The sequence below is a fragment of the Rosa chinensis genome, chromosome 5, assembly GCF_002994745.2.
Source record: "Rosa chinensis cultivar Old Blush chromosome 5, RchiOBHm-V2, whole genome shotgun sequence".
Classification (NCBI taxonomy): Eukaryota; Viridiplantae; Streptophyta; class Magnoliopsida; order Rosales; family Rosaceae; genus Rosa; species Rosa chinensis.
The window spans coordinates 20266083-20388723 of NC_037092.1; the positions used below are offsets into that span (position 1 = coordinate 20266083).

A 122641-nucleotide genomic window follows, 5' to 3' on the forward strand; every position below is an offset into this window, starting at 1 on the left:
TATATATATATATACATACACACATACATACATACATACATACATACATACATACATACATGTAATCCTGTCTTGTCTTGTTTTGTTGACTACGATTTTGTGCCTCCATATCGATGGAAGTTGCTAATAATGTGGGGGTGATCTGAGATTCTGAGTATGTATAATTCAAAACCGACGCCCCTCCAATTATGCACTTTTTGGTGGGTACGTACATGGCTCTAGCTTTGCCTTGTTGGACTGGGATTTCTTCCCTAATTAGACGGGTTGACATTTGATTATTATTGAAAGTAAAATGTGAATTTATTCTGTCCGTTCATATTCATTTCTAAACATCAGTGCTCAGAATTCAGAAACATCATGCAAATTTTTGTTTGGGCAACAGGTTTATTGACATACTTAGTAGTGTGATTTTATGTATATATCTTGATAAATTAATATAGTTAATTTGTACCTTCCTATTAATGTCTCGGTTTTTTTTTAAATTTTTTTTATGAACCATTAATTTATGTCTCATTTGGTTTGTGAAAGAAATAATTTTTTCTTTTCTTTTTTCAAAGTAGAAAAAGAATGAGAGATAGAGGTAATGAATGCTTTGAGAGTTTGAGGTATACAATGATTCATTTTCCCTCACATTTTATCCTTCATTTAATGAGAGGCACGCGGCATTTTTTGAGAAAATTACGCTTCTTGCAAAAGTGTAGTAATTAAGCTAGAGAGATGCATGCACTAAAAAGATGTTAAGATCCTTTTTTTTTGTTTTTTGTTTTCCTTCAAAAGAAGGATGTGAATGATATATAGATCCAATATGATGGTTTATAATCTGGTTGAAATTTATGGTCATTCATTAATAACCATACTGTATATGACAACCCATAGTATGTTGAGGATCAAAGGATCTGCTATTAGGTCAAGTTTAATACTTTAATTTATGACCCATATCCTCCTTTTTAGCTCTACTTTTTTTTTGTTAGAAATGGGAGATGGGCAAAGTGATGGTCCTCTCTCCTCTCCTAATGACCACGACCACCATTATAGATTTAAAGAGTTGATCTGGTCTCAAGTAATAACAGTATAATTCAAACTTTGCTGCTTTTTAGAAGAAAAAGCTCTTGGTTGGTCTCTGCTACAAATTCTCTTCTAGTATCTCTTCGATCTCTCTGCCGGCCGGCTCTGTTATCATTGCCATGATTTATAGTTCCCGCAAAATGAGCTGGAAGGAGTAGCATTATCGCTTACAGCACTGACTAAAACATTCCTCTTAATTAATATATTGATCGAGATAAAGTCTTTATCGGCTACCTCTCTAAAACTAAATATCCGTGCCAAGACTTTGGCCGAGCCTGAGGTCAAACCTCCTGACTTGACCTGACAATAAGCCTCTTGTGACGACTTCTTCCCATTATAAATACTCGAGTATTTCTAACTTATGACTCTTCACCCCTTGATTACCGAAGCTTCTGCTACTTCCTTTTTTTTTCAAACTGTTTATCTTCCTAATTTCCTTCAGTAGCACTGACCTGCGAAGAGAGAGAAATACAAGTACGTGCTAATCAACTCGAGAAAATATCAAAGCTAGCTCTATTGGTCATAGATCGATTGTTTCAAGATGGATGGAAAAAATACTAGTTGCAAGGATGATCATCATGATCATCAGGATCATGATGATGAGGATGTTCCACTTCCGGGATTTAGGTTTCACCCAACAGATGAAGAACTAGTTGGGTTCTATCTCCGCCGGAAGATTCAGAAGAAAGCCATCAGCTTAGAGCTCATCAAATCAATTGATATCTACAAGCATGATCCTTGGGATCTTCCAAGTATGCATAAAACCTAGCTTTATAATTCCTGCTTACTTCTCTTTTTCTTGCTAGGGTACTAATTAGTTTTCTTCAAATCAGGCTAAAAAGTTTCTACAGCAAAAAAAGGTGGATTGATTGCACCAATTCGTTTATCTGTTTTTTCTAGGCTAAAAAACCCGTTAGTCCTTTTTTAATGCAAAAAACTCTTCAATTAGTTTCTTAATTCAACAGTCTGTCAGGTTCCCTGACACTCTTAACTATAATAATCTGAATCTGCTATAGCAATTAAGTTTATCTAGCTAGTATAGCTTCAATTTATTGTATCCTAATGAGTTTGTGATATACTATGCAGAAGCTACAACTACTGCAGGAGACAAAGAGTGGTACTTCTTCTGCAGAAGAGGGAGAAAGTACAAGAACAGTATCAGACCTAATAGAGTAACCGGGTCTGGGTTTTGGAAAGCAACTGGGATAGACAAGCCAGTTCATGATTCATACAGTAACTGCATTGGGCTGAAGAAAACTCTGGTTTACTACCGCGGAAGTGCCGGAAAAGGCACCAAAACTGATTGGATGATGCACGAATTTCGCCGTCCATCCACCAATGACAACAACAATGTTCACACTAACCACACCTCCTGCACTGCTATATCACACACTGATCCTCAAGAAGCTGTAAGTAATGAGAAAGCATACTCACAACAGTCACACATCCTTTTGCTATTACTTGTGCTTGTTTATGCATATATGTTTTGAGGCCGGTAATATTTTCTTGGTAGATATTTGACATGTTATGTTATAAGAGTGCAGTACATTTGCACACCAAATTAAACAAGGAAAATGATTTGTGGCCTCAATGAGGCCTAAGATTTGTAGCCTCAATCTTAGGTGTCATGCCATATCACCTATTTGTCAAATCATGTCATGTAATTATTGAGAAAAAGACATCTTATCATTCCAAAATCTAATGACTCTAAGTTATTTTGGCTTTCTTCTAAAAAAAATTCATTTTTTTTCTTTCATTTTTTTCTTTTCATTGCACTCATGCTTAGATTTAAACCATAATTTTTTTTTTCTTCAATCAAGAATAGAAAAAAAATTCGTGTAATTCAGTCAATACATTTGCATAACACACATTTGAACAAGTGCTAGTTCATATAATCAATATATACTTAACAAGATTTTCAATTTGAGAATACACACACACACACAACAAATTAACTTGTGTACGTTGTACATTGTTATTGCATTACGGCATTATCTTATATATACATGAGCACTACTGACACGGATCGAAGAAAATACATATATCAACATGGAGCTACTAGCTAGCAATTAACTCAAGAAAAAATTGACATTAACGTATTTATCATGAACCAATACTCAAGTTAATGCATGTTAGTCCATGACATATATACTAGCAATTACTCATCATCATTTCGTTAGATAAATATACTCGGCTTCAATTCAAAATTCAAATTTAATTACATGCATGACTTAGAAGTTCCTAAATAGCATTGAATTGAACTAGACCTAGAAACATGATTTTGATGATTTTCCTTAATTTCCATATAAAGGTGTAATTACGTATTTAATCTTGTACATGGTGTCATTGGTATCTGCAGGAAATTTGGACATTGTGTCGGATATTCAAGAGATCTGTGTCACATAGAAAGTATACACCAGACTGGAGAGAATTGTCTGCTAAACAATCCAGCTCTAAGAAATGCAATACGACTGATCAAGATCGTCATCAAGAGCCCACAAACATCAATCGAGAATCTTATATCAATTTTGGTGCTTCAACCATTTGCTACGAAGAGAAGAAGCCCAATGTTGTGAACCATACTAATTATAACAACGGAAGCAACAGTAACCAGACATTGCAGAATGTAGGTCAGTTCAGCTCCGGAATGACTACTGCTACGCATCCATGCAACATGGATTCGTTCACATCGAGCTATTCATATGCAGATATTGAGAATCATGACTTTTTTAACGACAACTGGGAAGAGTTCAAATCAGTTGTACAGCTTGCTCTTGACCCATCGTTTGTGTAAACTAATACTTATGAATCAATAACGGTGCAGGCACTGTAGCTAGTTAATTAGTGATAGCAGTATCTAGCTAGTTAGTACGTTAGAGGCTAGGAATTCCTTTTTCATTTGACCTTTTACCTAGCTAGAGTGTAGGAGTTCTTGTATGATTGTGACTTGCGCTATATATTGTTTCCTGTTTCCATGTGACCATGTCTATAAATTATTTCCTGTAGAAAGTATTCAATTAATATTGCATATGAAATTCTGAGGGCTCATGAAAAAAGGTTAAGGTCATCAGGGGGGCTGCTGCAAATTAAAAGAGCTAGCCAGGTTGTTTTCATGTTGCTTGAAACACGTAAGACGAGACTGACGAGTGCTGGTTCATATTTGTTTATCTCCCTTACAGTAGTGATGAACATGCATGAACTTAATCCAAGGCTCAGTTAGGGCTTAATTAATTTATTCTGTTCAATCTTTTTTTTTTTAAGAATCTTTTATTTTGTTTTGTTCAACCTTTTGAGCAAAACCATATGCACTATTAATCTAAGGTCGTTATTCTCGACACACACACACACATATATATATATATTAATCTAAAGTCGTGCGTGAAAAATGATTGAACTCTACATAATCACAACTTGGGAGGCAGCTCAATATATAAAGTTAATTTGTAAGTCATTAAGATATCTTATAAATTTCGTTTAGATCGTTGTCTCTCTTTCTTATTTTGAGCTATATATATATCAACATGGTTAATTTCTCTCGAGTATGTCCTTTGTTGTTGATTTCACTGTCCTGTTTGGTCAGATTGGCTGTTGGTGATGGCGATGCCGATAGTAATTGTTGTGGATGGGAGGATTGGTCTCTTTCGCTTTTCTTGTTTAACGGTTTCATGGTTAATTTGGAGGTCTAGCTTGGTTTTACAAGCCTTGGTTAGGTGGTTATGTTGGCATTGGCGGTGACGGTTCGTTGATTGGTGTGGTGGTGTTCACATATTTGATGGTTATCTAGGTTTCATACTAAAGTCTCATTTGGTTTACAAAAAATGAAAGTTTTTCCGTTGTTTTTCCTATGAGATATAAAGCTATAATTCTCATGAATTTTCCTTTCCGGTAGTTGGAAATAGCTGGGAAGTACTTGTAAACAAAGTTGCATGAAAAGTAATATATAATGAAAAGTGATGAGTAATTAATGAAAGGAAAGATCGAGTGAGGGAAAATGAATCTTTCAGAGTATGAAGGGATTCACTTTTCTCCATTATTTCTCTTCGCTCTTATTCTTGTGCTTACCAAACATAAGAAATGTCAACCTTTCAAATCCGCGAATCGAAGGATGCCTAAGATTTTGAAAGCTGGTGGAATGACCAATTAGGCTATGAACAACCTAGCATATGTGCTTCGTTGATGGATTCGATGTTGGTTTCAATATGGTTGTGGTTAGGGTTCTAACTCCTACACCACTGATGTCAATCGATCTCTGTACTAGGAAAGAGTGTTGATTTTGGGCTATGAAGTAACCCATCATGTGTGCTTTGTTGATGGTGGCTATGGTTTTGACATCTACACAACATCAATCTTGGGTGGGTTAGAACCCTATCCACCACCATATGTGACTATTCACCACCTTCCTTGTACAATATTTTGCTGGTTTGCTTGTTTTGCATTAAATCATGAAACTTCAGTCTAGCAGTTTAAAATTTCTTCAGAATTTATTCCAACACTCTAGGACCTAGGATGAGCATGTTAATTTCGCCTCCTTACTTCCCTACACTTAAACTACTCATATTAATCACTTTAATAAAGAGATCGACAAATTAAGATTCCAAGTGAACATAGAGAAATCAGAAGGTGAGCAAATTAAGCATCAGCTACTACGTTTCTTGTTCAATTGTTTATAGGGAAGTTATTGAAATTTCTCAACAGAATTAAATAAGTATGGAGAATAAGTCAGCCATACTTAGACCCAAGTATTATGAATTTCATTAATTGATTTTGGATTAACAATAATATCTACATTCTTTGGTCAGAAAATATACTACTTCCAAAACACGACTCCATCAACATTGAAGGAAACCAGGCTCATCACGCATAACAATTAAAGTCAAATTTCTGACCAAAAACAAGAACAGGAAGTCAATTCCTTAAAGCAAACTAGCTTTAATACCTAAGAATGTGGTCCAGGTTTGGGTTGACTTGTTCAAGGTTGAACGAGTTTCAGGCCCAGACTCATTTAACGTCCGAGCCCAAACTAGCTTTACATTCTCGACCCGTTTTCCGGCCCAAACCCGAAATCAATCTGAACTTAGAAGCAGCTGTTGAGCTTTTTGAATGGGTCAGACTGACACTATTGCCTGGGAAGAAGAAAGAGAGAGACAGAGGTTCCGGTGCTCCGGTGAGTTCCTAACCCAGATCTAAGCGACGTCGTTCAGTCATACTGCAATTTCCGTTTCATTTTTTTTTGTAGTCGAACTATAAGATCGGTTTCAATTTGAACAAAAATGGAGTTAACTGAAGTCAATACATTAAGGCAATGAAGCAAAATTGATTGTGGGTTGTGAATTTTGAGTTCAATGAATTGTATATACTGTGAGTTGAAGGAAAGTAGGAAACTTTTAAGTTGAAATTCATCAAATTTGAAGTCAAATCTTGCAAGATCAAAATTTTGAGAAGTTAAAGCTGATGAGTGATTTGATTTTCAGATGTTAAAGCAGTACTGGGTTGCTTTCTTTGTGGTGGTTTTATGGGGTTTTGGATTCAGAGCTATAGATGCCAGTGCTGGTGATGCTGATCCTCATTATAGGTAAATCATTCTTTTACTGTTTGTGGGATTTTTAGTTCTGCTGCTGAAGCTTTTGTATATGGTTTTGAGGTTTTCGTGTTGAGTTATCGTCGGTTTGCTTTGAAGACTGCATATTGTAATGTCCTGTTGTGCACCATTTAGGGTGCAATGTGGCTAACTGAGGTGTTCTGTAACCTACTGAGGCTTTCTTAGCCTGGATTAGCTATTTATCGTTCGAGTACTGGAAATTTCAGCTGAAGGGCTGCTGTTCATTAGAACTTCGAATGAAGAAGAGTAGTATTCCCTTGATCATTGTGTTTGCATTTCGTTTGGTAATACACTAATCAGTAATTTAGTGAATTGATTAATATCTTATATTGTTTAGGTAGACAGTCTGTTCATCGAACCAATTTACTAGTCTTTTCCTTAACACAATTCGATCAAATGGGCCTGGTGACATGCTTGCCCTTCTTTTTTCCATTTCTATTTCTGGAGGACTGAGGCTTAAACTTCGGATCTTAACTGTGTCCTTAGGAACAAGTACATACCACCAGAGAAAATAGGTCATGGGGGTTTGCTTCACTCAGGTTGGATCAGGTTTTAATATATTTAATTTCAGTTCTGTGCTTACTGTTTGGAAATATAGATTGAGTCTGGTCATTAATGACCATAGCAAGGAGGCATGGAGCATTGTTGTCCATTACTTGTGTGATAACTATGTCTCACCTGTCTCCTTGTCAGCGCTAGCTAATAAGAGCTCATTTTAAAAAGTAAATTGTGTGATGTCAACAAGCTTTCTTCACAAGCAGTTAACTTTCAGCCCTATTTTGAACCATTAAAATAGAGGCTTCCTCGCTGTTGCTAATTCTTCTTCCTCTTCTTTCTTTTTCTTTTTCAATGCCTTCATGCAATTCCTATCCGTTTGAAGTCACTTGAAATTGATTTTTGACAAGTACCTCCTCATCCTTTGAAATTAATATGTTATTATTCGTTCAGTTCTGACTTGTACAAGGTTCCTTGAGTATGGTTCTTGTTATATGTTTGGTGGAATCAACGTTTTCGTCCATGTTGCACAATGAAGAAGTCTGGCTTATTTTGCATACACTTGTAAGTTGTAACCTGTCATGTGGATTTAGGGCTTGGAATTGACAGTGTCACATTTGACTTGGAATTGTAGGGCTTGTTTACAACAATGTGAAGAAACTGGATGTGTAGCGCAGAGATGCTTTCCACATTGCAATTTCTCTTCAGGTGGGGTTTCCATTGATGGGCCATGGTTCCTGCAAGAACCTCTTTATTTGCAGTGGAAACAATGGGACTGTCAGAGTGATTGCCGTTACTATTGTATGGTTGACAGAGAGAAAGAAAGAGAAGCAGCTGGTTATGGCCCCGTCAAATATCATGGTAAATGGCCCTTCAAGCGCGTTTATGGAATCCAGGTTTGCTCTTTTACAGACTTTATGCCTCAGCAACATTTTCTTTTGCTCATCTTAGTTTCATAGTTTGTTCTATTTAACATGATGTCCATTTCCTCAGGAGCCTGCTTCTGTAGCTTTCTCTGCGCTCAACCTTGCTATGCATTTTCATGGTTGGGTATCACTTATCATCCTTTTATTCTATAAGTTACCATTGAGACGAGATAAGAAGGCATATTATGACTATGCCGGTTTGTGGCATATATATGGTTTCTTATCCTTGAACAGCTGGTTCTGGAGTGCTGTTTTCCATAGTAGGTAAGCTTCTCTTTCTTTCTTCTGCTTACGATGCATGGGAATATCTGCATGCTGTTTTCTGTACTTGATAAGCTCTTATCTTTATTTATTTTAACTGCATTTGCAAGAATATATCTGATTAAAAGTGAATATTTGACTGCTGTCTAACTGGCAAAATCTGTTTTAAATGACACTTAATATGGTACAACATGTCAATTTAGTCTGTGCCAGCCATGTCAAAAAGGTCTTAAAATGTCAATTTCCTTACATTCATGGATGAATGCAAGTATAATTGCTTTTTCAAAAAAGAAAAAGAAAAAAATGATGTAAGTGATAATTGCAACTGTCAGATAACATTTTACTTAAAAAAACCTGTAATCTGTAATTGTGCTATCTATATGACATTATAACCTAATGTAAATATCTCTTGAAGGACAAGTTATGGATGAAGGACCAATATTAAATGGGTTGAGCTTGTACATAAGGATTCGAAAAGTAATAAAAGCATACTCATACTAGGCATGATAATCAACTGGGACCAGAACCTACCTCCTTGACACTTCCACCCATCCTCACCTCACTGAGAAAAAGAAAGACCGGAAAGTGATATTTTCTTAGAAACTAAACCTATGTTTTGTGATTTATTTATTTAATTTTTTTTGTGGGGGGAGCTGGGTCATTAGCACCTTTCTTGATCATTACCTTGTCTCATTGAATCGCAGAGATGTGGATTTGACCGAAAAATTAGATTACTCAGCTGCAGTGGCATTACTTGGGTACTCGCTCATTCTTGCCATACTCAGAAGTTTTGACGTGAGGGATGATGCTGTCAGAGTTATGGTTGCTGCCCCACTGCTTGCTTTTATAACTACCCACATATTGTATCTCAACTTTTATAAACTGGATTATGGTATATTTATCTTCCCTTTTTATCTTTTTTATTTTATTTTTCTCAGTAATGAATGAAGCTATATTCTTAAATGATACTCATGCACTGTGGCACACACAACATACTGATAAATTGTGCTTACTTTGATCTTCTATTGATATATAATTTCCATAATTTTATAGCAGTAAGCTATTAGGAAATGCTGAATATCATGTAGGCTGTGACCAGTCACACAATTGGACCTTAATCATGAGTCTGTTCTTTCTACTAGGTGGAAAGTCTTTCTATGGAATCTTATTGCTTTCCTGTAATCTAACTTTCTTCGGATTTTTAGCCAGTGTTCACTATAGATCACTGATAATCCTAAAATTTGAACTATTGGGAAATGCTTAATTTCTTTCATCTTGGAAACTGATTAGTATAGACTCTTTGATCTTTTTTTTTTTATATTTTTTATTTTTTACTTTACAGGACGTCATAATCATGATAACAATATTACGTTAACACTCTGCAGGTTGGAACATGAAAGTTTGTGTTGTCATGGCGGTGGCTCAACTTCTTATCTGGGCAGTTTGGGCTGGTGTCACCCGCCATCCATCTCGTTGGAAATTGTGGCTGGTAGTAGTTGGAGGCGGTCTTGCAATGCTCCTAGAAATCTATGATTTCCCCCCATATGAAGGATTTCTGGATGCTCATGCGGTCTGGCATGCCACCACCATCCCCCTAACTTACATTTGGTGGAGTTTCATCAGAGACGACGCTGAGTTCCTAACCTCTAACCAAGTAAAGAAGCTGGCAAAGAAGGCAAAATAGAATTATTCTGCGATGTTACACCATCTGATGCCTGAGCACATATCCCTCGTCTCTATTAATATGCTAGAAATGCAGTTTCCCCTTTGTTTCGTCCAATTTGTATTGCAAAATGAGACAGTTATAGGATACTGATTGCAATTGCGTTTAGAGATACCATCGTTTTGTTTCTCTTTGGCGGTAATCTTGGATGCACAAAAAGACTATCAGAGGAACTTATTTTTGTAGTAATTTTCTCTTTTACTTAGTTTTTAGTTGAAGCTGCACTGGAATTTGGGTGAATTTACTGCCTAATACTTGAGAACTTTTTCTGGAGTAATTATTTATCGTGGTCAAACTATTATGGACTAGCTTGTAGATTTTACTCGAACGAAAATTCATATTAGGCCATGGAAAGTAAAAGGGTTCACACTTCACACAATAAAGAAAATTTGCCATGGATCGTTTAAAAAATAAATAAAATTACCATGCATTTGCAAATGGGAACATTGATAAGGCAGAAATTGTTTCTGTTGCTTTGAGGGTAAAAAAGTAGTTAGTGTAGATTGAATTTATATCCTTTTCAAAAAAAAGAAGATTGAATTTATATTTGAGAGAAAGAAAAACAAAAGAAGGAAAGATATTCAAAATAGAGATCATAGCTTCAAACAATATGGATCCGGCTCCTTTACGGTTAGAGTTACGCCAATTTCATAAATACTATCATTTTTAAGTCATCTAATGGCTGTCTAAGGTGATTGCCCATCAACGTACAACATTTGGAAACATAAGTCTAAACAATCATCGTTAGTATTTCGACCAAATATAAAACCTAAGTGTCATCATCTATCTAAAGAAAAAAGAACGAAAAAGCAAAAGTAGTTTCAAACTAACGACAGTGGTTATCAATGCACAGAAGGCAATATTAGAAATTTTTCGAGAGAAATAAAAAGAAAAAGAGGGATGAGAGCCCGCATTTGAGAGAGTTTAACTTTTATTGTTATCACATAACATTTATTTAAAATTCACTCTCCAATAGTAACGAATTTAAAAAATGGTCTTAATTAGTCTTCTCCCTTCAAACCGATAGAAAAAGAAATTAGTCCCTTCACCCAACTAAACCCTAACCCTAACTTGTAGAAACCATCTTCAATTTGACTATATTCCCCAAAGTCTTCCCTCTAACCACACCCTGCAAAACCCTAACTTGCATAAACCACCGCCTTAATTCTACTCTTCACTTCAATCAAAGCAAAGCCCGGCCCATTGGTTGCAAAACCCTAGATAACGAAGACTTCCCCAACCGCATATACTAGTATTATATTCTCCTCTGCCTCCAGCTCCCTTCGTATATAAAGCCACAAACCCTGGATTGTATGCCCCATTTTCTCTCTACTCTGCCGCCTCTCTCGTCGTAGCTTTGTCACCTGGTTCGTTTCTCTCTCACTTTTACTCTCTCTAGATCTGAAGCTTCCCAGCTCCAACTGTCTCTATATTTTTGCTTCGCCTGCTTGTTTACTCTAATCTCGATGATTTGCAGTACTTGCTTTTTCGATTTTTCTTGCTTAAGATCTGTGATTTGAAGTGGTATGATATACTGTTCTTACTGTTTTGAATGATCGGATTGTAGTTGTTTATGCTTAGATTCTTGTGTTTGCGGAGCTGAGTTTTGTAGCAGCATGAAAACAGAATCGCTTTTGAGCTTGCTTTATGTAAATCCGGGGCTTGCTATAGTGTAGATTTACTTGTGGACGAAGATTTAAATGATAATCTTATGTGTTTGCTTGTGATTACTGGAAATGTGTCCATATCGAAATTGTTTGACTAAAATGATGGTCTAAACTGTTTCCTGTATATGTGCTTTGGTTTTCTGTGGTGATTGCGATTTCAAGTTTGAAAACTACTTGGATGATGTTGATATTTTGTGTTCATTTTGTAACTGCATTGTTTTGTGGCTCTCGTGTGCAGGTCGTACTTCAAATTACTGACAGGTGACATTTACAATCAGTCAAGATGGTAAGTCACTTTGGTTTTAATTTTTTGCTTGACGCGATGCTAAAAATGGCTGTTGGCTTGTGTAATTTTAACGGAGAGATGTTTTCTGTTTGAGCAGGTGAAGTTTACTGCAGAGGAGTTGCGAAGGATTATGGACTACAAGCACAACATCCGTAATATGTCCGTTATTGCCCATGTCGATCATGGTAATTTTACATCATGTTGCACTTATTTTGCTTACCGAGTATTACCTTATGTGTGAAAACTTTCATTCTTTTTAGTGATGGTTTCAGAACAACAAAAGAACATTTTCTGCGGGTTTTAGAATAATTATAGATGTCAAAATGGTTGACTTTTTTAACTATCAATTATAGGCTGGATTGCAGTTGGGGGTTGTGTGATATATTGTTTCTGGGTGGCACTTTATCCTATTAAGTTTGAGCTTATTTAAATTTTGTGCTTTTTGTTATGTTGTATCTGTTACTGCAGTGAGCTAATAATGTTGATTTATGTTTCCACTCAGGTAAATCAACCCTTACGGACTCCCTTGTCGCTGCTGCTGGTATCATTGCACAAGAAACTGCTGGTGATGTCCGGATGACGGATACCCGTGCAGATGAGGCAGAGCGTGGTATCACAATTAAGTCAACTGGAATCTCTCTCTACTATGAGATGACGGATGAGTCTTTGGCGAGCTTCAAGGGAGAGAGGAATGGAAATGAGTACCTTATCAATCTCATTGATTCCCCTGGGCACGTTGACTTTTCATCTGAGGTAACTGCTGCTCTTCGTATTACTGATGGTGCACTTGTGGTGGTGGATTGTATTGAGGGCGTGTGTGTCCAAACTGAGACTGTGCTCCGTCAAGCCTTGGGAGAAAGGATCAGGCCTGTGTTGACTGTTAACAAGATGGACAGGTGCTTCCTTGAACTCCAGGTGGATGGTGAAGAGGCCTACCAGAATTTTCAGAGGGTTATTGAGAATGCTAATGTCATCATGGCTACCTATGAAGACCCTCTTCTTGGTGATGTCCAGGTCTACCCCGAGAAAGGAACAGTTGCTTTCTCTGCTGGTTTGCACGGTTGGGCTTTTACTTTAACCAACTTTGCCAAGATGTATGCCGAAAAGTTTAAAGTTGATGAGGCAAAGATGATGGAAAGGCTCTGGGGTGAGAACTTTTTTGACCCAGCAACCAAGAAGTGGACCAGCAAGAACACCGGTTCTGCTACCTGCAAGCGCGGTTTCGTTCAGTTCTGTTATGAACCCATCAAGCAGGTTATCGCTACCTGCATGAATGACCAGAAGGATAAGCTGTGGCCCATGTTGGCAAAGCTTGGAATCACCATGAAGGGTGACGAGAAAGATCTGATGGGAAAGCCATTGATGAAGAGAGTCATGCAGACCTGGCTGCCAGCCAGCACTGCCCTATTGGAGATGATGATCTTTCACCTTCCCTCTCCACATACAGCTCAGAGGTATCGTGTGGAGAATCTGTACGAGGGTCCCCTGGATGATCAGTATGCTAATGCTATCAGAAACTGCGATCCTGATGGTCCTCTTATGCTCTATGTATCTAAGATGATTCCTGCATCTGACAAGGGTAGGTTCTTTGCCTTTGGCCGTGTGTTTGCTGGGAGGGTCCAAACAGGTTTGAAGGTTAGAATCATGGGACCAAACTATGTTCCCGGGGAAAAGAAGGATCTGTATGTGAAGAATGTACAGAGGACTGTTATCTGGATGGGAAAGAAACAAGAAACTGTTGAGGATGTTCCCTGTGGTAACACTGTTGCCTTGGTTGGTCTGGATCAGTTCATCACCAAGAATGCTACCTTGACAAATGAGAAGGAATCTGATGCTCACCCCATTCGTGCTATGAAGTTCTCTGTCTCTCCTGTTGTGCGTGTTGCTGTTCAGTGCAAGGTTGCTTCAGATCTTCCCAAGCTTGTTGAAGGTCTCAAGCGTCTGGCAAAGTCTGATCCTATGGTTGTCTGTTCTATTGAGGAGTCTGGAGAGCACATTATTGCCGGTGCTGGTGAACTCCACCTTGAGATCTGTTTGAAGGATCTTCAGGATGATTTTATGGGTGGAGCTGAAATTGTAAAATCTGACCCTGTTGTGTCCTTCCGCGAGACTGTCCTTGAGAAGTCTGTCCGTACAGTGATGAGCAAGTCCCCCAACAAGCATAACCGTTTGTACATGGAAGCACGCCCATTGGAAGAAGGTCTTGCAGAGGCCATTGATGATGGCCGTATTGGTCCAAGGGATGATCCTAAAATTCGTTCCAAGATCTTGGCTGAGGAATTTGGTTGGGACAAGGATCTTGCTAAGAAAATCTGGTGTTTTGGCCCTGAGACCACTGGTCCTAACATGGTGGTTGACATGTGTAAGGGAGTTCAGTACCTTAATGAAATCAAGGACTCTGTTGTTGCTGGGTTCCAGTGGGCTTCAAAGGAAGGTGCATTGGCTGAAGAAAACATGAGGGGTATTTGCTTTGAAGTCTGTGATGTTGTTCTTCATGCTGATGCTATTCACAGAGGAGGTGGTCAGGTCATTCCAACTGCCAGGAGGGTTATCTATGCTTCTCAGCTTACAGCCAAGCCAAGGCTCCTTGAACCCGTATATCTTGTTGAAATTCAAGCCCCTGAGGGTGCTCTTGGAGGTATCTACAGTGTTCTCAATCAGAAGCGTGGACATGTTTTCGAAGAAATTCAGAGGCCTGGTACCCCACTGTACAACATCAAGGCATACCTGCCCGTTGTTGAATCTTTCGGGTTTTCTGGTCAGTTGAGGGCTTCCACTTCAGGACAGGCTTTCCCCCAGTGTGTGTTTGATCATTGGGAGATGATGTCTTCTGATCCGTTGGAGGCTGGTTCCCAGGCATCTCAGCTGGTTCAAGACATCCGTAAGAGGAAGGGTTTGAAGGAGCAAATGACCCCGCTTTCTGACTTTGAGGACAAGCTCTAAACCTTTTCTATTTCTCTTTTTGCAAACCAACTTGGAGTAGATGTTGTTAAGTTTTGTTCTCAATTAAACTCTTTACCTTTCCAGTTTTCCTTTGTAGTATTTGATGGCACTTCGATGGAACCATTACTACTTTATGTTTGAGAGTATGGATTTTAGTAATGTATTTTGATCTATTTTAAATTTCTGGTGTACGTAAATCTCTTGCTTTTGTTGTGTTTTTGGATTACTTCCTTTATGTTTGAGAGTATGGATTTTAGTAATGTATTTTGATCTATTTTAAATTTCTGGTGTACGTAAATCTCTTGCTTTTGTGGTGTTTTTGGATTACTTTCCCCTTGAACGGTCTTCACACTATTAAACCCAAACCTCCTTCCGATTTGGGTTTACTTGGCTCTCGTCTTCTTCAATCCCATATCCAGGTAACAATCACTCATTCAACTTCGTTTTCTGATTTTCCTTCTTTCCATTTTCAGTTCTGTGTTCGACCCATCGAGCTCAAATTTGTGCTGGGTTTATCGAATTTCTCCCTTCTTGCTCAAATTCAAAGTTCAAAATTGGGTCTTTGCGGTTTCGATAGAAAACCGCTGAAATGGCAATTAAGGTTCTAAGATTCTGTTTTCATATACAAAAAGCTATCCCAACCTTTGTAACTTGCTGATCACAAATTTTTATGCAGTACAAAGTCAACAAAACCTGTACGGAGTACCCACCATTCACGTCGCAAGGCCAAAAGGGGTCATCCAGACAAGTAGATTGCTGCTAGTTTGTTCACACGACTCGTTTCTGGGAATTATTACGGTATATTTTTTGAAACAGATTGTGCCATCCCCTTCTTGTCAATGAGGACAATGCAAATTGCTCCCATTTTGATAATGTGATATAAATTTCGATGTTGCTTTACTTAATAGTCAGTGCTTTCGTTTCTTGCAGGGGTATATGTGAAGCTATATTTTGTTGTCGATCAGATGCAGCCCTTGTGTTGTTTAAATCTTTTGCTTACATGTTAGAATCTGGCATACCAACAAAGTAGACACTCAGATACATCTAGGAGGAGGGAGTTCATGTAGTGTGGGCGGTCCTTGTCTTAAGCCCATAATTTATAGTATTAATATAATTTCTTCAAGGTTCAAACTACCGTACGAGATACACTGAAAAAGCATGAACTGACAAGACCTCTTGCTACGAAAGAGTTGGAGTGGTTTGCGGTATGTGCTATGAAATTTGTTTCTTTTTGCAGTTTTTTTTTTCTTTCCTCCCGTTCTTTTTATTTGAAATTTTACTACCTAACCAAGTAGTAATTTAAATCTTGCAGGCCTCTGCTTTGTTGGCACTTCCCATCTTAATTCTGTTCAGAGTTTTATCCTCAATTTTCTGGTTCGTTTCTTATTCTTTTTGTCTAATTAGGTTTGCGATTGGTTCCTGTGATTTTCCCAGAAAAAAAATTATAAGTATTGGGCTTTTTTTCAGTAGTTTTTTTTTTTTTTTATGTTCTATAGAGTTCTTGTTTCATGCTTTTGCATTTTAATTTGGAATTGTAAAGTTTGTTACTTGGAGCACTTTGCATACTGCTGAACTTTGATGATTGAGTTAGTGCTATCCTGGAAAGCTCTTACTTATGTGATAGACATGTGTACTAGCTTCCGGATAAAGTATCGTAGGCTTTTTTGATCTTTGTAGAAGTTACATTCAGCGGCTGTGTGATGCAAGATGAGAAACCAAAGGACAGAGGTTTGGTTTTCCCCACTAGGAGAAAGTTGGAAGTAATTACTCAAAAGGATAGAGTTGAGAAACCCAAATTTAATTAAAATTCTATTGTTTTTGTGCTTGGTGATTCTTTCTTTGTTTTGTTGTTGTTTTTGTTATTGTATCTTGGAGCTTTTCTCAATGGATGTCTCGTGAACTTATTTGTAAATTCTCTTTCTTATATAAAAGATCACTTACTGGATGCTGAATGTATAGTTATGTGACTTGTTGTCATTCATTATACACTAGTTTTATTCTATTCTTTCTTTGTATATCGTTTATGCCCTTTGTGATGCTCTTACGGCCCATTGTTTCTGACTGGTCCTGGTAATTTTTGGGCAGGATATTGCTGGAATTGGGTATTTTGTCTTTACATTTTTGCGCCAATGAACTGTCTATGTCAGAGGTTTTTTTAATTTGTAAGGAGAGATACAGATGGCTTCCTTTTTGTCTGGCGATTCTTCTAACTTTGCTGTGAGTTAAAGTAGTTGCTATAGACAGACTGAGGATAAAGAGGAAGGAGGCTCTTGGTACTTTTCCAGGAAGGAAATTGAAGAAAATTCTCCATCTAAAGTAGATGGCATAGACTTAAAGAAAGAGGTGTACTACAAGATTTGGGGATGAGAATTAAAGTGTGAGTTTTAAGCCTTATATATAAACGAGCTATAGCTGCCCGCCCGTTGCTGCGGGAGTTATGGTTGCTAGTGAATTGCTTAGAAAAGTAAATGATTGTATACAAAAGAATATCATTGATTTTGTATTGTTGGTTTGTACATTTGGTTTGCTTTAAATTGTTTGATGGTGGTGCAAAAATTTAGGTAAGATATTTGATTTGAAAGGGTATTGTGAAGAGAGATACAATAGAATATTCATTTGGTGTTGCTGGTTCTTCGACTGCAATTTCTCTTAAAGAAGAGCTTGTCTTACTCTGTCAACAATCATGATGACCATATGTCGATTTTCTTCAGAGTTCTTTTTCAATGTGGTTACTCTGCCGGTGTATTATCAATATGATTAATACTACATTTACAGACATTAAACACATTATATCTCTACTTTGCGGGTGCATTGCATTTGCCAAACACAGGCTCAGCAAAAATTGTCTATATTTGTAATTAGAATCAACTAATTTACATCAGCTTCTTCGGTGTGACCCCCCCCCCCGTTGATTGTATCATGTCAGTTTCATCAGTTGGAGTAGTTACCAGCTCCTTTGGAATCTGATTTGAGATGTTGTTACTGGAAGTCAGAAATAATCATGTCAATATGAAAGTTGACTGAAGGATGAGGTTTCAAGATGTCAAATATAAACATTGAAATTTAAAATTTGTCTAGCTCATATTATCTGTAAATTTTCGGTGTAAAGTTCAAAAATCGTTGCAAAATAAAAGAATCTGTTTGGTAGAAAACCATTTTTGGTGTAGAGTGAATGCAGAGAAGAGATGAGTTGGGAGTAACTTGAAAGAGAAAACTTACTGTAAAATTCCAATTCATCCAGACACGGCACAAATGTCATATTATTATGAACATAATGCATATAGCCTTATTGATTATTAAAATCCTGGGGAAACGATTACTAATCCAGCGCAAGTAACTGTCCGATCTTTAACAATATTAGTTGCTCTGTTTCTATTTTCTTCTAGTAGAATATTGCATCTAAAATCTTCTTCTCAACTGAACCATTGATTGTATTTCAGTAAATGTGTGCATAAAACTAAATTTAGAATACTGTCGGATGTAATTTCTTGTACAATGGCATGGGTAATGTCTTCGGTTCATATTGTTCACCAAAAGAATTTTTTTTTTTCACATTATCCAGTTGCTAACCTTGAATCCTAGCTTTTCTTTCGAGATTTTAATCAGGAGAAAATGATCAGCATGTAGTCTATATCCATTCCAATTACCTGGCCTGTACTTGACTTTCTAGCAATGCTTCTACTCTTATGCACTCATATCCCATAAGCCTGCAACCACATCATATCCATTATTCTATGCTAGTTTGAAACTTCGAACTCAGAAAAATAGCTCAAGGTCATACCTCGAGATTTTAATCAGGAGAAAATGAACAGCATGTAGTCTATATCCATTCAAATTACCTGGCCTGTACTTGACTTTCTAGCAATGCTTCTACTCTTATGCACTTTCATTGTTAAGTTCTCATAAGCCTATAACCACATCATATCCACTATTCTATGCTAGTTTGAAACTTCGAACTCAGAAAAATAGCTCATGGTCATACCTTCTGTGAAAGAAACCGGATTTCCAAGCCTTGTCAGAGCAATTCAACCTTAGAAAACTACAAAACTGTCAGATCTCAATGAAGTTCTCAAGGGATCACTTGTTGTGATGAAGGGCGACATTCAACCTAACAACTTATACAAGCTTCAAGGGATTACAATAATAGGTGGAGTTGCAATGTCTACTGAGGTAAAAGACAAGACTGAGCTATGGCATCATCGCCTTGGGCACATGAGTCAAAGAGGAATGCAAGAACTCCACAAGAAAGGTAAGCTAGAAGGTGTCAGTGTTTGCAAACTGAACTTCTGCAAGGATTGTACTCTTGGGAAGCAGAAGGTGGCATTCAAGTTAGCAAATTGTGAGAACAAAAGCAAAGGATTGCTGGAATATATTCACTCAGATGTATGGGGCCCGGCACCAGTAAGGTCTATGGGAGGCTTCAAGTACTTTGTTACTTTTTTAGATGATTTTTCGAGGAAGTTTTGGGTCTACTTTATGAGGGAGAAATCCGAGGTTTTCACCAAGTTTAAGGAGTGGAACACAGAAGTAGAAAATCTAACAGGCAGAAAAATCAAGTATTTGAGAAGTAACGGTGGCAGTGAATATAGAATGAAAAGGTTCTTACAATTTTGCAAGGATGAAGGAATCACAAGACACTTCATGGTGAAAGAGAATCTCCAACAAAACGGAGCTGCTAGAAGGATGAATAAAACTCTCTTGGAGAGAGAAAGAAGCATGCGGTTGCATGCAGGATTACTGGACACGTTTTGGGCAGATGCAGTTAACCATGCGTGTTACTTGGTTAATCGGTCACCATCAAAAGTCTTGGACTTCAAGTGTGCAGAGGAGGTATGGTCTGGAGAACCAGTTGACTACTCTAACTTAAGGGTGTTTGGTAGTAGTGCATATGCTCATATTTCCAACAATGAGCAAACCAAACTCAGGCCAAAGTCACGCACGTGCATATTTCTCGGTATCGAGAAAGGAGTAGAGGGCTACAAATTATGGGATATTGTCAGCAAGAAAAGGGTTCTAAGTAGACATGTCATTTTTGATGAGGAGACAATGCAGTTCAATGAAGTCAAGACAAGTGAGGTGAAAAAGAAGACTGATGTTGTAGAGAAAGCAACCGAAGTTCCTCTAACCAAAGGGATCATGGAAGAAACTCCAGCTCAGGTGGAGCAAATTGAGCAGGTGGAGCATGATAAAAGGGTTATCGAGGAAGTAGTCTTAGAGCAACAACAAGAGTCATTAATACAAGCTCAGGGGGAGCAATTAGCACTGCGAACCTACGACTCGGTTCGTCAGTCACTTGGGCAAGAGTTCCAGAGAAGCATAGCATTGGACAAGTATGCTCTAAGTTTCAGTCCAGGAGATCCAACCACGTATCAGGAAGCTATAGCAAATGATGTACAAGAAAGTTGGATGGGAGCTATGTTAGAACAGATGAAGAAGTCCATACAGAAGGAGTTGGTTCAGGAGTCGGTTCCTAAGCCCAAAGAAAGAAATCAGGTTGGCTGTAAGTGGGTTTATAGGAAAAAGGAAGGAATGCATGATGAGGAAGCCATGAGATTCAAAGCTCGGGTATTGGCCAAGGAGTATTCACAGAAAGTAAAGGTCGATTATGACCAAATCTCACCAGCGGATAGCTGCGTTTATCATCATGTGTTCAAGGATAGTATGGTTTTACTATTGCTACCTTATTTGGGTGACGTGTTGACTACATGTCAGGATATGTCTAGAATTCTGAAGTTAAAGACACAACTAGGGAAAGAATTTGACATAAAGGATCTAGAAGCTGCACAGCAGATCCTAAGAGTGAAGATAAGGAGAGACAGAGAAGCGGGGAAAATATGGCTGTTATATGAACCCGTGTCTTCTCCACCGGTAGCACACTTCCAGTTGAGTGTGCAGAGATCATCTACAAAGGAGTTAGATGAGATGATGAATGTGTCTTATGCAAGAGTAGTGGAATGTCTTATGTACGCTAGAATCTGCACAAGACCAGGTTTAGCTCAAGCATTGAGCATTGTGTCAAAGTATATGGTGAATCCGGGTAGACGGCACTGGCAAGCAGTGAAGTGGATTCTGTATTACTTGAGAGACACGAAGGAGCATGAATCTGTGTTTGAAAGACAACAAGAACAAGCATGCATTGCTGGTCCTAAGGGTTCAGATTTGGCAGGAGACATAGACAAGACAAGACCTGCAACAAGTTATGTTTTTACTTGTGGTGAAGGTTTAGTGAGTTGTAGAGCAACTAAAGAATCAGCTACGACGTTGTCTACCACTGAAGTAGATTGCATGGCACTAACAGAAGCTTCCGCAGTGGCATTATGGCTTAATGGATTAATGAGTGAGTTTGGAATTCAACAAGAAGCTGTGATGAAGAATGGGGTCATCAATTTGACAAGGAATCAAGTGTTTAAAGCAGAGACGAAACACGTTGATGTTCGTGGTCATCGCAGCGAAGGTTGGGTCAACTCAAGGAAGATAACAAATGAGAAAGTTCATTCAAGGGAGAATGTCTCAGATTGTTTGACCAGGACCATTGCCATGGAGGAGTTCAAGTGTTACTTGAACCTACTCGATCTTACAGCATGTTGAGATTGAGGTGGAGCACCTCCTCACTAGAGGTGTGTTGAGGCAAGAAGAGTCTTGCCAAGGTGAAGGTTCTTGAAGGTTTCGGGATTACTTCAAGAAGTACAAGATATCTTGGAGGTTGCAGCAATCAGTTTGGTATCAACTCACCAAGGTGGAGATTGTTGTGAATTTGGCTCGTTGATATGCCTGAGTTGATTAGGATTCAAGACAAAACCAGATGGGTAAATGAAGATTAGTGCGCACAGGAATTCTTCTAGTATCCTAATGGGTTTTGGAATAGGAAGAGTTATTCCTATTGATTTAGACCTGGAAAGTAAGTTCTATTCTAGTTAGGAATAGGAAAGCTAGCTCTCTTTCCTTGTTCTAATAGTTTTAGGAATCCTAATGTGACATGTTTGTAACCAGCACCTATACTCTATAAATAGGGCTGCAGGGAGGTCACATAATGTGTCCTCAGATCAGAGAAGAGATCAAAGAGAGATCTCAGAGAGTTCTCAGTTAACATACAAACACAGGGGCAGGGAGAGCCAAGGGTGATAGAGAGATCTAGCAAAGGGGTTGGGGATTAGCATAGGGATTTCAATAAGTACTTGTAATCAAGTTGTTACCTCCATAGTGCTAGTGATTCTCAAGAGAGATCACACAGAGGACGTAGGCAAAGTTTTTGTCGAACCTCTATAAAATTCTGTGTTGGTGTGCTGTGGTTTGTCTTGCTGTGATATTTTGCATCATCATCCTAATACTGTTTGCAGTCATAAGTCTATAAAGAGAAACAAGGTTCTGGGTAAAAGGTGCATATTTACTTCAGAATAAATTCAGAGAAGATGAAAACTAATGTCAGAACTGTATGATTAATGATACTCAAGTATATATCATTTGAATCATTAAGTTTGTTTTTGAGTAATAGTGATTAATGACAAAAAGCTACATATTATAATGTCTAATATTTCCTCCCCTTGATTATTTTTATGGTGCATTATATATATATATATATATATATATGTATATGTATATGTATATATATGTATATGTATATATATGTATATGAGAAGCAAACTGATAAACTGATAAAGCAAAGATGCATAACAGACTTTACTATTCAGAAGTGTTCAGATTTGAGAAACAAACTCAGGAATCAAAGATGCAAGAAATAGTCATTAATGTATAGCAAGTAGATCCAGCATCAAAAAAGATAAAGACAATTGTAAGAAACTAAGCAGAAAGTCCAACCCTAGACACTACTTCTGTTTTTGAAACAGAAGTTAAAACACCCTATTTTCTTCTAAGTTATCGTCATTGAGATGAGTGAGGATTAACAATGAGTTGAAGGACCATCGAGTACAGATTTGAGGGATTGAAAGTAAAGCTAAATGTAATGGAGAAAAAGGATAGGAATGAGTATGAAGGCAGTGAGCAAAAATGGTGCTGTGATCATCTGGCAGTGTTCAATAATAACAAAACAATACTGAATATGTATAGTTTGAGAATGGAATAGACCAAAATGACAATATAAGTAAAAAAATATCGATAAAAATGAAAATAAAAACCATACCTGAAGTAATAGTATGTGAATGGTTTTGTGTTCCATGTGTGAATCTCGAGGTAGAGGGACTGAAAGAGGGTCGACATTGAAAGATTTTAGAAAAACTGGTTGCAGGTTCATGTGTGATGAGTGGCACATGAAATAATGAATAAACAGAAAAAATGAAAATGAAAAGAACAGGTTAAATGTACAAAGTTTAATATATTTTGTAATATGAAAGCAAGTTTTCACCTGCAGCTAATCTTTATAAAATCTTTCCATGTAGACCTTCTTTGAGCCAGTTTAGCTTTAGATTCATATGTAACAGAAAGAAGTGTTTTTATTGTATCTACGGAATAGAGAATGAATGAGGGAAAAAGAAAGGAAAAAGAAAGAGGAGAAACTACTTAATGTATAGCGAGATAGCCCGCGCGATGCTGCCGGAATATCATGGACATTATTGAATTTACAAATATTAGGTACACTATATAAATGCGTTGTATATACACATCAAACATTGTTTTACATGATCCAAAATCTGGTACTTTAGCTAATTACTATACACAAATTTGAATCATGAGGTCTTCTAGAATATCATTGTTTTGAAAGTGTGAAGCTGGGGCAACTAATTCAACATGTAACAACTGAGAAACACGATCTCCACAATCATCGAAATGCAACTCTTGATAATGTAGAAGTCTAAAGTCCTGCACCACAGTCGGCAAACCTGTACAGTGCAGTGGAAAAAAACTTAAGCTGATGCATAATGGGGCTGCTTCAAAGGCTATTGCAGTACATTTGTCTTAATCTTTTTTTTTCTTTTCTTTTCTTTTCATTTGATCAAGGAAATGTCAACAATTTTATTTCCATCACAGCATAGCAATATTAGCGTCCATTAACAATTTCAATTTCTTTATACGTGCACAAATGTCATCTCTGATTCTTCCATTTATAAAACACTTGATGGAAACGAAGAACAGGAAATGAAGCCTAATTCAGACATTGATCTCTCTTGATCATTCTACACACTTTGCTTCACTTTTACATTAGCAAACTGAAAGAAATTCCAACCATTGAAAGTCATTATCTACCTTGAAAGCAAGTATATATGCTACATGTCTCATTTGCATGATACAAACATCTTTTTAACACCTATTACCAACCTCTGAATCTAGCATGTCTCATTTGCATGATACAAACATCTTTTTAACACCTATTACCAACCTCTGAATCCTCCTGACAGTTCAAAAAGATTAAACTGCAAGTGACTTGTACACAACCAATACTAAAATAAATCCAGCACAAAGAGTGTAAGGGTTGCATATCTCAGGAGCTTTTGGCGGTCTTCTTATTGAGTGTGCAAGAAATTTCCTAAATGCATCATTAAATATTTCTATGGGTTGAACACTCGGAACAAAATAATAATCGCTTAATGCATGTCTACAATGAGTAAGAAATAGACGAAATGCGATATTCAAGTTTAAAATGAACATATGGAGACCTTGATATCCCAAGATTTGAAATTCATTGGCAGCTTTCACCTTGTTCTTGGATTCCATGAGCAAAGCATAAGATATGTAAAAATCAGAATGTGTCTTTCCAATCTCATTTTTTAAACATTTTAAATCTTTGAACTATATGATTAAGAATTAAAAATTTAGGAGGGTTATCAGCAATGATGAAGGGGAATACTGGATTCATATTTTCATACTTCAAAATAGTTTTGGAACTATTCCTAGACCTCTGCTATCCTATAAAGGTTCAAGAGAGGCAGAGAAGTTGCTTGTAATATTTATTTAAAGAATTGTAGAAAAGTTAATTCACATAAGTTTCATGCTTTTACTTATTAGTAAAGTAACTGAGCACATTGATATGAATCACTCATATTAGTGGTTAGAGTTATTCAACTTTGGGCATTTATTTGCCGAAAAGATCAACTCAAAGACTATTCAGCCAAAAGCAGTTATTGAATGATGATCCTATAAGCAAACAAATCCAACAGAACAAAGTTTAATCTCTTTTAAGAGCTTGGAAAACCAATTTTCACATATGGTTCAGTAAATTCGACAGCTTTTCAAAGTTGAAGTAACTTATGTTGCGGAAGATGCCACATGGAATTCAAGCTGGGTACATACAGATCAGTCTAAACCTCTAATTAGCACCTTTCACTCTAGAACAAACTACAACACTACCAAACAAAACACAGTAAACAGATCAATTCAATGCACAGAGACTGGTAGTAAAATACAAAGGAAATACCTCTGACCCAGAAGCAAAACTGTTTAGTGGGGATAATCAAAAATAATACTGAGAGTTGAAATTACCAGTTATGAGAGTCAACTGTTGTTGCGGTTGTCCCCCATCACAAAGACATACACTTCTGAAATGAGCAGCGTGAATCAAGTAAAACAGGCAACACAGTCCTCGTAAGTAATTGAACCTGTTATTATATGCAACCAACTGAATAAAAAGAGAAGCAAGAACAGGAACCTACAAAACCTGTTATTATATGGAACCAACTGAATAAAAAGAGAAGCAAGAACAGGAACTTACAAAACCTGTTATAATATGTAACCAACTAAATAAAAAGAGAAGCAAGAACAGGAACTGGTTCCATTACAATAAAATGCCGCTATGTTTTAACAGTTCCAATCAAACAATACTAAGACAACAAAAACACAACAGCAAAGATGCAATCCTTACTTTTCAAACCAAACTGAAATCTATCACTCCTCTTCTTGTTCTTATTGAACATTGCAGTAATAAAGCAGACGGAGCCAATCCTGAACATAAATTAGGCAAATTGGAGACTTTGAGAACCAATGACAACCAAAACTAAAAAACAAAACTCACCCCCAACACATTCTACAAATGATCATAAAGGGTAAATAATTAAAAATTCTACCATTATTAGTTGTAAATACAACCTAATGGAATAAGAGGAAACCGGACCATTTGAAGAAACCTAATATGCTTGAAGAAAATTGTGAAAGCTTATCATAATCATATGAAATGGAAAGAACATGGCAGTTAGAATGATGGAAAAAACGAAAGATAAACATATCAAGTAAAACAAAACGAAAATTCATTTAAACAGAGAAGCAAGAATACTAATTGAACAAAAACATAAGTTTAATTACAATTGCTATTCTTATAGAATAGAAGGTAATTTTCATTAGGTTGGTAAATACAGATAAATAATTATGTCTTATTGATGCCGATCTATTTCTTGATATGTCTTAACTTTCATTCTCGGCATCTATATCTTAATATCTTGATATGTCTTAATTTGGCATCTAGGCATCTATATCTTAATTTGTTTTACCAATCTATATCTTGTCACACCAAAGTAGAGTTCAACATCTCCAATATATATTGTAATTTTCAAATTGCTATTCTTATCCGTTTCAAATATATATACTTTCATTCTGGCTTTCCTTGAACTTTTATAGAACTGGAAGGACCTAGGAAAAAAAAAAAAGAAGAAGAAAAGTAAGTTCAGCGGCCAAATTGGATTCATTTGAACTGTTGGTAGTCTTCCAAGCTAACCATGGAGTTTGGAATTAGGAAACCGGACCAAAAGTCTTTCAAGATCCACTTTAGAAAAAAGAAAAAGAAAAAGAAAGAACTTTTTCCTGATAAACCAAAAAAAAAGAACGTTCTGATAGTTTAATTGACCTATGCATAAGACAAAAAAGGTTTCAATTAACAAAGTGCAAGCAAAGTTCTTTCTTTTTCAGGAAACAAAGAATGCAGATGAAACAAACAACCGGTCAATAGGCAATTGGCAAAACAGAAACAACTCAGCTAATAATAGCAAAAGACCTTTGATCAATTCCATACAATAATCCAACAGACAACTATAACAGTTAATTATAAACATATTGGTATAAAAAAATCAACCCAAACGTACCTTCAAATCTCTGAACCTAGAAATGAACGAAGACACAACTGCTTATGATTCTTAAGCAAATCCCTGCTCCTTCCTACATGCAACATCATCATGATTACAGTGCAAATAATATAAACCAAAGAGTACCTCCAAACACATAATAAGTGAATCAATCAGTTTGCATTATGACCAATAATGAATACCATTGCACAGAGGAACAGCAGCAGAAAATGTATAAAAACTATGTAGACTTTTTTGCATAGAATCTAGAAAATTGAAAAACAAAAAAAAAAAGGCGATGAAATTTGATAATTAATTATACAACTGTCAAAACTCACTTTAACACAAAACTACTGGAACCAGAACGAAAAGCCAAAAAAAAAAAAACAAAAAGTTGACACACTCGTTAGATCTACATTCGTGATTAGTCACTGTTTTTTTCATTTTTGTTCTTTACTCTATTTTGATGCTCTAACTTTTCTCGCCGACATTGGTATGTCTATAGAGATAGGCAATAATCTATTTAAAACACAGTAAAAACTCAGAACATCATAAATTTTTTTATTAACATATGCACTCAAAGCCAAACTTATTGTCCCAAGTACTCATTTCAGCACAGTAGTCCAAACCCAAGTTAAACTTACTATACATAATAAGATCTGCTCCAACTGAGAGGACAATCAATCTCTACAGAATTCCAAGAACCGATAAATTTCACTTTTTATAAACTGAAATAACCTCCAAAAGTAGTTTCTGATGCGGCTGCTGTTACTAAACTTTAGCAATGGAATAACAGTTAGCAGAATAGTGTAACAAACTAAGAACAAATTTTACACCAGCAAAAGCTTGCCTTATTGATTGAATTGAAGAAATGTTGAGATGAGATTAAAAAAATTAAAAATTGAAAAGCTGAAATTACTGAGAGAACTGAGCAGAGAGGAGCGAAGTTGAGAGCATCAAGGATTAGAGAGAGAGTTGACCATTCATTCCAAATGTTCGTCTAATGAGTTCATCTATTAGTAACTGCATAAATTAATGTTGGGTCGCTGCAAACGCACAGCTTTGACATAATGTTCCAAAATTTAGACTTAAAAACCCCAACCATGGCTCATAAATAGGTATTTCAGTTTCTCTTTAAATTATTCACACCGTGAATGATTGTTGCAACTATCAGTTTGTTTATAGAAAAATCCATAAACCAGATGAATGATTTCTCTAGTTTCAATCTAATTTAACTAACCAATATGTCACTCTCAATTCTCTGGCAAGTACAGAATTTTACAATTTTCATGATCTTTGACTATATTATTGAGAAAAGTTCAACATGAAAGAGAAATTGACATTTTATATTTACGCAGGTATGATGGTGCTAATCAAGCATCTTCAAGACATGCCAATGTGAGTTACCAATAAATAGGACTTATTTCTATAGCCATAATCACAAAAATTGATGCATGTAGGAGAACCAAGAGCTCAGAGTTCAAACCAGTACCACCGAAACAAACTGTGCAAATAGAATATCAAGTACTTGATGGGGTGCAGGAACAGATAAAGAATAACTCATCCCAAAGTAAAGAAAGCCTTTCACCACCACCAATGAATCAAACATTTCACTTCAATCAAAGTAGTCTAGAACCTTTAGGCACTATCCTTATAAACACTAAAGTTTCTGTTTGCATTCATTATTATTATTTCTATATTGGTTAAAGTTGGTTTAGTGTTTGGCTTCTTTTTGTTAAACAGTTGAGGAGCTTTGCAATTCAGATACAATCTGAGAAACAAAGCTCATGCTGATGAAATTTTACACAAAACCCTTAATCGAATAATCCCAAAAAACCGTACCCAACAAAATTGACCCAAAAATTAACATCAAGCAGTATCCTTTTATGCCTCCAAGCTGGAAACAAACGGAAATTGAGACCTGTCTATGCCGATCAACAACCTCCCTCACTATCAATCTAAGTGAGACGAAGAACCACAGCAGAGACCAAGATCTCTCTCTCTCTCTCTTTCTGTCGATTTCAATTTTCTCTCTTCTGACTATGAGATAGATAAGAACGAACTCTCACTCTCACTGTCGTTTAGGGACTTCCAATTTCAGTAATTGGTTAGAAGAGCTTGGAGGTGAGACTCAACGATAGAAAAGAACAAAATCCAGAGCAAATTTCTGATAGTAAAGAACTCAGTTGCTAAGACTAAGACCAAATCACCAATATGTGATAAAGGGAAATATTGGAGTAATATGTGGGAAGTACGTACCAAGTAACGAACTAAAGCTTATGCTCCAAATTCTTCAATCTCTCCACTTCTTTCTCCTACCCCAACAATCTACCATCAAAATCACCCCAACAATCTACCAATAGCCATCAAAAACCTTACATCAAATCGAAAGGAATAGACCCTACAACTTAGAATCAACTTCAATCAACCAAGAAAACCCCCGATTCAATCACCCGACAAAACCCCCAACAAAAGTATCATCCCCCTCAAAAACATCTAACAAAAGAAGAAAAAATCCAACAACAAACACGACAGATCGATTCAAACCACAAATCCAATACCTTGCAACCGGTCTTTTCTTTCTTCTCTCTTCTTTCCAAAGCTCACAGATCTTCTGCTTTCGTCTCTTCTATTCCTCTTTTCTCTCTGCTCTCTTCTTTCGCTTTTGTTGATCTTGATGTAAGCCACCCAATCCCAACCCCGATCATTATGCCTATCCAACACAGAGAAGAGCAAGGACAGAAAACTACAATCCATCAAGGAAACCTTACTATCATCTACTTCATTGAAAACAATAGAGAAGAAAACCACAAATCAGATTCTCAAAAATACCTTCCAACCGGTCTATTCTCGGCAAGATCTTCCCCTCTCTTCGATTCTTCTTTTCCTTCTTTTCTCTTCTTTTGCTTTTTTTTGATCTTGATCTGAGTGGCTGTGGCTGAATTCCAAACCCGACAACCATCCCTATCCAAAACTGAGAAAACCAAGGACAAAAATGACTTCTCCAGCAGCTTGATATTCTCCTCAACAGTGAGGACAGAAGCGGCTTTTCCGACACTTCTTAGGAACAGTGCAACAGTGTTATTCTCCCTTTATATATAGAATAATTTCTTATTTGTTTACCCTTTAGCTTCAAAAAAGGTAGTTTGTTATGAGACTTCCAGCTTTGTAAGCATATGATACATCTTAGTAAAATCTAGGAGCATGTTAATCTTTCATGTTCGATGATTTATAGCATTAGAGAGTTCTGAAGTGGGTGTGTTAACATATCAATCACACGCATCAATTGACGTTCCTTGTTCTTATCTCTTCTGTCTTTCAAAACCTTCTTTATAGCCATAGTCTCACCAGTTTCCAAGCATTTTGCCTAAGACAAAAGGATCATCAGTCACCGCTGTATCAAAAACAAACTCTCACCAGCATAATAGCTGGGAAGACAATCACTCAACGAACCTGAAAAACAATTCCAAATGATCGAGTTTCCACAACACGCTCTGTCATACAACCAATGGTCTGCTAGGCAAAAGACCCGAAAAAAATCAGCTTCTTAGCAGAGAAAAATGAACCTTGATAAGCTAGAAACATCTAGATCTCAAAAATCGGATTAGGAATCATATATTTTAATCTTTCAAATCATTGAAGAAGTCAACTTTGAAGTGAGATAAATCCAAAACAGAAATTTCCAGAATGGTTACCTGTTTGGGCTCTCCATTTTTGCCTCCACCATCAAGAGCAATTTTAGATGACTCCAAAAAAGGTCGTCCATTAGCTGAACTTTTGCGCAGTTCGAGCTGAATTTCTGCCTTTAAAGAGTTCCCTAAGAACTTATGTCAGCTTATTCAACTCAGACGCTGCCAATGAGAACATTTTTACGTAACCACCGGGGCATAATCAATCTACCCATGTTGCCATGTCGTGCGAGCAGCACCTGCATTCATATTCAGCAACGCGATCTAAGTATCTAAAATATAACTGTTCATGACTGTTCAGATAAGTCAGGATTTGATTAAGTTTCTACTTTGTAATACCTGGAACTCGAAATAAACAAATTTACTTACCACTACACTGCTTTGCAAAATCTTCTTGACAATATTGTTTAGTGCCATCTGCAGGTGTATCCAGAACCAAGTACAATTGCATTGAAGTTCCTGGCCATCCTTCTTTACAACCCTGATTTCTCCACCCATCTTGATAACCTGTCATCACCAGTATAATCGTTATTAACATTTCACATGTTTTTTAAACATGCAGCTTATTGTGATCATTCAGATGTTAAAATTCGAATTATCTTTGTAGGTGCGCGTGGATGTGATTATGCATCATATGCATTGACATTCCTGATGCATCTATATACTTAACACACACAATGCATAGCCCAAGACCAATGCCACCATGCCTGAAAAGGGTAACAGAAGCTGAGCTTTTGTTTCAGCTCATTCATCTAAAGACCAGTTCTTCAGACAAATTCATGGTTCAGCTTTTCAGCCTCACCCAAATAAGCTAAAGCAGCTAGGCCTCTGCACAATTTGAAAAGGTACAATTTAAATGAAATTTGCATGTTGTTTTGGATGTTAATTTACAGATATCAGTTGGAAATTGACATGTCCAAGAAATCAAATATCTCCACATCAGGACAACTTGATACCAACAGGAAATGAAAAACAAAATTCAAATTTCAGAAACTGAACACTGGAATGGAATGGTTGTACAAAAGTGCTGCTCAAATGACCAAGCCCTTCTTGCAAAAATAACTATAGACTCCACCAACTCTACTATATCATTAATGAGACGAACTGAGATCCTTATTCCAAACCCTTTATTTTCCCACTTTTATCACTACAAAAGACTTTCCATATTACACAACAATATCCACAAAGACCTCTTGATAGAATAATCAAAAATTTGATGAACCTTGTCTCGGCTACAAAACGCAGTTCAGAAAAAGAAGTATCCTACCATGCATAATCAGTCTGCTGCAGTAGTAAAAAATCTACTCCCAAGTTGTTACCTCCGCGCTGTCTTCATATGTGGGATTAAATCACAACAATTAGCAACCAGACCAAAAAAAATAAAAAAATAAAAATTGCAGAAACTAAACAATTACCTGTATTTACTTCATCTACCACAGTGGAGCAATAGAGATTGATAGAAATCATTGACATGAAGCTGCTTCCCAGATTGGGTTTGTGTGAAGTCAGAAGAGCTGTTACTCCAACAGTTGCTCCAGCAAAAAAAAAAAAAAGAACATCCCAGCTAGAAGCTCGAGGTGCAAGTCTTTGACCTTGGCCTTCTCCTCCTGAAATCATCACAACATATCATGAACACAACATAATCTTGTTTCAGTTACTACTTCTATGCTGCGGTTTTCATACCACATAATCAGAATATCATTTTCAGTATCCAAAGATACAATCCATAGCCACCCATTAACAGCCTACACAGATCAAATCGTAGACAATAATGTGAAGTGACTCTTACGCAAGATTAATAAGGTATAGTATGCTATACAAATGCATAGGAGAAGTACACTTGGTACTTTCGGTAAGTGAATATAGTATTCCGTAAATGAGAGGTACACTATGCTAACCTTACTTTTCCGACCGTTGTGTGCCATGCATGTTTGAAAGGGTAGGAAACAAAGATGATAGAATGTAGAAGGCATGGGACATAGTGCAAAAACTACTTCTGTTAATAACATAAATAAATCAATCTCAGTATTTAGCTGGGTTAACTACATTTTCCTTTCTGCAGTAGTTACAGAGCATCTTCTGAACACCAAGCCTTTTGCATAAACTCAGACCACTATTGTTGTAATTCTTTTAGCTTCTTTGTTGTGTCATTAGGGGACAATTCACACCAAAAAAAAAGAAAAAAGTTTTTGGTATTCAGATTATTTCTTTTAGCTATATAGATAGTTGGATAATATCTTGGAAATATGTGACAGATCGAGGGAACGTAGATGAGATGGGATAAAAATATTAGACCTGTTATTGGTTAATTTATTGCTATTTTTATGAATCGGTCTATGCACATCTTTTTCTCCTTCTCTGACTGACATCTTTGGTCTCCATGCTCTCATCTTCCTTCTCTATCCTTAATTTGAAATGATTACCAATGTTACCAAGCAGGCACTTGGTTTTAATTTGAATGATAAAAAAAATTTATATGCTGCCTTAAGCTTTTCTAATGAAGTGATATACAACGTAAGATGAATACAGAAATATAGCAAAATATAAACGCATTTGGTAGTGAAGTACCTTAAAGGTGAGCTCTTTCGTGCCTGCCTGAACCACCCACAGTTGCAGATGATATGCAGCAACCGAAGATAGCCTACCAATTCCCTACAGAAAACAGATTGACCATGCGACCTTGAACACCGGTAAAAGATTGATTGTGGTAGATAGCTAGCAAGTAAAGAAATTCGGAAATGAGAGAGATAAAAGAGGGGCTTACATCTCTGTTGGCTATTTTCAATGGATTCTCTGCAAACTAAAAAATTACCGCTACTCGCTTCAACATCATGCAATGGAACTGTTCCTTCTTCAACCCCGGAAGCGATTTATGGAAGGAGTTATGGAGAGGATTTGTTTGCGATTCGAAATCCCTTCTTCTTCTTCTACCCAGATCACTCTCTCTCTCCCTCTGTTCTCAAGGGATGTGTACACGCGATTAGGGATCAGAAGGTAATAGAAGAATGGCAAATCCTCAATAGTAGAAATGGCAAAAGCGTTACTCCACTTTGTGAACAGTGATGAACAAGAACCCGGGCGACTGAGCTTTAGTATACTAGAATCGATGCCCGCGCTTTGCCGCGGGTTTTGGAGGTTTAGAGTGTGTTTGGATGAGGGAAAAAATTATGGAATTTAATTGAAAGTGGGGATTTCATAATTTCTACAAATCAATTCCCTCGTTTGGCATTGTCAGATTGGAAATTTTAAATTTCTTAGTGGAAAAAAAATGAAGGAATTCGTTATTTAAATTCCTCACTTCAATTTTCACCAAAATAGGTGTCATTTATGAATTCCCAGTATTCAATTTTTATTTCCAAAACAAAACTTTTTTCTATTTTATCTTTTTATTTATTTTAAACTTTTTGAATTTATTACACATTTCAAATCCTAAATAGATGCAACCAAATAATATAAATTGCAATTAATGAAATTTTAGATTGATGGAGTTAAAGATTCCATCATTTATAAATTCCTACGAATTTTATAATTTTCTCATCCAAACGCACAATTAAGGAAGATTATATAGGGCAGGAAATATAGGTAAGGGTTATGAGGGGAGGTTTAAGGAAGATTTATATAGGGCAGAAAATATAGGTAAGGGTTATGAGGCAAAATTAACAAACAATTGTGGAAGATTCGAATTCGTTTGTGGTAAAGAGATTTTGTTTGAGAGAGTTTTAGGTGAGGCATTTTGTTATTAGCAAAAAGGGTAAGAAAAGGGTAGAATGTTATTTAATGGCAAAGTTGAAAAGGGTAGAAAATATAGGTAAGGGTTATGAGGGAACATTTACAAACAATTGTCGAAGGTTCGATTTCATTTCTGAGGAAGAGATTTTGTTTGAGAGTTGAACGTCCAAAAATTGCCTAAGTTGTATAATCTAAAATCAAAGGTTAGGCATTTTGTTTTATAGTCCTAATTAAGTGGGGAGTTTAATAAAAATGATTTATAACTATCAACAATTTTTATTATACGGAAGAGAGATGGTGAGAGGGCCTCCGAAACTTGCGGAGCGACCCGGTAAGACGAAACCTAGGTTTCGGTATGGCGGCGGGGAGTCTCATGCTCTCCTGACCAAGCAGAGGTGAGGCGATGACGACGTAGGCTGGGAGCGTCCATGGTTTCTTAGGCAGCGACGTTGGGATCTCGACAAAGGTTCTCCCAGGCCCCGGTTGAGGTGACTCTCAACTGAGGGTGTTTTGTTGGTTGTGGAATGGTGGATCGTGTCAAAGAGGCATGGGTGTCAGGGCCTTCCGTCTTCGAAAGGATCAGCCTTTACATCGTGGAGGCATCGGGTGGCCGAGATCAGATCTGAATGACGGGAGGTGCTGGCTGTGGTGGCGTCTGGCCGGGACGAAGGTGACTCGGGCTGTGATGCAGGCTTGCAGCTGGCGACGACAGGAGGTCTGGGACTGGTTTCTGTACCGCAACCGATGGCTGGGTTGGGTCTGATGGCGGGAACAGGTCTGGTGCTGGAGACGAGTGCGACAGCGGCCTGCGGGTCAGAAGAGCCTCCGGAAAAATTGGCAGGAAACCCTAGTTTTGAACTAGGGTTGACCGCTGGTTTGACCGAGCTAATTATAGCTTCTGGGCCTGCTGGGTTCGGGGCTGCTTTCAGTGGGCCGTTCATGGTGATCACTGGGCCTAATTGGGGAGGGCTCAAATTTGGAGACAAGCTGCAGTGCCTCAGCCCAAGGAGCAACCTGTTTTCGAGGTTGTTCGCTACTGAGGAGACTGAAGATGGTGCAGGTTCCAGACCTAAGGGGGTGGGACTAGTGCTATCTTAAGTTCTCTCGGCTTTTAGACATTCTGGACTCAAGCCTTTTGAAGTAGGGGTAATTTCTATAAGCTTTCCTAAGACGTGTCTAGTTGATATTTGTACCACAACTGCGTGACTGGCAGATTAGACTAGATGAATATTTCTTCCTTAGAGAGCGAGACTACTCTTGCTTAGCTTAGGCTTGCTATTCAGCGAGCGTCCCTTAGATCTTAATGAGTTTAGAGTGGCTTAGATAAGTTATCCGGTTTGTCCCGGGCTTTCTTATGTAAGTTCTGTTAGACTCTGGCCTGTTTTTCATGGCTTTGATATCTAATAAAATCAAATCCTTTCAAAAAAAAAAAAAATTTATTTTATTTATTAATTTGAATTTTTTTTGCCGTTGGGCTATTTTCTCCAGCTTTAAAAAGGAGCAGCACCTAAAATGTCAAAATTTGGACCGACTGACTAAGAAAGTTTGTGTAAAAATGACAAATCCATTACCAAAAAAATGGAATAAAGCAACAGTGGTATTACTTCATTATATCACTGAAATCCATAATCAATACAATATGCAAAAGAACAACAAAGACAACTGGAAATGTGTTATACATAAAGTTTATGATCATTACTACAAACGGTAGCCACTGTATGCTTTATCCATGTCAATGTTATGTTTGTTTGGATTTAGAAAGTGAGAGAGAACGTGCCCACACTTTGCTGTGGATGGAGTATCCGATAATGGAAGTTGAAATGGAAGACAATATGCTCTCAAGCTGGTTGACATTCATAGATTCATAAAACCTGGATAATGAACCAGAGACTAAGACTTGTAGAAAATGTGAATCAGATATGTTATCAGAAGAACTGTAAAGCTATGTTTATTTTGGCAATCGAAATGAAAACTGTTGGCAAGAAATAAAATAAAGTGAGAACACACACACACACATACTTGGAAATATAAATGGATCTTGTTTGAAAAGTCTGTATGCAGAGAAAGAGAGACTCATCAAGAAGGTTGCAAGAGAAAGATAGCATGAAGTTGATGTTCCTTGTCTTGATTACTAATTTCTGAAATAATGGACATATGTTAGATTACATGTGTAGTAAATGTGAAATTAAAGCAACTCGAAATTGCAGTGTCGAAAAGAAAGTTAAAAGTGATTTGTCAGGAGTGAAGTAAAGATTGAGATAAGTGAAAAAATACTCGAATATCTGATAAATGTTTGCCTTCCATCATAGTGTAAAACTGTTAAGCTAACAAAGACTACTTATTTTGTTTTGAAAATTCTGGTATTAGTTTTGCCTAACAGTAACTAAAGCAACGTAAAGAAATGCCTCTCAGGGAAATAGCTAAGATGAGGAACGAAGTAGATGCCTTTGATCAGTCATACCTGCTTTCTAACATGGTTATGGTAATGTGGATTGTGAAAAACTGATCAGCTATTGGTTGAAAGTGCAGGATGTTAACTAAGTATATTAGAAATCACAGGTGCAGTATGTTTTACTTAATATTCATAGTTATTTGCATTGTTTTTGTGGCAAAATTATTTGTTAATATTTTTTTTCTTAACAAAAGAAGAAGAAGAAACAACAAAGTTTTAAAACACCATAACATCAGCAAATTCAGCCTCCAAGATACTAAGTCACTCCATTCCAGTGACCAAAAACTAAAAGAGAAACATGATCTCATCAACATCCATTATTGAAACTCAATTACTTTCATACCGTCCTTCTCTTGTTAAAATGTTGCCAAAACAAACTGCAGACACAAAACCCTATCTAATTTTGCCAATTTCCTATTTGAAAAGCAACAATTCATCATTTCCTTCTCAGAAATATGTACAACTGTTCTAAACCTAGAATTAAAACTGCAAACCATTGACAACAAAACAATAAAGAATATAAAACGTCAAAATTCCAATTTTTAAAATTTTAGTCAAAACTGTTATTTGATTATATCATCTTATATAGAACTTAGTCAGTAACATAAAGTTAGAAGCCACCACAGTCCTATCATATAATTGAATATTTATAGTACATCAACTACGTCCCAAAACCCATTTAACAAAACAGAACAGGAAAACCAAGAGCTTCTTACTATCATTGAAAAACAGAACAATGAGCTACTGAGGACTGAGGAGTGAAACTGTGAATTTCAAGCTACAAATCTCATTCAAGCAATAGCAGTAAAACTGTGAATTTCAAGCTACAGATCTCATTGGATTTTATGTTGCAATTTGGTAAGAGGAACTGTCCCACCAAAATGTATAAATCTTAGGTTTGGATAATTGTTGAAGGTGTGTAAATTGATTACCAGAAAAGTAATTAATTACATGTACCTGAGTGATGCTGCATTGAAGGAGCAGGATGTTGATGATTGTGTGTTTTATCTGTCAGTCTTCAGGTAGAAGGACTGAAAAGAGGGTTGACACTGAAGGATTTTATAAATCCTAGCAGGAGGTTGATACTTAATTAGGAATACATGAAATAGTGAATAAAAAGAAAAAATGAAGATGAACAGAAGAGGTTGAATGCATAGAGATGAAAGGAAAGTTTTACTTGTAATTGGCATATATAAAATCCTTCCATGTTGATCTTCTTTGAGTCAGTTTCATTTGAGAGCTATAGACAACATAAAGGAGTATTAGTGTCATGTTGAAGACAAATTAGCAGATAAAGGACAAAGAAAGCAAAAAGGAATAGGTAAAAGAAAGCGAAAAGTAATGGAATTTGTTAGATATATTTAGTCAACGTAACGTAGATGTATCAATTGCTGTATCTTTTCCTCAGTATCATTGTATCAATGAATGTTATTATTTTCTGTTGTGACAGTGATAGGGTGATTTGGATGGATTGGTTGTTGAGGTTAGGAGAGTAACGTTCATGTAAAGAATGATATGAAGGAGAAGGTATCACAATTGATTGACATATAAGTTACATGTGTAAAGAGTAGTCTGTAAAGTGTGATGTATTACAAAATCATGTGAAATGTTTTACCAACTAATCTGATTGAACATGAGTGTAAGGGATAGAGAAGTACGTTTTGCTTTGCTGTAAGTTGAGTTGTGCTGCGGATTGTAGCTGGAGATTGTTGCAATGGAAGAACACATTAGCGCACGAATCTCTTCTTCCATTGCAAGCTTTTCACTTAGATAAATAAAACTAAAGATAGAAAAAATAAATTGGCAAAAATTTTTGTATTTTCAACTGACTATGGCAAACTGACTAATTGAATTAGAAATTGTGGATGTAGAGAATCAAATGTAGTCATGCAAGAAAATTAATGGTGTAAAGTAAAGAAACAAAATTAATGGGTGGAAATAAACAACATTGCCAACTGAACTTTGCTTAAACTTTGTAAAATTAACTGGCTGGCTTAGATGGTAGAACCCAGTGGAACAAAGATGATCAAATTATTGTTGTCATCAATAGAGCTATCTCCTACAATTGAGAACTGGTCTATCCAAGCCAGCCAATTAAACTTCCTAAAATTAACTCTATTGCAAATTTGTGGAATTCCATGTGTAATTTGTGGTTTTAAGTAATTATGATGGTAGAACCTAGTGGAACAAAGATGAAAATAGTTGCAGTAAAGATGGAAAGGAATAGATGTTGGAAATCAATGAAGAGAAGACTGGATACAAAAGAACACGGACCTTGTATGTTTGAACTGTTATATCTTGTCTGATTGTTTACGGTGGCTGTGAAAACAATATTGGCTTAATTCTTCTTTGTGAGTGTTTGCAGACAGTACTATTGATAATGTGATTTCCTGTGAATGGCACTAAGTAGAATAAAAGTTAATGAAAAGTATGGCATACTTACATTGATGGATTTTAGTGCCTTCAGTATGTACATAAATGGTAGTACGATTAGGGAGCAAGTGATTGGTGGCGGTAATGAGGAGAAGAAATTAGAGAATGGGGGGGAGGTAATTGTTGATCTAAATGATGATAACTTGGAGGAAGATAGGGTGTTTCAATGAAACGTCCAACTTTTCGACGTTCCAACAGCTTGTTGTCAAGCATGGGTTGAAACACCCTATGCTCCTCCAAGCCATCTTCATTGAGATTAACAATTACGTCCATCCTATTTTCTAATTTCTCTTCCTCATTCCCGCCACCATTAACTTGTTGCCTAATTTGATTGCTTCGTCTGTTGAAAGTCGTAATACAAAATCCAGAAAAGTAAATTATTATTGGTGAATATATATAAAGAATGTCACATTGAGGTAAATAGGCATTTATTTTGAGATACAGTGAAATTAATTAGCGAACTTTAAAAAGATAAAAAAGAAAGAAGTTACTAATTGTGAAAGTTAAAGGGAAGATATGCACGTCCAACTGGAAAGAACTGAAATATGTGCGATGTTTAATGAAATATAGAAACTTACATGAATAGGAAGAAGTCAGATAGAGGTTACTTAGGTGAACAACACGGAATGGTGGTGTTTTTTGTTTTTTGAGTGTTGGCTGTCTTGGAATTCGGTCCTGATGTAATGGATTTTTTGCTGTATAGAAAAGAAATCTAAATCAGACGAGAGATACAACCAGCTAATTTCAAGAGGTAACTGCAAAATGAGGAATACCTTTGCGTGGGACATTGGGCAAAAAAAAACGGATCTGATTGTGTGGAAATGTGTGATAATGCAGTGAAGAGATGCAATTGTAATTGACTTAGAAAAGAGAAAAAGAAAAAAGAAAAAAAAAAGTAGAAAGAACAGGGTAGTTGAGACCAAATATGGAAATGATTTGAACAACCAAGAAAAAGCGATCGAGTGGAAGGTAACAATGGTAAAAGAGCAGTTTGTGAAAAAGGAATTCAAAAGGGAATATCTTTCCATATTTGGTCTGTAATAAAGTGCAACTGGGGTTTGAATTGTCTGGTTTCCTTCCTAAAGCTCCCAAATTTAAAAGGGATATCTTTTATTCTAACAGTTGAAAGACTACATCAAATCAATTATCAGCATTGTCACAAAATGTATCAATTACACGCAAGTGATCATGTCATATAAATTGGTCAAGTGAAAGTGCAGTATGACTCTACAAATCCAATAGCAAGCTCCTATACTCTGAAATTTACCAAGGCTTTAGCAAGGAACAGGGTTTACATTTCTATAAATCTTAATGCAAAAATTATGTACCAAAAATTAGGAGATTATGAAAGCAGCAACAACCTGAGAGTATTCAATCCATTCATTTAATTATTTTACTGCATCAAATAAGCTTCATCTGGGAACTGTATAGTAACGTTATGCAGCAAACACATGAAAAGATTTGTGTCATACCATCAACATGAGTAAGTTGGATAATTTGTGCAATGGTATTCTGTTGTAGCAGTAAGACGCAATGATGTAGGAATTGCCTACAAAACAAAGAGGTATAAGAACATAGATTTTTGAATGTGCAGTGAACCAGAAATGTTAAAATGAGCAGGAAAATGTAGATCACGTGATTAAAGAAACTGAGATTGAACAGAAGTCCACTTGTATGTTAGAAAATAGAACCCATCTTATAGCAGTTTCGTGGCTAAAAAATAAATTATGTTTGATGGTACTTAAAATTTCGAACCATTATGTCACATTAGTATCGTGCTTTGAGGCTATGGAATTAAATAATGAAATTTAAAATAGTGTTACAGCAATGTTATTGCTGGACAAACATTTTATTAATTATTTGTAAAATTTGAAGCATATATAAAAGAAACTGGATTGGAGAGGGGTCCATCATACACATAACAGCTCATAATTGCAACTTTCTATAGAGAAATTGCTACCTTTTGAATGATTTGTTTATCTGAAGGAGCTATCTACCATACTTGCTTGTAGTACACAATTAATCAGCCTTCAAATCATCTTCAATGATCTACATATGTTAATCACAATTCAGAGATTCATGCTTACAATTGGACTGAAATCTTAGTTTGCACTATATTATATTGTTCAAAATTGGAAGTATATATGTAGAAAATATGAATTAAAATCATTTTAGTCTTTCAAACTATTATTATAAGTGTAGCTGAAGTGATGAGTGAATTTATGATGTTGTTCCCATGGTTGAGTTATTATGAGTGAGTATGCAACTCTTATTTTAGTCAAAGTGTTTAGGACTATTTGTTCATTTATTTGCAGATGTGGGTTAAGAGTACGAAACAGGGAAAAGATAGATAACAAAGCTTAACAATAAGTGAATGTTGGACGTGATATACCTAAAGCAACATTTTTTGTATTGGGAAAAGATAGTCTCTGTGCTGGCTTGAGAGAGTGGTCCGTGCTCATCAAATGCTTGCTTCTTTGTAGTTTGACTGTCAGGCAGCCTTAATATGGTGTGGACAGCATAGAATTCACTCATGTTTGTAATAGAGATGTTTTTCAAGAGTTGCAGCACTGCATATATTTGTTTATTTCAATCTGAATTTCAATCGGTAAACAAATCAGTTAATATGGATGGAGTACAGGACAAAGAAAAAAAAATTGAAGTGAAAGTTACTTATTTAAAAATCAAGTAACCTATGTTAAGAAAGGGATAAAATGACAATTGTAAATGATGCTAGAACGAATGATTAAAAGGATATACCTGAATTTTGAGGAAGTCTTGTTTATGGATTACTTACATATTGGAGTACTATTTTCTTGTGCGAGATATAAAAACAAATGATAACATAAAAAGGCAAATCCAGCTTAGTAATATTGTAAAAGGGCAACATTAAATGAAGTACAAACCTGTTATGTATTAGACAATTAGAGACACAACAATGCAATATGAATATTGATAAGTATGAAATAAATTGCAGACCGAATAGAAGCAGTAACATCACCAACATGCAAAGTTCGAAATGTAGTGTGCGATGAAGTTAGAAAGAAGAAATGAGAGGCATAAATTATCATACATTGTTGATAGAGTAAAACAGTTTTTACACACATATATTACATTGAGTTTCAACTGTTTAATTGGAGTTATGACAAAAAGTGCTAGTCTCATAACATTAGTTGAAGTTGGGCTAGCAATAACTCTAATTGTACAAAATATTTTGACTGATCAGTTAGCTGCGTTTGTCCAAAAAGTTAAATTACAATAGCTGCAGCTAGTCAAAATGCATCGAATTATGTTCATTCAGATGCATTGAAAACTTATCAGTTAGCTGCGTTTGTCCAAAAAGCTAAATTACAATGATCGTAGCTATAGAGAAAATGCACAAGAGAGTGAATTAGCTTCACTCAATCGTTCTTTTTTTCATATTGTTCTTTGTCTAGCAGTGATGATGTTGATGAGGATAGCATTGTGGTTGTATGCTTGGTCTAGTCATCACTTTAAATCAGAATGAAATCAGATGGACATGCAGTTAGAAGTATGAGCAAGGAAATTAGGGAAACTGTATTTAATGTTCACAATAATTAAGTTGTGTTTTTGGTGAAATGACATTTATTGTTATAAATGTAAGCAAACCATTAAATGTAAAAGTTGTTGAAAACATGGAATACGTGAAGGAACAATAAAATTAATCAGAGAAACCCTCAAAATGAGTTGTTTCAAATGTGAAATTGCAGGTAAGATTGAATATGTACCTCTTCACCCTTTTTTCAGAATCAGAAATAAACCCTATTTGTTTCCAGCCCAACCCTTTTCCCTGAGAGTCTCCAAAATTTTGGATCTTGGAACTGTTGAAAAGTTAAACCCAGGCTGCAAAACGAAACCAAATCGCATACATTGAGAATTGAAAGATCAATAGCAATCAATACCAACCAATATGATTGAAAATCACAAAGTAAATCCATGAAATCAAGTGAGCCACCTCTCTTTCTGTGATATGAGAGGCGATCTGGTGTCGCACTACTTGGATCAAGTTGTGTTGATGACGCAGAAGCTTGCTCATTTGGGAAGATGTTCCTCACCAGCAACTCACTATTGAGATTGACCTTTAATTCAAAGAGGTAGGTTTGGCCGATGAATGTTTCCATTTCTGGTGGTGCAGATTCGTGTGTTGGGTAGAACCGTTTATTCACCAAATTTGCATAACTGATTCTAAATAGTTGCTCTGCTTGTTCTCCCATGATGAAAACTGTAGCCTGATTAGTGTCGTCACAAATTGTCATTTGAACTATGTACCTGCAAACAAAGGCAAACAATTATTTGTAAATAACAAAGGAAAAAAATTAATAAAAAAAGGACAAAGAAAGAGATTTGTAATATTTATACCATGGAAGTGGAATCTGGATGTCATGGTCAGGACAGGTCAATTCAATGGTATCCTCTCTTTTTTTCAGTTGTTTATGACAGGTTGCGCAAGATTTGTACCACCATCCATTGTGCATTAGAAATCTTAGGATAGAAACAGTACAGCAGACATCATCCTTGAAACGCACATTAGAATTTGTATGATTGATGATATGAGAAGAGAAATAAAACTTATTTTTACATACCGTATATAAATCCGGATCCAATGCATTCAGGTACAACACTGTTGATGTTTTTTTTTCATTTGATCTGGTGCACCTCGTTTCCCTGGAGGAGGAACTATCTTTACTCTGTCTCCTGGCTTGGAGAATCTGAAATTTAATTTTGTAGTTGAAGAATTATTGGTTTTGTGTCAGAAACACACGAATTTAGGTCTAGTTAAAGAACTTACTCAGCTTGATACTCTTGTGTCTGTTCAATCTGTGGATTTATAAGTATGGAAGAGTGATTTGTAGTTGATACTTGAATTTGTTCTGCACATTGGGAAAGTAATTGTTTATAAAAAAATTAAACACTATTTAGCAATTGAAGAGTACTGGAGGTAAATAGTTTCATGTGCTTCATGAACAGAAATTGTGAAGGAAAATTGAAACGAAATAAAAAACTTTGCAAAAAATTGAAATGAAACATTGCATGAATTGATGAATGCAAGATATCTAAGTTAAGAAACAAAGACATAATTGTTTTGACGATGCACCAGAAAAGCTTTTTTTCATGATGTAACATAAGCAAAACTCACAGATGATGTTAGATTGGTTAATATGAATTCAGCTATAGGGTTATGAAGAAAAGTGGCTTACGTCGGAATTTTGTCACTCTTAAAGATGTGAACAAAGCAAGTATTGCTGAACCTGATGCTTCAATACTCTCCAAACTGAATTTTCTTGCAGCATCGCCCCATAGAGTGATTCTCAGATCTTCCCTCCTACATTTTTTCAAAAACTGAAGTTCAGATATGGAATGACAAAATTAATACATTGAATTGTGCAAACAAATATGAACACAATATACCTCAGATTTTCCAGAGTGAGTTCAAGTTTTGATTCCATCCTGTCTGTGTCCTTTATAGGGACTTGGAATTCTGGAGTGGCTGATTTGATGAGCCATAGAGATCTGTAATTAAAACAAAGAAGAAAAAAAAGATGAAAAAATAAACAAAAAGACAGTTATTAATGTGCTTTGAATTTTTCTACAGTTTATTAATATAAACAAAAAGTTTTATATTCAAGATTTAGAAATTGCGTATAAGCAGTGGTTGGTGTCTAGCTTGTTCAGGCAAATCATTGAAGTCAAGAAGGCGGAATGAGTATTCTGGGATTAGAGGAACAATGCCTTCAACTAATTCAAACTTCGTTGATTCGTTGAAAAACAACTGCACATCATGATTTGCAATTTTGTGTCTGGATTGATCTTTTTGTGTGTAGAAAACAGAGATGTCATATATTTCTCCTTGTTGCATTTTGTTCGAAACATGGGGATATATAATCAGATTCATCAATCCTGGCATGGATTGTATCTTCCTGTGTTAAATTAGTGTTGAAGATCAGTAAAGAGATTGATGATGTAGATGCAATGAAATATTGAAGTGATTGAATTAACTGTATATGATGTATAGGAAAATTACCTTTTCATCAATTAGCAGATAGTGGAGGCCATCATATGTCACACTATTGAATCTCCTAGGTCTCCAGATTCTAGACACACGAACTCTGATCTTGAAAGTCAGTGAAAAGGCTCTTATGTTGCGCAATAATGTTAGTCTGACCGCTTCTTGGTTCTATAAAATTCGAAAGAATATGAAGACTGAGAAATGATGGAAATTAAACGAACAAAGATGATTTAGAAGGACTTACTGCCATAGCTTGGTTTCTTCTCTTACAGTGAGTTGATTAGAGGTGGTCTGTTGATTGTCACAGTTGAGAGAGATATTATTTGTCTACATGGCATCATGAAATGAAAAGTTAGTGGATAAAGACAATTTATACTTGTTGCTGAAAAAAAAAAAAAACTAACAGGTTTGAGATTAATTGTAATCTTAATATCTAATTTGGTTTTCATCTTTGGTTTACAGAAAAGAAAAAAAGTTGCTTCAACCCAACAAATTATTGGATCTAGAATTTCTTAAGCGATAAGACCAAGTCAATGGAGAAAAAAATTGCTCTGCTAGGGTTTATCATCCTGGGATTCTGGGTAGCTTTGGTAATCAAATGGAAAGATCCTTGGCCGGGTTTCAATCAACTCTATCTCGGAGACTATCAATTTGAAGAACCAAATCATCAATCTTGCAGCGGAGGAGACCAAGACTATAGGGAATGGAAACAACGAAAAATTGGGGTTTTTGGAATCAGACGCAACACTTGGAATGAGGATCTCGTCACTTTCCATTTGGGCTCAGTTCTTACTTGTACAACTGATTTTATCGGTGAGATTGAAGGTTACTCCACTTCGACTTCAACAAAATTTAGGGCTTTGGCTACTTTCAACACTAGTGTTGCAAAGAACGATTACCCACTGTGTCTTGAGATTAGGCCATTAACCTATCTTCTCTTTCAAGGGCGTGGTTCGATGCGATCGTCTTGTTTTTTACTGTTACAACGGGTATCAAGAGTTTTGGTTGAGGTTAGCAGATTTAGTTTCGATCTTCCTGTGTTCCCAATTTCATTTGGAATTAAGATGAGTTGGGTCTATCTAAAAGTTGGTTTTTCATTAGAACCTTACTATCAATCAGGTACGCCCCTTCAATTTTATTCTTCTATTTGGTTACATTTGATGAGTTCGATCCTGTTTCATTTAGTGGTTAGCTACTAGTTTTGTTTTGTCACAATCTTTCGTCCCTATTTGGCTTATTCAATTGCTCTTGGCTTACCCTTGTCTACCTCTTTGGGAGTGCTTTTCACTGTAAATAAAATTTTTGCTATCTATAAGCTTTCTTTACTGGAAAAGAACTCGGTTTCTTCATGGTTTATGGATGACTATCTTTTTATTATTTCAAACTTTGATATTGCTCTGAACTGGATGAAAGAAAATATTGAATCTCCCCTTAGTTACCTGTATGAGTCCAAAAGCAGAATCATTATGGTGTTGCTAGATTACTCCTAGGTCGATTACCAATTTTTGGAAGCCTTTGGTGCTCCAAATTTGGCTGGTTTATGTATTTTGCGAGAGAAAAAGTATAGATGTGCTATTAATTATCTAGATATGGATTTAATGGGCAGCTCTGGTTGCTCTAAGAAGAGGAATATTTTTGGTGCTCCTAGCCCTGCCAAGGATAATAGGAATATGACAGAACTAATGAATACCAGTGAGGACCAAGTACAGGGATCAGTTTCAAACACAATTGGTAATCATGAGAATCCTTAGTTGGAATAGCCAGGGCAGTTCCTGGCCAGGATTTCTTTCTCAAGTTCATTTCTATGCAACTGGCTTGAAGCTAGATATTTTGTTCATCCTTGATACTAGAATTCATGACTAATGTCAGGTCAACAAAATTGCGTCTCGGTTCGCCTTTTATTTCGATAAATTTGATTTTGTTCTTTCTGACGGTCAGTGTGGTGGCTTACTATTACTTTGGAACCCTATTACTGTTAATTTAAATGTTTTAGATCATCATGACAGATATTTGCATTGCCAAGTTAATGATATGAACTCTCTCACAAATTGGTATATTTCTTTTGTTTATGCCTATCCTCATAAGCAACTACAGAACAATTTTTGAGGTGTTCTAAGTAATTTGGAACCCCAAAATAATGATCCTTGGATCCTTAGTGGTGATTTTAACAACATTATTTCTGCTCATGAGAAATGTGGTGGAAACTCTCCTTTCAATTTGTATATGCAGAACTTTGTTAGATTCTTGAATAATATTAATGTGACCTCCCTAAAGGCTAAAGGAATACCTTTCACTTGGACCAACAACACAAAGATCAGACTGTGATTTATGAACGTTTAGATAGAGTTGTCGCTAACCCTAGTTGGCTTCAACTTTATCCTCATTGCACTCTAGAGAACCTGCCGATCCTAGGTTCTGACCATGGCCCTATTTTATTAACTACTTTACCGACCAGAAAATCTAGGACTAAAGCTTTCAAGTTTGAAGCTATTTGGCTTTCCCATCCTGATTTTGTTAATTTAGCTAAGTAGATTTGGGATCAAAACCTTGATCCTAACCCTCTTAAGAATTTTTTGGCGATTTCTGGTGTTTTTTCTCACCGGCTTTATAATTGGAGTAGAGATGTTTATGGTAGCCTTTTCAGAAATCTAAATAACCTTAAAAAAGATTTGAACTTTTATCAGAATCAATTGATGCTCTTTCCGAGCTCTAACTTCCTTCAGAACAAAGTTGTTGAACTCTCTGATCAATTTCTAGATCTTGAGAAAAGTGCAGAGCTCTTTTGGGCTCAAAGAGCTAAGGCAAATTGGTTATCCTTGGGTGACAAAAACACCAAGTACTTTCAAACTCAAGCTATTATCAGGAAGAGAAGAAATAGAATTACTAAAATAAAAAAATGATTTAGGATTATGGATTCATGATCATGCTGATATTAATCATATTTTTGTGCAGACCTTTCAGAGAAGATTCAAAGCAACAAATGCCATTAACTTGGAAAATGCTGCATCCTTTGTCAATATTCTTGATCCTATTATTGATGATGCTGACAATGTGAACCTCTTAAAGCCTGTAACAATGGATGAAATCCATCTACCTGTTAACTCTATTGGACCCCTGAAAGCTCCTGGACCTGATGGCATTCATGCCATGTTTTATCAGAAGCACTGGGACTTAGTCAAAGACAAGATGAGTGACATTGTTCTGGATTTCTTCCAAAATAATACTTCATTAAGGCTTTTGAATCACACTAACATTGCTTTGATCCCTAAAGTTGAATCCCCTGAAATTGTTAGTCACTTTAGACCAATTAGTTTATGCAACGTTGTTTATAAGGTTATATCTAAAATTCTAATTGCTAGATTAAAGCGTCTCCTGGTGAAGTGCATTTCAAGAAACCAAGGAGCTTTTGCTCCTGGAAGATCTATTGTTGATAATATCCTTATTGCTCATGAATTGTTTTCTTCGTTCAATAAAAAGAAGGCTACTTCTGGTTCTATGGCTATTAAGCTAGATTTGGAAAAGGCCTATGATTCTTTGGATTGGAATTATATCAAACTGTGTTTACACAGATTTGGTTTTGATGTTAAATGGATAAACCTAATAATGGATTGTATTTCTTCTGTTACCTTTTCCATTCTTATTAATGGCAAGTAAGAAGGTCATTTTGCTCCTTCTAGAGGTGTTCGTCAGGGGGGATCCTCTCTCTCCCTATATTTTTATTCTTTGCATGGAACCTCTTATTAGACACTTAAATTACGCTGCTTCTAACTCTAAGAACCATGTTGGCATACTCTCCTCTCCTGGAGGATATAGAATATCCAATCTTATGGTTGCTGATGGCTATTTGATTTTTGTCAGAGCAACCAACAAGGCAGCTAATAATGTCTCCAGGATACTCCTCGATTTTGCCCAAGCTTCGGGGCAGAAGATCAACCTAGATAAGTCCTCTATCTTCTATTCCTCTAAGATCTAATACTAAATCTGATATTACAAATATTTTGGGAATTCAACATAAAGTTTCAATTGGTAAATATTTAGGGATCCATAATATTGTTTTCTAGAAAGACCCCTTGAATGCTAAAGAATTACTTTTGAAGATTTCAAATAAGCTCAGTGGTTGGAAAAAGGCCACCCTTTCTAGAGCAGGGAAACTTACTCTTATAAAGTCTAATATTGCTGGAATGCCAAACCATGTTATGTCTTGCTTCAAATGCCCTCCAAAAGTTACTAAAGCCATTGACAAAGAAACTAGATCTTTCTTCTGGGGTAAGGATTGTCATTGCCCCCCAGTTGCTTGGAACCAAATTTGCTTGCCTAAATCCTTAGATGGTCTTGGAATTCGACTGACAACTTCTTTCAACAAGGCTGCTTTGGCAAAACTAGGCTGGAAAGTGATCTCTGATCATGATAACTGGTGGGTTGATATTGTTCGTAGGAAGTACTTAAGAAAATATTCTTTTTTCATGCAAACTAAGCAGGCCAACCATTCTATAGCTTGGAAAGGTATTCTTGAAAATAGAGATCTTATAATCCAGGGTATGCTCTAGATTGTTGGTAATGATATTGACATCAAATTCTGGACTTTCAACTGGGCCTTTTCTTTTCCTTTGATCAATCTTATTTCGACTACTAATAGAAATTCTATTAATATTGATGAGAATGTGAGTGATTATATTGATAATGGTTGTTGGAACGCTAATAAACTTTCTATTTTTCTTGATCATGATACTGTTAACTCTATTTTGAGTATTCCTCTTCCTGCTTTGAACTCTAAGGATGAATTTGCTTGGGGCCCAACCTCTTGTGGTGTTTTTTCTGTTAAATCTGCCACTTGGCTTCAATGTGACTCTGTTGCTCCTCATTCGAGGGTTAAAATTTTGAATGAAATCTAGAGACTTAACATTCCCCCCAAGGTCAAGATTTTCTCTTGGCTCTTAACTAGGGGGAGATTGAAAACTAGGGCAAGGCTTGCTCGTTATTCTACTAATTATGACTCTTTGTGTGCCCTTTGCAGCTCAGGGGATGAGGACATAAACCACCTTTTCTTCTCCTGCCCCTTTGCTGCAAATGTTTGGCGCTCTGCTGGTATTATCAATTCAGATTTCCAAACCTTTGCAGATTGGTTCCTTTCCTGGTTCAGGAAGGATTACTGAAAATCTTCTCCTTCTTTGTTGGAACATTTGGGAGGCGAGGAATAATCTAATTTTCAGACATTCCTCCTCTCTTCCTAACATGGTGGTTCATGCTGCGGCCTCCATTGGTGAGAACTACGGAAGAAACAACCCTTGCCACTTCAAGGGTCCTACTTCTATCCCTCAAGTTATCCGCTGGTTACCTCTTCCTGTTGGCTTCGCCAAGCTCAATTTCGATGGTTCTGTTGTCAACAATAAGAAAGCTTCTTCTGGTTTTGTTATTAGGGATCATGATGGTTCCCCCTCTTTACTGGTGCGAGAGCCATTGGTCATGCTTCTGTCCCCATTGCTGAAGGAAGTGCAGTCTGTGATGGTCTTTATCATGCGCTCCACCTTAACTGTCGAAAGCTTTATGTCGAAGGTGGCTCCAAGTTAATTATAGACTCCATCAACAAGAAATGCGCTCCTCCTTGGCGTCTTCGTACTCTTGTGAAAGACATCCTGAGTTTGGCTAGCAATTTCAAAGCTATTTCCTTCTCCTATGTTCCCAGGGAAGCCAACTTCGAGGTTGATGCTATTACAAATATGGGTCACAAGTTTTCTACGCCTATCACTTGGTCAAGAAAGCTGCCTTTCTCGGCTTTGTCCACTTTTAATTTTGATCAGTTTAGTTCTGGTTTTAGTAGGGGTTTCTTATTATAATTTTCTTTTCCTCCTCAAAAAAAAAAGAAAAAAAGAAAGAGTTAAAATGAACAAAGAAGAAGTAAAAATTATAGCAATTACTAATAGATACAACCTCGATCAGCCCATTTATTACCACTAGCAGGCTGTAGCTGAACCATGTGCAACGTCCAGGCCCATGCGGCCATTTTTTGAATTGATTTTGTTAACTACTAAATTACCAAAATAACCTCTATATAGACTTAATGTACTGAGCTTTAGTATCATTCTAAGGCATTGCATGAGCTTCAGTATCATTCTAAGGCATTGCAGATTTAATGTACTGAGCTTCAGACATTAAGGCATTCTGACATGCATGAATTATAGTTCTTTCCAGTTTCTAGAGGCAATTCTAAATGATTAACCTATTGGATTGTTTGTATACACATAAAAGAAATCTCTCCACCATAGTTCTTATGTTCTTTAATCAGTACATCCTCTTTGTTTATTGCAGCAGCCTTCCTCCTTGCCATTTGCGATTAATCTGTATATGATAAATGCAAATATATGAGTACTGACCCTCAGTAGTTTACTGACCCTCAATTTGATTTAAAAACCATTATAGCTTATAAGAATGCAAAATAAAGACTAACAGCAATAATAAGATCAAATATCCACGAAGCCTATAGGTAGATATAATTGCAATGACTTTCCCATAAAATAAACATAAAAATGAGGTTGCAATACAAATAAAATCAGCTAAAGGTACTGACCCTTAGAAATGAACATAAAAATGAGTTTGCCATACAAATAAAATCAGCTAAAGCTACTGACCCTTAGAAATAGACATAAAAATGAGCTTGCAATAAACATAGGGTTAGTGAAATCATGAAGCTAAGGTTACTGACTCTCAGAAACTGAAGCTCGTACAATTCATTTTGTACTATTGTTGGTCACATAACTCATCATTTTCCATCAGAACAAAGAAATCTCAGAAACTAAAGGTACTGACCCTCAGAAACTAAACCTAATGATCTTAGAGAGTCCATATAATCATAGATTGCACATATTGCAGCATTTTAATACTACTGACTGTCAATAAGCTCAGACAATTCATTTTGTACTATTATCAGACCACCTAGCTACACATAAAAATGAGGTTACAATACACATAGATTTACTAACCCTCAATAGCCTAAAGGTTGATTTCTTAATTTGTTAAAGCTACTGACCCCCAGAATTTCTCAACCATTGAGAATAATTAAAATTTCTCAACCAAATTCATTTACCTGAGGGAGAGACAATGACAACACGAGGCTGAAGGTACTGACCCTAAGAATTTCTCAACCAAAATTTCTCAGGTAAAGTTGCTAAACATAATCAAATTTAATCAGTGTTGAATGCATTGCACAAAAATCAGACCATAGCTACTGACCTTCGGTAACTACAAATTTCTCTATTGACCTTCATTAACTACAAATTTCTCTACTGACCTTCAAGACTATAGCTACTGACCCGCAGGGGTCACGCCTGTAGAATAACTGTAAATCTTATGTAATTATGATTCTTATTTATTTAGGTTATCATGTAATTATAGGAATGATTGTTTCCTATTAGGGTTAGACTACTCCTCTTGTCCTTGTATATATACCCCTTTGTGGGATGAATAGTATTATTATTGAAAACCCTAAAATCAAAGTATTCTTTTCTACTTGGTATCAGAGCAGGTTCAATCCTTTGAACTTGCCTGCATCCTTTGAATCCTGAATCCTGAATCCTGAATCCTGAATCCCAAAGCACACCACAAACCGCTGCGTACCACCACCATTAAAATCAAGCCATCCCTGAATTTTTGAAACCCTAGAAAAACCAAACCTGAAAAAAAACAAACAAACCCCAAATTCCTCAATGGCCGGACCTGCAATTGAAGGCGAACAGTCAAATCCCGAGAAGACAATGGTGTCATCCTCACCAATCATCCATCACCACTACACCACCCAACAAGACAACTCTGCTTTCCCCACAAGTGTTGTCTTGAATGAATCCAACTACACCATATGGGCTCCTCTTATGAGAATGCGCATTGGAGCACGAGGGAAGGTTGGTTATCTGACCGGAGTAAAGGCTGAACCCGCCATGAATTCTGCAGAGTATGAAGCTTGGGCCACGAACAATGAAAAGGTGAAAAGTTGGCTAATTGACTCCATGGAATCCTCTCTCATGAACCGGTATATTCGTCTCCCTACTGCGAAAGATATTTGGGAAGCTGTAGAGAAAACCTTTTATGATGATTCTGATGAAACCCGAATCTTTGAGTTGAATAAAAAGTGTTTTGAAGCAAAGCAGAATGGAAGGCCCATTCCGACCTACTACAATGAGTTAGTGGCAATGTTCCAGGAGATTGATCAAAGGGTGGCCTCTCAACATGATAATGTTGCAGCTGTCGTTCAAGAAACTTCAGCAATGTCCCGGATGCGTGTTCACTTATTTTTGAGTGGACTTGACCCAGAGTATGATCAGGTGCGTGGAGAAATCCTACGCAAGGAGCCTAAATTCTCCTTAGAGCAGAGCTATGCTTACATTCGCAAGGTGCAATCAGAGAAACAAGCTATGGGGCGTTCGGTACCTACCGAATCTTCTGTTATCGCCGTTCAACGCCGACCAGGTCCTCCTCCAGGCTTCTCAGGTCCTTCTCCACGCCGTCCTCATGACAAACCAAACCCATACGCAAACAAAAAATGTGTTGTCTGTGGGGAAGTAGGTCATACCAAGGAGCGGTGCTATGAAGTGATTGGCTACCTTGATTGGTGGGACTTCACCAGGAAACAGCGAAAGAATCCGGGCAAGGCGGCTATTGCTACTACAGAGGAAGAGCATCTCGACAATGCCTCCGCTAATGTAGCGCAGTCAGGTATGAAGGGTAAGGCTACTTTGAATAATACATGGATAATTGATACAGGTGCATCTGATCATATGACCAATGACCCTAGTCTTGTGAAAAACCTTAGACGTTCCTCTCACAATATTGTCTCTACTGCTGATGGTACTCCAACTCCGGTCACCGGAGAAGGTTCTATTGTTGTATCTGATACCTTAACCCTTGAATCTGTCCTAGTTATTCCCTCACTAGCTTATAATCTCCTATCTGTTGGTCAGATTATTTTAGCACTTGCATGTATTGTGACCTTCTATCCATCTTTCTGTGTGTTTCAGGACATTCTGACTCGGCGGATTCTTGGTTATGGTGTTAGAAGGGGAAAATTATACTACCTGGATCTGACAGAGACTGGAGAAAACCAGAAGCATCTTTTGGGGCAAGCTAATCAGATTAATGGGGTAGAGAATGCAAAGGAAGCAGTATGGTTATGGCATCGCCGTTTAGGTCATCTATCTTTTAGTTATCTTAAGAAGCTGCAACCTCATTTGTTTTCGGTTGTCAGTGATTTGGATTTCCATTGTGACATTTGTGAACTGGCCAAGAGCCACCGTATTTCATATTCACCAAGTCTTAATAAAAGTCCTGTTCCTTTTATGAAAATTCACTCTGATGTCTGGGGTCCTGCAAAGATTCCTTCTCTTTCTGGAGCTCGGTATTTTGTAACGTTTATTGATGATTGCACTCGCATGACATGGGTGTCATTACTGAAGAATAAGAGTGATGTATTTGGAATGTTTATCGAATTTCACAAAATGGTGGCAACTCAGTATCAACAATCCATCAGAGTGTTTCAGTCTGACAATGGTGGAGAGTTTGTGAATGGCCCTATGATTGAGTTTTGCCGGTCACATGGAATTCGTCATCAAACCTCCAATTCTTATACTCCTCAACAGAATGGGTTAGCAGAACGGAAGAACAGGCAGTTGATGGAAGTTGTTCGTGCTTCCTTATTTGGCATGAATGTACCTCGATCCTATTGGGGAGAAGCCGTAAAATCTGCAGCATATCTTATCAACCGTACTCCTTCACGGGTGATTGAGTTTCAGAATCCTCATCAGAAGCTTCATACATTTTTGACCATCCCTTCTATGCCTAATTTGGAGCCCCGGGTGTTTGGGTGCACAGCCTATGTTCATATTCCCAAGCCTCAACGCAACAAGCTTGATCCCCGTGCCCGTAAGTGTATCTTTGTTGGTTATGCTGACTTCCAGAAGGGTTATCGATGTTATGATCCCCTTACTGGCACTTTACATGTCTCTCTGGATGTTGCTTTTCGTGAATCCGAGCCTTATTACTCAGGGGGAGCTTCTCAGTCTTCCCTTCAGGGGGAGAGAGGTTGTGAAGGGAGTTCTATTATTGATTTTGATGTCTTTGAAGACTTGGAAAATTTGGAGGATACATTTGAGGGTAGAAAAAATTTGGAAACAGAAAATGCAGTTGCCGAACAGAGCATTGCGAATTCCGAAATAGACAATGCGACTGCCGAACGAAGTGTTGCGAATTCCGAAACAGAAAATGCGACTGCCGAACAGAGTGTTGTGAATTCCGAAACAGAAAATGTAACTGCCGAACAGAGTGTTGTGAATTCCGAGACAGAAGAGACGACTTTTCTGGATAGTTTGAATCAAAATCAAGACGTATTTGAAGCTCACACACAAGATATTCCCCCTTCTACATCACCAACTGAAGATCCCGGTCAGAATGATCCTCCTCAGGTACCCCTAAACTTTAATGAATCTTCTGGGTTAGAAAGTGTCGAACCTAGGAAATCACAAAGGGTTACTAAGGGAATTCCTAAGAAACAATATGAACCAGATATCAAAGCCAAAGCTAAATACCCTATAGCTAATTTTATGTCTAACCATAGGATTTCTGGGTCACATGCACTTGTTATTGATCAATTATCTACTGTATCTATTCCTAGTAACGTGCAGGATGCATTGACGGATCCAAAATGGACAAAGGCGATGAATGAAGAATTGGAAGCTCTTCAAAAGAATGCAACATGGGAACTAGTACCTATGCCGGTTGGAAAGAAGACTGTAGGGTGTCGTTGGGTATTTACTGTGAAGCTTAATGCAGATGGAACTATTAATAGATACAAGGCGAGGTTGGTTGCCAAAGGATACACACAACGTTATGGGATTGATTATGAGGAGACTTTTGCACCTGTGGCAAAGATCAATACTGTTCGGATTCTAATCTCACTTGCAGCAAACAAAGATTGGCCCTTACACCAGTTTGATGTGAAGAATGCGTTTCTTAATGAGAATTTGGAAGAAGAAGTGTACATGGATGTGCCCCTAGGTGTTAAGAATTACCCAAGTGAAGTTGGCAAGGTGTGTAAATTGAAGAAGTCTTTGTATGGCCTGAAGCAATCTCCAAGAGCTTGGTTTGGGAGATTTTCAAAGTCCATGAGAGCCTTTGGGTACAGACAGAGCAATTCTGACCATACCTTGTTTATCAAGCGCAAGAATGGTAAGATTACAGCTCTTATTGTGTATGTTGATGACATGATTGTTACAGGGGATGATCCGAAAGAGATGAATGACTTACAAAAGTATCTGTCAAAGGAGTTTGAAATGAAGGATCTGGGGCAACTGAAGTATTTTCTGGGTATTGAAGTTGCGAGGTCTAAGAAGGGAATTTCACTGTCACAGAGGAAGTATGTTCTTGACTTACTTACTGAAACGGGGATGCTGGACTGCAGTCCAATTGAGACACCCATTGAGATGAATCACAGACTTGCCATTTATCCTGATCAAATTCCAACTGATAAAGGAAGGTATCAACGTCTTGTAGGAAGGTTGATTTATCTTTCACATACTAGACCTGATATTGCTTATGCTGTGAGTGTTGTCAGTCAGTTTATGCATTGTCCTAGTGAAGATCATATGGATGCAGTTTTTCGGATTTTGAGGTATTTGAAGATGGCGCCAGGTAAAGGATTACTGTTTGAGAAAAAGGATGAATTGGAAGTTGGGGGATACACAGATGCAGATTGGGCTGGTGATAAAACTGACAGGCGTTCTACATCTGGGTACTTCACTTTTGTAGGAGGGAACCTTGTCACTTGGCGTAGCAAGAAACAGAAAGTTGTGGCCAGATCAAGTGCAGAAGCTGAATTTCGAGGTATGGCACATGGAGTCTGTGAAATGTTATGGATTCGTAATGTCCTGAAAGATCTAGGTTACAAGCTTAGACAACCTATGGATTTGCATTGTGATAATAAAGCTGCAATTGAGATTGCACATAATCCAGTTAAGCATGATAGGACAAAGCATGTGGAGGTTGACCGTCATTTTATTAAAGAAAATCTTGACAGAAAGGTTATTCGTTTTCCATTTGTAAACTCAGAAGAGCAGTTAGCTGATGTTCTTACTAAAGGAGTGTCCAGGAAGGTATTTGACAGCTCAGTTGACAAGTTGGGCATGATAGACATCTATGCACCAACTTGAGGGGGAGTGTAGAATAACTGTAAATCTTATGTAATTATGATTCTTATTTATTTAGGTTATCATGTAATTATAGGAATGATTGTTTCCTATTAGGATTAGACTACTCCTCTTGTCCTTGTATATATACCCCTTTGTGGGATGAATAGTATTATTATTGAAAACCCTAAAATCAAAGTATTCTTTTCTACTACGCCCATACTTCGCCGCGGGGGTCGCGCGCTTGGTTCACCGTCGGGGTCACGCCCTTGCTTCTCAGCCGGGTCGCCCGCTTGCTTCACCACCGGGTCGCCCCCTTGCTTTGCCATCGGGTCGCGCACTTGGTTCGTCGCCGGGATCGTGCTCTTGCTTCACCGCCAGAGTCCTTGCTTCTTAGCCGGGTCGCCTGCTTGCTTCGTTGCTGGGTCGCCCCCTTACTTCGCCGTCAGGTCGCGCACTTGGTTCACTGCTGGGGTCGTGCGCTTGCTTCGCCGCCAGAGTCACGAGCTTGCTTCGCCTCTGGGGTCGCTCTCGCGCCCTTGCTTCGTCGCCTAGCTTCGCGGGAGCCCTAGATTCCGATTTAGTTTAGATGGTTTAGATTTTGGGATCGCTTTGATTTTGGGAGAAATGGTTTATATTAGTCAGTGACATGTTTCGTAAATTTCTTAATATTTGAGTGTTCTTTCTTTATGATGGGCTAATGGTTGTTGACCGCACGGGCTCCATGTTTTGAAGTCTGCTAGTGGTAAATATATGTAGTTGTTTGTAGTTATTGGTAAAAAACTCTAAAAATTATTATTTGAATAGTGATGAGTCAACTTGTTGACATAGAAGTGAATTGATTGAAAGGGATTTTGATAGTTCTGGAAAAAGAGGGTTGGAAATGCTGTCTATAAGACAATGGACTTGGTCAGTGGCGGCATAGATGTCGGTATTGTTGTTCCGTAACGAAGGCTCTTGCTACAGAGAAACTTTGATTCCATCTTTGTTGATTCTTGTATATACACCTAGGCCAGACCAAAAAAAAATAAAATTACACACACCTAGGCTTTTACGCTGTCCCAATAGCATCATAGTTCCAAATTGAGTATCAATAGCATCGTTGTTAGAAGTTTTGAGTCCCTAGTCAATAGCATCATAGCATCGGACGGAAATTATGATCCCAATTTCCTTTTTGTGATCAACCGATCTTCTCATCCCACCCAATGGGAATTAACCCCAATTCGTTCTATACTCGACTTTGGCAAGAAATGATTGATACGAGTCCGAGCATTAAATGGGTACAATTTGGACACTAATTGATCAACCTCATCACTATCCGTAGATGTTTTCATTTTAAAGAAAACTTCAAGGTTAAAGAAATTCAGGAACGTTGGCCTCTATGCTAATAAATCTAAACGAGACATTGAGCACCAAAATCTTATAAAGATTGTTTCATAATCAACCGGCCATTGCCAAAGCTTTTACATACCGATTTTCTACAAACAATTTTCTATAATCTACCTGATTATTTGCTTGGAGTAAACGTTAATAATCTTTTGACAGTCCTTGGCATTTAGTCATGTAAATTAAAAAAAAAAAAAAAGGAAATTACTCCAAATCAGGTAACTATAATATGCGAAAATTCTCGAGGCTGGGTTCGTCTTTCAACCTCGGCCCATGATCTCAAAAACAAAACCCCAGCCCAGCCCATTTATCGGAAACACCAGAGCTTATATAACACTCACACCACTCGTTCCCAACCCTCACAATCTCTCCTCAGTCCCAAATTTTGCTCTTGGTGGCTGCCGAGAGTCCTCCTCACGCTCTCTCGCTTTTAATCCCGAGGTTCGTTTCTTCCTTAATTTTTTTTTTCCATTATTCTATTCAGCTCCGATTATTCCCTATTATTCAAATCTGCAACTTGTTCTTTGTATTATTCGCATCTCTATTTTCGCTTTTGATTTTTGTCTCCTCGATCGTTTTTCTTTGCTTATATATAATATATATGCATGCGTTTCTCCTTTTATGAGTTTCGATTTTGTTCGATACCTATTTTTTTTCTGATGAAATCTTTTTGTTGTGGATATTTGTTATTATGAAATATATGATCTGTGCTAGATCGTTGTGTTTTTGTATTGAGCTCACTCGATGCTCTGTTTTTCCCGTTCCAAAATTGTTACGTAGTAATTTTCTGATGTGTTTTTTCTATAGTGGAAAATTTCACGTTAGAAAATGTGATTTTCTGAGTGATTGTGCTGAAGATCGGCGCTCTGTTTGTTTCGCCGGAAGTTCTTACGTGAAATGTTTTTGACCGGGAAAATTTTCAGATTTTTTTTTTTGAGAAGATTGTGTTGGATGCTAGAAGTTTGTTTCCACGATTTATTCGGCTGTAATTCCTTTCTCGTTATATTGATTTGATTTTCAGGAAATTGTTTTGATCAAAATCTTATGAACTTTATTTCTGTCAAAGGTGACAAACATTTAAGTGGTATTTCTGATTTTCCTTGGATTCTCTGTGTAAAGTTTTAAAATGAGATCATTGCTTTTCTTATACTGATTGTATCAAGACTGTTTGAATTTTTTGCTGGAAAATCGGAGGTTTGATTTTGCAGAAATCCAAGACTGAAAGCTTCTTGTTTTGATGAAAACAGAATTGCTATTGAGTTTGCTTTATCAATGTTTAGAGTTCCTTGTGTGCACAAATTTAATAGAGTATTATGTATCAGATGGTTTCCGAGTATATAACTATTTGCAGACCTATTTACTACTTGCTTTCTTTGCTTGGTAAATGTGATTTGGATTTTGGGAATAGGTGATTTATGAGTTTCTTATGAAACTGCTTTGATGTTTCTTGCTTAGTTTGTAACTGCTGTATTTTACTGTTCTTGTTTGCAGGTGTTGCTTGAATTACTGAGGTGACACTTACAATCAGTCAAGATGGTAAGTCAATCTTTTCCAGTTTTTGCTCAGTTGGTTGCTAAAAAAATTCAACGTGTAATTTTAATGGAGAGATGTTTTCTGTTTGAGCAGGTGAAGTTTACTGCAGAAGAGTTGCGAAGGATTATGGACTACAAGCACAACATTCGTAATATGTCCGTTATTGCCCATGTTGATCATGGTAATTTTACATCATGTTGCACTTATTTTGCTTACTGAGTATTACCTTGTGTGAAAACTTTCATTCTTTAAGTGATGGTTTCTGAACAACAAAAGAACATTTTCTGTGGGTTTTAGAATAATTCTAGATGTCAAAATGGTTGACTTTTTTAACTATCAATTGTAGGCTGGATTGCAGTTGGGGGTTGTGTGATATATTGTTTCTGGGTGGGAATTTATCCTATTAAGTTTGAGCTTATTTAAATTATGTGCTTTTTGTTATATTGTATCTGTTACTGCAGTGAGCTGATAATGTTGATTTATGTTTCCACTCAGGTAAATCAACCCTTACAGACTCCCTTGTCGCTGCTGCTGGTATCATTGCACAAGAAACTGCTGGTGATGTCCGGATGACGGATACCCGTGCAGATGAGGCAGAGCGTGGTATCACAATTAAGTCCACTGGAATCTCTCTCTACTATGAGATGACGGATGAGTCTTTGAAGAGCTACAAGGGACTGAGAGACGGAAACGAATACCTTATCAACCTCATTGATTCCCCTGGGCACGTTGACTTTTCATCTGAGGTCACTGCTGCTCTTCGTATTACTGATGGTGCACTTGTGGTGGTGGATTGTATTGAGGGCGTGTGTGTCCAAACAGAGACCGTGCTCCGTCAGGCCTTGGGAGAAAGGATCAGGCCTGTGTTGACTGTTAACAAGATGGACAGGTGCTTCCTTGAACTCCAGGTGGATGGTGAAGAGGCTTACCAGAATTTTCAAAGGGTTATTGAGAATGCTAATGTCATCATGGCTACCTATGAAGACCCTCTGCTTGGTGATGTCCAGGTCTACCCTGAGAAAGGAACAGTTGCTTTCTCTGCTGGTTTGCACGGTTGGGCTTTTACTTTAACCAACTTTGCCAAGATGTATGCCGAAAAGTTTAAAGTTGATGAGACAAAGATGATGGAAAGGCTCTGGGGTGAGAACTTTTTTGACCCAGCAACCAAGAAGTGGACCAGCAAGAACACCGGTTCTGCTACCTGCAAGCGCGGTTTCGTTCAGTTCTGTTATGAACCCATCAAGCAGGTTATCGCTACCTGCATGAATGACCAGAAGGATAAGCTGTGGCCCATGTTGGCAAAGCTTGGAATCACCATGAAGGGTGATGAGAAAGATCTGATGGGAAAGCCATTGATGAAGAGGGTCATGCAGACCTGGCTGCCAGCCAGCACTGCCCTATTGGAAATGATGATCTTTCACCTTCCTTCTCCATCAACTGCTCAAAAGTATCGTGTCGAGAATTTGTACGAGGGTCCCCTGGATGACCGATATGCAACTGCTATCAGAAACTGTGATCCGGATGGTCCTCTTATGCTCTATGTATCTAAGATGATTCCTGCATCTGACAAGGGTAGGTTCTTTGCCTTTGGCCGTGTGTTTGCTGGGAGGGTCCAAACAGGTTTGAAGGTTAGAATCATGGGACCAAACTATGTTCCCGGGGAAAAGAAGGATCTGTATGTGAAGAATGTACAGAGGACTGTTATCTGGATGGGAAAGAAACAAGAAACTGTTGAGGATGTTCCTTGTGGTAACACTGTTGCCTTGGTTGGTCTGGATCAGTTCATCACCAAGAATGCTACCTTGACAAATGAGAAGGAATCTGATGCTCACCCCATTCGTGCTATGAAGTTCTCTGTCTCACCTGTTGTGCGTGTTGCTGTTCAGTGCAAGGTTGCTTCAGATCTTCCCAAGCTTGTTGAAGGTCTCAAGCGTCTGGCAAAGTCTGATCCTATGGTTGTCTGTTCTATTGAGGAGTCTGGAGAGCACATTATTGCCGGTGCTGGTGAACTCCACCTTGAGATCTGTTTGAAGGATCTTCAGGATGATTTTATGGGTGGAGCTGAAATTGTAAAATCTGACCCTGTTGTGTCCTTTCGTGAGACTGTCCTTGAGAAGTCTGTCCGTACAGTGATGAGCAAGTCCCCCAACAAGCATAACCGTTTGTACATGGAAGCACGCCCATTGGAAGAAGGTCTTGCAGAGGCCATTGATGATGGCCGTATTGGTCCAAGGGATGATCCTAAAATTCGTTCCAAGATCTTGGCTGAGGAATTTGGTTGGGACAAGGATCTTGCTAAGAAAATCTGGTGTTTTGGCCCTGAGACCACTGGTCCTAACATGGTGGTTGACATGTGTAAGGGAGTTCAGTACCTCAATGAAATCAAGGACTCTGTTGTTGCTGGGTTCCAGTGGGCTTCAAAGGAAGGTGCATTGGCTGAAGAAAACATGAGGGGTATTTGCTTTGAAGTCTGTGATGTTGTTCTTCATGCTGATGCTATTCACAGAGGAGGTGGTCAGGTCATTCCAACTGCCAGGAGGGTTATCTATGCTTCTCAGCTGACAGCCAAGCCAAGGCTTCTTGAACCCGTATATCTTGTTGAAATTCAAGCCCCTGAGGGTGCTCTTGGAGGTATCTACAGTGTTCTCAATCAGAAGCGTGGACATGTTTTCGAAGAAATTCAGAGGCCTGGTACCCCACTGTACAACATCAAGGCATACCTGCCCGTTGTTGAATCTTTTGGGTTCTCTGGTCAGTTGAGAGCTTCCACTTCCGGACAGGCTTTCCCCCAGTGTGTGTTTGATCATTGGGAGATGATGTCTTCTGATCCGTTGGAGGCTGGTTCCCAGGCATCTCAGCTGGTTCAAGACATCCGTAAGAGGAAGGGTTTGAAGGAGCAAATGACCCCGCTTTCTGACTTTGAGGACAAGCTCTAAACCTTTTTTTTGCAAACCAACTTGGAGTAGATGTTGTTAATTTTTGTTCTGAATTAAACTCTTTACTTTTCCTTTGTAGTATTTAATGGCACTTCGATGGAACCATTACTACTTTATGTTTGAGAGTATGGATTTTAGTAATGTATTTTGATCTATTTTAAATTTCTGGTGTACGTAAATCTCTTGCTTTTGTTGTGTTTTTGGATTACTTCCCCCTTGAACTTAATTCTTTGTTGTAAGAGATAATGGAGCGCAAAGACAATCAGTCTCCTCAAGGTTTTGTTAATTCTGCTTTTCTCTTCTGAAAATGGATCTGGGTTTATTTCTTTGTGTTTATAATTCAAATTGAAAATTGCGCAGATGAAACCGCTCGGATTCTGGTCGAGTTCTTGGAGGTAGCAATCACTTCAATTGTTTTCCTCAAAGGAATTTACGCTCCAGGTATGTTCTTATCTCATTCAATCACAAAGCCCATTTCTTGTTTGTGGTTTCTGGGAAAAGTTTATGGTATTGGGTTTGTGTTTTTCTTCCATTATTTGGGCAACTCAGAAAGCAAAACCCATAAAAGCCTAAGAGAAAGTGCTTATTGCTTATGCTGATGCTTGGTTTTTGGGTTGAAGGTGCTTTTGAGAGAAGGAAGTACATGAATTTGGTGGTTCATAGAGCTCGGCACCCTGAGCTCAGAGATTATATCCATTCTGCTGTCTCAGGACTTCTTCCTTTTATCAAAAAGGTGAGTCCTTTAAGAAAAGAAAAAAATTTCTTTGCTTTTGTTTTGTGTTGCAATATAATTTTTTTTCGTAATGAAAGGCTTGCAAGAATTAGCCGGTTTATCTAATGCTACTAGGTCAGTGGTTGAGTTTGGAATAGGCTACTGACCTGGTTGCTGAAATTGTTAAATTGTATATGCATTTGGGCTAATACTAGTATTATGTGGAATTCATCGTCTTGCCTTAAGAATACTTTTACTCATCTTTTGCTTTTATAATGATCACTCTTGTCGAATATGTATCTTTTTTGTCAAAATATGATTTATTTAAACTTCTAAAAAACATCGTTGAGATCCTGTAATTTGTTTGAACATCAACGTGTGTTAGGGATGAATCACCAGACTAGTTAGTTCGATTATATAATGAATAGGGTTTGGAATGTTTTGCAAAAAGAGATAGACAATGTGGATTCCTTAGTCTAACATATTTATAATATGTGCTCGCATTCACCATGATAAGTTCTCTCATTATTGCTGGATTGCTTCTCTTTAACTGATTCATGCCATAGACAAGTGGAATACATATTAGGAATATGCCAATGAACTACCTATGCAGAGAGCAGCCTGCATTAGATTTCTAATTCACTTTTATGAATTGCAATCTGATTTCTGTGATGGGAACAATACAAAATTTCATATTGTCATGACAGAAACTGAATAAAGATTTGGTCAGACTCATGCAGACACTTTTTATTTCTGTGAAAATGATTTGGCATGCATCTTCTCTTTCTTATTCTTGTATTTTTCTTGTTCCTCCCATCATTTTCCGTGTAATCTCACTGAAACAGACATACATTTCACTAATAAGTTCTGGTGGAGAGAGTAGCAGTTATTTTCTTCGACAGTGACAACAACCCTATGGAAAGATTTATGTTTAAGCTCACTGTGGATCAGTCTTGTGGCTCAAACGTCAAAGAAGCTGACCTGGAGTTCTCACTTAGGTCATTCTTTATCAGGCTTCCTCTCATAGAATCTGCTACTAAGGTTCTTCCTCAGAGTACATCCTTAAGTCCATAGTCAACTTTCATACTCAGTTTCATGCTTGGTGTTGTATTTCATCTTACAACACTATTGAATTTAATTTCTTTTTCTTGGCCAACCCTTTTATTTTTAAACTTGGCATTTTCATCTTTGGTTTAATTTATTTGATTTTGACCCTATGCTTGGGTTGTTTCTGGTTTCTTCTGCTACAATTGTGGTCCTTCTGCGTTTCCATGTTTCTTTTTTAAGACTGCAGCTAGGTCATGTAAGCTTTTTTCTTATAATAGATTGCAGGTGGGAGATAACGGCATACTTCTGGTCCCTTCCTCAGGAAATTTCAAGCAAGAATGAAGGGTTGTGGCTTCCAACAGACACAAAGCAGTGGCAACAACCTCCCCTAATAAGTCCTATTAAGTCAATGAGTAGCCAACCTCTCTCTGTGCAGTTGTATCTAGAACATCCAAGTGTATATGAACCAAAGCCGTGAATAAAGATTACAAAACTGTAAGTGTACGCACATATAGTTACTGTGGTATTCCCTTAAGTTTCCTATTTTACTTTGTAGTCAATTTTTTTTTTTCCCCTCTCGAATCTATTAGCTGGTTTCCTGACCAACATTATCTTGTGTCATGACTCATTTTTCAATCATAATATTTAGATCAATGGTTCAGCATGTTGATGATACTGAATGTTTTGTTTTGCTGTGCAGACCCCAGGTAACAATTGCAACAGCCATGCTGTCATCCATTCTACATTTGCCTATACCATGCGACAGAAGGGTGAGTATTATAAACCTGGAATGGCTCCCATCCTCGCTGGTTTTATGTCATGTTTGATACATAAGATATTTAGCTTTAGATAATACTGTTAGTTGATTGCAGGGTTCCAATGGAAACAATTGAGTTCATTGAATCTAAATTGGATTTGCCGAATGACTTCAAGAAGTCACTGATTCGAAAGTACCCTGACTTTTTAGCAGTTAAAGATGTCAATGGAAGAGCTTATCTTCATTTGGAGAATTGGGACTCTTCACTAGCGGTGGCAGCTGTGGAACGATTGGCTAATGAAGGGTTTGTGGGCTCTGATGGAGTGGGAAAAAAGTTTGAAATCAAAAGATGGGAACTTTCAAGGTCCACAGGCCTTTATAATTATTTGCCTGCTGGTTTTAGGACAAATGCCAGTTACCTTGAGCAATTTGAAAGTAGCAGAAACTGGAATTCCCTTCTCCTTATTTGAATGCAAGGAGGTTTGACATTGCTGACACTATTTACCTGTGTTGATTAGATCATCGAGTCAGGTTTGTGTTCCTTTTTTTTTTTTTCTTTTTCTCCCATTTTGCTCATGGCCATATCCAGATTCATATATTTTGTTAACCATCACAAATTGTCTTTTGATTGTTTTCGTGTTTTTGGTATGCTTCAGCAACTAAAGCTTGTCCTGGGTTCAATTATTTGGGCATTTCGGCACACAGAAAGAAATATTGCTGAAACTGGACTGAACCCGTTATTGGAGATGCTGAAGAACTTTCAGGTGTGTTGCATATTTTATTTCTGAAACTGGGCTGATTTCTGAGTAGCGTACATTTGACAATGCTAATTGTGTTTTGGTTACGGCTGACAGAAATCGGAGTCGTGTAAAATCAATTTTTCCAGACATACATTTAGCAAATTGAGCAAGAAATATTTGCTGTCTTGATGGACACGTTTCATAAGCCTGGGTTCAAGTTGCCTGTCTTGGTGCTCCAACAGTTGTTTTGCCTTGTAGAAAGTGTCCTGTGACGGAGCCTCTGTGGAATGTTGCAGTGGTTCCGTACTTCCTTATCAATATTTAAATAATGCAATGTTTGATCGGGAGTTCACCATAAAGACCCCAACATGACTTCCATAGAGGTTTATTTCTGATATTATTTTGTCTGTTCATACTAATTCTATAAGAATACCGCTCTCATCTGAAGGGTTTTATTTATTTGATTCTTTTTTTCCTCAGGTCAATCAATTTTTGAAAGGACTATTCAAGTCCAAGAATGACTGCTTGGCCAGATTTAAGGGAGACTTTCTGTTGCAATTAAAAGAATTTTCAGCACAGGTAGGATACCAAATGTTTCTTTGTTTTCTTTTGAATCTGTTTTATGTTCGGATAGGTCACTATTACTTTGTTAGACAATGTGGTATAATAAGAGGGAACCTGTTGCAGGACAACAAAGATGTTTATGCAGAGGAGGCTGCTGCACAAAGAGAGAGAAGGGCAACGGATTACGCCCAATGAGATACAAGATGAAATGGTTGATTCTTAGATGGCTAATATTCATGTCGGAGCTAAATTCATGTGTGATCTGTGGGGTATCTAGATTCAGTCATCTAAATCTATCAATGCAAATGCAGCATTAGCTTCCCTTTTGTTTCCAGAACTTTCTTAGTCGAAATTAGTAAAAGCACAAGGTCGCCCATCCGCTGGCTGCACTGCCTATATGTCTATTGGATGGCCATATAGTATTTAATTAGGTGCTGATTTAGGGAAAGGAATATGTCAGTCATTTGTACGGGTTTTGCTCGATCCAGATTGATCTATATGTACTTGCTAGATGGGATTCAGTCTGTTTAAATGACTTGGTATGGATCATCCTTCTTAGAAGTCTTAAGTTGAAGTTTAGACCAAACTACCAAAGAAGTCGAAGCATATTCATTCCACTGTAACCCCTCGTAGTTTAGGGAAGTTGAAGTTCAGAAAGCGTCCCGAGTTTCTAACCAAATTAGCAGACCTTTTCTGTGATACAATTCTTGAGGGTCCTTCGACGTGCCTGCACTTCTTTTTCTTGACATCACAATGACACCTCAAAAAATTCAAACTGGGTAACCGTATCCTTACACTTGTTTGGTGGGCTGCATTACCGTGCTTCCCCTAATTACTAGGCCGCCCCAAGTAAAGGACTAGTCTGGACGGAGAATTGAGGTACATGTCACCAGACTCACTGAGTGGTTTTGGTTTTGGTAACTGCATTTGCTTTTAAAGGGTTGAATACAATAGGACATATATTGTCCCAGCCGGAATGCATCTAATGCGTTGATCAGTACGGAAAACTTGGTGCCTAACATGATATGCGGAATGCAATGACTCGATGGATATCCACCAGATTGACATGCACATTTCTAAAGCTGGATTAATTAGTCACAATTCGAGGGAGGGGGCACAACATAAATGTGGGTGATGATGAATGTGTTATGACCGTGGAAGTGGGTGGTGGTGAGGTTGGAAGATGAGAAAATATTAGAAGAAAATAACACCGAAAACGGTATAAGCTAGGATTGATTTCAACATAAAAATTTATGCGAGTTATAGTCTTATAGATAATAAATTTATAGGTGTGAATAAAATATTTATTAATTAATTTTCTTTTTCTTTTACCACTGAATAAATCACTTCAAACTTAAAAACACAAAATGTGACTCTACCCTTCTCCCCCTTATCTTCAAAATCTTCCCTCCTTTCAAATTCTTGTACACACACACATGTATGTATATCAGTATATATTGAGAAAACAAAATGGATTGGGTTGAATAACCCGATCTTGGTGAGTCGGGCTTGGAGCTAAATCGGGTAGACCCGCCAAAGAGCGGGTTCGTCTATTCAAATTCAAAGCAGGCTTTCTGCTTCCAGAGTACGAATTATTGGGAATTCTCTCTCTCTCTCTCTCTCTCTCTCTCTCTCTCTAGAGATAATGGAGCGCAAAGACAATCAGTCTCCTCAAGGTTTTGTTAATTCTGCTTTTCTCTTCTGAAAATGGATCTGGGTTTTTTTCTTTGTGCTTATAATTCAAATTAAAAATTGCGCAGATGAAACCGCTCGGATTCTGGTCGAGTTCTTGGAGGTGGCAATCACTTCAATCGTTTTCCTCAAAGGAATTTACCCCCCAGGTTTGTTCTTATCTCATTCAATCACAAAGCCCATTTCTTGTTTGCGGTTTCTGGGAAAAGTTTATGGTATTGGGTTTGTGTTTTTCTTCCATTATTTGTGGAACCCAGAAAGCAAAACCCGTAAAAGCCTAAGAGAAGGTGCTTATTGCTTCTGCTGATGCTTGGTTTTTGGGTTGAAGGTGCTTTTGAGAGAAGGAAGTATATGAATTTGGTGGTTCATAGAGCTCGGCACCCTGAGCTCAGAGATTATATCCATTCTGCTGTCTCAGGACTTCTTCCTTTTATCAAAAAGGTGAGTCCTTTAAGAAAAGAAAAAAAATTTCTTTGCTTTTGTTTTGTGTTGCAATATAATTTCTTTTTCGTAATGAAAGGTTTGCAAGAATTAGCCGATTTATCTAATGCTACTAGGTCAGTGGTTGAGTTTGGAATAGGCTACTGACCTGGTTGTTGAAATTGTTAAATTGTATATGCATTTGGGCTAATACTAGTATTATGTGGAATTCATCGTCTCGCCTTAAGAATACTTTTACTCATCTTTTGCTTTTATAATGATCACTCTTTTTTGTCAAAATATGGTTTATTTAAACTTCTTGAACATCGTTGAGATCCTGCAGTTTGTTTGAACATCAACGTGTGTTAGGGATGAATCACCATACTAGTTAGTTCGATTATATAATGAATAGGGTCTGGAATGTCTTGCAAAAAGAGATAGATTATGTGGATTCCTTAGTCTAACGTATTTATAATATGTGCTCACATTCACCATGATAAGTTCTCTCATTATTGCTGGATTGCTTCTCTTTAACTGATTCATGCTATAGACAAGTGGAATACATATTAGGAATATGCCAATGAACTACCTATGCAGAGAGCAGCCTGCATTAGATTTATAATTCACTTTTATGAATTGCAATCTGATTTCTGTGATGGGAACAATACAAAAGTTCATATTGTCATGACAGAAACTGAATAAAGATTCGGTCAGACTCATGAAGACACTTTTTATTTCTGTGAAAATGATTTGGCATGCATCTTCTCTTTCTTATTCTTGTATTTTTCTTGTTCCTCCCATCATTTTCCGTGTAATCTCACTGAAATGGACATACATTTCGCTAATAGGGTCTGGTGGAGAGAGTAGCAGTTATTTTCTTCGACAGTGACAACAACCCTATGGAAAGATTTATGTTTAAGCTCACTGTGGATCAGTCTTGTGGCTCAAACGTCAAAGAAGCTGACCTGGAGTTCTCACTTAGGTCATTCTTTATCAAGCTTCCTCTCATAGAATCCGCTACTAAGGTTCTTCCTCAGAGTACGTCCTTAAGTTCATAGTCAACTTTCGTACTCAGTTTCATGGTTGGTTGGTGTTGTATTTCATCTTACAACAGTATTGAATTTAATTTCTTTTTCTTGGCCAACCCTTTTATTTTTAAACTTGGCATTTTCATCTTTGGTTTAACTTATTCAATTTTGACCCTATGCTTGGGTTGTTTCTGGTTTCTTCCGCTACAATTGTGGTCCTTCTGCGTTTCCATGTTTCTTTTTAAAGATTGCAGCTAGGTCATGTAAGCTTTTCTCTTATAATAGATTGCAGGTGGGAGATAACGGCATACTTCCAGTCCCTTCCTCAGGAAATTTCAAGCAAGAATGAAGGGTTGTGGCTTCCAACAGACACAAAGCAGTGGCAACAACCTCCTCTAATAACTCCTATTAAGTCGATGAGTAGCCAACCTCTCTCTGTACAGTTGTATCTAGAACATCCAAGTGTATATGAACCAAAGCCATGAATAAAGATTACAAAACTGTTCAAGTGTATATGGTTACTGTGGTATTCCCTTAAGTTTCCTATTTTACTTTGTAGTCAACTTTTTTTTCTTTTTTTTTCCCTCTCGAATCTATTATCTGGTTTCCTAACCAACATTATCTTGTGTCATGACTCATTTTTCGATCATAATATTTAGATCAATGGTTCAGCATGTTGATGATACTGAATGTTTTGTTTTGCTGTGCCCAGGTAACAATTGCAACAGCCATGCTGTCATCCATTCTACATTTGCCTATACCATGCAACAGAAGGGTGAGTATTATAAACCTGGAATGGCTCCCATCCTCGCTGGCTTTAGATAATGCTGTTAGTTGATTGCAGGGTTCCAATGGAAACAATTGAGTTCATTGAATCTAAATTGGATTTGCCGAATGACTTCAGGAAGTCACTGATTCGAAAGTACCCCGACTTTTTTGCAGTTAAAGATGTCAATGGAAGAGCTTATGTTCATTTGGAGAATTGGGACTTTTCACTAGCGATCGCAGCTTGTGGAACGATTGGCTAATGAAGGGTTTGTGGGCTCTGATGGAGTGGGAAAAAAGTTTGAAATCAAAAGATGGGAACTTTCAAGGTCCACAGGCCTTTATAATTATTTGCCTGCTGGTTTTAGGACAAATGCCAGTTACCTTGAGCAATTTGAAAGTAGCAGAAACTGGAATTCCATTCTCCTTATTTGAATGCAAGGAGGTTTGACATTGCTGACACAAAAGCAAGGAAGCGAATGGTGGCGGTGTGTCAGTCTTCATGAACTACTCAGTTTGACTATGCAGAAGGGGATGACATCTTACCTTCTAAATTGCTGCTTCATTTGGTAAAACATCCTGGTAGAATTTACATAACTATTAAACGTACAAGGAGCTCTGTATTTCTTATAGAAGCTTAGGATGGATCAAATTTGACGAACAAATGTTGCCTCCTGTTATATAATGATAAATTTGTAGGTCTTAGTGGTAGGACATAGATCAACTCATGTAATGCGGTAATAGTCAAATTCTGTTGAATAATTCTGTGCTGTATCCTAGTAAAGCTGCAAAATTGGTGATTATCATCATATTAACCATATCATCTTATGATCCTCACAATGTCCTCGGACAGTTTTAGCCTCTGGTCTGCACTGCACAACAATTTAGGGTGCTTGAAATCTTATCTACTCTTTAAGATATGGAAATCTGATGGAAGTATATACCAGAAGAATTTAATGGATCACCCCTAGAATACAAGTCTCTCTATCAATTCATTTCCTAGCACAAATTTTAGCAAATCGTTTAGTAGTTTTTGGTTTGTATCGATTCACTTCTGGATATCTCTAAGTTGATGGCCCAGCAGCCCATTGCCTTCATGATGAAACGGTACTTAAACAAATGTTAAAGATAGAATGGGGTTTCAATTATGAAACATGTTACATCCAAGTTATCATCATCTGTTCTGTCATCCGGAGACTGTAATTGCAACCGTCTTCTCCTAAAGGACACGAGAATTTCCATAATTTTATATAATGTTTCAGGGCTTTCAACCTAATATAGTATGCTTTGCTCATCCTTCCTTGTTGCAGTTTGGTTAGTTTGAGCCTGATGGCTGGACTATAACAAAAACTGTAGAAACGGGAATGTACATATTTCTCCTCTTTACTATTGTTGTTTAAGCAGTTAATGTGTCTGTATAGATGTTTAAGACCGGTTCTTTTTTCTTAAACTAATTCATATTGGTACTGATTAACTCAAATGCTTGCTGTAAAACTGATATGCCTGATCAATCATATGTTTTTGATCTATTCAAATTCCGCTGAAACTAATTGAGAAGTGACAATATGTATTTTGATTTGTGAAAATTATATCATATGTGATTTGTTTTCTTGCTTATCCTTTGGGTGAACTGCTTTTGAGATTCGAGTACAGTATTGCATCATATCAGTAATTCCTTTTCTGGAAAGTGGATCATGTGTATTGTGTAATGTCATAGTCGACATCATAGTTAGGGATAAGAATTTGCTTTCCCACGAGGATTCATTTTAAGGGGCCATGTTTTTGAGGTTAACATTTCTAATTTTTTACCTTAAAATTGAAAAGAACCTGTTCAAATGGTGACTTGGGAAGATGGATTCGCTAAAAAGTTAACATGTACTTATGGTTATGCACTTTGGAGAGCACCTTCAAAATTGAAAACAAGTCCCCTTTAAATGATGATGAGTATTTTTCAAGACTTTGTGATAATTGATTTGCTTAGTTCAAATATCTGTGGTTAATCATAGCACACACTCACAGGATTGGTTATCCTCCTTTTGTCTAATATGACTTTATAAAAGGTTAAAGGCACTAGCAACAAGAAAAGCCTTCTTTTCTTCAATTTCGTTCTTAATTGTCGTCTACAACTGTGAAGGTGAGCTGAGTAATAATACTGATATGACTATCTTTTTCAGGAAACAAAGCTTATGCATGTAGTTTTCCTATTCCTTTCCAGCTACTCATTTTTCCCGAGTGAACCCTACTGTAGGCCGGTCATCAAGCTATGATTGAATGTGCTTAGATTATGGGCATACGGGTATATGTCTCTTCTCCCATCATTGCTTTTACGTTTCTAGAATGGTTAGAAGTCGTATTTTTAGATTCAATTTTTCCCATAAACATTTACTTTCCTCCCAAATCATTACAACTATGTTCAAGCCCTGAAGACTAATGAGGGCAGAAGAAGAAATTTTTCAATGAGAAATTAATCAAAAGATTCGTAAACCAGTCTAGGTCGGTGTGGTTGTCCGTAAACTTATGGAACCCATCGATTTTGTATCTGATTTAGTGGTTCTGATGCATCCTCAGGTCTATGTCCTTATTACAACATATTATATATACTCTCATGCATATCTATAGTTAGGAATTAGACCTCTATTGATGCAACTGTCACTAAACAAAACCAGACAAGACAAACAACTGTGCCGACAGATTGCGAAGTTTACGATAGATTTTACTCCTTATCTTGTCCAGTTTTATATGTTCATCATGAATTGAAAACGGAAAAAAACAACCATAAAGCTCCTTTGTATATTTTTCCATGATAATAATGTGAGATTTCCTATAATATCGGTGTTGACTGGTGTGACAATGAATGCATTTTTCAGGGTTCAATGGTTCATCCATGTTAGGTTTGGTATATGATCAACCAGGTGGGACATTTCTTGCCTGTGAAGTCACTATCCCCTCATTTTGAACTTAAGAAGACAGATTTGATTGATTTACGGGGTCATTTTTGGATTTGTTGTAGTAGTAGTAGGGTTCATTGTGGAGCCCAGTAATAGGCCCAACATACTAATTCAGTCTCCTTGATCCGTTGTTTCTTATGGCCCATTCTGTTTTGGAAATCAAGGCAGCTTCCAAACCATAAAAGGTTGATATTATAAACCAGTACTGCTTGTTTGTTACTTGAACAATGGATTCTTAACTTTTTTTACCATCAAGTATTTTGACAAAGTCTCACCTACCCATTATGACGAAAAATTGTATATATTTATATGCTTTGAGTGCCCACTATGAAAAGGATTTGTGGGATTATGCTTGATTCTTGCATCTCTTACACATTAATATTGGTTGGTGAACAGTATAGATCTTGGAAAAATTTCATCACATATGGAAAGCATATACATTTCCTTGTGACGGATTTCATAGTCAAGTAAATAGTAAATTTACCCTGTAGTCAAATAATTCATGTATAGTTTATAAACTGTATATAGTGAGGCTCCATTTGGATGAGTGGTTTCAAATCTGAGGGTTTAGTTGACATTATGTAGGGTTAAATTATTTGGTTTAGTATTGATGAATATATACAAGTATAACCATCTTATTAGAAGAAAGAAAAACCGAATGGACTTCAAATGACTCTTTGCATACAGTTTATGTCAAATCTATTTCAAATGTTTTGCATATATATTGAAGAGATTTTGTCTAATGTTTGCTAGTTTTTGAATACTTTTAATTAAATTTGGTTTTGAAATTACTGTATCTTATGGATTCTTCCTAGTGTAGTTACCATATAACAAATGATATGATAATAACTATGTTTCTGATCAAAAACCCTTCGTTAGTGTTATAGCTTTGAAAAATATTATCATTGTTTATATCTTATCGAAAATGATAACACACAATTGCGATAAGCAATTTTGAATTTCAAATCTCAAAAAAAACAGATTACATCAACAGAGCATTATAGGATGCATTATAGCATTCCTTGTGATGGATTTCATGTTATGATTAGTGCAGTTGATACACTAACCAAACTTTAGGATTTACAGAATAGGAAACATGAATTTCTTTCATAATCATCAAATGGGAGTTGGAATCCTTGTGAAAATTCTGTGCTCTGCATGATCAATTTGTGGCCCAATTCTCCCCTCGTGAACTGTCGACAACTTGATGCCGTGCACTAGGCACCACCATGTATTGATGACACTACCAAATATCTTCTCCTCCTCCTTTGGATTTTTTTTTTTTTGGGAGAATGTCCTCCTCCTTTTGATTGGATTAAAGAGAGAGCTGATTCTCTCTGTAATGTCACCCTCATCTCCAAGTTCATGTCCACTTCACACTGTCAGATGTATAAACTTTCAAAAAGTTGGAAAAGAAAGATGATAAACATAGTACATTCTCATCATCTCTCTCAATCACTCTTGGTTCTTTCTTTCTTGACAGAGATCATTCCAGTAAAATCACTTTATATATTTTAAGAGAACACAGTCCAAACCAACCTATCCTATGCATATTGTCATTTCATGTAGAAAATCTAAGGGCTATTGGTTTTGGTGTGTGCCCACTCACATCAACCCAACATCATGAATGATTTTATTGGTTCTGCTTTTGCAGTGGTGCCTAATGTAGACAACAAGGAATTACATGCTCACTTTAGACAAAGTACCCACCATATGCAAAGAAAGAGGGATCAAACACAAATATTTTACCCAATATGGAGAGCTGTTATTAGTAGGACCGTTATGGCACATAAATGGTACGATCTGATCGATCGACCAATCAAGTTCAAATTGAGGTTATGACTTATGAGGGGTATTCTCGGCTTTTTATTTATAATGTGGGGTATTCTATTCATATATATATATATATAGAGAGAGAGAGAGAGAGAGAGAGAGAGAGTTGTGATTAGTGAGCAAACGTCTCAAGCAGCCGGCGGCACTATCTTAGAGGTTTCTGGGGAGTTGGGTATGCATGTTGCAACCACAATCTGCCAGGATGGAATACACTCCCGGGCCAATGGGAATTAGTAAGATGACTTGGTCTTTGGCACATGAAGAGGGTGATGATGTTTTAGTGGGAAGAGGGTGATGATGTTTGCACTTGAAGATACCAATCTGTCAAAAGTCCTGAAAGGAAAGAAATGAATAGTTTTTGGTGTAACTGTTCTCCCTCCTTTTGCTCTTTTTATGCTACTTTTAACTTCTGTTTTCTCCGTGTTTCATCATCCAAAGTGGGGGGTTTCCTGGATTCAAATGTGCAATAAACAATGTCCCTCTCAATCTTTAGCCTTACTCCATCCATTCTCACACTACTAAATCCAACGTCATAAAGTGATGGTGGACTCAACTCAATGGCAGGTCAAGTCATTGAAATTCCCACATAAAGAGAAAGGAGGAAAAACAAATATTGTTGAGATATGATTTCTAGGTCACTGATTTGGTAATTGGTATGCTTTCTATCTTTGATGGAATTTTATCATGAACCCTCTTTCAAAAGATGACATATAAGCCATTACCCTTGGCATAGCAAAATGAGAATTCATGTGATCAGAAAAGTGAAAAGCACCAAATCAGAGCAGGCCTGCCAACACCCATTAGGTATTGAATATTACTTTACCAATGTCCCTATGCAGTTTTTACCAATAGTAATTTACTTCCACATGCAGAAACTCAGAAAGTGGTACTGAAATATTATTAGGGTTCTGTTGATTCAATGCCAATTAGGAAATGCTAAATTAGGATGGGGCCAAATGCCTAATTAACTATGCATTAGAATTCTAACTTGACAGAGTTCCATAGGTCTCATAAAATATTTTCCTCAACTCGGGTTTGTGATTGATATGGGAGCTGTGGGGGGGACCATTTGCATATGTTGGGGTCCAATGTCTAAACTCTAAAGATGAAGAAGTATGTTTAGCAAAAGCAACATAATTGTGAGATGATGGAGGTACTAGTTGTAGTCTAGTACTACATGATTGAGTGACCCCTTTCACAAGGAAGGATAGGCCTTAGGGTTCCCATCATGACCTGGCCCTACATGCCTGTCCTCTCTGAATTGGGGGATCCATATTCTTCTACATATTATATGCCTTGTAGTACCCGTCCAATTACAAAATTGGGCAGCCCGACCTCCCCTCCAACTCAAACTTGGAATATGGTTTATATCACCAAAGTGGGCAACTTACGTGACACACATATCTCCATCCCTTTACACCAAGTCTCATACCTAAAAAGCTTAAAGGAAACAAACAAAGCACAAAGCATGGGCCTAAGATACTTAGCCAAGGATTTGTTTTGGTTTGTTTTCTCTCTGAGTACGTAGGTACTTGGATTAACAAATTCCATTGGTTCATGTGTCAATGTCTTAATTTTGTATGGCTTTGTGGGTGTGATGAGTTGAGCAATGAGCTTTAAACAATGGGCAATGCCCTTAATCATTATTCAATATGCCTTAATAGTGTGCATGTGTATCAATGAATAGAGAAGAGGAACAAGGTGAAGGTGATGATGATGATGGATGATGACCCCCATGAAATTGAAGTGTGATTCTATTTGCATAGTAAGGGGACCAAGGCCAAGGCAATGAGTACAGTTAGGTTTACTACTTTATTCACACATCTTTTTCATGGGAGGAAGAAATTAATGGCACCATATGGGGTTGTGTGTGATTGTTCCCTCTCCTTTGGCATTCGCTTAAAGTTTAGTTAGAACCGTCGAACCCCCTATCTTTATTAGAAAGGAGCAAAGGGGGAGCCCCGGATTCGAAATCTAGTAGATAAATGAAAGAGTCGAGTATAGTTAAGCTCAAAGTTGACCTGTTTTTGTTAAGGAACAAGCTCAAATAAACAAAAGAGATTACGATTTGGAGTCGTATTGTAACAATCTACAGTTCTATCTAGATCATAGATTCTAATAATATGAAAAGAGATCGTGTCTAAATACATCATTCTAGCATTAGTCCATGGAAAATAGGGTTGGTACAATACCAATGTGCAATGAAGCACTCAAGTAAAGCAAGCATCATTCATGCAATTTTGAAAAGATTAATTTGTACTGGATTCCCACTTGACAATCCCAATAATTCCAAAGATACTTATTCTATGAAAGTTTTTTAAAACGAATAAAATCCTATTGGATAAAAAATCATAATGTAATGTTATAACATGGTCGTTAGTCACTTTCGAACTAATCAAATATGATGCTAGAATACAAGCAACGTGGTCCCATGATCATGATGCTTAATCTGTGTGTAATCCATAAAACCAATCTTTATCAATACACAAGTAGCCAATTAAGCACCTGATCTAATTGTAATCATCATCCCTCAATGTGATCATTTTCTTTATACTTTCATTAGAAGTTGTTTTATCTTTCTAAGTTCTACTAACCATTAAATTTGAACAAATGGCATGATTATGCTTAGCTCCATTGACGGTTGTATAAAAGTTGGTTGAATTGAGTTCGACACTTAAGTCAAGTCAAATTAGCATTGAGTATGGGGAAGAACGTTTTTGACCATTAGAACTAGATACCATGTATTTGTGAAGAGTGACGACAATTATATTGCACTTAAGCTAGCTCTTTGAGATTCAAGGTTTGATTATAGTCTTGATTCTCAACGAGGCCAAGTCCTTAAGGAGGAAGTGGATTTCTGAAGCAGAGGGTACTCCTCCTGTTTTTAAATATTGTGGCACACGAGTTGGCAAGAAGAGTTCTACGTACGTTTAAACAGTTGCACTTTTTCCAAGTTAGATGTCGATGATTTTTCTTGATGCATCGATCGTAATAGTTTTTCAAAATGTACATGTTTTATCGCACATATCTATCATATCTAAATAAAATTATCTCAACAATGGTAAAACAAAAATAAGGGACTAATTTTCGGAAGAAAGACAAAAACCCAACAAGAAGTTACTTTGCAACTCTTGTTTGGCAAATATTTTCCAACACTTGGTTGTTAGTTGAAGTAACATGGCTATATTGCTTGAGCTTGAACCAAACATATTTGCTAAGCTAAGACTTAACACACTTCTCCATCCCCCTTACCAATATATTTGTTCAACCTATTTACCTATGTTCCATTCTTAATTCTCTCCAACTTTTAGCACCTTACCAGAAGTTGAAGAAAATTAGCTGAAATCTCTTGTTCTTGTCAACATTGTTAGTTGCTCTCTAGCCATCTCCCATGATTCAAGCACAATCAAACTTCCTCAGTTTTTAAAATGAAGCTTTCTCTACCTTTTTTGCTTGTCTTCCCAAAGGCAATGAAAGTACGGGGCATCTTCCATTAGCTTGAGAGTGACCTAAAACGTCTTCTTGATGAAAACCCAACTGGCATTTCACATTTGCCGTTCAAGTTTCACCAAATTAGAGACTATTAGCTATGCAATGTGCTCAAAGATTCTTTTCTTAAAAAAAATTATAGATACATACGCCAGCTACTATTTTCCAAATACAAACTACACCCATCTCAATTGGAACAAGAAGATTCGTCACGTCCAACAATACAAGTCAATTTCTTTGGCATAAGAAAGATGATAGTTCATTGAATTAGTGAACGTGGGTGGCTTGGAATTCAAATGAACACGCAACCATCATATAAACACAAGTACAGACAATGTTTATTTTGTGATATGTACAAGTACAACTATATTTTCGTTTGGATTGAATAGAAAAACAAACTTAGCCTAACAAGGAAGTAGTGGAAGAGACAAGGAATCCCCCAAATGGTGGCCTAAATGACATCGGAGTCGATTAGTTTAGGGTTTATAGGGTCAACAAGTTTGTGCATAAGTCATCACGTCTAGCTGCCCAAGTTCCATAGATGCCATTTGGATTCCAACTTGAGTGTGAATACAAACTAAAACAAAGAAAGGAGAAATATTCTTTGAAATGTTTGATTAGATTTGCAATCTTGGCATTGAGCTAAAGTTTTGATAGTTATCCCCAAAAACTTTATTTATTTTGTCCGAAATCATCGATGAAGTACAAACATTTTTACCCTATTGTGTACAATTGACTTGAGTTATACATTTTAATGGTGATATATTCAAGATTTTTTTTGTTTCTCACGGGTGAGATCATATTATCTTATTTTTCTTGTGTAATTGTCACTTTTGTTAAATTATTCATCGAAGAGCTTGCTTCAACTTCTTTGCGCGTCACTAACTCAACTTCTTTTTTTGCCTCTACCTACTCTTTTACGAATTACCCTTACACTTTTGTTTTAAGTGAAATACATTCTCTTCAAACAAAAGAGAAAACATATGATTGTTGAACACTTTAATGCTTTAAGAACTAAAATTGGAGAGGAGGAGCTTACCTTTGCTTGTCCCACTAAATCGGGTTTTGCATATAACCGCTATGGAATTCACATAAGAACAAGTGCGGCACTCATAGCATACGATAACAAGTATTCCCCAAGGAAAAAAAAAGTGTGTGATGAATTGGAATATATAAGGGCATCTCCAAATGTGTCCCTCCATTTAACCAGGTATCCACATATTTACTCAACGATTTAGCATTATTATAGCATTTAGAAGATAAGATAAGATGCGCTTATAGTAAATACATGTGTTGAAATGCAGGCCAGAGAAGGATGGTGTCAAAAACCTCCACATCAAAAACTATGTCCACGGTGTGCACATAATGGTGATTCATACTACCACAAAGCACGAAGAGATAAATCTTTTCCAAAGTAAACGACATCCAAAAACAACATCATCTCTCTCTCTTTTTAGGTACAACGTTCCCTTAACTTTTGATTAGATTCCTAGGCAGAAACACCCATTTTTATTTATAAAATTAGGCCTAAAGTCCTCCCCCATTACCCCCAATAAACAAGTAATCGAAAAAAGCCCCTTTAATTATTAAAGTACTGCATCATTATCGCCAAAACTAGTAGTCAAAACAAAATTATAGACAACATAACTAGGGCAAAATCATCATCAAGCACTTGATTAATCCAGGGAATTTAATTAATTAAGAACTAAGCAAAGATTCAAGAATAAGATAAACAAAGGGATAATGGTGGAAGAAAAAAAAAATTATGAAAATCATTTTTCCGAGTGGGAAGGGGAATAAGATTCGCGTGTAATATAGGGCGTGCTGGTCATAAAGGGGCAGATGGTCCTGGATCCGGTGGGGGCCAACTGAGGTGGGCCCAAAAGATCCAAAATCCTATAAGCAAAAGCAAAAGCAAAATCTGTCACTTCTCTCTCTCTCTTTCTTCTTTGCGATGTCTTTTGTTTACTCCCCCGCCCTCATTAAATGCTGATTTTGGCGGTTTGTATGTATCTGTGTCTGGGGTGGGGCCCGGAGTGGGGTTAATTTTTTTTTTTCTTTGATATTAATTTTTATCTGGTAGTGTCCCCGAATGGGACAGATTGTTCCTGATTGGTAACAAATCAATCGTAACATGAAGAAAAGGACAAATCTCTAAGTTTGATTTGGTGGAAGAAGGACACACGCGTCTGAGTAATATTATTATTTAATGGGGTACACAGGGACAGAGAGCGTGAATCTCACGTGAAGGACCAGAGGGGAGAGTAAGAAGACATAGGGATCACGGTTCTTCAGGTGCAGTTGGAGACTTGGAACTAACAAAAAAGGATTAAAAAGTGAAATGGTGAAGTCACACTAATTGGAGATTGGAGGTGGTGGTGATGATGATGCCTATGTTATATATGTATACAAACTCTTCTGGCAATTTTTGAAAAGTCTGATTTTTCCTATTCCTGAATTTACGGGGAAAATATCTTCTGGCTCAATTTTGGATTTAGTTTCGATAAAAAAAAAAATTAAAAAAAAAAGAGATTTAGCTCATCAATGTTTAGTTTTGTAGATTAAAAGAAAATTTTGAATTCATCATTGATAAAATTTCAGATTTTTAATTCGTTATAACTGTGAGCAACTTTGACTTTAGAAAATAAGTTTGGACCATAGATGAAATACCTGATGCAAATTGAAATTTGTGATTTCATGCCTTAAACCTTGAAATCTAGATACGAGCCTTTTTTATTTTAAAGTCAACACCAGTAAATAATGTTCCTTCAAACCTTCAACTCCTATTCTAGAATTAGGAACCTCAAGTGACTTCTTCCTCTGAAAACTATACCCAAGTTAAACACTCAAGCTCCTTAGTTGACCTTAATATTTCTAACTTTTTTATTAATTTTATAAACCTCAAGTTTTGAACTCTAAACTTGCCCTCATAGCTCAAACACTAGACCCGGATTTTAAACTATAAGATCGTGCCTCTAAATAAAGCAATTCTATACCTCAAAGACGAAACTCTTGACCATGCTTCAAACTGCGAAGTATCGTATCATAGTTACATACCTTAAACTCTAATGCTTGAATTGAAAGTTCGAGAACCATGCATGATACCTCGAGCATTGATGTGAGTCTTGAAATCACGAATTCATACCGTAAAACCATATCTTAAGTGTTTTAATTTTTATCCGTGAATGATGACTCGATTTAAAAACAAAAAAAAAAAACAATCGAACTTTGTTAAATCTCTCCAGATGTTAGAAATAGAAAATAAATTACAACACCTATATTGTTTGTATTTTACCTTAGTTTGGTACAATAGAAGGTTATGTAATGCCTATCACGCCAAATGCATCGCTGTTCTCAAAAACAAAATTTTGAAGAAATTAAATGAGGCTCCTATTGTAGCAACAAGTTGATTGTTTTAAGCAGTTCAAATAAACAAATCCTAATCGCTTGCTTAGATGGGAAACAAAAATAAACACTGGTTTGTGTAATATGTTTCTTCCATCTTGTCTTGTCGTTTTGGCCATTTAGGTCTTTGATTAAGCCAAGAATTTCAACATAATTTTGATGATTGAACCTTTTATGTTATTATTGACTCCACGTCTTGACAATCATCATTGGATTGATTATGTTTCTAGAATTAGATAACAAGTTCTTTTATTTGTTTTCTTCTTTTTGACTTCCTTACTCTCTTTCGCGGCTGAATTGCCATATGTAATGCATAATGTACGTTGCTTTCCAATCAAACTAGTTGTAGAAATGTCTTTCTCAAATAAATTGTAAATCATATTCTATTGTGAATAAACAAAAGAAAAATCAATTTGGGATCTCAACGTTGCAAATTGAATTGGTGTTTGGTCAATTTATGTATCTTAATCTTAAATAAATTGAACCACTGTATGACAATGTCATCAATCAAATTCTTATTCGTTCATCTGGGAATATGTTATAAAATTAGAATGACACGGACAATATTATTTTGGCTCTTGCACAAGATCGACCGCATAAATAAAAAATATATAAAAAAATTATTTTTCTCTTATTTCTATTTTTGATGAGGTAGGGACCTAATTTGTAATGAATGGAAATATTGGGAAAGACAAGTTCAACGTCCCACAAAGGGCGGTGTCCGGTGAATGAGAGGGAATGAATCAATGAATTCACATTTCACAAAAACCAAATTCATTCATATTGGCAGATGGGATCACCACACTACTGTTCATCTTATCATTGACTTTTATTTCCCCCACATCTTGAAAAGGGAAACACAACCACATATCACGTGCTCCTCACGTTCATCTAAACTCCCCATATCTAAAAATACAGCTCTTTTTTTTGTTTGAAATGAAAAATACAACTTTTTTATATTAAAAAAAAATACAACTCTTTCAATTTTTATATTTTCTTAGAGCCAAAGATTGTTTTCTTTCTTTGACAATCGTATCTCTTAAGGTTACTGAGGATGTTCAGGGAGAGAGGGGATTCGGATTTTGACTTCATGAAATAGGTATTCATACGTAATTATCGCATTTCTTGATCATTATACTTTTACGGTTACATAAAGGTCAAAAGAGAAGAAATTGAAGCTAACAACTAAGGCAATGTTATTATGGCACTTGACTAGAAGCAAAATAAATCAAACCTTATTTTTAGTTTCTTGACTACCATATTCTTACCGTTACAAATGATATTAAAAGTAGAAAAACGTTAAAATTTGACTTTGATAAAATAGGTAATCACACCGATCTATCGTATCTTAAGACAATGTCTTATTGTCGGGTATTCAGTTACTACTTGCTATGCTTTTCAATGCGAATTGCATGTTGAGAAAAGGATTTGTCTAAACAATAGGCAAATAACATGAAAACTATCTCTAATAATTATGTTAAGCAATCTCATAAAATGAGCAATGCTATTATCACGCTTGACCGGAAGTGATAAAAATTGTCATCTAAAAAAAAAAAAATTCACTATGTTTGTCATATTTCAAGGTTGAGGGCCAATTTCATTTGAAATAACTAATCCAAATTTCAAACACTAAAACATAAAGGGAAGAGTTGGTAATTAAAGTACTCAACGACCTAGTATCGAATCATTAATTTTCAGTAATTATTCGTATCTCCCTCTTATTAATATCATAAATTTTCCAGAAGTCCCTAGTTCTCTCCGTACTATCCCACATTATCTTCGCCACCAACCCATCACCCACAACTCAATGTACGTTTCGTATGCTCAACATCATGGCGGTGGAAACTATAGTGAAGATAGGACGGGAACTAAAGTACTGTACCAACTTACACACAATGTGGGGCTGCTATCCCATTTACCCAAAACCCCAACTCGCATCATCGCTTACCAAATCCAGCACATCCCTACCGCCATTGATTCCCCATTCACTCCTCACAACCTCCAAGCCTGAGGCCACAAGGCCAAAGTACCACTGCACCAGTACCCCACCACCTAGCTCTGTACCCTAAAACCCGTAGCTGTAAATTCAATTTGGGAAAAAAAAAATTGCCCCCAAAAAATCACTTAATAAAGCGAAACAAACAGTAACATAATGATGGCTTTTAGACCTGTGCCCTCGTTGTCCCATTTCGAAAGCGACCAAACAGAACGCGCGTAGGACACGCTTCGGGAATCCCAACAGTGCCCCCTCGGCTCCAAAACGTCGTCGTCTCGATCACGCAACAAATATATGCCAAACAGTGATCCGCACTGGCAGTACCTCAGTGCTGACGGTGGCACGACCAGGATTTTTTCGTACTTTTCCTCCCGTCCACTTTTATTTCAATTAAAAAAGTACTAAAATAGTGGCCGTTGGCGCCCCAGCAGCAACATTTGCGCGCGCGTCCTACGTGTCTGCTTTTGCCTCTCCCCCTTCCCTCCACACCCGTCGCTTTCGCTGACTCGTTTGACCCCACGCATCGGAGGTCGCGCGTGTACGAACGCCCCGCTATTCGTGTTACCTAGTTGGCCTAGAAAAGTAGAAAACACTGTTGGATAATAAGCCCTGCGACGAAGGTAGATGCGCTCGTGGGGCCCCCACCCCCTAAAAAAACTACATATCACGTCTTCAGTCACACTCTTACACACACATCCCGCCTTTCAGCCATAAACTCTGATCTACCGTCCAACCCCATGCTAACCTGCGCCGTATCTTGCTAACCTGCGCCGGTCCTACTTGGATTAACAACAACACGACCACCAAACTACCGTGAAAACTAACTAAATGGGATTCGAAAGATATATTCTTAGGTATTTTCCAATCGAAAGATCTATGTTTTCACCTGATTCAACGATGAATTATTCTCCAAAAAATGCAATAACGAAAGTTGGAAATTTTCGGGTCCATATTCGAAACAAATTGGCATCTTCCCTTTTGATTTTTGGGTGGTTTCGATCCGATCAGTGAGTTCAATTCGAAGTTGTAAAGTTTGCGTTTAACGCAAGGCATTTGAGACCCAAACCCACAAGATGACCAGAACAATAAATGTCGCAAAATTATAGAGAAAATTTACTCACAAGAAAAAATTGAAAAGGCCAAAAAAAAAAAAAAAATTGTCTAAAATTTGTCGGGTGAAAATTTTTGTTGTTGTTGTTTGTTTGTTTCTTCTAAGACATGTTAACATGCACACTAGCGTTCTTGGTGGATTTACAGACTGGGCAAGTGTGGAGGGATGACCCACAGACCGTACACAGGCACAGGTGCCTACACGGCAACAGCAACACACACGATTCCTCCTTCCCGCAATTCCTGCACCACCTACTCGCACTTGCTGTACCCGACCCGCTTGTCCCTTCCTCCCCCTTCACCGCCCGCCACCCTACCTCGTCGTTTCCGCCGCTGCTCCCGCAGCACGACTGCGCGTCGTCCATCAGCGCCGCCGCCACGGCGTCGTTTTGGTTGTTGTTGTTGGGCTCGACTTTCACCTGGGCCAGGACTTGTTCGAGGTTGGTCCGGAGAGCATTGGCGGTGGCCTCGTTGGTCTGGGCCAAGTCGCGCCATATTTGATTCTCTATGCAGAGTGACTTCACCTTCTCTTCCAGAGCCCAATTCATCTTCCCGATTTTCTCGATCTCGACCTCTTTGGCTCTCAGCCGCTTCATCATCCCCATTTCTATGGACTCGATTATCCTCCTCGCTTGCCTCTTTCGCTTTTCTTCAATCTCCAACCTCACCTTCTCCATCTGTAAAAACAAAAGCTCCCCAAAATTAATAAACCAGAGACGAAAAATACCCGTTTTGAGATTTAACCGAATCGGTTTCAGGTTTCGGGGCTTACGTGTTGCGAAATAAGGCGGTCGATGTCGAACTGCTGCTGCTGGATTTGCAGAGAAATGTCCTCGCCGAGAAACGAGAATGAGTTGTGGTTGTCGTTGTTGTTCTTGTAATGATGGCTCGCCGGAGCACTCGGGTAGGAGAACAAGTTCGGGTTCGGGTTGATCGAGTCGACCCGGGAGCGCTTTCTTGGGAGAGTCGTACTGATCGGGACGTTGTAGGTGAGCCCACTGTCCGACTGCATCGCCACCGCGCACGGCGTCGTTTTCGGAAGCATCGAATCGTTCATCACAGAATTATTATACGCCGGAAGCAGAGCCTCCGTCGCCACAACGCCGCCGGTCATCAATGGCACGCCGTACCCAATCTGGGTACTATACATGCCCCCGTTTCCCTGGACCGGGTTCATGATTTCGCTGCGAAAAACCAAAAATCAGAACCAACCCAGTAGAAATCTCAATGTTCCAGAACTACCGAGATGAAGAAAAGGAAGAGGGGATTAATCTGTACCTGTTGTTGCAGAGGAGTTGTTGAGAGGGGAAGAGATTGAGGTGGCGAGCTTGAACGGCCATTAAAATACACACAGAAAAAAAAAGGCTTGCTATGAAGCAAGCGTTTCTCTCTTTATATAAAGCCTCTTTCTTCTTCGGTGTCGATTAGCACTTTTGGGTTTTTGGGTAATAATAATAATAGTCTGTGCGTCTTTATCTATATATGATGCGTTTTTGGGGACTTGGTTCTTGCTTTGGGGATAGCTAGGTAGGAAAGGAAAGAAGGAGGAAGAGAACAAGTGTGAGGAGGAAATGAACAAAAGGCATGCAGTAGAGGTGGCAAGCCTGGATGGTGGGGTTTATTTAGGGTTTGGTTTGGGTTAGAGAGAGAAATAAAACAAATCTCTAATCCTCATCTCTCTAATTAATCCATTAAATTAAAGATCTACCTGTAGAGAGAGAGAGAGAGTTGGGATAGAATGGAAATTTAGAGAGATAAAAGGTAATGCGGGGTTTTGACCGTTTTGTCTAATTATGGGATGCGGTTACCGGAATGACCCTTCTCCTCTTCCTTTGTTTTTTTTAATTTTTACTTGACTCTACCAATCTGTAACCAACAGTAACAGAGATTCGGTCAGTCCGTAATTCCAGCGATCCGCCAGGGGCATTTCCGGAATTAGCGCTGCGGAAGGACTCGATTTTAATTAACTGACAGACGAGAGAGTGAGAGGGAGTTCGATAACTGACACTGTGAGTATCCACCACGTCAGCACTTTGCCGACTGGGGCCTGCCACGTCGGTAGAGCCAAGTCACATTCGATTAATTATGTAATTAATTAGCGCAAAGCAGCACGTGTGGGGCAGGGTGGGCAGGGAGCACGACAAGTCGATCCTTACGGAGCACGTGCGAGGGGCCAGCGTGGAGGGAGTGGGGCCCGTTACTTATTGGCAAAAACAGAAAGGTAAAGTTAATTGTTTTAGGATTAAGGTGAAGGGTAAAAAGGGACAGAGTGGCCGTTGGGTTAGGGTGCTGATGGGTACGGTGTACTATCTCCCATTGGGGACGACTGGCTCCTTTTGGCAGTTTGTTTACTTTTAGAATTTGAGGGGCAGCTACACTCATGCTTCCCGCATGGATACGTTTCGTTTTATTTGGTTCAGCTTTGGACTGTTCCCTCCAACCGTCCCCTACCTCCCTTTTAAAACTCCTTTTTCTTTTCTTTTTTCCTTTTTTTTTTTTTTTCTTCTTTTGGGTAATTTGTTTGTTTTTTTTTTTTACCACCTCTTTTAGACTTTAGAAAAATCTTAATTAGAGCCATAATCCGAGGTTCGCTCGATCTATCGATCAATGTGTTGTTACTAATCGATCGATACTCATGCTCTAGAAAACTCACTAAGTGATCACGTCATGATGAGTTGAGCGATTGTGTCTGTTCGAATTGTTTTGAATTTGTAACCGTGCAGGTTCTTATGTCATGATGATGATATTAAAGGGAGGGTTTTATTTGCTATCGTCGTTATGCACGCGTGTTAATGTGCATGATATGGGGTTCGTTTTAACTCCTTTTTTTCCGTCATGAAACGCTTTCTTTTCTAGTGCATTTCTCAGCGTAGAGGATGGCGTTGGCGAGCTATACTTTCGATCGTCATTTTGCATGCGTTTTACTGTGCATGCGTTGAGCTCATTTAACGTCTCTTATCTTGAAGCTTCGATCGTCATCGTTGCTCAAGTGCGTGCAAGATGTTAACCAGCTTCATTTTTCGATCGTCAGTTTGCACGCGTGTTAGTGTGCATGTCACTGGGTTTGTTTCTCTTTTGATCAATGACGTGTAAATACTTTATTTTCAACGGTCGGTCACATACATATTATTTAAATTAGACAATAACTGACAGTATCTTGAAGATTATTTTACTTCTAATTTAACCTCTAAATTACTAAAAATTTCCCAATTAAAATGTTGTTACCAAGAATTTGAGCTACATTATGAATTTGTGATGCCTCACCGTTGGTGGTGGTCTCCTATAATTTATCTAATCTTGCTATGAATTAATATTCTTACTCTAAACGATTTGAATTGTCCCAAGTTCTAACGATATTGATCATCAATATCTTTTATATACTAATTTGTTACTCCAAAGTCCAAACCAAACAAAATTGCCTTTCAGTATTTTATGGTATCACACCAACATGATAAGTATACCTAATAGCATCGTTGTATTAAACTTCATATATAGAGTCACTCAACATATATAGGAAGGCCATATATTAGGCTGCTCATTATTGACCTTTCAGCTGTTTGAGAAATATTGGTATTATTGGTCTTGAATGGTCCTTGCTACAAATGCTATGTATATATATACTGCATGAAATTATTGGTGCCTAACATCAATGCATATAAATTTCTCCCACATCCCATATTTTCTGCTTGATTAGGCTTTTGCATGACAATAATTGATCCCTGTTTGTAATGGGAGTAGTCCCACATTTATTGCCTAATTTCTTGCAGATGAATTTTCATTTCAAATTGATAAGTAAAGACATCTTGACCAAATCGAAATTTGACAGCATGCTAATCAATCCCAACTAATTTTCATGATCGATTAATTATTAATATTTTTTTGAATATTAATTATAGTAAATGCAGAAATGGCCAAGAGGACATAGCGGATAAACTTTGAATAATTAATCTCACTCATCCATGTCATAGTTCACCTTGAAATTGCTTGGTTTGGATCGTTTCCAAATATACTACATGTTCTTGGTCAAGTTTTGATAGCTCAGGTTAAACTTTGCTGCTAAGATTCGACTTGTGATGAGGTTTTGTTGTTAGTCAAGATGTTGACCCGAAAGATGAGTTATAATTACGAAAAACAACGCTCTTTAGTGGAAATCTTTATTTATTTTGAAGGAAAAATCTTTTAGCTTGTGAAAAAATGAGTTTGTAATTGAGGAGCGATTAGAATTTATATGGGTGAGGGTGTGTAAATAACGTTTTGCTTGTTTAGTTTTTTCCAATATCTTATCACATTTATTGTGGTATTGCTATGGTTATAGTTGCGAACTTGCGATAGAAGCAAATCGAATAAGATAACTAAATTAACCAAAATCGATATGTTAAAATAATATGGCTACAAAATTATATGAGCATCATGCTAGAAATTTTGTGATGTGCAACCGTTGAGCATGATGATATATGACTACTAATATCGCATGTGGTGAAAACAATATATTTAGATGGACAAACCGGATGCTAGGACAAAAACAAAATAACACACACACACCCTTCATCCAAAAGAATACAATCATTTGCGGATAACATCAACATCTCTTTCAAAACACGGTGATATTCTCTATTAATAATTTTGGTATTGATCTTTTACCAATATCTAAAACGATGTTGATCACTGTTAAAATGACTAAATCTAAAGTTAGAAGAAAATCTATATCTCATAAAAGATAAGATAAAATCCCTTAAAAAAAAAATCAGATAAAAGTAGAGTAATTGTTTATAATGTCTAAACGATTAGATATTATGATTATTATCGATATATAAAATTATTATTTTTAATAAAAAAAAATGAAATCTAAAGGTAAAAAACAAAAAATCAAGAAGATCCTATGGATTGATAGAAGAAATAGGTTTTTCAATTTCTATGCAAGAAATATTTATTAACAATTATGGAATCATCAAGATCACTAGACCAAAATCATTCATTAAATGTCGATGGCTTGTGGACTTGATTCTCAATATGAGACCCCATTCTTACCCCACATCACCTAGATCTTGCCACCTCTCTCTCTAGAGCAAGAAAAATAATGTTACAAAATTAAGTTGCCCTATATATATAGCATGCTCGTACACGCAAAGAACTACCTAGCTACATATAGAAAATAGCTAGCTAGGAAAATTAAATATTTATAATCAACTTTGCATATAGAAAAACTTGGGTGGCCATTGCAGTAAAATTGCTCTGTCTCCATGCATTTATCTTTAACTTTCTTGGATGCCCATCCGGCTTAGCTATGACCTAGACTTCTAAGTACCTTTTAATACTTTGAGACCATCATCGTACCAAGACATGAATATGTACCTTTCAATAAACATGTCAAATTCAAACCTCTTTAGTGATCGATGCGATGCATAATGACAATAGGGTGACAAATCAATTATGTCCACCATATATTAAAGCCATTAGCTAAGAGATATAATATGAAAACGATATTCTCAATGGAGGTGTACTACGATTAAGCAACTCCATTATCTAATCACTAGGTTTATGACATTTTTCTAAGCAAAAGCGTTGGAAAAGTAGCTTCAATCAAGGAGACAAAATGACAAATGGATCTGTCATTTAATTAGTGACATTAAGTAGCTCCAACTAGGGTTCCACAATATGATCCTACATGATCTAATTTTGCGGAAGATTTGAGGAGGCATAACCTGACATTATTAACTACTTCCTCTTTTTCTTGTCTTTTTTTAAGAACATGATTTACCTGGTTCATACAAATTAACAGAACTAGGGCTTAGTTTAATACACCCACATGGAGAAGATTAATAAACTAATGCTTCTTTCCTAAGATATATATAGCAGGCCGTACAGACACAGAGTCACAAGGGGATTATTATAAAGATGGAGATGGCATGGAGATGGAGAGAGCATGATGATATCCCCCATCTTCGATCTTTCCGATCCAAGTTTTCCTTTGGCATTATTGCACGCTGCTTAGCTAACTAGATTAATCAACTGGTTAATTAGCTTTTAAGATGTTGGCATCCATGGACTAGAATAAACACTAGGGTTTTTGTTATCAATGATCGAGAAGATAACGAAAGCAATACCAGATTATACTTACTTTCTTATGGGGTAATGTTTCCTTGATTACCGCTTCGTTTGAGAGAGATCGTCAAACTGCAATATTTTGCGTTACATGTTTGAATCAATAGTTATAATTGACAATTTACATTAAAGTTTTTTTTTTTTAGTTTAAAAAAACTAGCTAATTAATTGATCAAATACTGTTATTAGTTCGTAAGATTTATGGCTCGAGTTAGGGATGATTGTGTAACCAACTAATCACATACATATCATATTTCATATGAAGTGAATCGCTACACTAATTACTTATAGTATGTGAATCGATCCTTTTAATTTTATGTATTTAAGAGCAATTTTGTGATTTGATTTAGTTTCAAACCTATGTTATAACACTTAGTTAATTTAGAAAATTACATACAAGTAAGAGACCAAATAAAAAAAATAAAAAAATCGATCTTGTATTAAACAAGGACACAAAGCCCAGGCTCAAGGAGAATGAATTAGACCTAATCTCTGATATTTCATGCGTAATTATGAATTAATACAATTTTTTTAAAAAAAATTCCTATGATGCCATTGTCACAAGGTTTGACTTTTTTTTTATTTTCTGAAGAAATTTATTTAATACCAAAACTTCTAAAATTCATAAAAATTAACTCGGGTATCCGAAAAATTTCCTGAAAATTCCCACAAACTTATCCTATTGCATACTTTATTATCAAACTCTTAAATCAAGAATTTGATCTTGTGAAAAGTTTAAAAAATATTTTCGAGCGCTGAAGAAATAATGAGATCGTAAATTAATTCAAGTTGAACGGTGGAGCTGGCAGTAACTTCTACTAGTTCTGCTACTGCTACTACTCTAAAGTAGTAGCAGAATTGGAGGAGTATGAGTGCAGTAGCATAATTAGAGTATGAGTGTAGCGAGTGCAGTAGCTGGATTAGACGATGACGAGTGTAGTAGGAGAAAACGAGTACAAGTGTAGTAGCATAACTGGACCAGTATGAGCGCAGCGAGTGCAGTAGTAGGATTGGACGAGCACAGTAGTAGGATTAGAAGATGACTAGTGCAGTAGCAGAACACGAGTACAAGTGTAGTAGCAGAACTAGACGAGTATGAGCGTAGCGAGTGCAGTAGCAGGATTAGACGATGACGAGTGCAGTAGCAGAACACGAGTACAAGTGTAGTATAACTGGACGAGTATGAGTGCAACGAGTGCAGTAGCAGGATTGAACTAGTGTAGTAGTAGAACACGAGTACGAGTGTAGTAGCAGAACTGGACGAGTATGAGCGCAGCGAACGCAGTAGCAGGATTGGACGAGCGTAGTAGCAGGATTAAACGATGACAAGTGCAGTAGCAGAACACGAGTACAAAATGTAGTATAAATGGACGAGTATGAGTGCAACAAGTGCAGTTGCAGGATTGAACGAGTACAGTAGCAGAACACGAGTACGAGTGTAGTAGCAGAACTGGATGAGTATGAGTGCAGTAGCATGATCAGACGATGACAAGTGCACTAGCAGAACACGAGTACAAGTGTAGTAGCAGCAGAACTGGACGAGCATGAGTGCAACGAGTGCAGTAGCAGGATTGGACAAGTGTAGTAGCAGGATTTGAACAAAAAAAAAAAAGGTTTGAATTAAAGAAAATAATTAATATTTAGTTATCTATGCATGAAGGTTAGAATTATAGTCCTTATGTGTAAAATTTTGTCCTTATAAACTCTAAATTAACTTGTAGGGATATATTTGTGAATTCATCTTTTGTCAAGGACTTATGTGTGGTTTGCTATATCTATTTATTCATCATCTTCTATCTTTTTTATCTAGTATTTAATTAGTAGATTGGTTTAAAGTTTGACAATCGTCGCACTCAATTAGTCTTATATAGGATCGATCATATAATTAAATACTTAGCTTCAAAACTTAATTAAAGAGATAAAGAAAGATACTACCCAAGGACCGAAGAGATCGAGTAGATGGGCAAAAGTAATACTATGTGGGAGAGAGTGATTCCCTCTTCATCATGCACCTTACCTCCTTCAGCTTTCTCTTTCATTATACTCTATTATTGCTCACACATCAAACTCAATTCCATCGACCATACTTTGATTTTTAACCACTACCCAAAAATCTAGAAAGCATACACCAAAAGCAATAAAAAGTTGAAGAAAAAAAGAAGAGGCATTACATATTGTACATTTTGATTGCTTTCCAGTAACAGAAAGATACTAATTCCAAGGGCCAAGACTACTTGGGAGGCATACAATCATGATAAATAAGGATTCTAGTTTCTACAATTGGACTAAAAAGAAACCAAAAAAAAGATGCATCGGGTTGGGAATCATGTGTGTTTGTGCTTTCACCCCCCTTGACTTGTGGAGATTGAAATATACAATTAGGGTTTTTCCTTCTTTATCTGTGTCTTCCTTTCAACTTAAAGGTTTTGGTGCCGTAGCCTTTGTATTCTATATTCTACATGTGATCTCCACAGTACCCCATCCCTTTGTTATAAGCCTCCTCGATCACATTGTGAGAATCTCCTTCACTCTCTCTTTCTCCATCTTTCCAGCTCTGCTTTTCCTTTTTGAGAATCACATTCATCACCCCCAACAAACTCGATAATAAAACCGACCCTAACCCTAACTTTGAATATGTCCCCCTCATGCTTGAGAGAGAGAGAGAGAGAGGGAGAGAGAGAGATATTGATATTGTTCGATCTGGAGCGCTAGCTTTCCCATTCTTGCTTTGAATGAGCAGCACCAGTAGACTGGTATGACGAGTTAGGCTAATGGGGCTAGCTATCATTATTTCTTGTATTGGAAACATGCCTCACTTGTGCTCAGGATGCCTAGAAAGATCTGTCAGCTTTAAATATCTCTCTCTCTCGCTCTCTCTCTCTGCCAAAACCAGAACAGAAATTTTGACCGTTTGGTTGAGAAAGTGAAGGAGAAGTGGCATTCATTTTATTTCATGGTCCCATGGTACATGATTCTGTATACCTATCTGCAGTAGCACTGGAGCACTCGTACAAAGTACCATGCTACTCACGAGTTATTAATTTTAGGGCCCTTTATTTTATTCAGAAAATTTTGTTTTTATTTTTACCATAAATTGAAATTCACCCATAAATTAAGTAAGAATTTTATACGCTGGTTGCTAAAAAAACATGAATGCTGAAACACACATTGCATGGGGCACTTATTTCATCATTTTAAGTCAGAGTTTATTGTTATTTATTGTTCGATTTGAAATATCGAAATATTTTATTGCAACTTATAAGAGAGAAAATATGTAAAGTGAGACTTACTAAACATGATATCAAGTTATGAATTTGTATACGGAACATTAACATATCGATACATCAAATAGATCATTTTGATACAAAAGTAGATTGACTCTATCTATCAATAGAGTACTAGCGTGGTCTAATATCAAGCTAGTCTATGTTTGATTGTAGGAAGTCAATCTATATTTGATGTACCGATACATTAATGTATTATAATTTTTTTTAATATATGTTACTCTAATTTGAGGCTATGAAGATACTCAGATAATCAATAGAGACGTGAAAGTCGTTTGAATGAAGGATGTTAAAACAAATGGTTGTCAAAATCATAATCAAGTTTGAATTTAATATTTTTTTTTTAACTTTATTTTACCCCTAAAGTAAGAATCTTATTCCTAAGTTTCCAACATTCAATGATAGATATGCAAAGAAAGAAAGAAACAAGTGGTAATTGGAAATAGGTTCTGGTCCTTCAGCATAAATGATCATTATGCAAACTTAGTAACGTTTACGTCCTGGGAATTAAGATTAAAGATTGTGCTGCTTCAGAAAAATGCATTTCCCAATGTAATATTTTCCCCTCTGCATTTTTCCTATGGTGTTTGGCAGGATTAAATGTCTCCACGTGCATTTCAAACTTTAGGACAAGTCAGTTTTCTCATTTAATTTTTGATAATGCATTCAAAATTCAATTATTCAATAGAGAAAGATACTTGTCTCAAGGGGAACTGGGTCAGTCAGCCATAATGTAGCTAGCTAGGCCTGAACAACACTGCACTTGTCAGTTCACAGAAAAAAATAAATTATTTCCCTTCTTTTATTATGCTAAATATAAAAATATATAGGATTCTATTGGTTTAGGATGCCTTGAATATTAAGGTAATACTAATACTGATAGGTTCATATCAGACCGAAAAAAAATGAAGAAGCTGATCTGTATGTTGTTTCAGAGCTACCTTTTAAACAGTGTTTATTGTCAAGTGTACTAGTGGGCTATGGGATTCCCAATTTTTCGGCCCAAATTGTTTCTTTGTTAGATCTATACTTACTAGTTATGTCGATAGAAATCCACCAAATTGAAAAATCATTTTATCATTTGATTATCGCTGTAATTGAAGAAACTTGTTTTACCATCTCTATTCTCTACCATTGAAATCCGAATCATTTATTCAGTTCAACTCATTCTGTGTTTCCTTCCGATGATATACATTATTGACATCTCTCCACGAAATTGATCAAATACATTTTTTTCCTGATTTCCTTTAATGGTTGGAGAAAACATTTTTCTCATTTGCAACTCAAACAGGGCCTCGCCGTTGATCAATAATGGTTGTTCTCTATTTTTCTCATTTTCGTTCTCTATATGGCTTGGGAATATATTCGGGTCGTTCTCTATTTTTAGTACAGTAGAGACCTATTGGGCTAATCTAATTCCCTCACCTATTGGGCCAATGATCCCAATCCATTGGGGTTGTACAAATAAGGATTCATGACAATTGTTCATGAAAATATTCTTGACTCTGTAATTTTGTTTTCATCGGTTCGGTTTCTCGATATTAATTGAAATTGATTATAAAGTCCGTTAATTAGTATATTGGTTCGGTTTGGTTTTAATTAATTTCAACCCAGTTAATATTATTGATTTAATAATTAATTTTAATGAAAATTTTTATTTTTTCAATTATAATTGTATATATAGTAACTATCCAAACAACATCAATTAAATTTAATGTAAACCAAATAATGTATATTTTTTTTTGAATTAATGGTAATTCCATTGATAAAACTCATGCCAAGAAGACCATTTCACATCCACTCGCTCCCTCATAATGGACAGAATAAGGCTTCGTGGTGAAACCCTAGTGATACATAGGATATACCAACTATATTCGAACTTATCGCTCACTTAAAAGAAGTGAGCCTATAACTAGTGGTGGATCCAAGATTTGAGACTTGTCTAGGCTAATTAGAACAACCACTATTTTTTTTTTTTTTGCATAAACCCAGACACTATCACCAAAACTCTAAAAAAATTCTCTAATCTGCAACACAAAATGCACATCTTTAAATAAAAAATAATCACAACATAATCAGAAGCCAAACAAAGCATCAAGAAATTCCAAAGCCCAACAAAAGCTTGACTGCTTGAGCTGAAAAACCAGTCCTTGTTTGATGTTTCCGAACACCCACCAGAAATAGTGTACACAAACAAACCCAAAACCGATAGCCCCCAACTCACCAAGCAAAACCAATAGTAAGAGCAGTCCCAACAATCCCAATCCTCAGCTTATACACAAAAGCCCAACTCACAATTACATCCGCCACTGGTAGCAAACAGTATCGGCGAGCTTCTCAATCTGCAATTTCTTTAAGAAAACCCTATTGGGAAAAACAGAGCAGGAAGAAGAACAGAGATGTATCAAAAATTCAAAATAGGAGAGATCGATAGAGTTTCATATCTTGTTTATGAGAAAGCGAAAGAAAGATTGTTGCTTTGGAGATTCCTTGGTCTACGTCGCAGACTGAGGCTACTGGACAACAAGGGGTGAGATTTTCCACAAGAATGGAACTTGGGTGTGGATTGCTTGAGGCATTTCGCTTTCGAAAATAAGTAATGTGAGGCTCTTGTTGCTTTGGAGATTCCTTGGTCTGCATCGCAGACTGAGGCTACTGGACAACAAGGGGTGAGATTTTCCACAAGAATGGAACTTGGGTGTGGATTGCTTGAGGCATTTCGCTTTCGAAGATAAGTAGTGTGAGGCTCTTGTTGCTTTGGGGATTCCTTGGTCTGCGTCACAGACTGAGGCTACTGGACAACAAGGGTGAGATTTTCCACAAGAAGGGAATTTGAGTGTGGATTGCTTGAGGCATTTTGCTTTCGAAGATAAGTAGTGTGAGGCTCTTTGTTGCTTTGGAGATTCCTTGGTCTGCGTCGCAGATTGAGGCTACTGGACAACAAGGGGTGAGATTTTCCACAAGAAGGGAATTTGGGTGTGGATTGCTTTAGGCATTCCGCTTTCGAAGATAAGTAGTGTGAGGCTCCATCGAAACACACAAATCTGACCTACTGAGTAGTGTGCAGCTGTGAGCTGCTGTGGGAGACTGTGAATACACGCAACTTTTACAGATAATTTTTTTTCTTCTTTGGGCTGGTATGGGCTAAAGATACACACACACACACACACACACACTCAAGGGTTTTCGGCCTAAAATATTGTCTAGGCTTGAGCCCATATAACATTCTACTTCCTTCCGCCCCTGCCTATAACTATGAAATGTCATAGCAAATAGGCACACTACAGACACAAAAGTGCATAGTTTCCTAAACAATCAAGAAATTATTAGAAAGTAAAAACTAACTATTAGAAAAACCCAAGAGAGCAGACCAAAGGAAAGTCACCATCTCCAGCCCAATAAGCATGGTCAGACCTAAGCCTAGTACCAATCTCCTCAACACGACAATTGCACGCACAACTACCTCATCACTTCCGATCGATCAAAGCTGCCACGACCATGCCGGCCCGACCACGCCGCCACGCCTGCGCCAAACTATCCATATCGCCCCGCTTGTGCTCATGATTTGCACTGTCATGCTCCTTGTCATCACGACCTGCAGACCCAATTCCTGTCGCCAACGAGTCTTGGATACCAGCGACGAAGCTCCACCATCGTACACCACAGTCACCGCGCATCAGAGGTTCGGTGCCAAGAACTTTGCCTCAACCACCATGCCAAAAGGTAGAGCAGTAACCCTCCTACGAGAACCTGCCGAGGAATAGCCTCAAGAAAAGCCCCGTTCGGCTGCACTCACCAGACCTCGACAAGGCCAGGGGCCTACCACGGGCGGGAGTCGCCGGACGAGACGCAGAGATGGAAAACAAAAAAACCCTAGGCAATACTATTCAAGTATCCTATTGGCTAGCCCCATAGTATATACCAAATAATGTATATTAAAAGACTAAAAAGACTAGATATGAATATGTTATACCTATTTTATTTATTATTTATTTTTAATTTATTATTATTATTATTTTTTTTTAAAAAAAAAACAAAAATTTTATCGTACTAGTATTAAGAAACAACTAGCATGGAAAAAAACCCTAGCCACACACGGTCAGGGAGCAAAGGCGAAAAACTTAAGAATCTTCTTCTTGTGCGGCGGAGTCCGCCGTCAACGTTGGCACTTGCCTCGTCAGCTTTGGGATGCTGCCGGATGGGAATGTTTTTTGCTATTCCCTCTGGCTTCCAAGATTGCAGTATTTGAGGTCTTAGACAGCGAGTAGTCGGGTTCTGCTCGGGTTCGAAGCTCTTCGAGGTTTAGAAGTGGTCGTAGGCACTACTTCATGGAATATAGTCGGCAGCAGGATCTGGGTTCTATTGGGTGACGATGATGGCATTTTTCAAGGATCTGCTGAAGGTTTTGAAGCGCGGGGGGCATAAACCCGTTGTGGATTTGGGTTTGACCGTGTTGTTGGAGTTTCGTTTGGGGTCTTCTGGATGGTGGCATCGTGATTCCTTGAGGTGGGGACAGCGGAGGTCTGCTCGCAGTGACGGTGCCTCGGGTGTGCGTACAGTTAGTTTCTCTTGCAGAAGGGTGGAGGCTTGAGCTGGGCTGGGCTACTCATGTTTGGGCTTTGGGTGATGTTTGTCTTGGGGCCTTGTGGGTTGTTTTTGTTTCCTATTTTATTTAGGGATCTCTATGTTAGTAGTTTAGTTTATTTTCAATAATTTCCTAGTGTGGGAGCTATGCTCATTTAGTTTCTTTGTGAGCGCTAATGAGTATTTGCTTGCTTGCCTATAAACTATGTTGTCATAGTTATAGGCTCGCTTTAGATAAGTGAGCGATAAGTTCAAATATAATTGGTATATCCTATGTATCACTGTGGTTTTACCACAAAGCTTTGTCCTGTCCATTGTGAGGCAGCGGATGGGTATATAATGACCTTCTTGGCATGCGTTTTATCAATGAAATTATCATTCATTCAAAAAAAAAAAAAAAAGAATATGTTATACCTTATTCTATAATAATAATAATAAATTCTGTTGAATTTTGCTACGGACCTAATTTAGTATCAACTTGTTGGAGAAAATGAAAGGGATAGAGAAAAGAAAGGGACTTGACTACAAGAATAATGCCAAAGAGTTCCCAAATCAGAAATCTGTAGTTTTGTTCGAGTTGAGGGATCTCATCTTTTGCATTCTTCCAACACTAGCTTAATAGCGAGAAGCAGATCCTTAACATCATTCACTAAACCACGTTTTTGTTAAAAGAAGGGATGCCGGACAAAAACAAGCCTTCCGGGCTTAAACGCGCCGTTTGGAATTTGGTATTTCCAGATTTGGATCTCACCACCTTCTTTGTTTTGTTTGGATCACAAGATTTGTCCTGTGGAATCTGGAATTTCCAGAACGCGACGTGTTGGTGGACCTGGTTTGGAATAATCTGAAATTGACACTAGCTCCATTCCAAGAGGACCATTAATGTTGATTGGGAAAGGATTACGCGTTCCTAATTGCCATCTGAAGTTGAATGGCATTGGAAGTTAGTACTCTACCTTCTGTTTTGAATTGAATTTTCTTAATTAGTTTCACATTGGATAATGATGTTGAGTTGAAAGCAATTCTAGTATTTTATTCAAATGCAGTTCTTGTCTTTCATGTTTCATACGATCTTCGGAAGCATATTAACACGCCGCCTACAGTGTAAATAATTGGGTGAATTCCTTGCAACTGCTTCAAACTGAAAGTTGGTTATTTAACTTCTCAGTCCAAACTCCCCAGGAAGAAGACAAAAAGAAAATGACAGGGTAGAAACTTATAGTTGCTCCCAATTATAACTCTATATGTATAGTTATCGAATTTGTAGGATTTAAGTAATTATAGAGTTGCTGAAATGTCAGTCATAGAAATAGAGGCTTCTATGGAAATGAGGTGTTCGAGTATTACAGTTATGAAAAATCCATTGAAGGTTAGGATGTGCTTACATCCTATTTGCTCTTTTCTGCTTATCATCACAGCGATATTTTCCACAGCGGGAGGCAGCACAAGTACATTTCAGTCCATTAGAGATGGCCAGACTATAGTTTCAACTACTGGAAACTTTGAGCTTGGATTTTTTAGTCCTCCTACTGGTTCTAATAATCGATATGTCGGGATATGGTACAAGAAGATATCGTCTACAATAGTATGGGTTGCCAACAGAGAAGCACCCCTTACTGATTCATCAGGTGTTCTGCAGGTCACCAACCCTGGAATTCTTGTCCTCCTCAACTATACCAAGAGCATAGTTTGGTCCTCAAACACATCAAGATCTGCAGAGAATCCAGTGGCCCAGCTTTTGGATTCAGGAAATCTTGTTGTAACAGATGGCAGTGATACAGACCCTGAGAACTTCCTGTGGCAAAGTTTTGATTACCCAAGTGATACACTCCTACCAGGTATGAAGCTTGGTTGGAACAAAGTTACAGGCTTCAGTAGGCGTCTTACATCATGGAATAGTCCACAGGATCCTTCTCTAGGAAAATATACATTTGAACTTGGTCGCAAAGGATATGGAGAAGAAATTTTGAAGATGGAGTCAGTTATGATATGGCGAACTGGACCATGGAATGGAATCCGATTCAGTGGCTTGCCTCATTTAAGTCCAAACTCCATATTCACATACAATCTTGTTTTAGATGATCATGGTGAAGATTATTATTTTTTTGAGCTTCGTAACAGCTCACTTTATTCAAGATTGACTCTCAATCCAGATGGGCGTGTGCAGCGCTACACATGGATTGATACAAACCAAACTTGGGGATTCCTTTATCAAACAGCTTTAATTGATAACTGCGAAAGTTATGCATTCTGTGGTCCAAATGGTGCATGCTGTATTGACAGTTTCCCAATATGTCGCTGCTTGAATGGATTTCAACCCAAATATCCAAAGGACTGGGATGTAGTGGATTGGTCAAATGGCTGTGTGAGAAGGACTCCACTAAATTGCAGCGGTGACTTGTTTGAGAAGTACTCTGCAGTGAAATTGCCAAACACAGAGCAGTCCTGGTTCAACAAAAGTATGAATCTCAAGGAATGTCAGATGGCGTGCCTGAAGGACTGTTCCTGCACAGCTTATGCAAATTTGGATATCACGGATGGAGGATCTGGCTGCTTGCTGTGGTTTGGCAACCTAATTGATATTAGAAATTTAACTGCAAATGGGCAAGATATTTATATAAGAATGGCTGCATCAGAACAAGGTACAGACTCCTCAACCTCAAACTCAATGTGTAGTATGTTCATGCAAAATTTTCTGAGAGGGACAGTATTGTTCGGTTGTACTTCACAGTTTTGTTTTCTTTATTAATTCTCTAATTCCTCATTTTTTTTTCTTTCAAATTCTAGTACGCCTGGATCATGACAATACAGTTATCAATGCTAAAGACTCTGAATCTAAGAAGGTTAGAATCATACTATGTGGTACTCTGTTGCCTACTGGACTGCTGTTCGTGGGCATAGCCCTGGTATTTTATTGCCGGAAGAAGCAGAGCAAAAAATATGGTAAGTTTTTATGTACTCTTAAGCCCTCTCTTTTCCTAGACCAGTAGTTAAGATTATAGAATTTATAGGAATATTTGCTGTTATACCATCTCCTGGTAAGCCGTAAGCTGAACCCCTCATCGCCTGGTAACCTTTTAGAATGTATACAATATAGAAGTATGAGCCTCTGCACCTGTTGCCAATTGGTTTCGTGCTGTATGCTCGTTCTAAAACGACCTCACTTTAGCTTATTTGGGAAGGATCGATTTTGTTTGATTACAAAAGAATAGTAGTTCCTATAAGTTTATTATAGGGAATTAATAATTAATTGCTTTATTATGTTTGTTGGTCCAGATCGTTCAAGACTAAACAATCTTAGGGTAGCTCATCATTTTTAAAGTCGTACTATCTGTCCTGAGAATGCTAATAAGTTACAAAGCGATATTGGGCATATCTGCTTAAAGGATTAAATTATCTAATATGGTTTCAAAATGGTCTTTTACTTCGCAGGGAGAATGAGGAGCGGCAAAAAAGAAGGTTCAGAACTTACCTCAGGAGAAGAAGGTTTAGAACTTCCCTCCAAAAAGGAAGATTTTGAACTTCCATTATTTGACTTGGCTACTGTCATTTGTGCCACTGATAACTTCTCAGAGAACAGAAAACTTGGACAAGGTGGATTCGGATCCGTCTTTAAGGTGAAATTTGATAATCCTCCATACAATCAAATTGACGCTATCCAAATTCCAAGTTGCATGGTGAATGTGTAGTTCTCTAGTCATGATACATACGTGATTTCAGGGTATATTGCAAGATGGAAAGGAAATAGCTGTGAAGAGGCTCTCGAAGCATTCTAAACAAGGACTGGATGAGTTCAAGAATGAGGTTACACATATTGTCAAACTTCAGCACAGGAATCTAGTGAAGCTTCTGGGATGCTGCATTCAGGAAGATGAAATGATGCTGATCTACGAATGCATGCCTAACAAAAGCTTGGACTTCTTTATTTTTGGTTTGACCACTCAGAAACTTTAATTTGGCCTCATTACTCCACTTTATTTTCCAATCACCTAATGCTGCCCCATTTGGCATGCTATTTTGTAGATCAAAGAAGAAGCTTGTTACTAGATTGGCCTAAGCGCTTTGACATTATTAATGGTATTGCTCGGGGGATCCTTTATCTTCATCAAGATTCTAGACTGAGAGTAATTCATAGAGATCTCAAAGCAGGCAATATCTTATTAGACAATGAATTCAACCCAAAAATCTCAGACTTTGGCCTGGCTAGAAGTTTTGGAGGAAATGAAACTAAAGCAGAAACGAATAAAGTGGTCGGGACATAGTAAGTTGCTCAAAACATGAAATGTATAGTCGACTTTCTTTGCTTTTAGAGTAGTTTTTGATTCAATGATTTGCAGTGGTTACATGTCCCCAGAATATGCAATTGACGGGTTCTACTCGATAAAATCAGACGTGTATAGCTTTGGTGTTTTGATGCTGGAGATAATAAGTGGGAAGAGAAACAGAGGATTCCTTCATCCAGGCCACAACCTCAACCTGCTTGGACATGTGAGTGCCAACTATTGTCTAGTTAACAAATTCTTTTTTGATTCATTCTGCTTCTTCTGTTTAGTAAAAAAGTATTGTTCCTTTTTAGGCATGGAACTTACACACAGAAGGCAGGTCCATTGAATTGCTTGCTACATCAGTAGGGGACTCCATTAATCTACAAGAAGTTCTGCGAACGATTCATGTGGGTCTTTTATGTGTTCAGCAAAATCCACAAGACAGGCCAAGCATGTCAGCTGCAGTACTAAAGTTAAGTGGCGAAGGTGTGCTGCCTGTACCTCAGAAACCTGGTTTTTATAATGAGAGGGCTCTAACTGAACTCCAAGTCCATTCTTCTTCACAATCATGTTCAGTTAATACACTCACTTCTAGCCTATTCGTGCCTCGTTAATTGATATTTGATGTTGGTGTAATTGCAATCCTTTTGTCTTTGGAATGAGCTTGAAGTTAAATGAAAAAATTTAATTTCTTGAGTATTTCTGTGGTTTGCCTATTTATCAATTACTTTCTTTGTGCTTTATTTCTTTCATTCCATTAGGCTGTAAACATTAAAGGGCTTATAGCTGTGTTAATCTGTTAAACATCCTAAACCTTATAGCTCGAAGGGTTTAGGGTTTTGTCTCTAGGATTAAGGTAATTCTTTGCATAGGCCGGAGTGCTGGACTGTACCCTAAACCGTAAGTCACACTCTACTCTAGTTCACAAGAAGTTGGTAAAAGTAAGAAATGCTACTGACAGTCTCCCACTAGGTAATATATTATTACTTTACCAGACGTTCAAGTGTTCAACATGGGGTGGCCCTCCAAGATCCATGTGAAGCTCCTCATGTGTTTTATTTTTATTTTGTTGATCAGCGTGTTGAAGGAAACAAGACCGTTACGACTTATTCATGAGTAGCTCGGCATGATTTGTTGTAACAAATTATCTTCTCTTAATAATAGTGTGTGTATGTATGCATAATGCATGCATGTGTGTGTGTGTGTGTGTATATATATAGTGTCAATACTATTTAAGATATGATATCTTATCTCTATCTCGGTTGAGATTTTACTCGCCACATATATATATATATATATATATTTATTTAGTGTCAATACTATTTAAGATACGATATCTTATCTCTATCTCGGTTGAGATTTTACTCGCCACGTGTCGGTCGATATGAGTTTCTTTAAATTACGGATAAGATAAGATTTTCTATCTTAAATTTATTATTGATTTTACTGCCACTTGTCAGACATTGATAGGTTGGTGAGATTACGTTTTTTATTTTTATCCGCCACGTGTCATATCTTATCTTCAGATATATATCATTTTCCAACCCTCGATAAATATGGGGTCATTCACTCCATCATATCTCACCAATTCACAAACACTTCTCTTTTAATATTAGAATCTTAGAACTTTTGAACTTCCTTTTCGATTTATATTTTTGGTACGTTGTTGCGATGAATAGGTTGCCGAAAATGCTGAAGCAAGAGGAAGAAGATGCTGTACTGAACGAAACAAAAATCTATAACTTTCAGAACGATCATAAACGAAGAAACATGAAATCAAAAATGCGATTACCTCATTTTTAGGCTCCAAGTAGATGTTTCCAGACTCCATTAACGTTAATATGATATACTTTGAGGCATAAAAGTTGTAAATACAACATGAGAACGATTGAAGATGATGATTGCTAAGAAAGAAAGTGTTAGGATTTAACGATGAATGAAGAGATTAAGAAAGAAGTTTAAGTACATGTTCTATAGGGTGTAATAAGAAAAACAAATTGTAATTGTAAAAAGATATTGTCTTTTATTGTAGTTTTACATTATGACATTTTAGTCTTTCAATAAATCAGAAGGTTGTAGGGCGAACAAAGTAGTTAGTAGGTGACAATAGCCGCACCCTTTAGTATACATATGGTTTTTTTTTTTTTTGGCACGATAGTTATACATAGGCCTGTAAATGGACCGGGTTTGGATCGGATCGACCTAAATCCAAATCCGTTTACTAAAAAAAAAAATTCGATCCAAACCCGCTCCGTTAACCCGACGGATCATTGATACCTCGATCCAAATCTGTATCCGTCGGATTAATGGATACCCGATCCGTTAATCCGATCTGTTTATAATTTCAAATATTTTTAAATTTTAAATAGTAATATTAAATTTATATCATGATACCTCATAAGATATTAATAAAATATTAAAATAATATGATCTACATGAAAAGTATCACCAAAAGTAAAATTACATTATATTTTATATTTTTTAAAAATAATAATATATTAATAAAAAATAATATGTTATTATTACGAAAACGGGTCGGATCATTAACGGATCGAATCGACCTAAATCCAAATCCGATCCGTTTATTAAACGGGTTAACGGATTCGGATCATTAACGGATCAACGGATCAAAATGTTCGATCCAAACCCGTCCAATAGTCACGGATCTGGAGCGGGTCTGGATCAAAATCCGGTCCATTTACAGGTCTAGTTATACATACGGTAGAGCAATACATTTGTGAGGACCGCATGTGATTTCATATTTGTTTACGAGTCACATGATAGGATAATGTATACACACACACACACACACACACACACACACACACATATATATATATATATATATTTTCAAAAGATGAATCATATTTCAGTGCTTTCTAAAATAGATACGAAAACTTAAAATGTTAGTGTTGTGTATCAAAATAGTATGACCATACTCATACAAGCATACTATTTCTTTCAATTTTTGTATTCATTCATTCTAATTGATATGTTGGATTCAATTTATTTGTTTTTTTTTTTTTTTTTTTTGAAATATGGGGTTTGATACTCAGTTAGCTTGAAGGTTCATCTCACACCTATGTTATTACTATTAATAGTTTGGGAGACACTATTAGGTAATAGCTGATATCTTCGTCTAATGTTTAGCTTGTAAAAAGTAAGAAAGATAAAGGCTAATTTCTGATGGTTTATTATGAAATGAATGAACTTTGATGTTGTTGTTTTACGAAAAAAGAAAAAGAAAATTACTATAGATTTCATAGAAGAAGAAAAGTTAAAGGTAACGTAGCAGTGCTACTCTAACAAATGTTATTGACAGTCTCCCACAAGAAGTTGGTAAAAGTAACATCTCTAATCTATACTATTATTAAGAGAAGAGGCTTTGTTAGTCAAAATTGAAAACTTTGACAGATGTAACGCTGAAAGATTCAAAAATTTTGAGAATAAATTAAATCACAAGGATAAATAGGACACACTACTAGAATTATGCTTATAGGACACCCTCCAATAAGGGTTCTCATTGTTTACAAAAGCCACCAAAGTCTTCATTAGCCACTATGCAGCCACCCAATGCATGACAGTGGTGATTGCTGGGGTTTCCTTTGCAGCATAGTGCACCAAAGTTGTATACTATTATCACCCTTCTAAATTTCCATATAGTATCCAGGAGAGGAGGAAGACTTATAGGTAGTCAATCCTGTAAGAACTATTTGCCATAAATGTCTTTAGTTGTTACTCGTGTCGTTGGCTCTTTTACGTGTCTAGCATAGGTAAAGCTCATATCTAGATTGTTTTCTCTATCAAAAAAATTACAAGAAAATTCATATTCATCAACAGTTAAAAATAATCTTGAATCACTAACACAAGTTTTGAACAGAGTTAGACATCCTATTCCTTTGCCAAAAGACAGACATCCTATTCTTTTGTTTGTCTAAAGATTGTATCTGTTCAATCTGATCAGTTTCCCATACATAAATTATGCAGACTAGTTAGATTATTGGCCAATACATTTATATTTTACTTAATCTTTTATTCCAATTGAGATGCTAATCTATAGGATCTATATAGCATGGACCATAATTTCTTAGTGTTGAAACTTTATCTTGACTATTGGAGGCCTAAACCATATTGGTATTCTCTCTTTATCTTTTTAATTATCAGGTTAAGGCTTCAATTGATTTTATGTTGTTCAAGTGCATGAACGCCAACTGGATTTCAAACCATGTTCTGTTTTAGAAAGCATGATATATAAGTTTCCTGCTTGTGCAGCTCTCACATGCTGCTCTCGTGATCAAACTAGTAACACATAGAAATGGTGAAGTTATCTGCTTAGTGAGCAAGCCTCTTCCATGTTTTACAGGTCTGCCTTCCTCCATGATCGATAACATCAATGTAACCGTCTGAGGCAGGTGTAATCACCCAAGCACATGTAGTTGGTTGCATGCATTTTGTCGAGTTTCACTTTATCACTTCCATATAATCCCAGGTTTACACAAGTCCATCTCTTCACAAACCATTGTAGTTTAAGTTTTACTTTCCTGTTGTGCAATTACATCTTGTTTTCATTTTCTCTCAAAGATCCTAGAAGCAGCTGAATTTTCACTCTGGTGATGAACATAAGTAGTTTTCTATATCATGGAAAACTTTCCTAGACGTTAATCTGCTTATACCATTGATCCGGTGATGGTGAACTGCGTAAGCACTAACATCATGACTCTTTTTGACATGGTTGTCTTTCATTCTATATCATGCTTGCTACTAATAGGAAAGTCGATCAGCTTGATTTTTCAATCTTGAGAATTGATATTATGTATTATGACTCAAGATTTCTTATTAAGCAGGTAGCTAGTGGTGCTTATGTGCTTGATCACCTTTTGGTAAATATCAAATCTTCCTTTAGAAGGAAGTATGTGGATTGTAATAGAATTATAGCTAAGCTTGACAAATCTGGTACCGTTACATTCAAATAAAAAACCTGCATATTTCTTGGTTTATATTCATATTTTCAAAACATAACATGCTATTGGCTGATGCTGGAACGTTTCCTTTGTTTTATTTGATGCAGCTACAGGGTAGACTCAAAGGCATCTCCTTCAATTTATGCTCCGTGGTTGAACATGGCTTCAGGACATGGAGTGTTTCCAGTCTAGAAGAAAATGAAAGCACAAACTCAATTGAGTTCATCAACTGTTTCTGCCCCCTTTTTACTCACATTCCAAACATTAAAACAATCTTTTACTCACATCCCAAACATTACATAAACTAAAACATTACATAACCTACAGAGACAAAAAAGAGGAGCACTGACAAAGATCATCCTCTCTTTGGTTGGTGAGAATTCACACTCAGACTTACAGACTCTACTGCTAACTATCCCAAACTAAATGACAACCTCTCCCAGACTAGCTTATATTAATTAACAGCAACAACAACCTAGAAAACCAACTTTCATCCATCTTTCGGTCGTTGCAGAATCACACCCTCTTGGTGACAAACTACATGCTCCTCTTCAAGTTTTGCAGGTGTGATCTCTTTTAGGCATTTATTATATATCCCGAAGTTCAGCAGTTACCACAAAACAAAGACAGCGGCCTGGTTCTGTTTGAGCCCAAAAGTATTTTTGGCAAGATCTCTTAGGGGATTTAGCACAGCGGGCCGATACCTGCGGCCCAAAAATAAGCGTACTTGGGTTTGGGTTATAGTTTCGCCCATTCCGTGATCCATAAGGAAAACGAGCCCTTATTGGAATCAAGTAGCGGAGATTGAATAGGAAACTTCAATCAATAATCCTTCTATGGCAAGGAACAGTCGAAATTCTAGGTATAAATACTAGGTTTCAAGGATATATTAGACACAACTCTCAAATAAACTAATCGCACAGATTATCAAAGCCTCTCCGGAGCAAACCTACCTGCAACCCAGCAAAGTAAGGGTAACGCCCTCGCAACCCAGTGAAGCTAAAGTCACGCTTTAGCAAAACCCGTGCTTTCTCCAAACTTCCCAGTGATTGCTCTGCTCAACCTACAACATTGAGTATCGATTCGGTGTCGCGAAGAGATCACAACCAAAGTCCTTATCCGTAAGGCAAGAAGTTCTTTTCCGAAAGGCATAGAGAAGAACCTGGTGACGAGGTTGGTGCTCTCCTCGTCCACGGCGTTTGATCAAGAAGTCAGGTCAATGGATTCTCCGACGACTGCACCCCACGGTGCTGGCATGCCTGCGCACACGCTCAAAAGAGACAGTTTGCACCCATACTGGTTTTGGAGCCAAACATTTTGGCACGCCCAGTGGGACCTATAGCGTTTCTTTGTGACCGCAACCATTGGGAAATCAAGCGCAAACCGTTACAAAAAGGTTTACGTTAACTGCCCAAACCACAAGACCTCCAGTTACAGACCGCACTCTCTTGCCGACTGTCGTGGCCTTTCCGAAGAACATGTAACATAGAAGTTCTCACTCGACCCACCATCACCAGACATGTCAACATAACAGGGTGGAACTCCACAGCCCCCTACTGAGGGCAACAATAATCCTCCTGTCCAGCCTAATGAGGTTGGAGGCGCGGCTAACACTGCCCAAGTGGCTGCGAGTGAAGGAACAATTGATTCCTTCATGCCCATTATCGCCCCGGCGAATGCGAGCATTAAGGAGCGGCTCACAATCTTTCTGCAGAATAACGCTGCATATAATGAGAGGATGGAAAAGGCCCTCGCGGAAGAGCGCAGAAGGCTTGATGAGATTTCGATCTCACTGCGAAATCTTGAAGCAAGTTCGCGACAAATGCAGGGACAGTGGCAAGATACATACAAGAAAAGCCAGGAAAACCACAAGGAGCTTGTGGATATGATGGCTGGCCAGGCCGCTCAGAGCAAGCGCATCTCTGCTGACATCCCGAAGTAAGCTAAGCATACTACTTCAAAATTGGCAGTGCTTTGAAATGAAGGATCCAATCTCGCAACCCAAGTCGCCATGCAGAGAGCTGAGTTGGACCAGGCTAAGGAAGTGCTGAACAAAGCTTTAGGGGATCCTAACGCCATTTTGGGCTCACTTGGACAACCTTCAGGTATTGGAAAATACATACCTCCTAATTCTCGGGAGAAGACTAGCGGCAACACCGTTACACCAGCTGCAGCCGCCTCTGCCTCAGCAACAAAAGGCAAGACAAAGCACTGGTAATTGGTGGTAATAAGGCTACTCCAGCTCCTGCGCAAAAGAGTAAGACTCAGAAGACAGGGGAAAGCACTCCCCCTGATCCTGCTGCATTTAAGCAATACTACAGTGACGGGGCGGAGAATGTCTATGAAGAGCTTCCAGGGAATTATTATGGTATTGACCAGACTGGCACTCCGATCAAAATAATGGCCTTGGTAAAGGATATGGCCGTACCAGCTATGACATTGCAGCCATTCACTATTCCCCAGACAATTTGCCTAGGGGAAGGCACAATAGCCACTAGCCAGGCTACACCTCTGTAGAATGCTCACCAGAACGTGGCGATACCTCCCCTTATTCCGGGCAACGTGAGACGTGAAGAGGTTAAGGAGATGATCAGGCTGTCTAATCCAAGGGCCCACCTAGATGGGGTCTATGAGGGACCTTTCCCACCACATATGATACTCGCGCCTTTTCCCAGAGGCTACAAAAATATTATATTCTCTACCTTTTAGGAGAGGATACTGAAGACGCTGCAACCCATCTGGCTAGGTTTAAGGTGCAGTGCGCCCAGTACCAGAATGATGACATCCTCAAGTGCAGGATCTTTGGCACTTCTCTATCTAGTGCAGCTTTTAGATGGTTTTCTAAATTGCGGCCAGGGTCAGTGGTTGATTGGCCAGCCATGGAGAAGCTTTTTCGAGAGACTTTTGGAGCTATTGAGCCTGAGGTTGACTTGGCCTCTCTCACCCAGATGGCCCAACAGCCCACCGAGTCCTCTGTTTCTTATCTCCAACACTTCCAGATCCAGAAGGCTAAATTGAGTATGATATTGCCTGAAAGAGAGTTGGTTAAATTGGCGATCAAAGGATTAGAGCCTCGCCAACGAAAGAAGCAACATGGCAGCATGATCCAGTCAATGGGAGAGCTTATCACAGAGGTTGGTAGCTTTGAGCATCTCCTCAGAGAGACTGAGGCTAGGAAATGCTTCCAAAGGGACATATGTACCAGGAAAGCATCGTACAGTGGCTGCTTTGCACTTCCATCCCACTTCCTATGACCCAAACTACCAACATCAGGGGGAAGAAGTTTGCCAGGAAGGAGATGATGAAAAGGAGAATGAGGTCTCCGCATTTGAACTGATAGGGAGGAAAAGCTCAGCCCTCAAGCAATTGAAGATATCTAAGGAACCTATCAAACTCAAGTATGTGGACTTCACCAAACCTAAGTTCGAGACATATACATATGATGCCAATAAGGCACATGAGATTTTAGATGAGATGATCGCCACGAAGATGGTGAAGACAGACTTTGGACCTTTTCCTCGTCCAGATCAGCTGAAAGGAAAGAAGTACTGCAAATTCCACAATCTGTGGAACCATAACACGGCTGACTGTGTGAAGCTAAAGGACCAAATTCAGGTATGGCTTAATAATGGTAGTTTGCAGGTGGAAGCTCTGACGACAGCGGTAGCACTAGTAGACCTGAACCCTTTCCCGGACATCGAGATCAACATGGTTAATGTGAACTGGACCAAGAAGAACCAAAGAAAGCCAACCTTGGATCTGACTACAAAGGGCCGAGAAGAAAGGACAGAAGGGGACGAAACCCCTGCAAAGGAGAAAGCTAAACCGGTCAGCGAAGCCTCACCAGTGGTTCTTTGCTCGCGATGCAAGGAAGAATGTGGCATCCAAGTGTCGCATGAAAAAATCGAGCAGACATTTCGGTTCGGCTCTTTCCCACCAATCAAGTGGGCCTCACCATCGCGAAACTATCAACCGTCGAGCCCAAGAGCAAGAGACAAGATAGAGTCACCGTCATCCCCAAGGGACTCTAACTTGTTCAAGAAACTGAAAGCAGCTGCAACAGAATAGAAACAAGATGGCAGGGCTAGGAATGAGCATAAAGATGTCTTGACCAAACCGTACATTCCATCTTCTTCAATGTCTTCCATCAAGGAAGGCAAATGGTATACTAGAGAAAAAGGGAAAGCGGTGGAGATTAGCCCTTCCAAGAAAAGGAAAATGTAGTGAAGGTTCGGAGAGGCCAAGTGAACACTAGAAGCTCTCGATCAGGGCCTGATTAAACCTTCGCAACTGGTCAAATCACTTGAGCAATATCAGAAGGAGATGGAGGCGCTAGCCGCTAAGCCAGTGGTGGCTCTCCTCCATCTTCAGAAGCATGCACGCTCGGAGTCAGGGGCTGCTAAGCCTAGTGTTTTGTGCAGGATCAAAAAAGAAAGAACACCTCCGCCAACCAGGAAGGAAAGCTCGCCCACTAGGCGGCCCCATGTCAGGTGCAGATTGTTTCGTGAGGAGCCAGAAGCCAAACCCTCCTTTTTTGGGAGACTGGGGGGCAAGGGCAACACTATTGATGCATTACAGTGGAGACCTAAAAAGGTTCAAAGTCTGGTAGTCGCACCCCCAAAGAAGAGCCCAGCGGAGGAACACAGGTCGGACTCACCAAAGCAGATTGCCGCGACTTAGGAGCACAAGCAGTGCCGGGTAAAAGGCCTCATAGAAGAATCATTAGTGGCTTCATTGGCTAAACAATTCAACATTGACATACTAGTTGATGAGCCCAAACTCAACCTGGACGAGGAGATGGACGAGACAGAAGTGCTAGATACCTCCTACAACATGGTTTATGTCCTTCCCGCGAGGTATGCACTACCGGTCCCCGCGCAGGAGTGTGTGGAAGCTGAAGGAGGCAGCGAACAGCCTTTGCAGATTACCTCAGCAGCCACAACACCTGTGGAAGAGGCTACATTCTTGAAAACAGAGGATGCCGACCCCATAGAGTCTGTCATGAGCTTTACAAGACCAACACCTGCTATGGTCCAACACATGAGACCTCTATATATCACAGCAGAAATTGGAGGCACCAAAGTTAGCAAGATCATGGTCGACATGGGAGTGGCAGTTAATGTCATTACTACGAGGACTATGCACTTGCTCAGAATTAAGAAAGAGAGGATTCAGTCTACGTCCCTCACACTTAAGAACTTTGCGGGGACCGTAACGAAGACTTTGGGCTTATTATTCCTACTTATCAAGGTTGGCCCCGCGGAGGGGGTATATGCTTTCTTTGTGACAGACTGCTACGCGGCATATAGCGCCATTCTAGGCAGAGACTGGATCCACCGAAGTTATTGTGTTCCGTCAACTCTTCACCAGGAATTGATTATGTGGAACAGGGCTACGAACAAGGCTGAAGTGATTAAGGCTGATCCTCGCCCATTCTCTGTTTCTGCAAATTACATAGATGCCAGGTACTACTTGCAGCCAATCACTCCATTACAGGTCAGTGGCATCGATGACAAAGGCCGCCCCACAGGGGTGACGACCTCTGAATTAGCACAGTGGAGGCTTACGCTGGCGAAGGAAGGCCTGGTCATGCTGTGCCCAAACCTTTAAATAATTAATGGATTACTTCCAGAGGAAGGATAGAGGCCTTCAACTCTTTGTATGAAAGATTATCCTCGTATATGGTGGAAAAAGAGGCCTATGATCGAATCGCGACCTTGGAAATAGTTAACGAGGAACTCTCTAACCATGAAGAGGAAGGGGAAGACATTCAGCTCGCCCAAGCGGCGTTGGACGACACACCTCCCAAGGTTAGGGACCCTACTGAAAAGGTCAATCTTGGAACAAAAGACGAGCCCATGGAAGTGGCTATCAGTGCATACTTAGAGCCTAGCGAGAAGGAGAGGCTCATCGACTTATTGCTGGAATTCAAGGACTGCTTCGCGGAAAAATACGAAGACATGCCAGGTCTGTCACCGAATTTGGTATGCCATCAGCTGCCAACACTCCCTGACAAGAGGCCTGTGAAGCAAGAACCGCGAAGAATGAATTCGGAGACTCAGGTTCTAGTTAAAGAAGAAGTCGAGAAGATGCATAAATCAGGCATCATTAGGGTGGCCAAGTACAATAAGTGGCTATCTAACATAGTGCCCGTTCACAAGAAGAATGGCCAGATGCGAGTCTGTGTGGATTATAGAGAGCTTAATGTGGCTACACCTAAAACTGTTTATTCCATGCCGGTAGTGGATATGTTCGTAGACGCAGTAGCAGGGCATGAATTGTTATCCTTCATGGATGGAACTGCAGGGTACCACTAGATTCCAGTCGCGGAAGAAGACAGACACAAGACAGCGTTTCGCTGTCCAGGCTTCGCGGGAGTTTTCGAGTATATGGTCATGCCTTTTGGTCTGAAGAATGCAGGGGCCACATATCAGAGAGCCATGAACCTGATCTTCCATGACATATTGGGGAAGATTTTGGAGGTTTATATTGATGACGTGGTCGTGAAGTCAAAGAAGCGAGGGGACCATATCGTTGATCTCAGAAAGGTTTTCGAACGCATGCGGCTACACAAGCTCAAGATGAATCCCACTAAATGTATTTTCAGAGTTCAGGTAGGTGACTTTCTGGGGTTTGTAGTCCATCAGAGAGGAATCGAGGTTCCAGAAGATAAGGAAAACGCCGTCATCAACGCTTCTCCCCCGCGAACGAAGAAGGAGCTACAACAACTGTTGGGTAAGATCAATTTTCTGTGATGATTCATCTCTAATTCTGCAGGTAAAATCCAGCCCTTTTCCCCGCTACTGAAGTTGCAGGGACAAAATGAGTTTGTATGGGAACTTCAACATCAAGAGGCTTTTGAAAAGATCAAGGCCTATTTGGCAAGTCCGCCAGTACTAGTTCCACCCAGGGCTGGTTTTCCGTTAAAACTATACATCTCAGCCACGGAGGCTTCCATTGGTAGCCTCCTTGCCCAGGATGATGAAGCTGGCGTCGAACATGCTATCTTTTACCTCAGTTGGACACTTACCGATTGCGAAACATGGTACACTCCAATGGAAAAGCTGTGCCTCACTCTTTACTTCTCTGCATGCAAGCTGCGGCATTACATATTATCCTTTAATACTTGCATCATCGCTCAGACCGATCTGGTAAAATATATGCTGTCACGACCTATCTTAAGGGGGCGCATCGACAAATGGGTTCTTGCTTTGTCAGAATTTTAGCTATAATATATCCCTCAGAAAGCGGTGAAAGGACAAACCATTGTAGACTTTCTGGCGCATTACCCCATGCTAGACGTTCCTGCGGTAAGAGACTTGGAAGTTGCGAGTGAAACTGTAGCGCGCTTGGATCTGGCATGCTTACCTGAGTACGCCATGTTATATCAAGCCACAGTTTCACTCCAACCTTGGGTGTTATATTTTGATGGCTCGAGAACGGAGATACTGGCCGGAGCCAGGGTTGTCTTGGAAAATCAAGCTGGCGATTGTTTCTCTTATTCCTTCCAGTTAGAGTTCCAGTGCACCAACAACCAGGCAGAATATGAGGCCCTTATTATTGGCTTAGAGGTATTACTCGAACTAGGAGTCAGAGACATCTAGGTACGCGGTGATTCTTTAATCATGATCAATCAGCTTCGCGCGAAGTACAGATGCTCCAGCTACTTGCTTGCACCATATTTGGATTGTGCCCTTGAACTTCTGGCCTAATTTGAAGATGTGGATTTGGAGTATATTCCTCGCGAGCGCAACTTTGCGGCCAATGAACTCGCTCAGTTGGCTACTGGTGTTACTCTGAAATATGGGGTTCGCGAGCGAATTCTCAAGGTTGAGCAACGCAAGCTGCCTTCGTGGCTTGCACGACCTGACCCACCAGATGAGCCCACAGTGGCGGCTCTCGATCCTATTGATGTGGATTGGCGCATCCCGTTAATCACTTACCTCACGCAGCCAGATCTCACTGTAGACAAGAAAACCCGTTTTCTGGCACTAAATTACTTCCTCAGAGGTGATGAGCTACGTCGACGAGGCGAAGATGGCATCAATTTTAGGTGTGTCTATGGCCGCGAAGCGAAACGCTTTATGCGAGAAGTGAATGAGGGCGTGTGTGAAGCCTATCAAGCGGGTCCAAAGATGCGCTAGCTTATCAGGAGACATGGCTATTATTGGCCCAACATTTTGAAAGATTGTATCGCATTCACGAAGGGATGCCAGGATTGCCAGGCTCATGGACCAGTCCAGCACATTCCTAATATTCCCATGCAACACATCATTAAACCTTGGCTTGCGCGAGGCTGGGCTTTGGACTTGATCGGAATGATTCACCCACATTCTTCACTCCAGCATAAGTTCATCATCGTCGCTACTGATTTCTTCACTAAGTGGGTGGAAGCTGAACCTTTGAAGGAAGCCTCCGGTGCCACCATTCGCCAATTCATCTTTCGCAATATTATTTGCAGGTTTGGCATCCCAGAAGTTTTAGTATCTGACAGGGGAGCAACGTTCATGGGTGGTGACGTAGAGAAGCTCGTCAATGATTATGGAATCCAATTTCTTCATAGCACGCCCTATTATGCTCATTCCAATGGTCAAGCGGGGGCTAGTAACAAGATTATCATTACTCTATTGAAAAAGCTGCTTGTGGAGAACCCTCGCCAGTGGCACGAAACATTGTATGAGACATTATGGGCTTATCGTACTTCTAAGCGGAACCCTACTGCCACCACCCCTTAAGCATTAATGTTTGGCCACGATGCGATTCTCCATTTGGAAGTGAATGTTCAGTCCCTGCGCGTTCAAGACCAGCATCACTTGATCGGTGAAGATTATGTCCAGGCTATGTGGCAAGAGCATGAAGGCCTTAGCAATAAGCGCTTGGAGGCTTTGGATAGCTTAGTGATGGAAAAGCAACGCATCGCTCATGCCTATGATAAGCGGACGCGCGACCGCAGTTACAAAGAGGGTGAACTGGTTTGGAAAGCGATTTTGCCATTGGGCGAGAAGCTAACTAGCCGTGGCAAGTGGACTCCACGTTGGGAAGGACCCTTTGTTATTCACAGAATTTTGGAGCGCGGGGCGTTTCACGTGAAAGATTTGGACGGCGAACTCCACCACAACCCCATCAATGGCAGGTTCTTGAAGAAGTATTACTCCTCCCTTCGAAGACCCACCAACTCCACCTGTTACTGGAGGGCAAGAGGAGCAACCATAGTCTTCCTTGGTTTGATTAATCCTCCCTTCCTTTTCGGCCTTTTCAGTGGCCTCATTCTCCTGTCTTCGCTTCACCTACTAAGACTAGGGGGCAACACTCTACACATTAATGGCTTGTTGTAGCGGCCTTATGTCTCCCTTTCTTCATTGTAATGTCTTTTACAAGGATTGATTATTATTATTATTATTATTATTTTTTTTTTTTTTTTTTTTTTTTTACATTTTTCTTTTGACAATAAGTATTAGAAGTATGTAACAAGGCCTATACTAGAGGCCATATTATGTAGAAGGATATTGAAATAGAGGAAGAAATATGCTTGAATTCATAAAGTGGCTTTGCGGCTAGAAGCAATACAAACATATATGCAAATTACAAAGCCAATAGTGGCTGAATATCGTTGGGGTTTCAGATCTTCTAAAGGTTTATGGATTCCTGAGTCTTTGTCTCTGGAGGGGTCAGTGAAGTGATCGCTCTTCCTCTTTATCTTTTCACCTTCCTCTGATCTGAGTCGCCGCTGCTACCATTGGTACCGGAAGAGGAGGGAAGGAAATAATCCATCGTAACCTTTCCAATGAGTTATCCTTCGGGATGGAGTTGGTCATCAGAGCAGAGCGCGGCCCAGTTGCCTCAACTCCCTCAAGGGGAAAAACGGAAGCCTGTCTTTCAAACCCTTGAGGTAGGGAGCCGAAGAAGAGCATAGGGCCCAAAGTGGCCTTCCACCCTTTTTCGTTTTGCTCCACGCGAGGGAACCTAGAGAGAGAGAGACTCCCTAGAATGTGGTACCCCGCGTTAGGAGCGCCGCGTGTTCTTCAACCTAACTAGAGCCAGTGGATCCCGTCCAGATTTTCTTGGGCCAAAGACATGTGGTTGGACCTGAGATTAGGCCATAAGGCCTACCCAGGAAATGAGATTAAGCCATAAAGCCTAGGATATAGAGGCTAATGGCGAGAAGATGGGATGATTTCAAGAATAGGAGGAAGAGAAGTAGGGATTGCAAGACAATATCTGGAGGAAACATGGTTGCGTATATTTGCACTCTTAGGATACATGTATTTATAGGGGGCCAACTCTAGTGGCCTCAACCCTTCGGTCTTGGCAGTTGAAATAGATTCAACGCCATCAATGGGGTCATCAAGGGAATTCAATGCTATGATCTCGGAAATGAACAAAACTGAATACGCGTGGACAATGAAGCAGTCTCCAAGGAGGTAACTGCCCCTTTTCGAGTTTATCCTCTTGAAAACTGCTTTAAACAGTTAAGGCAAAATAAGTTATCGTTTTGCTATCTATGCAAAGAAAGTAGACATTTGGGCCAACAAAGTGAGCTAAATAGATAATTGATAATAATATTAATATTGTTCGTACAAAATAATGGGCTTAATACTAGAGGCCTAAAGTTTCCGCCCTGCATAAGTTAGGCGGAGAAAGTGTTCGTCCAGGCGAAAACTCGCATCGGCAGCAACTTGGGTGGCCTGTTGGACTACCACGCGGGCTTGGCCTACTTCATGTGGAAGTGCCTCGAAAGTTGCTAGGGGTTGTTCCAGTTGAGGTTCCTCAAGGGCAAGCTTGGCCATCACAGTAGTTAATTGGGCCTGAAGATCTTGAATCTGGGTCTGGAGATGGTCTCTCGTGAGCGTTAGCTCCCGGATGAGATTGGCCCGATCACCCAAGGAGTAGCGGGAATTGTCCATCTGGTGGGTCAGGGCCTGATAATGTGCTTAGGTCTGCCTAGCCTGCGCGGTTGCGGCCGCCTTCTCATTCAGCCATTGGGGAAGATCTTGCAGCAACTAGTCAATCTCAATGAATTGAGCTTCAGTAATGGCTCCCTCGCGTAGAAGCACCCTCAGGTACTCCAAGACTCTTATGGGCGCGCTGGGTGTCATGATGTCAGGGCCCAGGAGGCGACGGAGGCCTTCCCTAGAATCATCTACCACCCAGGTGGGACCACCTCAAGCACGCGAGCCTACCTTTCCAGTCTCGAAGGAGGCATAGGTGGTAGGTTGGGATCCATAGCAACAGGAGCCTCAAGAGGTTCCGCGACAGGAGCTGCCTCTGGTACCGGTTCATGAAGTATCTCTACCTCCTCTTCAGGCACTTGGGGGGCATGGGAGATAGGTTCCTGGTCAGTAGGGTTTCCACCATCTGGTTCAGCATGGTTCTCGATAGCAATTTCCTCGGCAGCTACTGCCATTTCCTCATTAGAAGGGACATTCGGGGCCGGACAAGAGTTGTTAGAATGTAAGAAGGATGAGGTGGGAACCAGAGTGGAAATATTTATAAGGAAAAATACCTCTTCAACAGGTGACTCGTGAGAAGCATTGGTTGCCATTTGTTCTTGGGCAACCTAGAGAAGATTGGCCGAGTCAGGCGTGATTTGCTCCAGGATGGGGTTTGCAGTTGGCTGCTCGGGAGAGGTTTATGTAGGTGGCGATCTTTCTTCAGCCTGAGGTGAGCTGTCATCCAAAATCTGCACCGGTACTTGAGGCAGCTGCAAATCATTCGCGGTGTTGATAGGAGGTGAAGGATTGGTTGAATCAGGTCGCATTTGGGTTTGAGAAGGAGACGCTTCGTCGCCAGCAGGGGACGACCCTTCACCGATTGACCTCAAGGGCCTGCGACGGACCTACAAGAGAGGGACGTTATAGACTCAGACATAATGATGGAATGAGAATTTCAGTGCTCGCGTTAGTATGAAGTACCAATCGAAATGCGAGTGGTTCATTTTCTTCCCACGGGTCAGTCCGGGGATTAGCGCGACTGGGTTTGTGTGCCAAGGCAGCGGCAAGCTGTCAGGATCAAAAGTGAATTAGGTGAGACTGTGGGTAAACTGTCGCAATCTCAAACTCTGGGAAGAAAGTCCTTACAGTTTGTGGGTCGTCATCATCAGAGGAAGAGTCTTCAACTTCAGGCTCTTTGGCTACAACTTTCTGTTTGGCAGCCTGACCAGTGGCTGGAGGAGCATCTATTGTGTGGTCGCTGGAGGGCCGAGCAGGTCCTTGCTACATTAAACTTTGAGTAAGGGGAAAAGGAGTGAAGCTAAGGCGAAAGAAGAAATAAAAAACATTCAAAGGGCGAGTTACCTCTTGTGGTGGCTCACGGATAACAATGCCAGCTTGAGCAGGACGCGGGGCTCGCGAGGGTCGCGGAGCCAGCTCGGGTACTGGAGATCGCGCCTCAGCTTCAGGGAAGCGAACAAGCAGTTCGGTATCAGCATCATAGGGATACCGCAGATCTTGGAAGATGGTCGCGAAGAGTTCATCATCCCATTGTCTCCAGCAGTTGATAGAGACTTCTTCCCACCATTGATCATAATCTGTGGAGGTCCCATCAACAGGAGCGAGGTCGTTGGCCCATTGAGGGAGATCAACCAATGCAAGCATGCTTTGGGCTGGCAGAGGCCCAGTTGGGGGACCAATTCTGCACTAGGAAGTGTTGTAGTTCCAAGTGTCAAAGAGGGGGAATGGCACTAACTGAATCAGCCCAAGTTGGCGAGCAAAGTGATTGGGTAGGTAAAGCTTATAACTGAGTTCTTTAGCGGCGAGCCTAATATCTAAGTAGGAGATCGCGCGGCGAAAAGCCAAGCGCGCGCGATCATTATAACCAACTTCCCCGGGAAGGAACCCATGCTCAAGAAGTGGCGGGAATCTTCTATTAATCACTAAATCAAGAGGCGGCATTTCGTGCAAAAGGTACATATATGTAAAACACTCAGAGTAGGGCGGGGATGTGTACCTTGCCTCGCGGCAGAGCCCTCGACCAAGAAGAGTGTCAGTTGGTGGGAGCGATGGAATGTTGTCGCGGCGGAAGAATGGAAAGTAAATTTGAATCCAGAAATCAAGAATGCAAAAGGGGCCTGAGATGTTAGTTTCAAAAGGATGCATGGTGGCCTGGTATAGAGTGCGGTAGAGGGCACCTAAAACCGGTTGTCCAGGCCCTACGTTTTGGCCATTGTAGAGGGCCGTCGCAAGAGAAGTCCAAGGTCCAGTGGACTTGTTGGCGGAGGTGCAGAAGATGAACTTGCACAGCCAGTACTCCAGGAAGGCAATACCTCTGGTCACGTTGTGTTCTCTGCAGTAATGGGACAGCCACCGTGGGTAGGAGCCTCTATGAGAGCTGCGACCGGTTTGGGCCATTGTCAAAGTAAATGCGACGGAATCAAATTGGCCATGCACATAGGGCTCGTCGTCAATGGGTAACCCAGTAATCGTGAGAATGTCCAGCAAAGTGATGCCCATTTGGCAGAATCGAAAATCAAAAGTGTTGGTGGCGGTGTTCTAGAAACAAAGAAAAGCAGCCAGCGATGAGCGATTACCACCGCGCAGAAGGCAAAAACAGAGATCAATAGTCTGAATAATACCTGCTGCGTCCTAGCGAGCCAGATCTCGCGCTCGCGCTTCGCGATACCATGAGAG

General features: G+C 38.4%; 10 protein-coding genes and 2 long non-coding RNA genes across 26 annotated transcripts; 9 read left to right on the forward strand and 3 right to left on the reverse strand.

The window, feature by feature from the left end:
• Positions 1–1454: 1454 nt before the first annotated feature.
• LOC112167877 (transcription factor JUNGBRUNNEN 1) lies at positions 1455–4026 on the forward strand. Of its 2 annotated transcripts, none has more exons than XM_024304967.2 (3): positions 1455–1817; positions 2152–2474; positions 3425–4026. In XM_024304967.2, the coding sequence occupies exons 1-3, from the start codon at positions 1607–1609 to the stop codon at positions 3857–3859; spliced, it is 969 nt and encodes a 322-aa protein (XP_024160735.1). In that variant the 5' UTR covers positions 1455–1606; the 3' UTR covers positions 3860–4026. The 2 variants fall into 2 exon arrangements, with proteins under 2 accessions (XP_024160735.1, XP_040363253.1); XM_040507319.1 differs by having other exon boundaries at positions 2155–2474.
• A 2085-nt stretch (positions 4027–6111) lies between these two features.
• LOC112167427 (post-GPI attachment to proteins factor 3) lies at positions 6112–10309 on the forward strand. The gene is made up of 6 exons (XM_024304444.2): positions 6112–6229; positions 6537–6637; positions 7794–8055; positions 8153–8349; positions 9051–9238; positions 9732–10309. The coding sequence occupies exons 2-6, from the start codon at positions 6537–6539 to the stop codon at positions 10028–10030; spliced, it is 1047 nt and encodes a 348-aa protein (XP_024160212.1). The 5' UTR covers positions 6112–6229; the 3' UTR covers positions 10031–10309.
• A 1014-nt stretch (positions 10310–11323) lies between these two features.
• On the forward strand, positions 11324–15225 carry LOC112164817 (elongation factor 2). Its single transcript, XM_024301146.2, has 4 exons — positions 11324–11436; positions 11975–12022; positions 12120–12207; positions 12525–15225. Exons 2-4 carry the CDS (start codon positions 12020–12022, stop codon positions 14963–14965), a joined length of 2532 nt encoding a protein of 843 aa, XP_024156914.1. The 5' UTR covers positions 11324–11436; positions 11975–12019; the 3' UTR covers positions 14966–15225.
• Positions 15226–15390: 165 nt separating this feature from the next.
• Positions 15391–17643, forward strand: LOC121049486. Of its 2 annotated transcripts, XR_005800453.1 has the most exons (5): positions 15391–15566; positions 15642–15763; positions 15896–16170; positions 16278–16339; positions 17051–17643. It is a non-coding gene; the product is annotated as an uncharacterized LOC121049486 (long non-coding RNA). The 2 variants fall into 2 exon arrangements; XR_005800452.1 differs by having other exon boundaries at positions 15391–15763.
• Positions 17644–23483: 5840 nt separating this feature from the next.
• On the reverse strand, positions 23484–33781 carry LOC112164818. 7 transcript variants are annotated; one of them, XR_005800199.1, is made up of 15 exons: positions 33418–33781; positions 33222–33305; positions 32246–32260; positions 32069–32130; positions 31921–31983; positions 31023–31160; positions 30660–30892; positions 30418–30477; positions 29797–30331; positions 29526–29677; positions 29224–29317; positions 26986–27058; positions 25776–25855; positions 25397–25512; positions 23484–23799 (listed from the first exon to the last, which is right to left on the reverse strand). XR_005800199.1 is itself a non-coding variant. In XM_040506781.1 (6 exons), coding segments are annotated over exons 1-6 (330 nt in total). In that variant the 5' UTR covers positions 33420–33778; the 3' UTR covers positions 30690–30860. The 7 variants fall into 7 exon arrangements, 2 of the variants coding, with proteins under 2 accessions (XP_040362715.1, XP_040362714.1); XR_005800198.1 differs by having other exon boundaries at positions 32069–32260; XR_005800197.1 differs by lacking the exon at positions 31921–31983 and having other exon boundaries at positions 23491–23799; positions 32069–32257; positions 33418–33775.
• Positions 33782–35967: 2186 nt separating this feature from the next.
• LOC121049542 lies at positions 35968–43574 on the reverse strand. Of its 4 annotated transcripts, none has more exons than XR_005800680.1 (12): positions 43244–43574; positions 43017–43131; positions 41660–41861; positions 41228–41316; positions 40740–40816; positions 39846–39962; positions 39109–39236; positions 38493–38533; positions 38012–38074; positions 37792–37902; positions 36402–36520; positions 35968–36253 (listed from the first exon to the last, which is right to left on the reverse strand). It is a non-coding gene; the product is annotated as an uncharacterized LOC121049542 (long non-coding RNA). The 4 variants fall into 4 exon arrangements; XR_005800681.1 differs by adding an exon at positions 39278–39607 and having other exon boundaries at positions 39109–39153; positions 41660–43131; XR_005800682.1 differs by having other exon boundaries at positions 39109–39224; positions 41660–43131.
• A 3310-nt stretch (positions 43575–46884) lies between these two features.
• LOC112203389 lies at positions 46885–50863 on the forward strand. Its single transcript, XM_024344364.1, has 6 exons — positions 46885–46998; positions 48248–48945; positions 49040–49178; positions 49357–49733; positions 50310–50380; positions 50436–50863. Exons 1-6 carry the CDS (start codon positions 46885–46887, stop codon positions 50861–50863), a joined length of 1827 nt encoding a protein of 608 aa, XP_024200132.1.
• An 8317-nt stretch (positions 50864–59180) lies between these two features.
• On the forward strand, positions 59181–63476 carry LOC112165385 (elongation factor 2). Of its 2 annotated transcripts, none has more exons than XM_024301877.2 (4): positions 59181–59286; positions 60337–60381; positions 60472–60559; positions 60874–63476. In XM_024301877.2, the coding sequence occupies exons 2-4, from the start codon at positions 60379–60381 to the stop codon at positions 63312–63314; spliced, it is 2532 nt and encodes an 843-aa protein (XP_024157645.1). In that variant the 5' UTR covers positions 59181–59286; positions 60337–60378; the 3' UTR covers positions 63315–63476. The 2 variants fall into 2 exon arrangements, with proteins under 2 accessions (XP_024157645.1, XP_040362477.1); XM_040506543.1 differs by lacking the exon at positions 59181–59286 and adding an exon at positions 59352–59371.
• A 139-nt stretch (positions 63477–63615) lies between these two features.
• LOC112165386 (DNA polymerase zeta processivity subunit) lies at positions 63616–71857 on the forward strand. 2 transcript variants are annotated; one of them, XM_040506544.1, is made up of 16 exons: positions 63616–63755; positions 63935–64047; positions 64872–65067; positions 65352–65568; positions 65774–65843; positions 65946–66361; positions 66487–66594; positions 66685–66953; positions 67051–67149; positions 67258–68810; positions 68895–68975; positions 69155–69267; positions 70095–70284; positions 70560–70800; positions 70987–71049; positions 71217–71857. In XM_040506544.1, the coding sequence occupies exons 10-14, from the start codon at positions 68780–68782 to the stop codon at positions 70757–70759; spliced, it is 615 nt and encodes a 204-aa protein (XP_040362478.1). In that variant the 5' UTR covers positions 63616–63755; positions 63935–64047; positions 64872–65067; positions 65352–65568; positions 65774–65843; positions 65946–66361; positions 66487–66594; positions 66685–66953; positions 67051–67149; positions 67258–68779; the 3' UTR covers positions 70760–70800; positions 70987–71049; positions 71217–71857. The 2 variants fall into 2 exon arrangements, with proteins under 2 accessions (XP_040362478.1, XP_040362479.1); XM_040506545.1 differs by having other exon boundaries at positions 70560–70784.
• A 13943-nt stretch (positions 71858–85800) lies between these two features.
• Positions 85801–87413, reverse strand: LOC112166913 (probable BOI-related E3 ubiquitin-protein ligase 3). Its single transcript, XM_024303854.2, has 3 exons — positions 87099–87413; positions 86593–87004; positions 85801–86497 (listed from the first exon to the last, which is right to left on the reverse strand). The coding sequence occupies exons 1-3, from the start codon at positions 87158–87160 to the stop codon at positions 85922–85924; spliced, it is 1050 nt and encodes a 349-aa protein (XP_024159622.1). The 5' UTR covers positions 87161–87413; the 3' UTR covers positions 85801–85921.
• A 12867-nt stretch (positions 87414–100280) lies between these two features.
• LOC112164954 (G-type lectin S-receptor-like serine/threonine-protein kinase At4g27290) lies at positions 100281–104736 on the forward strand. Of its 2 annotated transcripts, XM_024301320.2 has the most exons (7): positions 100281–102432; positions 102578–102733; positions 103223–103407; positions 103511–103721; positions 103814–104051; positions 104128–104278; positions 104367–104736. In XM_024301320.2, the coding sequence occupies exons 1-7, from the start codon at positions 101085–101087 to the stop codon at positions 104667–104669; spliced, it is 2592 nt and encodes an 863-aa protein (XP_024157088.1). In that variant the 5' UTR covers positions 100281–101084; the 3' UTR covers positions 104670–104736. The 2 variants fall into 2 exon arrangements, with proteins under 2 accessions (XP_024157088.1, XP_024157089.1); XM_024301321.2 differs by lacking the exon at positions 104367–104736 and having other exon boundaries at positions 104145–104257.
• A 10669-nt stretch (positions 104737–115405) lies between these two features.
• LOC112203390 lies at positions 115406–117751 on the forward strand. The gene is made up of 5 exons (XM_024344365.1): positions 115406–115751; positions 115794–116167; positions 116261–116587; positions 116750–117069; positions 117478–117751. Exons 1-5 carry the CDS (start codon positions 115406–115408, stop codon positions 117749–117751), a joined length of 1641 nt encoding a protein of 546 aa, XP_024200133.1.
• Positions 117752–122641: the final 4890 nt, after the last annotated feature.

What these genes read in the sequence shown, in the direction of transcription:
- LOC112167877 (XM_024304967.2), top strand. Translation starts at nt 1,607, where the DNA reads ATGGATGGAAAAAATACTAGTTGCAAGGATGATCATCATGATCATCAG. An exon ending in TGATCCTTGGGATCTTCCAA is followed by an intron (nt 1,818 to 2,151) that starts GTATGCATAAAA and finishes TATACTATGCAG; the next exon opens with AAGCTACAACTACTGCAGGA. An exon ending in ACACTGATCCTCAAGAAGCT is followed by an intron (nt 2,475 to 3,424) that starts GTAAGTAATGAG and finishes TGGTATCTGCAG; the next exon opens with GAAATTTGGACATTGTGTCG.
- LOC112167427 (XM_024304444.2), top strand. Translation starts at nt 6,537, where the DNA reads ATGTTAAAGCAGTACTGGGTTGCTTTCTTTGTGGTGGTTTTATGGGGT. An exon ending in AGCGCGTTTATGGAATCCAG is followed by an intron (nt 8,056 to 8,152) that starts GTTTGCTCTTTT and finishes CCATTTCCTCAG; the next exon opens with GAGCCTGCTTCTGTAGCTTT. An exon ending in AGTGCTGTTTTCCATAGTAG is followed by an intron (nt 8,350 to 9,050) that starts GTAAGCTTCTCT and finishes ATTGAATCGCAG; the next exon opens with AGATGTGGATTTGACCGAAA.
- LOC112164817 (XM_024301146.2), top strand. An exon ending in TATTGCCCATGTCGATCATG is followed by an intron (nt 12,208 to 12,524) that starts GTAATTTTACAT and finishes GTTTCCACTCAG; the next exon opens with GTAAATCAACCCTTACGGAC.
- LOC112164818 (XM_040506780.1), bottom strand. An exon ending in GGTAGATGAAGTAAATACAG is followed by an intron (nt 31,161 to 32,068) that starts GTAATTGTTTAG and finishes TGGTGATGACAG; the next exon opens with GTTATCAAGATGGGTGGAGA. An exon ending in TTTTGCAAAGCAGTGTAGTG is followed by an intron (nt 30,893 to 31,022) that starts GTAAGTAAATTT and finishes ATATGAATGCAG; the next exon opens with GTGCTGCTCGCACGACATGG.
- LOC112203389 (XM_024344364.1), top strand. Translation starts at nt 46,885, where the DNA reads ATGGATTTAATGGGCAGCTCTGGTTGCTCTAAGAAGAGGAATATTTTT. An exon ending in TCCATTCTTATTAATGGCAA is followed by an intron (nt 48,946 to 49,039) that starts GTAAGAAGGTCA and finishes ACCTCTTATTAG; the next exon opens with ACACTTAAATTACGCTGCTT. An exon ending in GTTGATATTGTTCGTAGGAA is followed by an intron (nt 49,734 to 50,309) that starts GTACTTAAGAAA and finishes TGCCCTTTGCAG; the next exon opens with CTCAGGGGATGAGGACATAA.
- LOC112165385 (XM_024301877.2), top strand. An exon ending in TATTGCCCATGTTGATCATG is followed by an intron (nt 60,560 to 60,873) that starts GTAATTTTACAT and finishes GTTTCCACTCAG; the next exon opens with GTAAATCAACCCTTACAGAC.
- LOC112165386 (XM_040506544.1), top strand. Translation starts at nt 68,780, where the DNA reads ATGGAGCGCAAAGACAATCAGTCTCCTCAAG. An exon ending in TTCTTCCTTTTATCAAAAAG is followed by an intron (nt 69,268 to 70,094) that starts GTGAGTCCTTTA and finishes TTTCGCTAATAG; the next exon opens with GGTCTGGTGGAGAGAGTAGC. An exon ending in TACTAAGGTTCTTCCTCAGA is followed by an intron (nt 70,285 to 70,559) that starts GTACGTCCTTAA and finishes CTCTTATAATAG; the next exon opens with ATTGCAGGTGGGAGATAACG.
- LOC112166913 (XM_024303854.2), bottom strand. Translation starts at nt 87,160, where the DNA reads ATGGCCGTTCAAGCTCGCCACCTCAATCTCTTCCCCTCTCAACAACTC. An exon ending in CAACTCCTCTGCAACAACAG is followed by an intron (nt 87,005 to 87,098) that starts GTACAGATTAAT and finishes GGTTTTTCGCAG; the next exon opens with CGAAATCATGAACCCGGTCC. An exon ending in ACCGCCTTATTTCGCAACAC is followed by an intron (nt 86,498 to 86,592) that starts GTAAGCCCCGAA and finishes TTGTTTTTACAG; the next exon opens with ATGGAGAAGGTGAGGTTGGA.
- LOC112164954 (XM_024301320.2), top strand. Translation starts at nt 101,085, where the DNA reads ATGTCAGTCATAGAAATAGAGGCTTCTATGGAAATGAGGTGTTCGAGT. An exon ending in CTTGGACTTCTTTATTTTTG is followed by an intron (nt 103,722 to 103,813) that starts GTTTGACCACTC and finishes GCTATTTTGTAG; the next exon opens with ATCAAAGAAGAAGCTTGTTA. An exon ending in ACCTCAACCTGCTTGGACAT is followed by an intron (nt 104,279 to 104,366) that starts GTGAGTGCCAAC and finishes GTTCCTTTTTAG; the next exon opens with GCATGGAACTTACACACAGA.
- LOC112203390 (XM_024344365.1), top strand. Translation starts at nt 115,406, where the DNA reads ATGGTCATGCCTTTTGGTCTGAAGAATGCAGGGGCCACATATCAGAGA. An exon ending in GGAGCTACAACAACTGTTGG is followed by an intron (nt 115,752 to 115,793) that starts GTAAGATCAATT and finishes CTAATTCTGCAG; the next exon opens with GTAAAATCCAGCCCTTTTCC. An exon ending in TCATCGCTCAGACCGATCTG is followed by an intron (nt 116,168 to 116,260) that starts GTAAAATATATG and finishes TATATCCCTCAG; the next exon opens with AAAGCGGTGAAAGGACAAAC.